The sequence below is a fragment of the Bubalus bubalis genome, chromosome 11 (assembly GCF_019923935.1).
Source record: "Bubalus bubalis isolate 160015118507 breed Murrah chromosome 11, NDDB_SH_1, whole genome shotgun sequence".
NCBI classification, from domain to species: Eukaryota; Metazoa; Chordata; class Mammalia; order Artiodactyla; family Bovidae; genus Bubalus; species Bubalus bubalis.
The window spans coordinates 22,172,071-22,300,344 of record NC_059167.1 but is presented as its reverse complement, the minus strand read 5'-3'; the positions used below and the strand labels follow the sequence as shown (position 1 = coordinate 22,300,344).

General features: G+C 48.5%; 1 protein-coding gene across 2 annotated transcripts; it reads left to right on the top strand.

The window, feature by feature from the left end:
- Positions 1 to 15,379: 15,379 nt before the first annotated feature.
- Positions 15,380 to 116,163, top strand: GALNT16 (polypeptide N-acetylgalactosaminyltransferase 16). Of its 2 annotated transcripts, none has more exons than XM_044924809.2 (16): positions 15,380 to 15,396; positions 16,076 to 16,365; positions 85,617 to 85,774; positions 88,376 to 88,474; positions 89,416 to 89,483; positions 90,223 to 90,288; positions 91,632 to 91,753; positions 93,966 to 94,053; positions 95,495 to 95,579; positions 95,866 to 95,969; positions 101,171 to 101,297; positions 102,472 to 102,564; positions 103,853 to 103,936; positions 110,076 to 110,217; positions 111,026 to 111,148; positions 114,037 to 116,163. In XM_044924809.2, exons 2-16 carry the CDS (start codon positions 16,189 to 16,191, stop codon positions 114,172 to 114,174), a joined length of 1,674 nt encoding a protein of 557 aa, XP_044780744.1. In that variant the 5' UTR covers positions 15,380 to 15,396; positions 16,076 to 16,188; the 3' UTR covers positions 114,175 to 116,163. The 2 variants fall into 2 exon arrangements, with proteins under 2 accessions (XP_044780744.1, XP_006056217.1); XM_006056155.4 differs by lacking the exon at positions 15,380 to 15,396 and adding an exon at positions 15,545 to 15,725.
- The last annotated feature ends 12,111 nt before the right edge of the window (positions 116,164 to 128,274 follow it).

Genomic DNA, 128,274 nt, shown 5'->3' with positions numbered 1-128,274 from the left:
AATCCTGTGGGAGATAAGCAGGAGCTGACTTCCTGTGCACGGGAAGAGGGAATGTTGGAAGCCCTAGTCCACACTTTCTGGGTGTTCCGTCTTCTAAGGCAGTGGTACTTGCCTTAGAAGGTCACTGTCGGACTGAGTGGAGATAGTTAATCTCATATCCTCCAGACCGAACTCAAGGCGTTTGCCCTCCTTGCAGCTTCCTTATTTGCTTTTAATTCTTGAATTTTTCTCCTTGCCTGATGGGTAGCCTGTTGCCTTTCTGCCAGCGTAAGCTTCAAGAGCTGCTGAGTTTACAGTCAGCATTATTATCAACGTGATGTGTGGTCCAGATTCCCGAGTTGTTAGAGGCTACTTACACGCTACACCTGCTTCCCAAAGATCTCCCTTCTCAGGCTGCAACACGCTGGGGCAGAGTTGGGATTCTGACTGCTCAGACCACCAGGGTATCTATTAAGTCCTGGATGAGAATCCGAAATTTGAGCTTAGTGAGCTGGTGGGGGTGGAAAGAAATAGGAGATTGAGACATGGGCAGTTTTAAAGAAGGTACATTTATTTGGTTGGTGGGGGAGGATGGGAGCATAGTCCATGGACTTACCTTTTTTTTTTAATATAAATTTATTTAATTGGAGGCTAATTACTTTACAATATTGTATTGGTTTTGCCATACATCAACATGAATCCGCCATGGGTGTACACGTGTTCCCCATCCTGAACCCCCCCTCCCACCTCCCTCCCCATACCATCCCTCTAGGTCATCCCAGTGCACCAGCCCTGAGCACCCTGTATTATGCATCGAACCTGGACTGGCGATTCATTTCACATATGATATACATGTTTCAATGCCATTCTCCCAAATCATCCCACCCTCGCCCTCTCCCACAGAGTCCAAAAGACTGTTCTATACATCTGTGTCTCTTTTGCTGTCTCACGTACAGGGTTATCGTTACCATCTTTCTAAATTCCATATATATGCGTTAGTATACTTTATTGGTGTTTTTCTTTCTGGCTTACTTCACTCTGTATAATAGGCTCCAGTTTCATCCACCTCATTAGAACGGATTCAAATGTATTCTTTTTTGGACTTACCTTTATATTTTGCTTCTTGTGGCTCAGCTGGTAAAGAATCCGCCTGCAATGTGGGAGACCTCGGTTCGATCCCTGGGTTGGGAAGATCCCCTGGAGAAGGGAAAGGCTACCCACTCCAGTAATCCGGCCTGGAGAATTCCATGGACTGTGTAGTCCATGGGGTTGCAAAGAGTCAGACACGACTGAGTGACTTTCACTTCACTTCCAACTCAATTGTATAGTGTATTGGAGGATCAAGAGGCCTTGGTGATAGTGTCTGGTTCTGGCCATCAGCTATGTGTCTTTGGACCAGTTGCTTAACTTTTTTGGATTCCTTTCTGTACCGATAAAACCAGGAGTTTGAATTAGCTGTGCCGTAAGGGGCCTACTAGCGTGGCATTCTGTAATACATCCCCCTGGTGTGTGATGTGGCGCTCTCCCGTGGGTGCTGTGTGCCTTCTGCTTGGTTTCACGTTCTCATCCCACCCCAGCCCTGGGAATGCAGCTGTGCATGAAGGGAAGCGGGGTGAGGAAGCCAGGATGCCACGCTGTGTCCTCCCAGCCTGCTGACGAGGGCCGAGCCTGCTCCCTCCATCCAGAGCTCCACCTGGGGTCAAAGTACTCTTCTCACCAGAGATGTACTGTGTGTGGCCTTAGGGAACTCACATTTCTATTCCGTTCACTATTTGACAGTAAAGAAGAGAAATCTTTATCTTCACCCACATTGCCAGTGCCGTAAGGCTTAATAAGAAATCAGCATGGAGTAGAAATGAGGCATCTTTGCCAAGTGTTGTAAATGGGAGGATGTTGGGGAGGAAAAAAATAAGGTTTCTCATTTAAAGATCGGAGATGTTGAGGCTGTGCCATAGAGAGAGAATTGAATAGAACTGGGCACTTGGAAAGGAAAACGTTAAATCAGTAAGTTAATATTCTCTTTTTTTTATGCTGTCAGGACTACCTAAGAAAATTTGAGGGGTCCACTGTTAACTGTTAACACATTGTTCTCCATCCATGCGTCCTGAGATAATTAACTGCCAGGGAGACTTGAGAAGTCTCTAGGGCCTGCCTTTCTATAACCCTGACCTGCCTGGGCCTTTGTCCTGCTTACCTTTCTGGCCATCAGCGAGACAGACACATGCAAAATGTAAAGACTGTATTTTATAAGCTACCAAGAGACATTTTCCCCTCTGTGTATCCATTCTCTGTGACCTGGCAAAAGATACACATTCCAGTCCATCATTGTGCTTTGTTTTGGTCCCAAAGAGGTTATAGTGTATGGGCTTTGTGTTGCATAAATTTCTTTGTACCAAGTATGCTAAACTTGAAGCTCTTTTCACAATAATCACTTCAATGTAGACACGAGTCCCCCTTTTTCTACCATATTGGGGTCATTTTGTTGTTCTGGATCAACGACCAGATTGCCAAAAAGGAGGCTAAAGTGTATATCTCTCCCCTCTCCTAAAATGTAGACATCTTTTATTATATCTCGGGCTTCCCCGATAGCTTAGCTGGTAAAGAATCCACATGCAATGGGGGAGACCTGGGTTCGATCCCTGGGTTGGGAAGATCCCCTGGAGAAGGGATAGGCTCCCCACTCCAGTGTTCAGGCCTGGAGACGTCCATGGACACTCTATGGGGTTGCAAAGAGTCGGACATGACTGAGCGACTTTCACTTCATTTTGTTATATCTCACAGTGCCAATTGGATCCCGAGTCAGTTGGCTCAGTTCCTTTCTAATCAAGATCTGTATGTTTGGCCCTGGAGGTTCGGTCAGCCTGAGCTGTAGCCCATATGGCTTCCTCTGAGTTCTTGGATACAATGAGCAAGACTAAAGTTGGCTCCGAAAAGGAACAGAAGATGACTTGGGGTTAGTTTTTCTTTTTTAAATGTTATACAAGTGCAGAGAGTTGGCTGCCATCCCCCTCTCAAACCATCAGCAGAGCTTGACCTTGGCCAAGATTTTGCCTCATCCTCTCGGCATTTTAGCATTGAGTTGCGTTTCAGCCATGGAATGCTTAACCAAAAGCACATGCTCTCATGGTAGCTTCCAAGGAGCAAGTTTTTGCAGAAAGTCCACATCATGTTGTTTTCTCAAAACAACTGTTTTCTCTGAACCACCAACCCATTTGTACACAAGGGCTGAAATGTTTGCTGCTGTTAATAATACTTTATTGGAGTGCAATATAGTGAAAATACAATAAAGCGTACAAATCTTACAAGTACAGCTCGGTGAATTTTGACAAACGTATATATATGTATATATATATACCTATGTCATTAGGGGACTTCCCTGGTGGCTTAGTGGTAAATAATCCACATGTCAATGCAGGAGACATGGATTTGATCCCTAAGCCGAGGAGATGCCCTGGAGAAGGAAATGTCAACCCACTCCAGTATTCCTGCCTAGGAAATCCCATGATCAGAGAGGAGCCTGGTGGGCTCTAGTCCCTGGGGTCAAACATAGTGACTAATTCATGTAATCATGAAGGGCTGGAGTTTTGTGTATTACATGAAATATACATCCTGATGATGTGCAGCTTGGGGTTGGGAGGTTGTACATTCAGGTAGCTGAGCAGATTAGTGTAACACAGCAAATCCAGGTCAAAATGTGATGACATTTGGTGGTCTGAGTCCAGGCAGTTTGGAGTTTTTTGTCACTCCCAGGGGAACTGGGTACAGCGAAGCTTCATGTTTGTTTTTAACAAGTTGCTATTAAGAAGAAATATTACGGGCACGTAGGAGAAAATTTGTTTTTAAATGTATAATGAACAAGGACCTCCTCCCCAGTCCTTCCCTTCCTGACAGTAACCACTGTTACTATGACTTGTGCAGTGTGCGTCCTTCAGAGGGGCAGAAATGGAATGCGAATGTGTGTGGGTTTGCTTTTAAGTCTTAGGTTTCTTCTTTGCTAAGTAAGAATGTCTCTGCCCTTCTCCTCATACTCTAAGCTCTAGTCTTCTAGGCTCTGGTCTAGGGCATTTGTATAGAAATCTGGATCCTGCAGCCTCAGTAGAACCAACCTATTTGTCTTACACTATACAAAGTTCATAGTCTGGATCTGTCATCTGGCTCCAAAGTCCATGTTTCTCATAGGATCGGCCATGAGTTGATAAGTGTCTAAGCTGGGTTTTTTTTACATTAGGCTTTCTACTTCTTTTAATATATATTTAAAATTTTATGTAATAAATTTTTTTTAATGTCTTATTTCTTCAGCAGTAGCTCCTGCAACACACTTATCTACTTAGGTTTTGGGTTTGTTTTAACGTAATGTTTCACTGCAACTTAAAAGGAAACTGTAGATGGATGTCTAGGCAGCCCCCCTCACCCCATCCCCTCCCCCATAACTGCCATGACCACCCAAATCGACATTTAAAATTCCAAAGTTACAAACATGAACCAGGATGATTATTCACCTTCAAAAGCCATCCTTCTTTTTAAACATAGGGCTGACCTCAAATTTATTTTGAAAAGCCAACTCCTGTGGCAAGCAAAATTTGGTGTGATTTGTACACTAAGTTTCTCAAGAATGTAAATCTCATGCAGAGCAGAGGACTTATATTCAGCCTTGAAAAGTATTTTACACAATATAATGGGCTTCAGAGCCAGGGAAGGAAGAACCTCTCAGACCCACCCTCTCGGCAGGGGAGAAAACAAAGTCTGCACGGATGGCTTTCCTTGGCCACTACTCCTAGCCACTTCTAATTTTGTACCCCTCTGTGCCAGGTGGATGAGGAGTCGGATCATCTCCAGGTCAGAGCTTTCCAAAAGACGCACAGGTTTTTCCCATTCAAGTCCCATATGGTTTCCCCAGGGCCATTTTATCCTTGATGTCCTTTCACATCCTCTACTTGGTCTCGCTGTAATCCAATCCACCCCAGGCCCCTCCAGTCATCGTTAAGTGTATTCCCATGGGTCAGGGAGCTCTCTTGGAGCATCCCTTTAGAGCAGCTGTCCATTTGAGCAGCATCTGCTTTCTAACTAGCTTGAAGACAGAATGAAGGACATGGTCGAGTCTTTCCCAGTGGGAAGCGGATGACACTGGTAACCTTAGGGACTGCCATCAGGACACTGCGCGTTGAGTGGCCCCGCAACTCGCAAGCGAAGGCGGGTGATTCCCAGAAAGGGCAAGCGGGTCTTCAGACCTGTGGCCCGTGCAGGGTCCTAAGGCTGGAACGGTTCCCTGAGCCTCTGGCTCCAGCCCTTTCTGGGCAGGGAAACAGAACGAGGCAAAATGCCTGGTGTGTTTTTAAATAGATTCGGCTCGCTGCAGCCAACAAGCCTGACAGCTCCGGGAGGTGAGTGACCCTTCCTGAGAGATTTCTGTTGTGCCATTCCTCGGCCTCCATCCCCACCCCTCCTGCTTCTCCCTTCTGAGCTCACTCCCCTTCTCTCTGGACAGTTTCTCTTCAGGCCCTTCTGGTTTTCGGATTTATTACACTTCTGTTGGTTTTCGCTCTCTGCCTTTTCTTTCCCCGGGGCTGCTTTTCCTCACGCCCTGTATCTTCTCACCTCTCCCAAGAGTGCGTCTCCATCTGCGGCTCCTTGTCTGTCTCCGCGTCTCAATCGTCCTCCTGGCCTCACCCGGGCTTTACTGACCCTGGAAAGAAAGGAGGCAGGCTTGGAGGAACCTACCTTGAGCAACCCCACGTGGTGGGGCAGGTAGCAGCCTTCGTCTTGGGAAACGTCTAAGCTGCCCTTAGCCGCGGCAGCTGTTGCTGGGGAGAGTGGCAGTGCAGCAGGCAAGCCGGAGGAGGAGGAGATGGACGGGAGGGGTGGAGGGCCCAGCACCCATTGAAGGGGACAGTCAGAAGAGGAGGTGAAGAGGAAGGCCGGGTGGATGCCATGAGGAGGAGCTGGGTCGCGGGGCTGGGAAACCAGGGACGTGGGACCACAGCCCAGCTCTGCTCAGCAGAGGCGGGCAGCGTGGGGAGAAGGAGGCGCCTTAGAAACCCTTTCTCGCCACTCATCTCTGGCCCTTTTGTTCTTTTTCTTTCATGTTTCTGTCTTCATGTTGTATTAGCAGCAGAAAACACACCACAAAAGGCAGTCTGTCTTTGAAAGGGAATGGCCAGATCTGGTGGATTGAAGGCTGGATGCACTTCCCTCTCTGCTGAATTCGCAGGTCCCTCTGCCTCTGTCTGGCTGCTGGAGTCATCAGGGCTGGCCCTTGAATGGAGGTCCTGTACCAGCTCTGACAGCCCAGCCGGAGAGCCACTAGCAAGGGCAGCTGGAAGCACCGTGTGTCCGCAGACCCTCTCCATGCGCCGGGGGAGCTGGGCTGTTGGCCAGCGAGGGCTTGGGCTTAGGGGTGGCTTCCAGAGGCTGACGCCAGCCCCACCAGGGGCTCCTCCTCCCCAGCGAGGAGCTGAGCTGCAGAGGGGCCCGCGGTAGAAGAAAGAGAAAGGAAAACACTCTTGCTTTAAAAAAGTTTTACACTGAAGAGGTGATGAGTGCATGTGGCAAAACATCCCAAAGCTATAGAACAATGAATATACAGTGAAATCTCCCACTCCTGTTCACCTCAAGGTCCCCTCCTCAGAGGTATCCCTGGATGTAACAATCTCTTGCACATTCTTCCAATATCTCCTTTTTAGGTCTCTATATCCTGGAAATTTTCAGATTCTTCAGGCAGTGGACCATCTGCAATTGTTTGGATGCATATGTATATATGTAATATGTGCCAGGGGACCCAGTGATAATGAAGAAAATTGCATCTCAGTTCATTGCCAATAATTCTTGCTGGGGCACAGAATGGTTTTAAAAAATTAAAATAAGTAAACAGAACAATAAGATGCTAGCACTAGAAAGGACCTGCTGAGTCGTATTGTACCAAACCCCTCATTTTTAACATGAGAAAGTTCGGATAAGTGACTTTTCCAGGGTCACCAAGCTGGCTTATGGCACAACCAGGACTAAAACCCCAGCTCGTCGCCTCCTAATCATTCCAAGTGCCCAAGAACATACCAGATGCTCTGTCTGTAGGTAAGGGCCTTCGGAAAGGTAAGTGATGAAATGGAAAGAAAGGCAAATGTTGGACATGGGTTTAGAAACTTCCTTTGGACACAAATATAGTGAAAGAAATCAGTAATTCCAGGAAAGATCTGAAGTTGAAGACCTGAAAAATAGCATGTGTACACACACACACGCAGAGGCATTGGCAGCAGACGGAAGATGAACACCTATAAAGTCTATTGTCTGTCTCTCCTGCCAAGCCCATCAGAGACTGTGAGAAGCAGCATGACCCTCTGCTGAAGAATCTACACCTCTTGGATCCACTGTCGCTGGGCTGGAGGCAGAGGCAGGCATTTTTGGTTGGGCAGGAGGCCCAAATCACTTCGGACTAGAGTAAGAGGACAATCTGTGCAGGAACCTGGGGTCAGGGATGCCAAGTGAGAGAGGAAGCTGGGCCTGGCCAGGCCATTGTGGAGCCCTGCCTCCACTGGCTCTGTGAGTACTGGCAGCCCCAGCGGTTTATACCACCTACCAGGCCGAAACACCCTACGATTTATGTACTGACAAAATAGCATCATAAGTTTAAAAAATTCTCTCTGCTTTGACATCAGCTCCAGACACTGTGAACAATTTCAGTGTCCAAGCCAGATTGATGGGCCCTTTGATGGCTTCAGAGGGTGGCTCCAGTGAGCGGGGACATGTATGACTGTAAACATTGGCTGTAAAAACCCTCAATTGCTTTGAAATGGTAAATCTGCAGGCAATGTGGATCTGATGTCATATGCCTCCTGCATTAACAGCTTTTTCTTCCTGTTCAATTATTTTGGCTGGTAAGGGAGTGGAAATTACACTTCAAAATATATCGACGGGTATTTTCAGCCTGCTGAAAGCTTCAAAATGTATACCAATCCTGGGAACATTCCCTTAATTTCCACTTCCTAGTTCTCAAGGAAAATGGGGGTTTCAATTATAGGCACCATTGCTGCTGCTGCTGCTAAGTCCCTTCAGTTGTGTCTGACTCTGTGCGACCCCATAGATGGCAGCCCACCAGGCTCCTCCGTCCCTGGGATTCTCCAGACAAGAACACTGGAGTGGGTTGCCATTTCCTTCTCCAATGCATGAAAGTGAAAAGTGAAAGTGAAGGCGCTTCAGTCATGTCTGACTCCGTGCGACCCCATAGACGGCAGCCCACCAGGCTCCCCCATCCATGGGATTTTCCAGGCAAGAGTACTGGAGTGGGGTGCCATTGCCTTCTCCGACAGGCACCATTAGATGGAAGGAAATGCAGGACTAAGGCCTCTTTTCAATTCAGATGCTCTCTGATCTTATCACTGACCTGTTTATGAGCCAACTTTTGTTCCAGACCTAGGTGGAAAGGTCTGTCCTAACATGTACCAAATGATGAAGTCCTTGACAAAAAGATGAATATTACTAAGAACTTGGGTCCAGGGTCTTGAAACAGGGCATCTGACAGGGGAAAAAGCTAATTCTGTCTCTTTGTCTTCACACGAGGGATCCAGAGGTCCTGATTTCTGGTGCACATGCCATCTCTCCCGTTCCTAGGTGCTGGGTACAGGTAGCCTCTCAGCTGTTTCTGCCCCATTTGTGTTATGGTTTTCTCTGCTTAACTGACCTCTTCCACTCTTCTCCTGAGCACCAGACCTGGATTTAAAACTCCCTTCCTGGGTGGATCACAGAGAACTCAAGTTCAGTAGAACATGTCTCCTAAATCTGCTCCTCCTCCTGTGCTCTCTATTTCAGTTAGTGGTTGCCTTAAACCAAAGCACTTGTCTCCTACCAAGAAATGGACATGTTATCCTCAAATCGTTTCTCTCACCTCCGCCTCTAACTGGTCACCAAATCCTTTGAGTCTACCTTCCTTCTCTTCTGCTCCAGTGTTTCTGCCCTAATCCAGCCCACAGCATTGCTTGCTCGGACTGTTGCAATGTCATTGTGATCCCCTGCCACTGGTCTTCAGCCTCGTCACTAAAACTAATAACTGATCATGTCATTCCCTATTAAAAAGTCTTGGGTGCTTCTTCATGGCTTTCCAGAATAAGTCCAAACTACTTAAAACAGCACACAAGATGCCTGTTAACTGGCCCATCTATCTCTCTAACCTGGTTACCATCACCACCCCCTCCCCCATACACACTAAAGGACCGACCACTATCTCCCCACCTGCTTACCCGTTAAAAGACTCAGCTCTCAGATCACTTCTTCCATATGACAAAGGCCCCTTTGTGCTTGTATAGAGTCTATTATACCACGTGGTGACCATTTGTGCCCATCGCCCTATTATCGGTGTGACTGGGCTCCTCAGGAGCTGGAATCAGCTTTTATTCATGCTTGTATTCCTGGAACCTAGAAGTGCTTGGCATGGTATGTATTCAAGAAGGAAAGGGAAGGGACTTCCCTGGTGATGCAGTGGCTAAAAAGACACACTCCCAATGCAGGAGGCCTGGGTTCGATTCCCGGTCAGGAAACTAGAGCCCACATGTTGCAACTAAGAATCCGCATGCCACAACTAAAGACCTGGCACAGCCAAACAAATAAATACCATTTTTAAATTGGAAAAAAAAAAAAGAAAGAAAGACTGGAAATACCACCCTAATGGGCAAACAGGCATTGGCTTACTATTAGTGGTCTCGGTGACATTTTAATAGGACAGAATGAGGAGTAGCAGCAGATTGCTGCCCTAGATATTCATTCGTTCACTCATCGCACAGATACTTCGTGAGAGCTGCCACAATGCCCAACGCTGTGCTAGACACTGGAGATACACAAAAGAAGACTGCCAGGCCCTGCTCAGAGGAACGCTCATTCAAAGGCAAGAGAGAGGCATGTAACAGGCAGTGGCCTGACATTTGGGGCCATCTGGTCCTCTCTGAGGACCTGTGCTGCTCAGATCCTCAGAGGCTGAGGAGGAGGGGACAGGGCAAAGGAGACAGGCAGTGAGATGGGGAGGTCACGGAGGGCTTGCAAAGGGCTTTGCCTCCGGGACCAATCCTGCCGACTAGCTGCCTTTATTTATGCACTTCTCCTTTGAAGGAATTCCTTGCTGTTAAGAAAAAGCATTTGACGCATTTCTAATTAGCCCTCAGACTCTGCAGTCCTATTATTCCCAAATGTAGCAGCTGGGTCATCTCATGATCAGTAATAATGTTTGTAGTTCCTGCAGTTCTTCACCAAAATCAAGGTCATTCCTCCCCTGACTTCTGGTGGGACCATGGAGGATTTTGTCACCCTATCATCTGGGGCAGCGGGGCTTAGTGCCTGGCCCTGTGGTTGTGGGGCAGACAGCTGCTGCTGCGGAAGCCCTGTGAGGAAGCCTGGGTTACTCACTACACCAGCCCTCACTGACCCAGGTGGGTCATGCCCTTTCTCTGGGCTCTAGTCCTGCACCATCTCTCAGGCCCTCGCTTTAACAGAGAAGCGCTGAGTACCCTCCTCCCCATCTTCTTCCCCCTTTCTTCCACCAACAAATACTCAGCAAGCATGCACTGTATACCAACAACCGGGGAGACAGGTGAACAAAACGTATATACAAGAACCCCTGCCCTCAGGGAGCTTATACTCCAGAGGCAGAAACTGATATAAAAAAGCATGTTCTCAGTCAAATAGAATGTACTGTGTGCTCAGTCATGTCCAACTCTTTGTGATCCCATGGACTGAAGCCCACCAGGCTCCCCTGTCCATGGAATTCTCCAGGCAAGAATATTGGAGTGGGTTGCCATTTCCTTCTCCAGTCAAATAGAATGATCACCGATAAAGAACTCTTCGAGAACTTCCTTGGTGGTCCAGGGTTGAGAGTCCATCTGTCAAAGCAGGGGACACCGGTTTGATCCCTGGTCCGGGAAGATTCTACATTCTGCAGAGCATCTAGCATCTACAGAGCATCTAGGCCCACGGGCTGCAGCTATTGAAGCCGGCACACCTAGAGCCCACGCTCCGCAACAAGAGGGGCCACCGCAATGAGAAGCCCAGGCGCCGAAACTAGAGAGCGGCCCCGCTCCCTGCAACTAGAGAAAGCCCATGTGAAGCAGGGATGACCCCGTGCAGCCCAAACTAAAAAAAAAACAAAAACAAACAAACAAACAAAAACACTTCTCGTTCCTTCAAAGAGCCAGGTCCCCTCCTTGATCTATAATGGCTTGTAGAAACCTAACTTATAAATAACCTTTCCTCAGACAAGCTGGTATGTTAGGTGGGGACAGCGGGCAGTGGGTAGCGTCTGTGCCGCCTGATGGCTGGGTGACCTCTGCCAGCCTCAGTCTCTCCATCTGTGAGATGGAGAGTGTCGCGCCTTCCTCACAGGGTCATTGAGAGCATTCTGAGATGGTGTTATCGGCACAGTGCCTGTTTCACGGTAACATGCCTTCTGTTCACCATCTCTGCCTCCTCTTTCCTGCTTAGAGCAGACATGGGAGTCTAGTCAGTTTCCTGATTCACCCACCTCCTGGGCCCCTGCTGCAGCTGCAGGCAGGGCAAGAGGCTTCAGAGGTGACCCAGCGTCTCTAGGGTAATGGCTGTGCCGGCAAGAATGGACACCTGCAGAGGCTGGGGCCCCATGCTGCCTCTCCCCTCCCCTCCGTCCAGGCCGCTGAGCAGAGGGCCTGGAAGAGGCAGCCACGTACCTGTGGGGCAGGACAGTCATCCTTGTCGGGCCTTGAAGAGGCCTGCCTGGGATCTGTTCTTTGCAGCCCCGGTGAGCAGTCCCCTGCATGTGCCTGGCAGGCCCTTCCGGAGTCCCCTCACCCCGGCAGCCAGCAGCAGGGCCTGTGAGGATGGGACTTCAGAGGACCAGTGGTTCCCAACCACTGGGTGTTACTTGGTTCATCTCATCTGACCCTTCCCAACAATGCTACAAGTTAAAGGCTGTCACTGCCCCGTTTTCCAGTTGAGGAAACCATGGCTAACAGAGGGAGTAAGAATTTGCCCAAACCACTCTCACATGTGATGGGACCAGCGCTTGAATTCACGTTGTCGAACTCCAGAGCTAGGGCCTCACACTGACCTATATCCTTTCTGCCCTCTGTTACCACCACCCCCCCCTCAAATCCATGCATCAAATTCACAGGGGCAGACAGTTCCCTGGGACCTCTTGGAATGCCAGGAGCATGCAGCACTTTGCCCAGCTTACATGAGTACTGGCTTCAGCACTTTTAAAGAGAAGGGGACAGTGTCCAAAAGGGATGTCACAAGAGAAACAATGCCCAAGGAACTGCAAGTCCAAAATGGCACAGCTGGAGTCCAGAATGGATGACCTGGAGGTCATCTCTCTACATCCCTTCTTCCAGAAAAGAAAATGGAGGCCCAGAGCGCAAAGTGAGGTCCCTGCACACAGGACTTCTGACCACCCTGCAAACTACCCAGTGGCCTCAGAAGCCAGGCACTGGTGCCCAGACACTGGTATAGAAAATGGGACTGAACCCAGCCCCTCTGCCCACCTGTTGTGTGACTCTCTGCAACTGAGAGCGTCCCTGAGCCACCTGCAGTTTTCAGGGGCTTTAGAGAGAATGTGTGTGAGATCCTGGCCCGGCAGCTGGCACCTGCTAGGAACTCAGCAAACTGTAGCTATTATTATCACCGTTGTTGGTTTCGAAGTTCACTGATGTTAGGCACCACTAAGTCTCTTAGGTGTTGCCTTGCTTCTACGGTTTTGCGGAGTCATTCCTAGCTAGGCCCAGAGAGGGAACGATGCTCCCAGTCATCTCTGAACGCTGAAATCCATCTCAGGGAGGGCTGAGCCTCAGCTCTGTGTCTATTTGGGATTAGAATCTGGAAGAATGATCATGCACTGTAGCCACGGTAGCAGCTGTGAGTTCCCAACTCTTCCAGTGTGCCTGTGACTAATGACTCATCACTCAACCTCTGTCTATATCAAATTTCTGGGGTCAAATGAGCATGAAATCACTTGCCCCCACCCTCCACCCCCAAGGGAAGTTTCTTGTGCTTATTTTTAAAGAGGGGCTGCCTGTGAAGTCTAACACCCTCCCCCCCCGCCCCGCCCAGAGAGGCTACACTCCTATGGTGTTGTTTTTTTTTCTTTTTTTGATGAGGATTGAGTGGGGACCAACCTAGACAGCATATTAAAGGCAGAGACATTACTTTGCCAACAAAGGTCCGTCTAGTCAAGGCTATGATTTTTCCAGTAGTCATGTATGGATTTGAGAGTTGGACTATAAAGAAAGCTGAGCACCAAAGAATTGATGCTTTTGAACTATGGTGCTGGAGAAGACTCTTCGAGTCTCTTGGACTGCAAGGAGATCCAACCATCCATCCTAAAGGAAATCAGTCCTGAATATTCATTGGAAGGACTGATGTTGAAGCTGAAACCCCAGTACTTTGGCCACCTGATGCGAAGAGCTGACTCATCTGAAAAGACCCTGATGCTGGGAAAGATTGAAGGCAGGAGGAGAAGGGGAAAACAGAGGATGAGATGGTTGGATGGTATCACCAACTCAATTGGGCATGAATTTGAGTAAGCTCCGGGAGGTTGGTAATGGACAGGGAGGCCTGGCGTGCTGCAGTCCATGGGGTCACAAAGAGTCAAACATGACTGAGCAACTGAACTGAACTGAGTGGGGAAGTTTGTCTTCGGGACAGTTACCAGGCAGTGATAATTTGGGGCAGATGTATGGCATCCTCCCCACTGAGCCCTGGAGAATAAGGGGTGAGACTTGCAGAAATCCTGACAAATCCCAGATCCTCCTTCCCTCCCTCTCATGGAGCCCTCCTTCTGGAGCCATCAGAAACCCATCAGCCTGATTTCGGTTTGGCCTGATCCAGCTTCATCCCCCATGCTGAAGGGTGCTGATGGGATGTCTTTGGATTCCACATCCTCTCACCTGGTTCTTTATGACCGAAGGCAACTAGACATGCAAAGACCAGGCTGATGGAGGGAGCAGCCTATAGCAACAGAGGGCCATTCTCCGAGTCTTCCCATCTGGCTGACCTGAGAGCCTGGATGGAGGTGGGGACAGCGGGATGGCAGTTCCCTTACATTTTTTCATTGTCTGGAGATGCCTGTGGGGCCTGATTGCTAAGGAGCAAGGTCTCCCTGGCTTCCCAGAGAGAACATGACCCCTGGATCTGCCCCATGATTCCTGCAGAAACCAGAGAGTGGCTGGATAGTGGTTTTATTGGTCTGTGGAAATGAATCCTGGTCCCTGTTGCAGTCTAATTAAACTCTCCAGGCAAGGCAGACGGGGGACAGCAAGGCTGGCAGGTATCCCCCCACCTTCTCCTACTGCTCCTGTTACCATCTCCTCCTGCCTCAGATTCCCTGCTACTCTTACAGAGCTCTTGGTGAGATCCTTTTTTGTCCATGACCCTTCTTAGGGTCACATTCTTGGTAGGGTCATTTTTGGATTTGTCCTCATGGTGAGACTTCAAAGTGAGGAAAGGATACTGCAGTTATAATGACTTTTCTGCAGCCAGAAAACCCACTCAGGTTTTCTTCCTTCAATTTACTTCACTCCAATGGAAATGTATGGAGCGTCTACTACATGCACATTTCAGTCCTGCTGCTGGAGAAACAGGGAAGGAGGGGTGCTGATGGAGGTGGTAGGATAAAGCATGAGCTGTGACCTCACCATCTGCCAGCTTCATTTAGAGGCCAGGACCTGAGGTGGTCTTTCAGACCAGCCAGTGTCCAGGAGCACCAGCAGGACACAAACTCCTTGACAACCCTGCCTCTCACATGCAAGGGCCTCCTGGGTCCAGACTCCCTCAGCCTGGCCAACCTCAACTCCCACCCAGAACTTTCCAGATCCTGGTGCCCAGCACCGCTAGGTACCTCTCTTCTTTGAAAACATCAAGTACTTTCATCCTCTGGACCTTTGCTCAGGCTGTTCATGGAGCTCACACCCTGCCCTGTCCTCCCCTTTCCTGCCTCTTAAGACTTTATTCGAAGAATTTATCCGCTTTCTTTAAGAAGCCTTTCCTTAAGACTGCCTTGCGGTACAGTATTTCTTCCTCTGTGACCTCTGCTTGGTTAGTTAATTTGATATCTATTCCCTGAATGTCTGTTTCATGCCTGATCCTGGTCTCCTAGAACTTAGCCCACCTTGCTTTCTGCTCGGAAGTGAGAGTAGTTCACATACAGCCGGGGCAGAATCTCACTGGTTTCTGTGTCCGTGTCTCTCAGCACCGTGTTTTGAACTTTGCTTTAAGTGTCAGACGGAGAGGTGGTTTCTAGACTGGGCTCTGCCACTAATTAGTCGTGTGGCCTCGGGCGAATCTTCCAGCCTCTCTGGCCTCCTCCCTTCTTCCTGATGAAACGGTGATGACGATACCCCAGAGTTGTCCAGCGGACAATGAGGCGGGGTGGAGGGAAGCGTCGTGAACGCTGGGAGCCCCAGGCCAACGGAAGAGGTGAGGTGGTTGTACCCACAATCTCCTTTCACTGGCTGCGAAGCCGCGTCTCTTCTCCTTCGCTCTCTTCGAATGTCAAGTGCACCGGCTTCCAATCCCTCCTCGGGGTGGGCCCTCTGGCGGCTCGGCATCCTAGGCTGCGGAGGATCCCGGTGCAAACTCCAGACTCTCCTCGCACCCAGCTGCCCCTTCCCAAGGACTCGCCGAACACACCTTAAACCCTGTTCAGAGTGCAGCCCCAGAACTGCAGCTCCGCGGCGCGGGCTCCGGCCGGGGTCGCGCATCTCCAGCCGGTGACTCAGGGCCGCTCGGTCCAGGAGTGGGTGGAGGTAGGCGGGACAGACCCGGGCCGCGCGGGGGCAGGCGCCGTGAGCTCGGTCGCGGAGCAGTTGGAGTCGAGACTGGCTCTGGCCCGTCGCCATTCCGCCGCGGGCGTCTGCCTCGCCGGGCCTTCCTCCCGCGCCGCTTCGCTTTCGCTGCGCTCCTTTCCCCGGGCGCAGCGGCCCGGCAACCCGCCGGGGCTGGAGCGCTGGGCGGGCTCTGCGAGCGAATGAATGGGCGCCCGGGGGAGGCGCGCGCCTGGGGCTGAAGGGCATTAGGACCGTGAGGATCGCTTCGCGCTCCTGTCTCTCCCTATCACCCCCCCACCCCCCACCTCTCTCCTTTTTCTGCTCTGCAGGACCGAGCAGCCCCGCGCGAGCGAAAACAAACAGCTGGGGCTGAGAGTGCCCCCGCCCCGGCCCCGAGAGCACGCCAGCCCGGGCCCCTACTCCGGGTGTCCGCCCGCCCACCATGAGGAAGATCCGCGCCAATGCCATCGCCATTCTGACCGTAGCCTGGATCCTGGGCACTTTCTACTACTTATGGCAGGACAACCGAGCCCACGCAGCATCCTCCGGCGGCCGGGGCGCAAAGAGGGCGGGCGGGAGGCCAGAGCAGCTCCGAGAGGACCGCACCATCCCGCTCATTGTGAGTACGCGCTGCGCTCGGGGTGGGCGGCCGGGGAGCCGCGGCGCGCGTCCTAGCCCCGCGCGGCTGCGGAGGGCGCGGGGCCGGGCCGGGGGCTGCGTGCCCGCCGCGCTCCGCCGGCTTTGTATACGTTGGAGCATTCCGGTCCGTTGTTATGGCAACCTCTGTCGGGCTAGCGGGGCCAGGGCGCAAGGATGGAGGGAGGGTGACAGCGGGTGGGGGCTGGGAGAAAGTACTGCAAGTTTGGTGGGCCCGGCGTGCGCGCGCGACTGGGAACGTGGCGGCGCTCTCGGCACTGCGCTGCGGGGCCCGGGGCGCAGGGGCCGGGGGTTGAGGATTAGGGGTTACCTCCACCTCACCCGTCGGCGGAGGCAGCTGGACCTTGCGCACCGCGAGCGGGCGGTGGGAACCGCACGCTGCTAAGCGCGTGGGTGGCCGTGCTCTCCCCCTAGTCTCTTGGGGGCAAAGGACATGGATTGGGGACGCTGGGGGAGGCACGGTCGCTAGGGGCTGTGCTGGACTTCGAGCCCCCTTCTCAGACCCGGTCAACTTGAACCTTGTCATGAGGACTCCCTACGACTACCCCCAGGGTTCTCTGGATCGGGTAAAGGTCTCCTGAAGGCGTCCTTCGCCCCAACACCAGTCCATCACCACGGGTGAACTAGCAGTGTCTGCGGCCAGCCCCGCGACGTCAGTGCGAATGGCATGGGGGGCATGGCTGGGGCGTCGATGGAGGTGCAGGGGTGCCCTCCCGACGCTGGGGGCCTGGACTGGTGCGTGCCTGTCACCACCTCCTCCTGGGCCCCGGGTGACAGCTGTGTGTGGCAGGGGCACCTGTTGAGACGGGAGGTTCCGGGACCCGCGAGAGACGCCCTCGCGCAGGCCGCGTCCTTCGGATGGGGGCGGATGGTGGGCGAGACCCTTGGGCGACCCTCGGATCTGGGCGGAGGGGCGGGGCCGCCTGGGGGAGCGGAGTGTGGGGCTGAGGGTGGGGGAGTGCAGCAGCGTGGCCATTCTGAAAGGCCTAGCCTTGAGGAGCCCCCCTGGGAGGCGCAGGGTCAGGAGGGCGAAGGCTTGTGCGGAGGAGAATCTGAGGTCTTCGTGCCAAGGCAGCTGAACCCCAGGAAAACGGAGTGTTGTCTGTAGGGAGGTTGTCGTGTGTGGAAGGGCTCTCGTGTTCCCATCCTGTCCCAGATTACGTGTCTTGTTACCTACCAGGAAAGAAGTAGCTATCCCCTGCAAAAGAGCATTTCCAGGCTGTGCCTGAGGAGACCTTGGGGTCCGTGGGTTTTCCCCCAGCCCCACTCTCCCATGCCCAGCTCCCGCTCTGGTCGAACTCCCTGGGACTGCGCCCTGATTAGGTGAAACGCTCTGCTCGGGGCTGAGGGTCCTTGCCGCTAGCACCCTGTTTCCAAAGCACTTGTGGACGTTTGGACAGACAGGCTGATGAGGCAAAAAGCCTCCTGGGTCAAGATCCCGGAGAGCTGGGATCTGGGTGGACAGACAGATCAGAGTCAGAACTGGGCAAAGCAGGAGCGTCCCCTGACCGACCCCGGGGGAGCTTCCACAGCAAGGACTCATCCAAGCTGCCACGTTCCTGCTCTCCAAGAGGGCCAGCTCTGGTCCAGGGTAGGCGGGCCTGGAGTGGCAGGGGAGACGCAGACTGCCCAAATGTTCTGTCCTTCTCTGTGGTGACGTGATGGGAGGAGGGTCTGAGCTCTAGGAGGAGGGGGAGGGGATGAGGGGGAATGGAAGGGAAGAGCACAGAGAAGCTAACTGCTGCTCAGAGCTCCAGGCTGGTCTCATCACAGGTGCCTGCGCTTCAAAATCCAGGCCAGGCCACTCAGACTGAGAGCCTGGGAGGGTGTTGGGGGCTTCGAGGGTGCTGCTGAATGTGGGTGGCACTCATTTTGAGGGGGTGGAAATTGGAGGTCATGGGGGCTGCAGTGAACGTCCTCTCCTTGTTCCCATGCGGTTGGACTTGCAGCAGATTAGAAGAGGGCTGTGAACTGGAAGCTGGGTTTCAAGTATGAAGAAGAATCAGGGAGCCAGGAATGGAGGTGCAGGAAGAGAGGAAGAGTGGAAGTTCCTCGCAGTAAGCCGCAGAGCCTTCTCTGGTCACTCCAGGCATAGCCCGCTCCCTCGCTGTTCTTAGGCTTTAAGCCCAGGATGTCTGTTCCCTGGGTGTTGATCCCCAGTCACACCCTGCCTTTGACACAGCCTTGCGTTCCCATCTTCTGGGGTATTTCACTTCATTGGGCTTCTCAGCTATCGGCCTGTCTCTTCACTGAGTGGCAGCTATCACTCAGGGACTGTGCAGGAAGCTTCATGCAACCCCACCTTGATGAGCACAGCAAGACTTAAGAAGTACTGTTAAATGAGTGAAGAAGGATTTTTGCTCATCTCTGGGAGCCATCAATGATCCAAGCTTCATATCCCACTAATACTTTATTCCAGCTCCAGCCTGACTCTTAACTAGAGAGCTAGAGGAATGTATGTTCAGCTTCTCCGGGAGATAAACCCTTTGTTCAGCTTAAAAGGGGCAGGTGCAGCTGAAGATGTGCTTTCTGTCTGAAATCCGTGGTTAACCTCTCACTGGTCTTCTTGCCATTTCAAAACATGTCCCTGTCTAGTTGGGCCAGAACGCACAGCACATGGATTTTCAGATTCTTAGGGAATGATGCAGCCAGCTCTGCTGACAGAGGCTAAGAAAATTCAGACAGGCATCATCATCCCTCCCCTGGGGGATCAGAGAGCTGAGCTGGGAAAGGGAGGGTCTGCATAACAGCCTGGGCCGGGAGGCAGCTCTGGCTTCACAGTGTCTGGGGGATCTGAAGCCAGCCAAGTTGTTTCTGGACCTTGGAGACACTTGTTTGGCATTGTGGGGTGTCGGCATGGCAACGGGATGGCCCAGATTTCTCAGGGAGGTCCTGATTTTTAATATTCTGTCCTGCTGTCAGCCCATGTGTCATAAATTTTGATGTGCAAAACTGGTTATGGAATCTGTCAAACTAAAGAAAGAGAGATACTGACTTCATCAGTAAATGGCTGCTTGCGAGGTGGCAGGGTCTGTGATTTTCTCCATGCTGTGCTTTATGGGCAAGTCAGTGGATTTGAAGATATCCGCTTGAACCTATACTGATGCTCACTAGCTCTGGACAGCAGCCAAAGCAGGAGGTGGAGCAGACACAGCTGCCCTTCAGTCTTCGGGCCTCACAGCCGGGAAGAACATTTGTGATTGGTTTGGTTTTCCATATGTGAAGTCTCTATTAGGCATGGAGAGGGGGGCGGGATACTAAGGTGTTACACGGAATTTCACTTTACAGACATATTTTTAAAAGACTGTCTATTGTGGGTATTTTTAGGATAGGTGTACTTCTTTGCAAGGTCTCCTATTTGAAACCGTGGAGGTTTTAGGCAAGAGTTTTCCCAAGCTGGAGTTTTTTATCCTACCTTTGGGGTACTGCTCAGTGAGCATGGACAAAAACTTGTATCTCTGGACCTTAGTTATTTTGTATGTTAAATTTGAGTTAGGGAATTCCCAGTGGTTAAGATTTTGCACTTTCCATACCAAGGGCATGGGTTTGATCCCTGGTCCAGGAACTAAGTCTCACAAGCCCTGCTATGTTTGGGATTTATTTAAATAAATAAATTTGGGTGAAATGATTTGTAAGGTGTGTTGACCCTTGGGTAAGTTGATGATAGTTTCATTTCTAGAAGCAGATAAATGGCTTTAAGGGAGTTCTTTTGAACAAAGTTGTAAGATTTATGGCCAATTGAGGGGCTACCCCTGTCTGGAGTAGTTCCCCTGGTAACCTTAGAGCTTTCACAGGGATCCCTGCTTACCTAGCAGAAGGGAATATAGATGATAACTTTTCCAGCACTGTTCTCTGAGAGCAGAGGCTTCAGTTCAGTCTGGATAGGTTTATATTTTATTTATAATGTGTGCATTTCAGAACTGTGGGAATTATGATTTGCCTAAATGACAGAAAATGATGTTATATTTAATTTGTGTAGGTACCACACAAGATAGAGGGTGGGGAGGGAGAATCCCCAGTTCTTTTTGCCAAAATGTTTGAATTGAAAGGACCCAATTTCCTCTTATTGGGCTCCTAGCCTGGATCATGTTGAGACCTGTCTGTAGGACCTGGGGACCACACTGAGGCCGCATGACTGGTAAGGGCCCTGACAGCCCAAGAGTCCCCTTCCTGGGAGACCCGAGTGCGGAAGACACAGGATGCGTTTTAGGGTTCTGCTCGTCCTTCCGCTGCTGTGGTAACAGCAGTTCCCACACCGGCTGCTCTGAGGGTGTTGGGCCTGGCTTGCCTCTTTGGTGACTGTGTTTGTCAGCTCTGTGGGCACAGGAAGCCCTGGAGTCTGGAAGTGCCATTAAAGTGGGCGTGGAAGGGCACTGATGGGCCTGGCTGGGCCCTGGGACTGTCTTGCTGTAATGGAAGAAACCCCCCTGGGTCAGAGGGGAGCCTGGAGCCGAGCAGTTCATTACAGTTACAAGATTGCAGATTTATCCCTGTCAGCTTCTTGAGACCTGAAACATCTCCCCCTCACCACGTGAAAAGGAGGGGCAAAGACACAGTGAGGCTAAACAGACAGGAGACCCAAGGGTTTCGGAAATGAGCAAGGGGCAGAGTTGTGAGACTCAGGTCGGTGATGAGTCCACGTGGGCGGTTTACTGAACCAGACAGCGTGCTTGGTGCCGCCCCAGACGGTGCGCAGCTTGCTTTGGAACCGGTCTCAGCTTCTCTCCCCTGAACTCTGTAGTCTTTGATCTACGCCCGTTAGCCTCCGTAATCACTGCTGCCTCTGTGTTATGTTTCTGGTGGCGGCGTTCGTGGGACACATCAGTGCTGTGTTAGGTGTTTTGCAGGCCTGAACCTCCTAGAATCCCTTCAGTAACCTAATGAGGTCAGCGCCATTATCTTGCTCAGTGAACATGAGTAAACTGAAGCTCAGACGGAGCCGGTGACTTGCTTGTGATCTAGCACCGAGTTAAGTGCTCGATCTGAAGGTGTGTCTGCCTCTGAAGCATCCTCAGGGTAAGATCCAAGTCTGATACATTAGCATGTCTTTCCTGGAGAGCACCTAGGTCAGCACCTTGCTTTGCATTCACTCCATAAACATTTGTTGGGGGAAAAAAATGCAAAAACCATACAGAACAAAATGTTAGCAGGAGGAAAAGTAGTATTATGGATAATCTTCCCGTCCAACTTTTGGCTTTCTCCAGCATTTTCTGTAATAAACATCTATTAACGTTATAATGATAAAGCCAATCAAGATAATTATTTTAAAAATATTCAACGACTGAATAAAATCACTCTTGACTCCTTGATTAAAGTGTAAACTTCTTAACCATGTCTCATGCTTCTGAGTCCCACATCAATGCTTAGCACTGAGCTAACAGAAAAGGCTAGAGACTTACTTGAATTATTCTGTAGGCCTCCAAGGAATAGAACTGGGCTTAGTGGGTTCCCTGGTGGCTCAGACAGTAAAGAATCTGCCTGCAGTGCAGGAGGCCTGGGTTCAATCCCTGGGTCAGGAAAATCCTCTGGAGAAGGAAATGGCAACCCACTCCAGTATTCTTACCTGGAGAATTCCATGGACAGAGGAGCCTGGTGGGCTTCAGTCCATGGGTTCACAAAAAGCTAGACATGACTGAGCGAATAACACGCTAGTGGGTGAAAGTTGCAGAGAGAGAGAAATTTCTTTTTACCAGAAGGAACACTTTTTTGTTGAGCTGACCGTCCCTGGAATAGTCTGAAAGCTGGCCAGGGTTTCTCTTCACACTCCCTGTTGTCAGGTTAGTGCTTGCTTCCGGCAGCAGTTGGAGGAGGAGAAAGAGGCTCGTGGTCCTGACTGTCTCCAAAAGTGTCAGGCAGCTCTGTAACTGAGTTGGAAATAGGGCCCAATTATTATACCACCAGAGGCCTGACGCCCAGGGAAGCAGGGCTGGCCGAACCCCCCGAGGCCAGGGAGGGGAGTAACGAAAAGAAAGCCATAACTGCCACTGTGCTGTCCCCTCCCTGTTCCTTTGGAGCTGCCAAGAAGGGAAGGAAAGGAGGCCGAGGCTGGTCAGAGGCAAGGCCACAGTGTCGGAAGAGCTGGTCTTCAGGATCTTTCCTGCTCCCCAGAACAAGGTCCACAGAGGTTTTCCACCCACCTGAGGCCCCTTGAATCTGACCTTCGCATATGCCACTTCTGTTTCCTTCATCCAGCCTGGGGAGAGTTTCCAGGTGGCCTGTCCTGTCCCCTGGGGGCCCTGACCATTGCTTTCCAGGGTGGTGCTGGCTGGCAGTGCCCTGAGCTATGTTTATGGAGGAGGCCTGGCTCCCCAACACCGTGAATTTCAGCCACACCCTTTGTCAGTATCTTGTTAGAGACAGCAAGGCCATCGGAGGACTTCTGTGAACATTTCAGAACAGGCAGAAGTGGCAGACTGGGGACATTTGGGGACAGGGCATCATTATACTCTGTAGGCAAGATAAGGCTCAGGCCTTGTCTGGGGAGACACGGAGGCAAGTCTGCCTCAGGTATAGCCTTTCCGCTTTTCTGGACCCATTAGGAAGAGCTCCAAGTTTAGCTTGAAGGCACCAGTGCCACTTTCCTGCCATTCCATAAAGTGAGATATGGCTCCATGCAGATCAGGGACAGCATTGTCTCAGAGCTCGGAGAGGAGGTGACATCTCTTAATATGCTCTGAATTGTGAACCCTGCTGTTGTGGGATTTCCCCCACAGGCAGAATAGAATGGCCCAGGATGGAAGCAGATGTTGGCTGCCAGGGATGAGAGGGTGAGGGGTGGAGAGAAGATGCAGAATAAAGGACAGATGACCTTCTCTCCTAGGTTCAGCTCTGCTCCCAGGGGGCTGTGTGTCCTTAGGTGAGTCACTTCCAATCTCTGGGCCCTTAGTTTCCTCATCTATCAGATGAGACTTGAACTACGGGATCTCTGAGGTCTCTCTCAGCTCAAACCACCTTTGACCCTGTTGATCGTTCCTGCCAGAGTGAGGTGGCCCCAAGCCAGGACTCATGATCTGATGGTGCTGGCATTAAAAAGAATAAGGCCAGAGGGTGAGGCATACAAAAACCAGACCACTTGTGTTCAGAACAGCGTGAAACCAGTTCTCACAAGGAATAAACTGGACCAAACCCATTGTGTTCTCTTCTCTCAAAACACTGATGGGACGATTCAGCTCGCCTTCTGCTGAAGGAGAAGCCTATGTTATTCCCATGTGTGTCCGGGAGGCACACAGACACATCTGCAGGAGTGTCTCCGGGTGGACTTCAGACTCTCAATAATGTGGAATGAGGCTGCAAAGACCCCCGAGCAAAGAATTCACAGCTTCAAGCTCTTGGACTTTATTCAGAAGACAGGCTTGGAATTTGGCCACAGCCTAGAAACCCACATTGTTTGTAAAAATCAGTTTAAGGAGTTCAGAAGGTTGTCTGTCTCTTGGTAACCTTCAGCTTTTCATAGGTTACATATACAGCAGATTAGAGAGAGCAAGCTGGGGCCTTGTTAGGAGCTGCTGATATACCGAGAAGTGACAGTTGACAGCAGAGGACCAACCAGCTGTGTGAAGATGAAGCCATCCCCTTCCTCCTCTGACCAGGTGCACACTGGCCAGAAACGCTGCAGGCATCATTTATTCCTTCACTTGACAATTATTTACTGGGCATGTACTGTGTGCCAGGACAGTTACAGGCTCTGGGAAAAGCAAAACAGGCAAGGTCCCGGCTCTAAAGGAGCTTACTTACATTCTAGTGGAGGAGACAGACCATAAACAGATAAATATACTATGTGTTAAAGAAAGAAAAGAAAGTGAAGTCACTCAGTCGTGTCCGACTCTTTGCGACCCCATGGACAGTAGCCTGCACCAGGCTCCTCCGTCCATGGGATTTTCTAGGCAAGAGTACTGGAGTGGGTTGCCATTGCCTTCTCCAGGGAATCTTCCCTACCCAGGGATCGAACCCAGGTCTCCCCCATTGTAGACAGATGCTTTAGCATCTGAGCCACCAGGGAAGTCCTTACTATGTGTTAGGTGATGGGAAATACTGTAACAATAAAATAAAGTGGCAAAGGGGGACAGAAAGATGAGAGAAGGATGGCCAGGAAAGGCCTGCTGGATAAGATGGTGTTTGAGCTATAGCTACAGCATGAATGGAAAGAGTAAGCCAGGCAGACATCTCAGGAGAGAGTGTTCCAGACAGCCAAAGCCCAGGGCAGTATGTCTGCAGGGTAAGCGAGGGGGAAAATGGCCCGAGGTGAAAGTCCAGCTCATTAGGCCCTCTAGACCATGGCAAAGATGGGCTTGGAAACATGTCCCGGAGCCATCAGGAAGTGATCAATTACATTCAGTGTACCGGCTTGGGATGTCAGGGAGCTTATGTCATTCAGTTCAGAAAAATTTCCAGCAGTGTGGTCAAATATATTAGTCAGTGTTGGTTCTTAAAGAGGTAAACCTAGGTTTTTTGAAAGATGTGCTGTGGCTGGAACACTTCATTTCCCTACAATGTGAGATCAGTGAAGTACTTGTGTGTCCTGAGTGTGTGTATGTGTGTGTAGGTGTGTATGTGTAGGTGTGTGTGTGCGTAGTGAGGCTGGTGGGGGGGAACAGAGGGTGCTAGTGCCTGAAGAGATTTAAAAAACAAAAGATAATGGGGCCTTTGTTGAAATATTGGAGTAGGGGAGGACGGGAGAGGGCTCTGGGGGAGAGTTTTGTGTGGGAAGGAGAATTCCGCTGTGCAGTGGTACCTGATCAGACACCCCTTTGTTTCTTCGTCTGGTTCATCCTGTTCTCTTCAGGTGCATTGGGACTCTGGAGAGGATGTTTTCTGGCAATGCAGAAACTTGGAATTCTTGCATTTTCCTGCCCACTTCTGTACAAACAGATCCTGGAGGCTGAAGCATCTAGAGCCTTCCCTCAGACATGGAGGGTAGAGACCTGAGTACTGGCAGAATCAACAAGCCCGCACAGCTTTTTTTCCAGGCAGGATGAAGGGGTTGCTTTCTGGAAGTGGGTTCTGCCTGGGCCTGGGGCTGTGTGCCCTGATGTTCAGTGCTTCCCCAGTGCCCAGGTATGATGCAGCTTCGTGTGCCTGGCAACCTGCAGGTGCTCTATTTTTGTGGTTCAGGTCACCCACAGTCCGAGACCCCTGTCAGTCATGTCCATTTAGACTTCAGATTTCCATCCCTTTATCTTCTCATAGTGGCTCTGGCTTTTAGCTTCTTTAAACAAACTGTTGGGGAGAGCTTCTGACATTTCAAGGTCTTTCATTTCAAAGGAGTCTGGCCTTGATGCCACTGCCAGAGGGAATGAGTGTTGCCTTCCAAAGTTGCCAAGTCACTTCCAGGGCCCTTAGCTTCTGGCACCTCACAAGTCTGTGACCAGATTCTTGGCTTGGAAGTCATCTTTTCCCCTTCCTGTGAAATCCCTTACAGGGTGTCTGGGGGAAGCTGGGAGGAGTGTGGGAGGCTAGAGGCATCATGCCAGGGTTTGGGGTAGAGCCCAGCCTGAGACTCAGGGAGAAAGAACCTGTGATCAATTAGTGATGTCTACTCTGGTGTTGGTGCCTTGAAGGGATAAAGTGATAGGACTGAACGACAGCCAACCAAGCCATGAGTCCAGAGGAAGAGAAGGAACCAAGGGACAGAGCACACATACTGCAGGGCCCAGGGAAGGCGATGGGCCTTTTGGAGTCATAAGCCAAGAGTGATTCCAGGTAGAGAGCAGAGCTGCGTACAGTAAAGCTTTAGTACAGGCTTGGTGCCATCTTATAGGAGCAGGGAAATGACAAGGGCCTTCTTCTAAAACACTGAGCAGAAATGAACTTGCCCCTGGATGTGCCCCCCAAATTGCCCACTCCTGGTTTTTTGCAAAGTAGAGAACACAGCATCACCTAGACAGCCCTTCCAGTCAAGCAGGGTCCCTGATCCACACCTGGGCAGGGGTTCAGAGCCAGGTTGGGGCCTGGGAGATCTGAAAGCCTGTATGGGGACAAAGCTGCTTGGCAAGCCAAGCAAAGAGAGTAATAAAGGGTCTGATCAGAAAATGAAACCTGTTGTGAGGCCCAGCCTGAGCAAGAGTATTCAGAAGAGCCAGGCCAAGTTCCCTGAGAATAGTCACAGGGGTGCTGATGGGAGATGACAGCGGCCCACAGGTAGGGAGAGCCCTGCAGGGTGCAGACCTGTGCTAACCAGTAGAGTAGCCATGTGGCTATTGCATGCTCGAAATGTGGAAAAATTAGATTTTAAATGTTCTTTCATTTTAATTGATCTAAATATAAAATCAGACACTCATTTCAGCTATTGGAAAATGCCTAGGAGTGTTTAGAAGCGTTTCAGTATGGGGAATCCACATTTTCGGCTGTAAATTTTATGAACTCTCAATATAGATAAAGTATTTCTGGTGAAAGTTTAGTATCTAAATTGAAATGTGCTGTAAGTGTAACATATACACTGGATTTCAGAGATTTAGTACCAAAAAAAAAAAAAAAGAATGAAAGTACCTCACTCATATTTTTTGTATTATGTGTTGAAATGCTAATATTTGGATATAATGGACTAAATAAAATATATTATTAAAGTTAATTTTACCTGTTTCTTTTTACTTTATGTGGCTTGTATTCTGTTTCTTTGGACCACGCTTTTCGTTACATGTGTTCGTGACTCCTTACTGAAGTGCTGGGGGGTTGTCAGCAGAAGGTTATGTGTAAAGGACGTGGCTACATTCCTAGTTTACCTTGACTTCAGGATGTGTGCCTTCCGGTCCAGCTGCTGCTGACTCTTTAGTTCCTAATTCACCATCATCTATGGGCACGGACAGCTCCCAGCCTGGACCCTCATCTTTATACCATCATTAAAATCAAGGTCAATGTTTCTTGCCATGTCTTCTCTTTTTAAAAATCCCTTCTAAGCTCTCGCTGTGATGAAAATGGGTTTTGGAGGCGGGGTAAGAGCAGTGGAGGCAGGGAGCCTTTTACTCCTTTGGAAACTAGAGGGATTAGTTCCAGTCTGTTGCTTTTGGTGTTTCGTCTTTGTCCTGTTAGAGCCAGAATGACAAATAGGTCTCAGCTCCACTTGGCAACTCAGAACCTGTGGAAGTGGCATCCTGGAGCACTGTGGGGAGAAGGATTCTGAAGCTGCATCCAGACTGAGTGGGAAAGAGGCAGTTGATTAGCCATGTCTGGAAAGGGCAGGGAAGGGGACTGTAGAAATGTGACTGTGTTTCCTGATCCCACATCCACAAAGCTGCCTTCTTTGAGCAGTTTCGCTCCACTTGAAAGATATGCGTTAAAAATATTGGCCACTTTGAAGAAGCAAGAATGAGGCTTGCGGACTTGTGGAGAGGAGAAACTGGTCATCACCAGGGATTCGAACCCTAACTAAGAAGATGTGACAAGAACTTTAAAACACTGCGCAAAGTTTTAGTAACATTTTTCACTTATTCCGTGGAGGTGAGTCGGATCAGAGTACTGGCAGCGTTGGAGATGGTTAAAACCATCTTGGAGAAGGGTAAAACCTGGGGAGTCTGGGCGAAGAGAAGAGAGTTGCCTCTTTTCCTTTTCACTTCTTCCTCTTCCCTCCTTTAAAAGCAGGCTTTGTGAATCTGAGCACACTCCGCGCTTCTTGGTACCACAGTTCTGGTTATGGCTTTGTTTGGGATGCAGCATGAGGCAGCGGTGGTGGGCACAGCCGCTGGAGCCAGTGTCAAGGTGCATGTTCCAAGCCCTGCTGTTCCCCAGCAAGTTATTTAAGCTAAGTTCTGTGCCTTCATTGTCTTACCTGTAAAATGGGGATACTTGTAGTCTCCATTTCAGATGGTTGCTCTGAAATGTGCTACAAGTATAAAATATGCACTCAATTGCAGAGACGTAAAGTGTTTGGATTAGTGTCAAGCACATAGTAAGTACTATACTAGCTAGCATTAGCATAGAGGTCAACAATACAAGTTATTATAAGTTCATTTCCGTATTATTTACTTAAGGCTGCGTGCATCACAAATCACCATAAATGTATGACTTAAGACAGCGACAGTCATTTATTGTCTCTCCCTGTCTCTGTGGGTCAGGTATTTGGGAGTGGCTTGGCCTGGGTGGTTCTAGCTTGGGGTTTTCCAGTGAGGTTACTACTGGCTGTTAGTTGGAGGCCTCAGTTCTTCCCCACGTGGGCCTCTCTATAGGCCTGCTTGACAGTCTGCAGGGGGTGGTGGCTGGCTTTCCCCAGAACAAGCAAACCAGGAGCCCAAGATGCATACTGCAAAGCCTTCTTGACCTAACCCAGGGATTCACATAAGCAGCAGAGTGATGAGGTCTGACTTACGTTTTGAGAGACCTCTGTGACTGCTGGTCTGAGAAGAGACACAAAAAGGGCAGAGACAGAAACCTTTTTTTTTCTGCCTGCAACGTCCCAGGAGCCTGCCAATTGTGTTTCATGTATTTCCCCTCTAATTGTCTTAGCAGGCTGGTGAGCTGAATATTACTGTCCCCATTCTACAGACAAGGAACCTGACTCAGAGAGGGTGGGTTACCTGCTGACAGAGCCAGGATATGGCCAGGTTAGCCTGGCAACACAAACCTGAAGAAACACTGACTCCTCAGGATGCCCGCCGCCTGACGGCATGGCATACAAGGGGAAAGCAGAATTTGTGAAGGATCTTAATTCCCTCATTTCTTGAAATCAGGATGGGGAACCTAAGAAGGTCAAGAGATACTCACAGATCAGACAGAGGAGTGGGGTGGGACCTGGTGATCTTGGCATCTGTTGGAGCTGGAGAAAAGACGAGGGGCTGGGCGAGTTTGAAAGATTTTATGGACCTGAAGGTTGAGGGCTGGGGAGACTCCCTGTGACTGGCTTAGTCTCTCCAAATTAGCAGCACCTTTGAAGTCAGGGAAAGCCTTGGTATTACCTGTGCCCCAGAGAGTACCATGCCAAGGCATCAGACCTACCCAGCTGGGATGGACTACTTGTGGTAGTAAAATAAATGAACTTGATCACTACACATCAGCATGAAAGAGGCTTAAAAACGTGATGTTAGAAGGGAAAAGAGAACCAGATTGCAGATGGCATAGTATGATACATTTATGCAAATTTGAGTAATAAACAATTCCATCTATTGTTCCTGAAAGTGTGTGTGTATGTGTGCCTGTATATCTCAAAGTATAACAATGGACCAAAGAAGATACACAGCCCATTCCCGGAGGAGACGGGGGAGGGGACCAACAGAGAGTTCTGACTATCTTTGTAGTGTTATTTCAGGTTTTTAAAACATTAATAGAAGAGAGAAGCTTAGATGATCTTATATGCACAGCAGAAATGGAGACAGAGATAGAGAACAAACATATGGACATCAAGGGGGAAGGAGTGGGTGGTGGGATGAGTTGGGAGATTGTTATTGACATATATACACTATTGATACCATGTATGAAACAGATAACTAGTGGGAATCTAGTGTAGAGCATAGGAACTCTACTCAGTGCTCTGTGGCGACTTAAGTGGGAAGGAAATCCAAAAAAGCTGGGATATATGTAAACATATAGCTGATTCATTTTGCTGTACAGCAGAAACTAACACAACATTGTAAAGCAACTATACTCCAATAAAAATTAACTTAAAAAGAGAGAGAGAGAAGCTTAAAGCCAATCTGATAATATGTTGAGTTGTTGATTTGGGAGGCAATATAGGTGATTCTTAATCTTTGTATGTTTTGAAATTAAAAAACCCCTTTTAATTCTAAAAACATTTTAAAAGGAAAAGGAAAAGCTGGCACCTCAGGATTGCTAGGTCTCAACTGCATGAGGATGGAGAAGGAGGGTGGTGGACGACAAAACTTCCTCCTTGCCCCCCACCACCAAAGCCTGTCACCCACACAGCACTGTTTTCACTTGCCTTGCTGCTGCTGCTAAGTCGCTTCAGTTGTGTCTGACTCTGTGCGAGCCCATAGACGGCAGCCCACCAGGCTCCCCCGTCCCTGGGATTCTCCAGGCAAGAACACTGGAGTGGGCTGCCATTTCCTTCTCCAATGCATGAAAGTGGAAAGTGAAAGTGAAGTCGCTCAGTCGTGTCTGACTGTTAGCGACCCCATGGACTGCAGCCTACGAGGCTCCTCCATCGATGAGATTTTCCAGGCAACAGTACTGGAGTGGGGTGCCACTTGCCTTGGGGAGCAGCTAAGTGATTCTCCATTCTCTATGCTGGATGTTGGGGTTTATGTGCTCTGTACCTGAAGACCAGCCCCAAGACAGGCATGGGGATCTGGAGGGTGGGGACTGGGGGCGGGGGTGCTGGGGTGGGAGACAGGGGTGGTAGAGAAAGCACTTTCTTCAGCAAAATCTAAGTTTTGGGGTGCAAGGGACTGGAGGAAAAGAAGGGTCAGCAAAGGATCAGATGCTAGAAACTGGGAGTCCCATCTGTGAAAGGACAGGAATAGTAACAATGTATGTGTCGGACTTCCCTGGTGGCATAGCAGATAAGAATCCACCTGCCAATACAGGAGACATGGGTTTGATCTCTGGTCCAGGAAGATTAGAGAAAGTCAGTGCAAAGCAACCAAGACCCAAAGCAGCCAAAATAAGTATTAAATAAATAATAAATAAATAAAAATGGATGTGCCTACCCCCCTCTCAGGGTGAGGGGATGACAAATTCTTTTGAGAGAAAAGTATGAGATCAAAGACCTGCAGATTATTTTTTATTGTTCTTTTTTCTCCCTTTGGACATGGTACATGTTTAATATAGAAGAGATGGGAAATCAGAAAGGACATGAAAATCACCCCCAAACCTACTGTTCAGGCTCGCCACTATCAACATTTTGGTGAATAATTAATTCAGATCTTTTTTGGTGGCTTTTTCTTAGTGAAACCAAACGTCTTTATCCTGTTTTGTACCTGGCTCTTTTCATATAACACTTTATCTTTCTTTATCACCTTTCTATGTCATTGTCTTCTTCCAAATATTTTTAATGGCTGCCTAGAAATTCCAGAGGGTGAATGGTCCATAGATTATATAATCACAGTTCATAGATGATAGATACTTAGATTAGACTGAACAATATGAAATTGTTTTTCTTAGGTCCAAAATAATCAAATGTTGGCAGTCTCATATGGTTCAACCAAATGTTCTCCTGTTTTTTATTTTTGTAAACAGCATGAAAATGAATAATATCCTTGTAGGTAACTCTTTACACATAGCCTTGATGAATTCCTTATATAAATACCTAGAAATGGAGTTGTTGAATCAAGTATAGGAAAATAAAGACATAATCAGATAGGGCTGGGATTAGTGGGCAGCAAGTGTTGTAAGTGCAAAGCTGCATCCTGTCTTTAAAATGTTGATATTTGAATTAAGAAGATATTTCAGTAAAATATTATCTATGTTGATACCTAAGTTTTTGTGTGTTTTTTTGGTGCCCTTTTACATTTTTGCACCTAGGCTGAGTGCCTCGCTTCCCTCACCTTAATCCCAGCCCAGGATAACAGTAGTGTTTGCCTTTTTGAGTTCTAGTCAAGGCTATGGTTTTTCCTGTGGTCATGTATGGATGTGAGAGTTGGACTGTGAAGAAGGCTGAGCACCGAAGAATTGATGCTTTTGAACTGTGGTGTTGGAGAAGACTCTTGAGAGTCCCTTGGACTGCAAGGAGATCCAAGCAGTCCATTCTGAAGGAGATCAGCCCTGGGATTTCTTTGGAAGGACTGATGCTAAAGCTGAAACTCCAGTACTTTGGCCACCTCATGTGAAGCGTTGACTCATTGGAAAAGACTCTGATGCTGGGAGGGATTGGGGGCAGGAGGAGAAGGGGATAACAGAGGATGAAATGGCTGGATGGCATCACTGACTCGATGGACGTGAGTCTGAGTGAACTCCGGGAGTTGGTGATGGACAGGGAGGCCTGGTGTGCTGCGATTCATGGGGTCGCGAAGAGTCGGACATGACTGAGCGACTGAACTGAACTGACTGAACTGATGATTGACTGCATATAAACCTCTCAAAACAACATTCATGGCAAGTGAGCTCAGTAGATGTTATGTCCAATTCCATTCAGAAAGCTAGACTTTAGGGTGCAAGAGTGAATGAGCCCCGCCTCCTGCCCTCCGGTTGCTTGGGCTTGGAAGGGAAGCAGTGAGAGTGGGGAAGGCTGTGGGAGCCATCACAAGGCATGCACTAAGCAGAGCAAAGTCTCTGCAGCCCTTACTGAGGGCATGATGATGTGGCTAAGGCCTCATTCTTTTCATCAGACAATTGCAATGCAAAAAAATTTTTTACAAATATATACATTCTTTTTAAAATTCTTTTCCATTATGGTTTATCACAAGATATTGGACAAAGATCTCCGTGCTATACAGTAGGACCTTGGATAAACAAGGTTTATCCATTCTATATATAATAGTTTGTGCCTGCTAATCCCAAGCTCCCAATCCATCCCTCCTCCACTCCCCTCCACCCTTGACAACCACAAGTCTGTGAGTCTCTTTGTGTTTCGTACATAGATTCACTTGTGTCACATTTTAGATTTCACATCTAGGTGATATCATATGGTGTTTGTCTTTTCTTTCTGACTTACTTCACTTAGGGTGATAATAGGTCTATCCGTGTTGCTGCAAATGCCATGATTTCATCCTTTTTATGGCTGAGTAGTACTCCATTGTATGTATACACCCATCTTTACCCATTCATCTGAGGATGGACATTCAGGTTGTTTCCATGTCTTGACTATTGTGAATAGTGCTGCTATGAACACAGGGGTACATGTATCTATTTGAATTACAGTTTTGTCCGGATGTGTGTTCCGGATTGCTGGGTCATATGGTAGTTCTATTTTTTTGAGGAACCTCCATACTGTTTTCCACAGTGGCTGCACCAGTTTACATTCTCACCAAGAGTGTAGGAGGGCTCCCTTTTCTCCACACCCTTTCCAGCATTTGTTATTTGTAGACTTTTTAATGATGGCCATTCTGACTGCTGTGAGGCGATACCTTGTCGTAGTTTTGATTTGCCTCTCTCTAATAATCAGCGATGCTGAGCATCTTTTCATGTGCCTGTTGGCCATCTGTGTGTCTTTTGTGGGGAAATGTCTATTGAGGGCTTCTGGTGGCGGAGACTTGAAAGATGAGCATATCTTGACTGGACATGGAGAGAAAGGGGACATTAGACAGGAGGTGTGGCCTGCAAAGGCACAGCATGTCTGTCATTTTCTAAGGTTTTAGCCTGGGATGCGGGGGAGTAGGTCAAGAATCAGACTGGGTGGGTGGGGGCAGACCCTGGGATTCCGCCCTGAGACAAATATTGATTCTGTCCCCAAGCCACACTGACCACAGGAGTGCCCAGCCTGGAATGGTCCACTGATGCTTCCCGGGGTGCCGCCTCCCTAGGTAACAAATAATGGCAATATTGATGCTTTTATATTGACTTCTTATTTTCTTACGTTCAATTGTAGTAAAATACACATAACATAAACTTCACCATATAAACCGTTTAAAAATGCACCCAGTGGCATTAAGTACATTCACACTGTTGTGCAACTGTCTCTACCATCCATCTCCAGAACCTTTTCATCATCCTAAACTCAACACCATTAAATACTAAATCTCCATTCCTTTCTCAGCCCTGGAAAACCACCATTCTACTTTCTGTTTCAATGAAGGTGCCTATTCTAGATACCTCTTCATAGGTGGAATCATACAGTCTTTATCTTTTTGTGACTGGCTTATTTCACTTAAAATAGTTTCCTCAAGGTTCCTCCATTTTATAGCACATGTCAGAATTTCCTTTCTTCTTGAGGCTGAATATTTTCTATTATATGCATATACCACATTTTGCTTTTCCATTCGTTTATTGTCGGCCGCTTGGGTTGTTCCCAGCTTGGGGCTATGGGGAATATGGAGATGCAGCTGTGAACGTGGGTGTGCAAATATCTCTTCAAGACCTTGCCCTCGGTTCCTCCATGTACATACCCAGAAATGGAATTGCTGATCATATGGTAATTCTATGTTTAATATTTTGAAGAACTGCCATCCTGTTCTCCTATTCTTACTATTTTTACCAGATAAGAGAGCTGAGGCACCCAGTGCGTTGTCTACCTCAAGAGAAGCTCCTTGACTGAAAGAGACTCTCGGAGGTTGAGTGACTTGCCCCAGGCTCCACAACTGGAGGGGATGAGAGGGTGAGGTCAGAACAAATTCAAACCCAGAGGCCAAAGGCTCTGTATCTCCAGGCTGTTCCTGCTGCCTGAGAGGCCTGGCTCTCATCATTCTGGGAGGAGTCTCACCCTCTCTTCCCCCTTCCCTCCCTTTGGGGCGGAAGCAGAGGATACGGCCTTTATGGAGACCCCCAACCCTGTGCACCAATTATTTGCAAAGTTCCCAATGATAGTTGTGACTCTTAGGAAAAACAGGGGCTGGCAGGTCCAGCTTCCATCACCCAAGTTCAGGAGAAAAACATCAGCTTGGGCTGAAAGTGAAAGTGAAAGTCACTCAGTCGTTCGTGTCCAACTCTTTGCGACCCCATGGATTATACAGTCCATGGAATTCTCAGGCCAGAATACTGGCGTGGGTAACCGTTCCCTTCTCCAGGGGATCTTCCCAACTCAGGGATCGAACCCAGGTCTCCCACATTGTAGGTGGATTCTTTACCAACTGAGCCACGAGGGAAGCTCCTGTGAAGGGTACTGACCTCACTATGCAACTTGAATTGTCTGCAAATGTAGAAATCAGCTTAGGCTGCTTATGACTAATAAAAACTCAGAGCCTTTGTCCCATGCCCACACCACTCCCCGAGTGCCCGGGCACCTGCCACTGTGTCATCAACCCAGCCTAGCCAGAGATTGCTTCTTCTTAGCTGATCCTGCGTGCCTGGGCGGACTGGGTTAGCATTTGTACCAGACCTCCATCGCGCCTGCTTATGGTGAGCACTCTAAACCTACAGGGCCTCCTGGGTGCTGGGCCCAGGGTAGAGAACTTGACTCATGTTCTCTGACTTGACTCTGTGAGCTAGGGACTGTTAGCGTCTCCATTTGACAGATGAAGAAGCTAGGCTCAGAGAGCGAGTGACCTGTTTGCTGTTCCAGCCAGTCCTTTGCGATGCTGGGACTTGCAGCAGGCATCTGGGCTGCTCAAGGCAGACTCATTCAGGAGAGGGAAATCCTTTTCAGCTCCAGACTTGTTAGGTTTGGGAGGTCTCACTTGAAGCCCCCAGTTAAAACCCTAGAGTAAGAGGGAGGAAAAGAGGGGTGATTCCAAAGCTGTTGGACCCCAGTTCCTTGCTGGTCTTCCCTCCCTACTTTGCAGGGTTCTGGGAGCTCTGGTGGTGGGAAAAGCTGTTGCAAATAGGGCTGTGTGGTCTTCACACCAGCCTAGCTCTACATCCTTCTGGGCTCCACATGCTTCTGTGAGCTGAGGCACCCTGGCTGCTCAAGACACTGACATTCCTCTCTTCTCCCGGGATGCAGGCCTGTGGCATTACTGAGACTTGAGTTTTCACAGTCCTAGGGAGCCAACAACTCAGCCCCCCCATCACTCCAGTCTTCTGTCCCAGCACATGGGTGTTGCAGCTGAGCCTGTCCCCAGGGCCCATCTAAATCCCAAGACACCAAGATAGTTATTAGAGAATTGATATTCCTTCTGAAATCACTTCCTGCTGGTCTGCTGGGCACTTGCATATACAGAGCGTGTCAAAGACCAGGTGTTAGGACTATTAATTTTCCATAAGTTGTGTGGTGGGGATTTGTCCCAGAGGACCTCAGAGAGACGTCAGAATTGACAAAGATGATGTTTACACTTGCTAGCTGAGTTTTACTTCATGTGCAGACAATTCAAGCTGCATAGTGAGGTCAGTACCCTCCACAGGGGCTTGGAACCTGGGACCACCCTTGTCCTCTAAAGGCGATTCCTTGCATTGTTCCTCTGTATACCATCTGCTTGGACACGGTGTGTGTTGGAGCACCCCGCGGGCCTGCAGTCGGCCATGCCCAGGGCTGAAAGTTCCACTTTACTGACCTCTTATTGTTGCCTCTGTTCACTGTGCCGCAGCCACACTGCCCTCCTGTCTGCATCAGCGTGTCAAGTTGCCCCGCTCTAGGTCCTCTGCACAGGTGGCCTCCTGGCCTAGTGCCCATATCCCCACCCCAGAGCTGACCGTGACAGCGCCTCTCTCCAGGGTTTTTTACCTTGCTTTATTGTCTTCCCCACACTTATCACTCCTGGAAATGGTCTTGTTTATGTGTTCTTTCCTACTCTCCAGCTCATCCCCTTTACCTGAGAGCCCCCTTTTGCACCATCAGAGTATGGCCTGCCGCGCAGCTACCTGTAAATATGTGTAGTTACCATGGGGCAGGTGACTGGACCTCTCTAAGCTCTCTAAGTCTCTGTTTCTTCATCTGTGCAGTGGCGTAATTAGTCAGGAGGGTTACACTAAAAGAGATACACCAGACTTCCCAGATGGCACAGTGGATAAGAACCTGCCTGCCAGTGCAAGGGACACAGGTGCAATCCCTAGTCCAAGAAGATTGCACACATACCACGGAGCAACTAAGCTTGTGTGCCATGACTGCTGAGCCTGCGCACCCTAGAGTCCATGCTCCACAAGAAGAGAAGCCACCGCAATGAGAAGCCTGTACACTGCAGCAAAGAGTAGCCCCCACTGGCCACAACTAGAGAAAGCCCAGACAAAGCATTATCTTATAATACATTATTAATTATAAATAAGCACAACCAAGAATAAATAAATTTTTTAAAAAGAGCTATACTCTACACACGTGGCAAAGCACAGGCACATCACAAATGTCATTCACTTGAGATTCTTGAGAGAAGAGAGCATGTCTGTGTCGTCATGCAGGAGAGTGCCTGGAACCTACCAGTAAACATTGACTGAATCAGCAGGAAGCTGACCATTATTGGTAAGGCTGCTGTTTCTTTGCTCACAACTCGGCCCTTTGTGGGCTGTATCACCCATGTCTTGGTTGAAAGGAAATTGATGTGTCTGGGAGATTCACGCGGGCTTCTTACAGGTCCTGATTCTTGGACTCAGGCAGTAAGGAGCTTGGTATAATATTCCAGGAAGCTTTTCCAGGATAGGATAGATGGGGTGATGGTCATCAAAGAAGTTAAGACCATGGACCCTGAAGTCTAACTGCCTTGGATTCAAGTCTAGCTGTGCTGTGCTTTGGTGTTTAGTAGCGTCTGACTCTTCGCAACCCTATGGACTGTAGCCCACCAGGCTCCTCTGTCCATGGGGATTCTCCAGGCAAGAATACGGGAGTGGGTTGCCATGCCTTCCTCAGGGGATCTGCCCAAGCCAGGGATCGAACCCAGGTCTCCCACATTGCAGGTGGATTATTTACTCTCTGAGCCACCAGGGAAGCCCATGAATACTGGAGTGGGTAGCCTATCCCTTCTCCAGGGGATCTTCCAGACCCAGAAATCGAGCTGAAGTCTCCTGGTAAAGAATTGCAGGTGAATTCTATACCAGTTGAATTGTCAGGGAAGCCCTTAAATCTAGCTTCACTGCTTATTAGCTGTGTGATCGTGGGCAGGTTACTTACCCTATCGTGCCTCAGTCCCTGTGTCATAGGCTGGTCATGAAGATCTGACTGTTTACTATAAGTGGGGCTCTTAGAGTGGTTCCTGGCACTTACTAAGTGCTATGTTGAGTCTGTTATCATTATTATGCCCGTTTTCTCCGCTTCACTGTGTTGTGTCTTCACTCACGTACATGTTCACTGAGCACCTACAATGCATCAGGAACTGTGCAGGGTACCAAGAAGTCAAAGGGGAACCAGTATCCTGCCCCCTGTCCTCAAGGTGCTTCCAGTCAGGCGGGAGAATAGATGATGGCAGAGGCGTAGATAGATGCCAGGGGAGGATGGACCTCAGAAGAATGATTCAGCTCAGCCATGCCCTGTCCTGTTGGGAAAAATAGATTCCTGTCTTGGGGCACTCACACCTGCCCTGCTGAATATTTTTCTGACCCTCTCCTGGGGCTAGAGTCATCCTGACTTCCCAGGGCTGGCAGGGGCTGTGGAGACCCGTATCTCTTTCTTCTCCCACCCAACCCCCTGCAGTTCCTCTAGGAAGGGCTGCCCCCTCTTCCTGCCACAGGGAACACAGAGTCAGTTTCTTGATGCTGGTGGTGGGCCATCCTGCCCCCTTCCAGCCTCAAGAGTCCCCCAGGTTTTCACTATCAGCAAGGACAGAGGACTGCAGCTGTCGGGGAGCGGGGTCGGATGGATACTGGCACACAGATGCGTATACCTAAGGAACCCCAAACTCTGGGCCAGCTCCTGGGCTGCACTTCAGGTGATTCACCCTGCTGGTGTGTTCTGAGGAGGGGATGGTCGCGAACTAGAGCAGGGAGGCTCTTTACACGCCTGTGCACTCGTGACAAATGCTCCAGGGCAGAAAACTTGCCACCAGCCTTGCACACAATGCAGGGGCCTCCTCTGAGCAGGCACGCGAGCACACGCCAGGACCCCTGCTCTGTACCACAGCTCAGGTTCCTTGGCTGACCGTGACCTTGGGCCGATTACATCTCTGTCTTGCGGCTGTTTCCTCTACTGCAAAATGGGAACAATGAAAGTAAAGGGCTTTCTTCAGATAGGAGAAGACGGTTGTGGGGATCAGGTGAGATGATGCATTAGGACGAGTAGTATGGGCTCGGCTTTGTTACCACGTATTATGCAGGCGTCATTTACTATTGTCATCATTTTCCAGGGACATTTAGGTCATGCCTACAGCCCATCCCACACAGAAGCAGGATCTCATGTAAGAAAGACCCTTTCATTTTCCTAACTGTCGGACACACCATTGTCTGCATTTCCATTCCTGGGGGGCTGTGGTAGTTGCGTGGAGGAGAGGCCCCCAAGTTCCACAGACCCTGGACACCTGGAATTGCAGCTGCAACTGAAGGGAGCTAGGCCCTCTCTCTCCTCCCTCAGGGACCGGGTTGTCCTCACACTCAGGCTTGTTCTCCTGGATACACACTCGTGTTCCTTGCTAGCCCTGGCTTCTCTGTACTTCTACGGGCATGTGGCCCAGGATCCTGCTTACCCAGCCTCACATCTGCTTTGCGGCCTGCAGCTCAGTGTCTTTGCCCAACCAGTGTGGTCTCTCAGTGTTCCGCTGATCTCAGAGACAGCAGTGAGTGGTGGCTTGGAGCAGGATCTTAGTTCCCTGTCCAGGACCTGGGTCGCCTGGATGAGAGGGCTTCCCAGGTGGCCCTAGTGGTAAAGAACCCACCTGCCAGTGCAGGAGACATAAGAGATATGGGTTCGATCCTTGGGTTGGGAAGATCCTCTGGAAGAGGGCATGGCAACCCACTCCAGTATTCTTTCCTAAAGAATCCCATGGATAGAGGAGCCTGGTGGGCTACAGTCCGTGGGATCACAAGGAGTCAGACTTAAGTTTAAGTCACACTGAAGTGACTTAGCACACACACACAGCCTGGATGAAAACCAGGAATCCTAGCTACTAGTCCACTAGGGGCTAGAAGTGAAAGTGAAAGTGTTAGTCACACAGTTGCGTCCGACTCTTTGTGACCCCATGGACCATAGCCCACCAGGCTCCTTACTGACTGAGCCACCAGAGGCTAGAAGCAAAATGGCCCTGACTCTTGCCCCTTGTTTGAAAGCAAGATGTTTCAAGGAGGCAAAAACTATAAAACCAGGTACAAAGTTTGTTATTAGAGACATAGTAGAACAAGTGGGAGAGCACACAGAGAAGCAGTTTGCTTATTTCAAAGAGAAAGCAGAAGTACTCACTGGGAGAGAAAGGGTCTGGGTGGCCTCTCTAATCAGGAGGACTGCAGTGAAGAGGCGATTTAAACCACTTACATAGGACAGACCTTCCTGTCTTCGTTGACCTTGGACCAATTACCTTGTTTCTTTTTTTACACCTGACCTTCCCTAGGACCCTCCCCATTGCTGCTGCTGCTGCTGCTGCTGCTAAGTCGCTTCAGTCGCGTCTGACTCTGTGCGACCCCATAGACGGCAGCCCACCGTCCCTAGGATTCTCCAGGCAAGAACACTGGAGTGGGTTGCCATTTCCTTCTCCAATGCACGAAAGTGAAAAGTGAAAGTGACATCACTCAGTCGTGTCCGACTCTTAGCAACCTCATGGACTGCAGCCCACCAGGCTCCTCCATCCATGGGATTTTCCAGGCAATAGTACTGGAGTGGGGTGCCATTGCCTTCTCCAGGACCCTCCCCAGTACATGCGTGCAAATTTTTACTAAGATGGATCCCACCCCTGAGGTGGTGGGGGTATGTCCACACTTATTATGGGGTGCCCCCTCTCTTTTTGATCTCCAAGGAGCCTTCCTGCATATGTGCTGACAGGGAAGTTTTCCTTGACCTCAGAATTGGTCATCTTATCTCTTCACTTTGGCAGAACACCAGTTTGTCCTTGGGGTGTCTGGGGGAAAACAAAGCTTCAGTTTTACCCCACTTGACAAACACTAGTTGTCCAGCCCAAGAGCCCATTTATCTCCTACCTTACTACCTTCCGTGAGAGCCTCAGATTGACCCAGCTCATCCCCCGAGCCTGACCACAGAGGTCAAAGGTCACTAGCTAGCACTTAGATGGGCTGCCTTGGGCTCAGTGTCCACCCTGGACTGTGGCAAAGTACCCAGAGTCATGGGGCACAGGTTACATAGGTTAGGGATGAGGTGGGCGATGGGTCTCTTAAAAACGAGGTGGACAAGGGCACTCTCTTGGAGTGGTATTGATGTTGTATTTCTTGGTAGGGGATTTGAATGAACAGGTGTATGCATTTATCAAAATTTATCTAAGTTTTGCCTAAGATTTGTGCATTTTTCATCTGCACCCAAAACCTTAAATATATTTTGAACTCTAGTTAATAATATGCACTTCATGCATGCATGAAGTGTTGAGAGGGTGGTGTAAACTGAGGTCTACAGCTTTGTTTGAAATATATCAAAAAGTTAAGGAGGATTGATTGACAAATGAAAGGATAGATGGAGGGCTAGACATAAACAACTATAGCAAAATGTTGTAGAATTGACCTGAGTATTCACTATATAATTCCCTGAGTGTTATATAATTCCTTCAACTTCTCAGTATGTTTGAAAAATTTTACAATAAAATGCAAGTCTTAATAAAAAAAAGAAAAGGTATGTGAGTGGGCAGGCTCTGCCTGGCATAATTTTTTCTCTCCAGTCAGAGACACAGGAGACCAGTGCCCCGGGGCTGCTACAGAATGCTGAGCATCTCTTATCCAGCCCCTAACTCTTGTCAAAAGCTGAAATGAACTGATGAATAATTGAGAGTCTCCAGGATGTGTGAGTCGCTCACCACTTCTGGTTTTGAGATCAAGTCCCCTTATCAAGCCAGGTCCCCAGGAAGGGGCATACCTGGCCAGGATTTGTGATCTTGCTCGCTGTTAATCTTTGTAGAATTACAACTGCGCCTGGTGGCTTAGTGGTAAAGAATCTGTCTGCCAGTGTAGGAGAAGCGGGTTTGATCCCTGAGTCCAGAAGATCCCCTGGAGAAGGAAAGGGCTACCCACTCCAGTATTCTTGCCCGGAGAATCCCACGGACAGAGGAGCCCAGCAGGCTACAGTCCATGTGGTGGCAAGGAGTCAGACACGACTTAGTGACTAAACGACAACAATCCCACCCCCACTTTTGTAGAGCCCCTTCGGCAGCTTTGGTACCGTCAGCACTGGCGTCATTGGTGGAGTTCCGCTGTGGGAGAATCCCCTGGGTAAAATGCCCTCAGGTGTGCTTGCTCTTGTAGGCCCAGCTCAGTAGGCCTCTCCTAGCTGCTCAGTACATGTTTACCGGTTAAACGCAAGACTGGGTGAATTGCAGAATTCAGTGAAGGAAAGAAGTGTGTCCTGACTGATGGGTAAGCTTTCTTTAAGCAAACTGAGAATGAAGCAGTGCACACTACTTCCCTTTTGTTTCAGCTAGAAATTTAGCATAGTAATGACAACTGTTCCCGAACCAGGAGTAGGAAAGTGACTTGCTTCCTCCCTTTTACGGCCCTGGAGGTTTTGTTTTCCTGTGCCTAGTGCTATAGGGGGAGAAGGCAATGGCACCCCACTCCAGTGCTCTTGCCTGGAAAATCCCATGGACGGAGGAGCCTGGTGGGCTGCAGTCCATGGGGTCGCTAGGAGTCAGACACGACTGAGCATCTTCACTTTCCCTTTTCACTTTCCTGCATTGGAGAAGGCAATGGCAACCCACTCCAGTGTTCTTGCCTGGAGAATCCCAGGGACGGGGGAGCCTGGTGGGCTGCCGTCTATGGGGTCGCACAGAGTCGGACACGACTGAAGCGACTTAGCCGCAGCAGTGCTATAGGGAATACATTATAAATAAATGAATAAAGCCAAGTCCAATTCTTTCATTCTGCTGTCGAGGGAAACAGCTCAGAGAGGTGAAGTGACCTGGCAAACAGCAATCTACTGGGTGGCAGAGCCGACACAGACCCGGCCTTTTCTGCTGCCACAGTTCTTTCTCTTGGATCACACTGCCTCTTGTGTTCGGACTGAGACGAAACTATAGCTTGGAAATGATGCAACTCTAAATGAGATACACTAACTGAAAATCCTAATTGTAGGGTCCAAATCCAGTAGAAAATTCTCCACTTGATCCTCTTCTGGGTTATTGTTGTTGCTCAGTCACCAAGTTGTGTTCGACTCTTTGCGACCCCATGAAGTGTAGCACACCAGGCTTCTCTGTCCATCACCATCTCCGGGAGTTTGCCCAAGTTCATGTCCATTGAATTGGTGATGCCATCCAACCATCTCATCCTCTGTCACCCTCTTCCCCTTCTGCCTTCAGTCTTTACCAGCATCAGGGTCTTTTCCAATCAGTCAGTTTTTCATATCAGGTGGTCAAAGTATTGGAGTTTCAGCTTCGGCATCAGTCCTTCCCATGAATTTTCTGGGTTGATTTCCTTTAGGATTGACTGGTTTGATCTCCTTGCTATCCAAGGGACTCTCAAGAGTCTTCTCCAGCACCACCGTTTGAAAGCATCAATTCCTTGGCACTCAGCCTTCTTATGGTCCAGCTCTCACATCTGTACATGACTACTGGAAAGACCATAGCTTTGACTATACTGACCTAGTGATGTCTTTGCTAGGTTTGTCATAGCTTTCCTTCCAAGATAATTCTGAGGACTCACAGAAAAGCCTCCATAGCACCAGGAGCTCTGGATTGTCCCTGAAGTCTCCTGTGTCCTGAAAGACTGTGGTGCTAAGATGCCAAAATATTTCTTGGAATCAGTGACCCTGCACGTCCACAACAAACTAGCAAAAGTGCTACTGCCTTACTCGGGTCCCCTGCTTTCCAGCCACACCTAGAACAGCCAGTAAGATCTGAGGAAAGGACCTGGAAGGCCACCTGGTGGCCTGATTATAGGGAAGAAGTGAAGGCTGGAGAGGGTGTCCCCTGATTAAAAGCCACACAGCTTGTTTGTGCAGACAAGGGCTGGGATGCAGGCTTCCAACCTCCTGGCCACAGCTCTTCACCCTACACCATGCTGCCTTTACCATGCTGCCTTTTCTCAAAGCCACAGGGCAGTTGTTCTGCATTAGGGTGAACCAGAAAGCAGTCTGAATGGGTTGACAGCCGGCTGTCAAGAACCCTCTGACGCAGTTGGTGGTGGGTGAGTCTAGCGGAGATGCTACTAAATTGCTCCTACACCATCATGTCAGGCCCCGGAGATCCCAGTGCTCCAGCCAGTAACCCCAGCACCAGTGGGTCCCCAAGGCCCATTGTGGCCAGTGGCATTGCCTTTATTCCTGAGCTGAGTGAGCACCTAGCTGGCCTAGAGAATTGTGGCCCCAGACCTCACTAGTTTCCCACCTGGAATCACTTGGAGACGAGATTCATGGGCCTTTGGCAGGGTACATCCTCAAGGACCAGAAGGTTCCAGCAGCTTTCCATCAGCCCAGAACTCTGTGGGTTGGAAAATAGTTGGTCTCCACAGCCTCAGAAACGTAAAAACTCAACCCAAGGTCTGGAGAAGTCAGCACCTAGAGAAAGAGTACATGTGGTCCAGGCTCATGTCTGGGTCTGACAATGGCACGGCTTTTTTTTTGGCCAGTGGATAGAGGCCCTTAGTTATCTTCCCTTTGGAGCACCTGAGGGATGCTGAGGTGCTGGAGGCCTTGGAGAAGCTGAGTGGCTAAGCCCATGTGGAAGTCATCACTTTGATGGGATCTCCATTTTAGAGTTTCTGGTTGTTAGCATCGTGGACCTCAGTTGTAGGTGAATATACTGCTATTATGATACCCTAGAGGCTGGGAGCCAGCTGCTTCAGGTGATCAAAACCTCTGAAGGGTTTACTTTGCCAGAAGGCTCACCATCTACAACTTCCCTGGTGGCTTAGGTGGTAAAAAATCCACCCGTGATGTAAGGGACCTGGGCTAGATCCCTGGATCAGGAAGATCTATCTAGAGGAGGGAATGGCAACCCACTCCAGTATTCTTGCCTGGAGAATTCCATGGACAGAGGAGCCTGGTGGGCTACAATTCATGGGATTGCAAAGTCAGATGCAACTAACACTTTCACTTTTTTTCCCCCCACCATTTACACTTCTCTGATGCTGGTCTCAAGCCTGAGGCCTGGAAAGGCCTTGTTGGCCCACTTAAGTTCTGGGGTTGCCCTTTTATGGGAAGAAGTGAGATGTCTCCAAAGAGGCCTGCAGGCACCCCTCTGGCCTCTGTAGTGATGTTGGTGGGTGGGGGGAGACCTTTGGATGGTTTACCTTCCCAGCGAGGTTGCCTTCAGAGATAAGAGGCCATTCCCTAAAAGGAAACCAGAGTGATCCTCAGAAGGGGAAATGAATGCTGGGCTTCCCAAAACAAAAGCTGTCTTCTATACCCAATGTAGAGATCGTTCTGAGCTATTTTTGTTAATTAATTTAATATGAACATATGTTCTGTTGGTCATTGTCAGTGATGTAATGTGTAAGATTCTTAAAAGCAAGAGACAGTGCCATAGTGCCAGCTATTGCTACGTACCCACATGTGCATCTTTGTCCTCAGAACTCATATCTGTAGATACTCTCAAGTTTGCACTTTGACCCACATCATCCTGCTTGATCTTGGCAAGGTCCCTGAGAGGCAGTTTTACCGGATTCACTGCTCCCAGGAGAAGGACCTTTTGCTTCAGGAAGCCAACAACTTGGATGGCCTTGCAGGCAAACAGGAAGGCGGGGGAAGAGAAAATTGTCTCCAGATATGAGAATTGAACCCAGGCCATGTGCACAGGGAACAGCTCTGCAGGGGCGGGCTCCCAGAATCATCCGTCCTTGGTGCTTCCCCAGAGGAGCCCAGACATTGACATGGGCTTTACCCTCTGGTTTCACTGTTGATGACTTTAAACTGACAGAACCAAATGAAAAGATTATAAAAATAGTAAGGCTCTCAATTGACCTCCAGATGCTGCGGTGGAGAGTGATTGAAAGATTCACGTTAAGAATGTGGCTCCCGAAAGCACCTGCCTTCAGGCAGACCTGCAGAGGGCAATTCCGTGTACACTTTCCCTCTGGGCCGGGAACAGAATTTCAACCCCAGCGGTGATGGTCTCAGAAAATGACCAGCCCTTGGAAATGGGGATGGAGGATGAAAATGCTGTTTCAGCCCTATCTGGACATAATTAATTGCCCAAACCCTCCATCCCAGTTCCATGATTTATTTTATTATTTGTTTATTTATTTATGGCTGCACTAGGCTGAACTAGGCATGCGGGACCCTAGTTTCCTGGCCAGGGGTCCAGCCCATGCCCCCTGCCGTGGAAGCATGGAGTCCTTTCCACTGGACCACCAGGGAACTTCCCCCGCTCATGTTACTGATGACGGTTAAACTGCGTTAGACATGCAAGCCTCAACTGGGAAGGCTCCGTGCAGCTCTTGGGGCCCATGGAGCTCCTGTGATTCTCAGATGCAGATCTCGGGGCCCCCAGGATCCCTGCAACTCTCAGGGCCCATGGATGCCTGTGATTCTCAGAGGAGGGGCTTGTGCCCACAGGGAGGGAGAGAGGGACTTCCAGACCCATGGTGGCTCAGTGACCCTGTTTTCATATTTAAATTCTCAACTTCAATGGTTAAAGGAAGAGCTGGTCTTTGTTATTGTTTTTTTTAATAAGACTTAAAATTTTGAAAATTTACATAGATCAGTACCTTGCAATAACTTATAATGGAAAGGAATTTGAAAAAGAATATATATATGTGTATATAAAACTGAATTACTTTGCTATACACTAGAAACTAACAAAACTGTAAATCATATATACTTCAATAAAAAAAATTATAGTCTCTGTAAATAGTTTAAAATACAGATGAAATAAGGAAAATAAAAATCACCTAAAATTCTGACCAAAAAAAATTTTTTTTTCATAGAAATGTTTGAGGTTTGTTCCCCAAATCTCCTGAGAGGACTCAACTCCATTTCCCATGTGTCTACACTGGGTGATCCCAGGTGACCAGCTGTGTGGACCACTGGCTTGGTGAGAAACAACCCAGTGAGACAGGGCCTGTCCCCACTTCTCCTGCTCTTGGTCAGCGCAGTGAGAGGGAACACCCCTCCCACAGACATGCACCAAGCCCTAACCTTGACCCTGGCCTCCAGGCCTGAGCTCACAGACCACTGGGCCCTGAAGCTCAGGCGGGAGAGGGAATGTATGCCAGGGCAGGACAAACCCTCACCTCTGCCAGGAAGACCCTGAATGATATAGAACACAAGTTCAGTGCCCTGAGCTTCAGTCTCGCTTCACCGGCTGTGGAATCCGCCCACACCTTAAATCTCTCCAATTTTAATCTGTAGAATTGCAATTATAATATACATGGGCTTATCAGATGAGACAGTGTATATGAAACGGCTTCACCAACTGTCCAAGTGCTATAAAAGCATAAAGAACCAGAGTCAGCACTGTGGTAGGTTTGGTGGGCAGAACCCCACAGGCACTGCAGACTTGGGAAGGGGTTTGGATGCTCTCCCGGGCAGGGCCCAGATGGTATCCTGCTGGCTTCCTCTTTAAGACAGGGAAGGGGACCCATGATTGGCTTTGTCTCAGCCTCAACACTAGCTTAATAACAGAGCTGTTTGTGGAGCAGTAACCCTGTGCCCAGCACCGGCCTGAGCATTTTACACACATGATCTCCTTTTCTTCTCCCAGCATCTCTGTGGGATAGGTATTATGCTTACAGAGAGGTTAGGGCTTCCCTGGTGGCTCGGTGGTAAAGAGTCCAGCTGCCAATGCAGGAGTTTGATTCTTGGATTGGGAAGATCTCCTGGAAAAGGAAATGGCAACCCACTCCAGTATTCTTGCCTGGGAAATCCCATGGACAGAGAAGCCTGGTGGACTGAGTCCATGGGTTGCAAAGAGTTGGACACAACTGAGCAACTAAACAGCAACAGAGAAATTAAGTAACTTGTTCAAGGCTGCACAGCTTAGTCAGTGGCAGAGCTGGGGTTGCCACACAGCTTGTCTCATTCTTAAGTTAGTGCTTTTAGCCCGTTGGCTAGAGCACCTCTTTGATTCCCATTATGATCTGTGTCCTGGGACAGAGGGAAGAAGTGGGTTTGTTGCTTGATGGTACTGCCCATGCCTCTGCTCCTCCCTGGAGAAGGGAATGGCAACCCACTCCAGTATTCTTGCCTGGAGAATCCCACAGACAGAGGAGCCTGGCGGGCTACAGTCCATGGGGTCGCAAGAGTTGGACACGACTTAGCGACTAAACCACTACCACTGCTCCTCCTGGGAGGGAAGGTGGAAACCGAAGCAGGCAGGGCAGAGAGTGGGAGTGCCATTCCAGGGCCCAGGGGAGAGTATTTTCCCCTCAGCTGTCCCCTGTCCCCTGAAGACACCAAGGCAGAGCTCCTTCCACACCCTTCGCTGGTCTTAAGGTCACAGGAAGTCCTTCTTTGAGCCTAACTTGGCCAGCCTCTTGGCCCAGCCTAGACCCAGCTGCTCTGTCCCTGCTCTCTGGGGAGATGGAGAATTATTCTGTCCTAATCATGATAATCTTTCTTCTGCCAAATTCACAGGCCTACTTAAAGCCACTCCTCCTTTGGTCTTCAGAGGGGTTGGCTTCCCGTCACCCATCTGGTTTGCAGGCCCTATGGAGAGGCTGGCAGACGCCTCCTGGGGACAGTGGCTGCAGTTCCCGGCTCCCCTGCAGGTTAAGGACAGGACTGGCCCACTGGGCAGCCTTGTCCCAATGTAGAGGGTCAGATCACAGTGCTAGGAGCAAAAGACATTTGGTCAATCTTCCTTTATAGCATCACCAACTCAGTGGGCATGAATTTGAGCAAACCCTGGGAGATAGCGAAGAATGGAGCCTGCTTTGGAGCATGAAGCCTGAAGAATGGAGCCTGAAGAATTGGAGCTACAGTCCATGAGGTTGCGAAGACTCAGACACGATTAGCAACCAAACAACAAGTGCAGTGCTCCCTTAATGATCTACAATGAGAAATATACCTGTAGGTGATAAGAAAGTTAGATGGAAGACAAGCACTTCCATTTATTAAGTACTAAGTACGTGTCATGAACTTGGGCTGATCACTTTATACATGTTACAGTATGTAATCCTCACATCCCCCAAGCTGGACCTTTTTTTTAAAACCTGTTTGACAGATGAGGAAGATGAGACATAATCGAAGTTAAATATCTTGTCACTGGCTGGCCAAATTTGTTGAGGAGCTGAGGTCAAACTGGTTCTGTTTTGCCCCAAAGACTGGGCTCCAAACTCCTCAGCACACTGTCCCGTTGCCTTGCAAGAAACTCAAGCACTTAAATGCACGTTAGGAATAGCGCTGGCTTCTCTCTGCTCTCTCCATCCGTTAATATCTAAACCAGATAGAAACGAGATTTCTTTATGGCTACTCTGTAGGGTTTAGCACTTTCCTTTCAGACTATTTCTTAAACAGGGTTGACTTTTTATTGCCTGAACATTTCAAAATACAGCTGGACAAACCCATACCATTGAGTCAATTAGATGGTGGTTTCTTCCCTGGCTAGCATTTACCGAGCACTTAATTTTGGTCAAGCACTTTGTATTAATTATTTTTGTTTAGTTCTCATAAGAACCTGAGTTAGGCAGTGTCATTGGGAGGTAGTGCAGTCAGGTGGTTAAAGCACTTGATTCTTAAAATCAGGTTACCTGCTCTCCTGCTGGTTAGCTGTGTGACTGGGCAGGCTAGTCACTTAACCCCTCTGTGCCCAGTTTCCTCATTTGTAAAATGATTTAAATGATCACCGAGGGAGAGTTGTAAGGCTTATTAACAGGGAAAACATATGTAAAGTATTTGGAATAATGCCTGGCATTAATAGTAAGCATGAGTTACTACAGACCCACTCTGTGGTATGGACGCTGGAAGGAGGCAGCTTGCCCAGCTGAACTGGGAGAGCTGACATTTTAACCCAGTGAGTTGAATGCCAGGACCCTTGCTTCTGACCACTACCAGCCCTTAGTAGCCCCGATCCCTTCACTTTTTAAAGTTGCTTAAATGAGGTATAATTTACACACCATGAAATTCATTCAATGACTTTCCCTAAATGTATAGAGTTGCACAGATCACCACAATTAAGTTTAGAATATCTCTATTATCACAGAAAGATCCCTTCCGCCCATTTGGAATCATTTCTCTTTCCCACTCTTTGCAACCCCATGGACTGTATACTCCATGGAATTCTCTAGGCCAGAATACTGGAGTGGGTGGCCTTTCCCTTCTCCAGGGGATCTTCCAAACCCAGGGATTAAACCCAGGTCTCCCTCATTGAAGGCAGACTCTTTACCAGCTGGGCCACAAGGGAAGCCCAAGAATACTGGAGATCCCTTGTGGCTCAGCTGGTGAAGAATCTGCTGGGTTTGATCCCTGAGTTGGGAAGATCCCCTGGAGAAGGGAACAGCTACCCACTCCAGTATTCTGGCCTGGAGAATTCCATGGACTATTCCATGGGATTGCAAAGAGTTGGGGCATGACTGAGCGACTTTCACTTTCACTTTTTCCTTCTCACTCCCAGCCCTAGGCAACCACTCATCTGCCCTCTTTCTGTGGATTTGCCCTTTGGGGCATTTCGTAGAAATGGAATCATAGTTTATACTATACAATATATATACTATACTATATATATATAGTATACACATACTATATATGGTTGTGTGTCTGGCTTCGTTCCCTTTGTGTGATGTTTTTGAGGTTCATCCAGTTTGCAATTTGCTTATCAGTTGATTGTTGCATTTTGTTAATGATTAGTATTCCATTGTATGGATAGACCATATTTTGTTTACCTCTTTACTAGCTAAGAAACATTTAGGTTGTTTCCAGCATTTGGCTATTATGAATATCCTTTACGTTTTTGATAATTCACTGTGAAAAATTCTCAAACACACAGTGAACCACCACAGAACCATCAATCAGCTTCAAGATTTAGTGTTAACAGCTACCACCGTTGTTTCATCTAGACCTCTCCCGGAAAACATGTCATTGCCGTCTTTAACGTCTTCCTTTAAGCATGTGAAGTTTTACTCAATTTAAATAAGTAATATATTCATAAGATTCTAAGATCAAAGAGAATGAAAAGATAGACAGTGAAACGTTTCATTTTGGAAAGTTCTGTTCCCCATCTGTTCAGCTGTGCCCTCCAGCTTCTGTTATTTTCATGTATTCTTCCAGAATGCATATGTAAGAAAACAGGAATATGTAGTCTTTGCCTACGTTTTCTATAAATGGTAGCATGTTTACTATAACACTATTTTGTACTTTGGTGGTTTTAACTTAATAATATAGCTTCAAAATCCTTTCATATCAGAATATAGATAGTTTCCTTATTCTTGTGTCTTTATTTTTATAGCTTCATACTATTCCATTGTATGGCTGCACCATAGCTTAGACAAACAGCCACCTACTGATGGACAGTTGGGCTGTTTCCAGTTTTTTACTGTCAAAGACAATGCCATGGCCTGTAAACTTGTATATCTATCATTTCTCACTTACACAGAGTATCTGTAGATTTCTGAAACTGAACTGCTGGACCAGACGGTGTATTACATTTGTAGCATTTGTAATTTTCATTGATTTGTCCTGTTTGACAGATGTACCATTTCACAACTACCAGCAATCTATGCAAGTACTTAAACCCCATTGCCTCACCAATAGCACGTTACCCAGTTTTTAAACTTTTACCTAATAGTTGCTTGTCAGCTCTTGCCTCATTTTCTTTCTTTCTTGTCCTTCTTGTTTTGCTTTAGTTTATACATTCTTTGTTAAGAATTTTTTAATGAGTTATTTCCTGCCTACCTTGTATCATTTTTAAGGCTTTTTTTGGGCAACAGTTCTTTGAAATATAATTCACACATTGTATAATTCATCCATTTAAAGTATATTCTTCAATGGTTTTTAGCCTGTAGCTCATTTTTAATGTTTATCTCTAACCTTTTAAAAAAGCATTTTTTTTTCTAATTACAGAAGTAATACCTGTTCTGTTCAGAAAACTTGCAAAGACAAAAATCAAACAAAAAAAGAAAGCATAGTGCCATCACCTGAAGATTCCACTGTTACCATTTTAAAATAAATTATTGAAGTATAGTTGATTTACAATGCTCTGTTTAATTTCTGTACAGCAAAGTGACTCAGTTATACATATATATATATATATATATATTCTTTCTCATATTCTTTTCCCCTCTGTTTATCACAGGATATTGAACATAGTTCTCTGTGCTATACAGTGGGACCTCGTTGTTTATCCATTCTCTATACAATAGTGTACATCTGCTAATACCAAAGTCCTGATCTATCCCTCTGCTTCACCACAAGTCTTTGTTCTTTATATTTGTGAATGTGCTTCCCTGATAGCTCAGTTGGTTAAGAATCCACCTGCAATGCAGGAGACCCCGATTCTCCTTTTGTTTCATAGATATGTTCATTTGTGTCATATTTTAGATTCCACAGATAAGTAATATCATGTGTTGTCTTTTGCTTAGTACGATAATCTTTAGGTCCATTCATGTTGCTGCAAATGGCATTATTTCATTCTTTTTAATGGTTGAGCAATATTCCATTATATACATGTATATTTTATATATATGTATATTTTATATATATGTATATGCTGTGCTGTGCTTAGTCACTTAGTTGCATCCGACTCTTTGCGACTCCATGGACGGTAGCCCACCAGGCTCTTCTGTCCATGGGGACTCTCCAGGCAAGAACACTGGAGTGGAGAGTAATTGGAAATAAAAGCAAAAACAAACAAATGGTACCTAATTAAACTTAAAAGCTTTTTCACAACGAAGGAAACAATAAGCAAGGTGAAAAGACAGCCTTCAGAATGGGAGAAAATAATAGCAAACTAAGCAACTGACAAAGAATTAATCTCAAAAATATACAAGCAGCTCCTGCAGCTCAGTTCCAGAAAAATAAACGACCCAATCAAAAAATGGGCCAAAGAACTAAACAGACATTTCTCCAAAGAAGACATACAGATGGCTAACAAATACATGAAAAGATGCTCAACATCACTCATCATCAGAGAAATGCAAATCAAAACCACAATGAGGTACCATCTCACGCTAGTCAGAATGGCTGCTATCAAAAAGTCTACAAACAATAAATGCTGGAGAGGGTGCGGAGAAAAGGGAACCCTCTTAAACTGTTGGTAGGAATGCAAACTAGTACAGCCACTATGGAGAACTGTGGAGATTCCTTAAAAAACTGGAAATAGAACTGCCGTACGACCCAGCAATCCCACTGCTGGTCATACACACCGAAGAAACCAGAATTGAAAGAGACACATGTACCCCAGTGTTTATCTCAGCACTGTTTACAGTAGCCAGGACATGGAAGCAACCTAGATGTCCATCAGCAGATGCATGGATAAGAAAGCTGTGGTACATATACACAATGGAGTATTACTGCTGCTGCTGCTGCTATGTCGCCTCAGTCGTGTCTGACTCTGTGCGACCCCATAGAGGGCAGCCCACTAGGCTCCTCTGTCCCTGGGATTCTCCAGGCAAGAATACTGGAGTGGGTTGCCATTTCCTTCTCCAATGCATGAAAGAGAAAAGTGAAAGTGAAGTCGCTCAGTCGTGTCCGACTCTTAGCGACCCCATGGACTGGAGCCTACCAGGCTCCTCCATCCATGGGATTTTCCAGGCAAGAGTACTGGAGTGGGATGCCATTGCCTTCTCCAACAATGGAGTATCACTCAGCCATTAAAAAGAATGCATTTGAATACGTTCTAATGAGGTGGATGAAACTGGAGCCTATTATACAGAGCAAAGTAAATCAGAAAGCAAAACACCAATACAGTATACTAATGCATATATATGGAATTTAGAAAGATGGTAACGATGGCCCTATATGCGAGACAGCAAAAGAGACACAGATGTAAAGAACAGTCTTTTGGACTCTGGGAGAAGGCGAGGGTGGGATGATCTGAGAGAACAGCATTGAAACATGTGTATTATCATATGTGAAACAGATCAGCAGTCCAGGTTCAATGCATGAGACAGGGTGCTCGGGACTGGTGCACTGGGATGACCCAGAGGGATGGGATAGGGAGGGAGGTGGGAGGGAAGTTCAGGATGGGGAACACATGTACACCCATGGCTGATTCATGTCCATGTATGGCAAAAACCACTACAGTATTATAAAGTAATTAGCTGCCAATTAAAATAAATAAATAAATAAATAATAATAAAGAAGAATACTGGAGTGGGTTGCTATGCCCTCCTCCGGGGGATCTTCCCAACCCAGGGATAGAACTCAAGTATCCCACATTGCAGGCAGATTCTTTACTGTCTGAGCCACCAGGGAAAAGCCCAAGAATAATGGAGTGGTAGCCTATCCCTGCTCCAGGGGATCTTCCTGACCCAGGAATTGAACCAGGGTCTCCTGCATTGCAGGTGGATTCTTCACCAGCTGAGCTACCAGAAAAGCCCATGTATGTATATATATCTCTCAGATCTTTTTTTCCCATTCATCTGTCAGTGGACATTTAAATTGTTTTCTTGTCTTGGCTATTGTAATAGTACTGCTATGTATGTAGGGATGCATGTATCTTTTCAAATTTTAGTTTTGTCTGGGTGGGAGTGGGATTTCTGGATCTTATGGCAACTCTTTAAGTTTTTTGAGGAACCTGCGTACTATTTTCCATTGTTAACATGTTTTTAAAATAAAAATGATAGCTAATGTATATACTGTGCTTGGATTTGCTTTTATCATTCTCAGTTCTTTTATTTTTTTAATATAAATTTATTTATTTTAATTGGAGGTTAATTACTTTACAATATTGTATTGGTTTTGCCATACATCAACATGAGTCCGCCACGGGTGTACATGTGTTCCCCATCCTGTTCTTTTAAGTCCTCCCCTCAGTTCTTTTAAGTCTCTCAATTATGTCTTCAATATTCTATGTCTGTTAATCAACATAATTATCATTGATGATGGTAACAATAGCAGTAATAAACACAGTACTCCTCACTTAATGTGAGATTGCTGTGTGCCAGGCACTTGTGTCAACCTCAATTAACTCTGGAAATAATTTGGTGACCTTGGTACTATGCTTGCATTTTATAGCTGAAAAACCGAAGGTTCAGAGAGGTTAAGTAATTTGCCTAATGTTAAACAGGTAGCAAGTGAAGGAGCTGAGGCTTGAACTCCTATCTGTATACTGCAAAGTTCCTGGTCACTATACTATACTTCAGATTAAAGATGCTCAGGACTAATCCCTGTTTGGGGAACTAAGATTACACATGCTGCAGGGCAGCTAAGCCCGTGGGCTGCAAGGAAGATTCCAAATGCCGTGACTAAGACTCAAAGCAACCAAAAGTAAAATAAATAAATAGATATTAAAAAAATAAATAATACCTTTGATAGGTTTCTTTTAAAAAAAGAAAGACATTCAGGACTGGTTCAAACAGCTTCTCTTGGGACCAGTCAGGAGGACCCAGGGGTTCCAACATCGCAAGAACAGCCTTGGGGCCCACAAGCACACTCTGTTCAGGGCAGGGTTGTCCTAGGCTCAGTGCGTCACCTTCCTTTGCAGGATTTTCTCCTGGCTCTGTGTGGTCCCCTCTCAGCCCCTGGAGAGCCCCTCCTTCCTTGAGCTTCCAGAAAGAGAGTGGAGGGTGTAGCAGGTACTACTGGAGAAATGGCTACATCATGAGAAAGCTGGGGACCCCCCCTGGCACAAGTTATTTACAGCTCCCCCAGCCTCAGCCTGTTGGTGAAGAATTATAGGGCTTCCCAGGTGGCTCAGTGGGCAAAAAATCTACCTGCAATGCAGGAGACGCAGGAGATACAGGTTTGATCCCTGGGTCAGGAAGATCCCTGGAGGAGGACATAGCAACCCACTCCAGTATTCTTACCTGAAGAATTCCATGGACAGAGGAGCCATGGGACAGAGGAGGGCTACAGTCCATAGGGTCACAAAGGGTCGGACACAACTGAAGTGACTGAGTACAAGGAACAATTATAAAAGCACTGAGTTTGGCACCTTATAAACCCCTTCGCGTCCCCCCTCTCTCACTTCCCACTTCCCCCCCACTGTGCTCCAGCTTCTCAGACACTTTTGGGGTATCTTCCCCTGGGTTCACCGAGCCAAATAGCCTGCGGGAGGCTTGTAACTGTTAGCTCGAACAGCAGGCTGGCTGCTTGGTTGCCATGGCAACAGCTGTTGTGAGTAAGTGGTCTTTGTGGCAGAAGATTTAATTTAATAAACTAAATTTGGGGGCCCAGTGGGAAGATCTGGTACAGGCTTTATTGGGTATCTTCTGTGGCGCTGGGCTGCGGCAGAGGGTATGCCGGAGAAGGGCTGGAAGCTTTTGTCCTGCAGAGGTAGGCCCGGGGATGAGAGCTACATCCTGTGTCCTCAGACACCCTGAGACTCCGCTCTCCACATCACCTAGGAGTGTCTGGCCAAGGTCTTGCACTACTGCTTCCAGCTCTGAGATGTTGGAGTTCCCTTGGGGAACAACTGGAAAATCTGGACGAAGCATGCAGGACTTCTGTGCGAGGTCGAGACCGAGGTGGACACGGCCGGTGTCCACCCCAGGGACCCATCTCAGTGTGTGCAGCGGCCCTGGGGAAGCAACATGCTGTTTCTGTGCTACTATTGAAATAACAAAACTGGAAAGAGTTGTCTGTGCTTCCATTCTTTCTTGATCCACTTCAGTCAGGTTTTTGTTCCTACTATTCCTCCGAAACGCTCTTGTCAAGGTCACCGAGGACCTCCATGTGACTAGCGTTAGCTGCTCAGTCATGTCAGATTCCTTTCTGTGACCCCATGGACTGTAGCCCCTCCAGGTTCCTCTGTCCGTAGGAGTCTGCAGGCAAGAATACTGGAGTGGGCTGCCATTCCTTTCTCCAAGGGATCTTCCTGACCCAGGGATTGGACCCAGGTCTGCTGCATTGCAGGCAGATTCTTTACCGTCTGAGCTACCAGGGAAGCCCCCCATGTGACTAGATCGCATTGTTAATTCCCAGTCCTCCTCCTTCTTTTCTGTCAGCTGCTTTTGGCACTGTCAGTCACTCTCTTTACCTTGTCACCCGGCTTCTGAGAGACCACACTCCACAGGCCGTTCCCTCCCCTCTCTGTGCTGCGGCTTCCTCCTCCCTGACCCTTAAACTTTGGAGGGCCAGGGCTCAGGGATTGGTCCTCTTATTTGTTCTGTCTTCTCTGGCTCCCTAAGGGATCTTGCCTAGACTCTTAGGTTCCCGGGAAACTGGCTCTGAGCCAGAGATTTGCATGCTGGGAGTGCCTGGGGACCAACACCTGTAAGGGAGTGAGGGATGCTGGGAGCGCAGAGAGAGAAGTTGAACCGTGATGCTTTTGCAGCAAAGGCTTGAGCCAACAGGGCTGGGATCCGGGGAGTGTCAGGCACTGTACTTTGTAGGAATTATCTCAGTGAATTCTCATCAAGCCGTCATGCAGCAGATTCTGTCATTGTCCCCATTCTGCAGGTACAGAGGTTGAGGCTGGGTGAAGTTATCCAAAGTGCCCACTACTAGGATCTGGGACTCAGCTCCAGGTTGGCTGCCTCCCAGAACCCTACATAGAGCCTCTAAAAAAAAAAGCATATTGAATACTCTTGAGCCAGGTCCTTGGTGGCCCTGCCAGAACTCACAGCCCTGCCACTTACTCCCCTCACCACTGACATCCTAGAATGCACCCCTGCAGGGCTCCCAGGGCTTGTCCTCAGAACCTGTCACCTTTCTGAAAAGGGATACATCCCTCTGGGGATCTGGGGCAATACCTGAGGCCCACAAAGCTGTGGGAGTCTCCTGCTTCATTTACAGATGCGTGAGAAGTTTTTGCCTACATCCTGTATTATAGAAAAATAATGTCCTAGCTCCTAAATCTTTGAATGAATGGAAGATGCTCTGTGATTTTTTCATATCTTTGTGTATCTTTGGCTGGACTACCTCATATTCTTGAGGTTCACAAGCCCTCCTTTGATAGGCATAGACCTTCCTCTTTACTTAATAGACGCGGGCTCTGAGAATGAGGGCAGATGGGCAGATTTTCCCTTCCCCCCAGCTAGTCCTGGAGCAAGTAAACCCCTCCTTCCATTCTTCTTTCCTTTCTTCCCTTATCTCCAGGCGCTGTGCCTCACTCTGCCCTGGGCTGGCTGCCGAGAACCTCCAGCTTCTTGGTGCGGCTGTCAGGTTGGGGGTGGAGGTGGCAGAGGATGGTGCCGGAGGGGTCTCCCCTGGATTCTGTCCCTAAGACACCAAGGTGGCTGTGTTTCAGGATCTGTTGGAGGAGTTCTTGGTTGATGAAAGAATTCAGGCAGCCCCAGAAGCAAAATGAAGGGCTGAAGACCCAGGTGGTAGCTTTCAGCACATATGTGTGCACACTTCAGGGAGGGAAGTTAGGGTGCAGCCATGTGTCACAAAAGGTTCAGAAATTTACCCACAAAAAAATTCCATGCCAAAATAAGCAAATCTCTAACCTTTGGGGTGAACCCCTTCACCTTTTTAAAGAGCTTTTATGTTTAAGGTAGACACGCATGTGCCACACATAAGCAAGCCCGCCTGTGTGTGCACACATACATACATGTACGTCCTGATGCACGCAAACATGCCCACATCCTCACAACAGCTTGAGCCCATGTATATACATAGGGGCATCTGTGCCACCCAGCAGTATACCTGAGCACACAGACTCCTGCTCAAGCTCAGTTGTGTCTGACTCTTTGCGACCCCATCCACTGTAGCCTGGGCTTCCCTTGTAGCTTAGTCAGTGAAGAATCTGCCTGCGATGCAGGAGACCCGGGTTCAATTCCTCAGTTGGGAAGATTTCCTGGAGAAGGAAATGACAACCCACTCCAGTATTCTTGCCTGGAGAAGCCCATGGACAGAGGAGCCTGGCGGGCTACAGTCCATGGGGTCGCAGAGTCGGATACGACTGAGCAACTAAACCAGCACCGCCACCACCACCTCTGTAGCCTGCCAGGCTCCCTGTCCATGGGATTCTCCAGGCAAGAATACTGGAGAGAATTGCCATTTCCTTCTCTAGGTGATCTTCCCAACCCAGCAATCAAACCCACATCTCCTGTTTGGCAGGTAGATTCTTCACCACTGAGCCACCTGGAAAGCCGGTACACAGCCATATGCACCCAGGTACTCATACAAATGTATAGACTCGGAATAGAAACTCTGACTAGAGTAAAGCCATTCTCTCCTTTGCTATCTCTGGAGTCACTAGGGATCGAAGTGACATTCTCTGATCTCTCAGAAAGCTATTCTTGCCTTTGCCCGCTCTGTGTCCAGGGTGACGTTTGAAGTCTGAAGGAGAAGCTTGGCATGTGGATGTGGGGGATGGTCATGGAGCACCTGTGGACTGTTCAGAGCATCTGCTGTGAGGCTGGAGGGAGGGAGGATGGGCTGCTTCCAGAGGCCATCTCCTGAGTTTCACTGGCTTCTGAAGTCCTGGGTGTCAGTTTGGGGCCCATGGGAGGAGGGCTGAGGACTAGGCTCTTGGTGGGTGGTGGAAGCTGGAAGTGGAGGAGGTGGCTGGTACTCTGGACACCCTGGGGTGGTGTCTTTCCCAGACAGGGGAAGGAAGGAGTGACTGCTCAGTAGCAGAGGCCGAGGACATTGGGAGGCTCAACCCCGAGAAAGCCAATTATCAGTGCTTGGTTTTAGGGCTGTTCCCCAACCTTGGTCCAACTGGAGGATACAGGAAGGACTGGAGCTTGGTGTGTGTGTGTGTGTGTGTGTGCTCAGTAGCTCAGTTGTGTTCAACTCTTTATGACCCCATGGACTGTAGCCCATCAGGTTCCTCTGTCCATGGGATTTTCCAGGCAAACATATTGGAATGGGTTGCCATTTTCTTCTCCAGGGGATCTTCCCAACCCAGGGATCAAACCCAACTCTCCTGCATTCGCAGACAGATTCTTTATCACTGCACCACTGGGGAAGCCCCCGGAGCTTGGTAGAGCCTCCAATAGAACAAGAGCGGCTTCCCCCAGTGGCTTCCCTGAGAACTGGGGAACTCTGACAGCCCTGTTTCCACTCCCTCATTCATAGCCTCAGATGAAGTACCTCTGTTTGCTGGGCTTTGTTTTCCTCTGTTGGTCTCTAGGGCAGCAATTTGCTCACATGACCTCATTTAATCCTCCCTGGAGCCTGAGGAGAGTCAGGAACTGTGCCTATTTTACAGCAAGAATGTCAGGTCAGACAGCTCATGAGGGGCAGAATCAAGAATTGAAGCCCATATTATTTCTTCTTTAGAAAGGATTATTGATTTTAAAAGTCACAAAAGCAACATACGCCTGTTTTAGCAAGTCCGATGATGCAGAGCTATCTAAAGAAAAAGTTAAAATTCTCTCTTCCTGCCCTTTCTCCCCACCCCACTCCAATCCCATCTCCCTGAGTCTACGTGGAATTTCCTATTCTTTTCTCTATGGTCATAGAAATGCATCAGATCAGATCAGATCAGTCGCTCATTCGTGTCCGACTCTTTGCGACCCCATGAATCTCAGCACGCCAGGCCTCCCTGTCCATTACCAACTCCTGGAATTCACTCAGACTCACGTCCATCGAGTTGGTGATGCCATCCAGCCATCTCATCCTCTGTAGTCCCCTTCTTCTCCTGCCCCCAATACCTCCCAGCATCAGGGTCTTTTCCAATGAGTCAACTCTTCGCATGAGGTGGCCAAAGTACTGGAATTTCAGCTTTAGCATCATTCCTTCCAAAGAAATCCCAGGGCTGATCTCCTTCAGAATGGACTGCTTGGATCTCCTTGCAGTCCAAGGGACTCTCAAGAGTCTTCTCCAACACCACAGTTCAAAAGCATCAATTCTTCGGCGCTCAGCTTTCTTCACAGTCCAACTCTCACATCCATACATGACCACTGGAAAAACCATAGCCTTGACTAGACAGACCTTTGTTGGCAAAGTAATGTCTCTGCTTTTGAATATGCCATCTAGGTTGGTCATAACTGTTCTTCCAAGGAGCAAGCATCTTTTAATTTCATGGCTGCAGTCACCATCTGCAGTGATTTTGGAGCCCAGAAAAACAAAGTCTGACACTGTTTCCACTGTTTCCCCATCTATTTGCCATGAACTGATGGGACCAGATGCCATGATCTTCGCATACACACATATATAGCAAGTTTTCGCTCCCTTGCTCTCTCTTTACACAGAAATTGGAATCACCTTATATGTGATTCCTCAACTTGCTTTTCCCTGTAAAATATTGGGACCATCTCTTCAGGGCAGTGTGCTTAGATCTACCTCTCCTTTGGAGTGGCTTTAACAGAGGTTTACCCATTCCCCACTAATAGGCATTTGAAGTGAAGTAAAGTGAAGTCGCTCAGTCGTGTCCGACTCTTTGCGACCCCATGGACTGTAGCCTACCAGGCTCCTCCCTCCATGGGATTCTCCAGGCAAGAGTACTGGAGTGGGTTGCCATTCCCTTCTCCAGGGGATCTTCCCGACCCAGGGATCGAACTCGGGTCTCCCGCATTCCAGGCAGACGCTTTAACCTCTGAGCTACGGTGTTTTAAATCTTTGCCAGTATACATAATGCTATAATAAATACTCCTATACATAGGACTTTACACACTCATACTTTTATTTCTGTTGCATGAAGTTCCCAAACTGGGATCACTGGTGAAAGTTTTGTATTATTTTGAATTTAAATACACCTTGCCAAATCATTTTCCACCATGTGGTAGACACGAACACTTCTGCGAGTTGCGTTTCCTGCATCCAGTTATCAGGTCTGGATGTTCTTATTCTTTTTGATTTTTGCCCACCTGATAGATGAAAATGACATGTTGTTTTATTTTTATTTTCTCCCTATCAGTTGTTCCGTATGTTCAATGGCAATTTGTATTTCCTCTTTGATTAAATTGTCCATATCTTTTGCTTAGTTATTATTTGGGTTGTCTTTTTCATATTTTCAGAGAATAACTTTTATCTGTTAAGTGTGAAATAAATAGTGAATTATTAAATCATAGGATATTATTTGTCTTCTGAACTTAATAGTATCTCTCCATAGGAAAATTCTTACTTTTTATAAAAGCCAATCTATTTATACTTTGTCCTTAATGACTTAAGGAAGGCTTCCTGTCTTCCAAAAGAATCATCCTCAATGTTCATTTATTCTAATTTTATTATAATGTTTTTATTTTTTAAATATTTATATTTAAAAGTCATCTGGGATTAATTGTAGTATCTGTGTTGAAATGAGGTCTTAATGTTGTTTTCTTCCATGTGAGTAACCAGTTGTGTCAACATTATGCCGAACTATCTTCCTCACTGAATTAGAATGCTGATATGTCATATACTGGGCTCTCATATATATTATTTCTAGACTATATTCTGTTCCACTGATCTGCTTGTCTTCTCCTCAGCCAGTACCATATTGCTTTGATTATAGTGGCTTTAGAGTTAGTTTTAATAACTGGCAAGGCAGATCTGTTCCATTGTCGTTTGTCTTTTTTGGGGGTGTGGAGAGTGGTCTATTCTAGAGAGGTCAGGGGTCTTTTCAGATGTTTATTCTTTCAAATGAACTGTAAGATCTTTTTGTCAAGATAAAAGCAGAGAGAAAAAGCACCTGGTGTTCCCAATGGCGGGCCCTCCGTTTTGGTCTCTCGTGAGTTTCCAAGCCCTCGCCTGCCACAGTATAGGGCTGTTGTAGGCACTTGCTGGTCTTGTGATCCTGTGAGTTCATAGAAATGAGGTGAAAAAATGAGGCAGCTTTAACCTGAGCTTGGAACTTTCCCTGTGCAGAATATTGTTGTGTTGTTCCCTTGGAAAAGAAACATAAATTCATATTATGCTCATAGCATTTGGTGATTATGTTTTTGTTTAAAATGTATAATGGATCAGAGATAACTGTGTTGGGTGCCGTGCTTGAAAACAATACCCTGCCCATGCCTCCTGGGGTAGGTAGGCTAAGTTGTTTTTTTCTTTTTTTTTAAAGAGATGCCAAGATGTAGAGTTTTGAGATAGGAGGGTTTGCGCATTCAACATTCCAATAGCTATTGCCAAATTACCCTGCCCTTCATGGGGCTGTCCTCCCAGGCTCCCAGCCCTCTCCCCAGACCTTGTCAATTGCTCCCTGCTCCCGCACCCCCCTGCTTGGTTTTCAGGGCCATAAAAGAGGTTAGTTCATGTTATTTAAATAGCTGCTTAAGAGCTATTAAAAGGAGTGGGCGGCAAACTTGGAGTTGACACAATACTCTGTACTCCGCTCCCACACCCTCTCCCTGCCCCTTTCATCCATGCCAGGGTCACAGATCATACAAAGCAAGAGGTACCAACTCTGGATCTCCCTTCTGGTTCTTCTTCCTGTCCGAGGAATTCTCTCAACTCTAATGCTTTTCGGCAGCACCCAGGATGCAAGAAACTCTTCTACATCCCTCTCTCTCTCTCTCTCTCACACATACACACACACCCTCACACACAGTGCTTTAGCAGTGCTTGCTGTGTGACGGTGCCCTGGGAGTGCTGAGCTACATTCTATCCCTGGCTCTGTCCCTTTTTTCAAAGTCTATATTTAACCAGTTTGGTCCTAAAGGGAATTAGCCAAGTCAGGGCTCCAGTGAGTGCCAGAAGCTTGAGATTATGCCAGAGGTTCTGACCTGGAGCCTGAGAATGGACCTCAGGGAGTTTGTGAGCCTCAGCAACCGCCTGCAGCCACGGCATTTGGGTTCATGTGTGTTTTTTTTTTCCCCACAGCTTCAAGTAGGATCTCAGAGCAGGTATGAGACCACTGCCCCAGAAAGTTGAAGAACAACTGCCACAGGGACAAAGTAGCTTTGTGAGGAGGTACAGTAAAGGAATGGCAATCTAGAGTCTAAAGGAGGGATTCTTAACAAGCAAAGATGCAGCGGGGAGTTGTATGTGGAATTTTCTGTGAGACCGTCTAAGACTCCTTCTAAGACTAGGACAGAGAGATTTCATTAGCTCCCAGAGTTCATGACTCCAAAATTGAAGAATCACAGATACAGAGGCTTAATAATGTAACATACATATATCATCTGAGAGGACAGATATTTCTAATAGTAATTTTTTCAAAATGAATGCATTTAGTTCAGCATAGAAAATTGAAAAAATCTTCTAGAAAACTAAAAATCACCTATAATCCCAACAGCCAGAGATAATAACTTTTTTTTTTTAAGGATTTTTCCAGAGTGTCTGGATCTTTCTCTCACACTCTCTCATCCTCTCTCTTCACATAAGTGCCTGTGTATATGCAAACCTGGGTTTGCCAGGTGGCTCGAAGGATCCACCTGCCGATGTAGGAGATGGACGTTTGATCCCTGGGTCGAGAAGATGCCCTGGAGAAGGAAATGGCAACCCACTCCAGAATTCTTGCCTGGAAAATCCCATGGACAGAGGAGCCTAGTGGGCTACAGTCACTGGGGTTGCAAAGAGCCTGACACGAGTGAGCATGAATATGTATGCAAGCCTGGAATCATTACTGATTTTTAACATGAATTTTTCTACTTGTTATTTTAAACCACCATCTCCCATTGTTAAATAGTTTTCTAAAACAGTGTTTTTCAACCTCCTTTTGGTAACGGAACCCTTATTTTCAAACCAAATCTTATACAGAAGGCTAAAATATAAAATAAATAAAAGATGAGATGTTCTAGCTAGAGCATGGGGAAAGAAGAAACACAATTTGAAAGCCACCGCTCTAAAAATTACAAGTTTTAATGGCTACGTAGTATTCTATTATATGAATGTGTGTTACATTTAGGAAATAAAAATATAAGATATCCAGGTAAATTGGAATTTCAGATAAAAATGAATCATTTTTTATATAACTGTGTTTTTATTGGTCTGGGCAACCTGCATCTTACATGGCAACCTTATCACATCCCATTGTTGGACATTGAGATTATTTCCAATGTTTTACTAGTATGAAATATATTGAACGGTATATCTGTGTACCCATGTCTTCATATACTTATTATTTTATATCACCCTAGGATCAGAATTGCTAGACCAAGGGTTGAAAATGCTTTAAAGGCTTTCAATACATTTGCCAAGTTGTTTTCCCCAAAGGAATGCACTCTGGAGAGCTGTGTATGCAAGCATCGTGTTTCAGGAGGTGTTAAACGTGTCCATCCATTTTCAGTGGTGTATATTAGGTGTTCATTCTGCCCCTGCAAGACCCTGAGACATTAAGGTTCAGAGCTGGCAAGTTTGATCCATGGGGTCTAAAATAAGCCAAAACAGGCTGGTTAGCTCAGTAACATCTGGGTGCTTGGGGTCAGGAGTCAGGTCTGAGAAGCAGTAGGGTAGAGATGTACAGGGTTAAAAAAGAAGAGGACTCTCCATGACAGACTTCACCCAGCAGAAGTAAGGGAAGCTGCAAAGAGCTAGGCCCATTCTAAGGCATTATTTTTAGTAAGCAGCCTTGCGTTCCCTAAAGACAACCATTCTAAGCAGGGGAGAGGCTAGAGGAAAAAGTCTAGAAGTTTTTTTCTCCAGTTGAAAAAGAAAAATTACATAAACATAGTATTAACCAAAAGGATGGAAAATCACCCATAATCTCCCCATCCTAACAAATAGCTGTTTTTATTTTTCAATATGCCTTTCTTGTCAAGCTCCATAATTTTTACATAACTGCAATCACAGAATATACAATTTTTATCCTGCTCTTTCCTCCCATTATTGTACAAGTAATATTCTGTGCTGCTGCACAGCTTTCATGGCTAATACTGCTAATGGTATTTTTTCTTGATTTCACAGGTAATAATTATTCATTAAGACAAATTAGAACATCTAGATAAACAAAAATGGAATTAATGCACATATTAATTTGTGGCCTGCTTTTTTCACATAACCATGTATGGTGAACATCTTTCCATGTTACAAAAATACATTTCTACAACTTTTAAGAAAAATTGCAATGTGTTTTATTTAGAAAGGGTATACCAAAATTTATTGAACCAATTCCCTATTACTGTAAATTTATGGGATTTTCCTCCACAATTTTGCTATTATAAATGGAATCCTTTCTTAATCATTTCCTTAGGATGGAGACACAGGTTTGATTCCTGGGCTGGGAAAGTACCCTGGACAAGCTCATGGCAACCCACTTTAGTATTCTTGCCTGGAGAATCCCATGGACAAAAGAGCCTGACAGGTTACAGTCCATAGGGTCACAAAGAATTGAACATGACTAGAGCGACTTAGCACACACGCAAGCAATTATATGATTAAAACAGGAATATGAGATGAGAAGGCATATTTATACATCACTCCCTTCTTCCAAAGGTTAAATTTAAATATTCTGAATATATGGGAGATTTGGAGCCCATTTGGTACCCTGCTATGACTAGGGGAAGATAATGGGCAGAATAAAATAGAAAAGGCCATGTGCCAAAAGATATAGCACTAGAAATGTACCGCTGGACTGTTTTCCAAAAAGATGCTAATTTAATAAATTTCAGGAAACTTAAAAACAACTTAATATGAGTCAAAGATATTAGTTGAGGAAGAAAAGCACTATCTGTCATAAACCCACCATAATGTCATTTTCCACAAATGATTCTCAAACCACAATAAAACACACATTTCTGTTCCTCTTGGACCCAAACTAGGCCCATCTGCCTAGTCCATGCACTTTGCAGAAGTTACCAGTGGTGGTCTCAGGTTAACGTGCTTCCTGCAGCTTCTCCATTCTAGATAGCCTTTGTATTCTTACCTCCTGTCCAAACTCAAGGCCCCAGAAGGAGCACGGACAATTTTGGTGACACTTAATCAGAGTTGCTGGTCATTCCTCCAGCTCCCACGGAACTGGGGTCTCTGGGACACAATGTACACCTTCTTCATGTGACAAACACCCTCTGAGCACCTACTGTGTATCAAGATCACATAAGAAGACTCTCTTGGCTCTTTAAAGGTTCTCTACAATCTGCAATAAATATGTCTTGAAGAATGATGAAGTGAATGGATATAGTTATAGTTCGTTTAATGTTCAAGGTGGAAGACGCCTCGGGGTCCATCTTGCTCAACCCCCCTCCTTTTATACAATCATTTCGTGAGGGCCTCCCGTGGCCCGGATGTGGTGATTGTATATAACACACTTGATACTTCTGGGTGGTAAGTATCACCACCTTCTTTCTGCAGCTGTGGAAACTGCTGTACTCAGAGGTTAACCCAGGCTCTGCAGAGCGGCTTGTGAGCTAGCCTGAGAAACTCGACCGACAGCTCTTCACAGCCCTCCTTGGCCTGCCTGCCCCTTTCAACCAAGTTACTAAGTTAAGCACTCAACACCAGACACTTATTTTTTTTTTATTTCTGTGCTGGGTCTTCACTGCTGCCCAGGGGCTTTCTCTAGTTGTGGCCAAGCAGAATATTCTCTCGAGTTGCAGTGCATGGGCTTCTCTTTTTTTAATTTTTTATTTTTTTAAATTTATTTATTTTAATTGGAGGCTAATTCTCATTTGTTGGCTTTTGTTGTGGAGAATGGGCTCTAGAGCTTGACCTCAGTAGTTGTGGCGCATGGGCTTAGTTGCCCCATGGTATGTGGGGATCTGCCCAAACCAGGGATTGAACACATGTCTCCTGCATTGTAGGCAGATTCTTTCCCACTGAGCCATCTGGGAAGCCCTTTAAAAGGCTAAAAAAGCATAAAATGAACAAAAAGGAAATGACACCAGTCACCCATGAGCCTGAGGACCAATCTCTTCAGAGTGTATTTTCGGGGTTTGTTCCTCGAGTACAGTTGAGGTTAATGGCCTTGACCAGGGTTTGGCTTCTTAGCATTTTCCCCACATCCCATTTTTAGTTGTTAGAGTCTCACTTTGGGGAGAAATCAAGCTGGGTCTCAAGCATCATCTGAATGTTGAATTCTCCTGCAACAGCCACCTGTTCCCTCACCTTTTGTACTGTCTCCATCTGGCTATTGATTTGTTTCCTTCAATATCCTTTGTAATAAACTGGTAATCTAATGAATTTGGTGAACTGCTCTAGCAAATTAATTGAACCCAGTGAGGGGGCTGTAGGAACTTGTGGTTTTTAGCCAGTAGGTCAGAAGCATAAGTAACAGTCTGGGCTTGCAATTGTGTCTGAAGTGGAAGGCAGTCTTGTGGGACTGAGCCCTCAACCTGTGGAATCTGATACCACCTCTAGGTAGATGGTGTCAGGATTGAGTTGAATGGTAGAACACCCAGCTGGTGTCCAAGAATTGCTCATTTGTGGTTTGGGGAAAACCCCCTGCACCTTGGAAGTGGGTCCCGAATCCTTCATCTCTCTTTTATAACAAGGGTCTCAGCTAAGATCTCAGAAGGATAGAGGAAAATTACTTTTCTTCCCTTAAACTTCCCTTCTCCTCCTCTCCATCTGAAACTTCTGCCCCAAATTGTTACAGCTGAGGAAGGGCTTACTTTTCATCAATTTATTTATTCTGAAATTCACCCTGAAAATGTTTATGTTGATGATGACAGTAATTAGCTCAACTCTTTTAGGTACAGAATTAAGGTTAATCTGGCTTTTAAGGGAACATTTCATGCAAAGGTGGGCTCTATAAAGGACAGAAATGGTATGGACCTAACAGAAGCAGAAGATATTAAGAAGAGGTGGCAAGAATACATAGAACTGTACAAAAAAGAGCTTCACAACCCAGATAATCATGATGGTGTGATCACTGACCTAGAGCCGGACATGCTGAAATGTGAAGTCAAGTGGGCCTTAGAAAGCATCACTACGAACAAAGCTAGTGGAGGTGATGGAATTCCAGTTGAGCTATTCCAAAGCCTGAAAGATGATGCTGCGAAAGTGCTGCACTCAATATGCCAGCAAATTTGGAAAACTCAGCAGTGGACACAGGACTGGAAAAGGTCAGTTTTCATTCCAATCCCAAAGGCAATGCCAAAGAATGCTCAAACTACTGCACAATTGCACTCATCTCACACGCTAGTAAAGTAATGCTCAAAATTCTCCAAGCCAGGCTTCAGCAATATGTGAACCGTGAACTTCCTGATGTTCAAGCTGGTTTTAGAAAAGGCAGAGGAACCAGAGATCAAATTGCCAACATCGGCTGGATCATGGAAAAAGCAAGAGAGTTCCAGAAAAACATCTATTTCTGCTTTATTGACTATGCCAAAGCCTTTGACTGTGTGGATCACAATAAACTGTGGAAAATTCTTCAAGAGATGGGATACCAGACCACCTGACATGCCTCTTGAGAAACCTATATGCAAGTCAGGAAGCAACAGTTAGAACTGGACATGGAACAACAGACGGGTTCCAAATAGGAAAAGGAGTACGTCAAGGCTGTATATTGTCACCCTGCTTATTTAACTTATATGCAGAGTACATCATGAGAAATGCTGGGCTGGAAGAAGCACAAGCTGGAATCGAGATTGCTGGGAAAAATATCAACAACCTCAGATATGCAGATGACACCACCCTTCTGGCAGAAAGTGAAGAGGAACTCAAAAGCCTCTTGATGAAAGTGAAAGTGGAGAGTGAAAAAGTTGGCTTAAAGCTCAACATTCAGAAAACGAAGATCATGGCATCTGGTCCCATCACTTCATGGGAAATAGATGGGGAAACAGTGGAAACAGTGTCAGACTTTATTTTTTTAGGCTCCAAAATCACTGCAGATGGTGATTGCAGCCATGAAATTAAAAGACCCTTACTCCTTGGAAGGAAAGTTGTGACCAACCTAGATAGCATATTGCCAACAAAGGTCCGTCTAGTCAAGGCTATGGTTTTTCCTGTGGTCATGTATGGATGTGAAAGTTCGACTGTGAAGAAAGCTGAGCACCAAAGAATTGATGCTTTTGAACTGTGGTGTTGGAGAAGACTCTTGAGAGTCCCTTGAACTGCAAGGAGATCCAACCAGTCCATCCTAAAGGAGATCAGTCCTGGGTGTTCATTGGAAGGACTGATGCTGAAGGTGAAACTCCAATACTTTAGCCACTTTATGTGAAGAGTTGACTCATTGGAAAAGACTCTGATTTTGGGAGGGATTGGGGGCAGGAGGAGAAACAGACGACAGAGGATGAGATGGCTGGATGGCATCACTGACTCACTGGACATGAGTTTGAGTGAACTCCAGGAGTTGGTGATGGACGGGGAGGCCTGGTGTGCTGCGATTCATGGGGTCTCAAAGAGTTGGACACGACTGAGCAACTGAACTGAAAAGAATAAATACTTTTGTATTTATTTGTATAAAGGAAAAGGTAAAATTCCTTCATTTTCCAGCCCACTCTTGAAAGTGCCACTTGCTGGAATGACCACTATTTAGCACTCTACCGTGGTGGTGGTTTAGTCTCTAAGTTGTGTCCGACCCTTGCCATCCCATGGTCTGTAGCCTGACAGGCTCCTCTGTCGATGGGATTTTCCAGGTGAGAATACTGGAGTGGGTTTCCATTTCCTTCTCCAGGGGATCTTCCTGACCCAGAAATCAAACCCAAGTCTCCTGTATTGCAGGCAGATTCTTTACCAACTGAGCTATGAAGGAAGCCCGACACTCTAGTATATATTTTTGCAAATAGATCTATGCATTTATATATGCATATATTTATGAACTCTTTATACAAAATAAATCACAATATTCATACATAACTTATTCCTCCTAACATTTGTTTAGAATTCTATGGTAAGAATAAACTGTAATTTATTTAATCAGTTCTCTGCTGATGGGCATTTAAATTGTTTCCAGTATTTTAAATAAATGCTACTGTAATTAAGGTACTTGTACGTTTCAAATACTCATGTGAGTTTAATTATAGAGTTAATATCTAGAAATGTAAGGTGATCATATAATCTGTCACATAAACTAACACAAATTCTAAATCAAAGGGGCTCCTGAGAGTACACTCAGGAAATAATACTGGGACTGTCTCAGGAAAATCAGGTATATGTTTATGTAAATTTGAAACTTCTACTGAGTCAAACGGCATTAATAGCATTTAAAATGCTGGTGTTGGAACTTCACTGGTAGTCCAGTGGTTAAGAATTCACCTTGCAATGCAAGGGATGTGGGTTGAATTCCTGGTCAGGGAACTAAGATCCCACACGCCGTCGGGCAAGTAAGCCCTCGCACCACAACTACTGAGCTTGTGTGCTCTGGAGCCTGTGCACCAGAACTGGAAAGCCTGAGTGCTGCAACTAAAACCTGACCTCCCCAAATAAGTAAATGTTTTTTAAAAATGCTGATGTTGTCAGCCTTGGTCATATTGGTTGATAATCCACCAACATATAAGGGCTCCTATTTCTTCAAACTTTCAAAATACATTATAGTAATAATTATCTTTGAATTTACTAAATTTCCACAAACTGGAATCAAGATTGCTGGGAGAAATATCAATAACCTCAGATACACAGATTAACACCACCCTTGAAGGCAATGGCACCCCATTCCAGGACTCTTGCCTGGAAAGTCCCATGGATGGAGGAGTCTGGTGGGCTGCAGTCCATGGGGTCGCTAAGAGTCGGACATGACTGAGTGACTTCACTTTCTCTTTTCACCTTCATGCATTGGAGAAGGAAATGGCAACCCACTCCAGTGTTCTTGCCTGGAGAATCCCAGGGATGGGGGAGCCTGGGATTCTAGCCGTCTCTGGGGTCGCACAGAGTTGGACACGACTGAAGCGACTTAGCAGTATGGCAGAAAGCAAAGAAGAACTAAAGAGCCTCTTGATGAAAGTGAAAGAGGAGAGTGAAAAAGCTGACTTAAAACTCAGCACTCAAAAAACTAAGATCATGGCATCCAGTCCCATCACTTTATGGCAAATAGATGGAGAAACAATAGGAACAGTGAGAGACTTTATTTTTGGGGCTCCAAAATCACTGCAGATGGTGACTGCAGCCATGAAATTAAAAGATGCTTGCTCCTTGGAAGAAAAGCTATGGCCAACCTAGACAGCATATTAAAAAGCAGAGACATTACTTTGCTGACAAAAGTCTGTCTAGTCAAAGCTATGGTTTTTCCGGTAGTCACGTATGGATGTGAGAGTTGGACTATAAAGAAAGCTGAGCGCCGAAGAACTGATGCTTTTGAACTGTGGTGTTGGAGAAGACTCTTGAGAGTCCCTTGGACTGCAAGGAGATCCAACCAGTCCATCCTAAAGGAAATCAGTCCTGAATATTCATTGGAAGGACTGATGCTGAAGCTGAAATTCCAAAACTTTGGCCACCTAATGTGAAGAGCTGACTCATTGGAAAAGACCCTGATACTGGGAAAGATTGAGGGTGGGAGGAGAAGGGGACAACAGAGGATGAGATGGTTGGATGGCATCACAGACGTGATACATGAGTTTGAGCAAGCTTCAGGAGTTGGAATGGACAGGGAAGCCTGGTGTGTGCAGTCCATGGGATCACAAAGAGTCAGACACAACTGAGTGACTGAACTGACTTACTAAATTAGCAATAAGTTGTATCTTGTTTTAACTTGTATTTATTTAATAATCAGTGACACTGAACATCTATCATTTATTGTTGATCATTTGTATGTCATATTTCTACAGACTACTTGTTGACACCTTTTATGTCTGTGTTGTTCAGTTGTAAGTCATGTCTGACTCTTTGTGACCACATGGACTGCAGCATGCCAGGTTCCCCTGCCATTCAGAGTCTTCCAGAGTTAGCTCAAATTCATGTCCATTGAGTTGGTGATATCATCTAACCATCTCATCCTCTCTTGCCCCTTCTCCTTTTGCCTTCAGTCTTTCCCAGCATCAGGGTCTTTTCCAGTAAGTCAGCTCTTCACATCAGGTGGCCAAAGTATTGGAGCTTCAGCTTCAGCATCAGTTCTTTCAATGAATAATCAGGGTTGATTGATTTCCTTTAGGGTTGACTGGTTTGATCTCCTTGCAGTCCAAGGGACTCTCAAGAGTCTTCTCCAGTACCGCAATCTGAAGGCATCAATTCATCATTCATCCTTCTTTATGGTCCAACTCTCACATCCATACATGACTACTGGAAAAACCATAGCTTTGACTAGATGTACCTTTGTTGGCAAAGTGGTGTCTCTGCTTTTTAATATACTGTCTAGTTTTGTCATAGCTTTCCTTCCAAGGAGCAGACATCTTTTAATTTCATGGTGTAGTTATCATGATTTTGGAGCCTAAGAAAATAAAGTCTGTCACTGCTTCCATTTTGTCCCCTTCTATTTGGGATGAAGTGATGGGACCAGATGCCTTGATCTTAGTTTTTTGAGTGTTGAGTTTTAAGCCAGCTTTTTCTCTCTCCTCTTTTACCCTCATCAAGAGGCTCTTTAGTTCCTCTTCACTTCCTGCCCTTAGAGTGGTGTCATCTGCATATCTGAAATTCTTGAAGTTTCTTCTGGCAATCTTAATTCCAGCTTGTGATTCATCCAGCCCAGCATTTCACATGATGTACATATAAGTTAAATAAGCAGGGTGGTAGTTTATAGCCATGTATACAACCTTTTACATCTACATTTCTTTTTTTTTTTAATTTTTAAGAAACTGAAGCCTGGTAATTAGGTGGCATCTTTTAAAAAATATTTATTTATGACTGTTTTGCGTCTTCATTACTGTGCACAGGCTTTTTCTAGCTGCAGTGATGAGGGGCTACTTTATGGTTGTGGGGCACAGGCTTCTGATTGCAGTGGCTTCTCTTGCTTCAGAGCACGGGCTCTAGGGTGTGGGCTCCGTTGTTGTGGTGCCAGGCTTAGTTGCCCCGTGGCATGTGGGATCTTACTTCCCATACTAAGGATTGAACCCGTGTCCTCCGCATTGGCAGGTAGATTCTTAACCACTGAACCACCAGGGAAGTCCCTATATTCTTTTAAATATTCTTTTCCATTATAGTTTATCCAGGATGTTGACGGTTGTTCCCTGTGCTATAGTGTAGGACCTTGTTGTGCATCCATTCTAGGAACAGTTTGCATCTACTAACCCCAAGCTCTGAGCTCATCCCTCCCCGACTCAGCCCACCTTGGCAACCACAGGTCTATTTTCTATATCTGTGTGTCTGTTTCGTAGATAGGTTCATTTGTGTCATATTTTACATTCCACATATAGGTGATACCATACAGTATATCATCATAGGAATGATGCTAAAGCTGAAACTCCAGTACTTTGGCTACCTCATGCGAAGAGTTGACTCATTGGAAAAGACTCTGATGTTGGGAGGGATTGGGGGCAGGAGGAGAAGGAGACAACAGAGGATGAGATGGCTGGATGGCATCACTGACTCGATGGACGTGAGTCTCAGTGAACTCCGGGAGTTGGTGATGGACAGGGAGGCCTGGTGTACTGCGATTCATGGGGTCGCGAAGAGTTGGACACGACTGAGCGACTGAACTGAACTGAAGTGATACAGTATTTGTCTTTCTGTTTCTGACCTAGTATGATAATTTCTAGATCTATCCATGTTGCTGCAAATCGTGTTATTTCATTCCTTTTTATGTCTGAATAATACTCCATTGTATATATGTGCCACATCTTTATTCATTCACCTGTTGATGGATATTTAGGTTGTTTCCATGTCTTGGCTATTGTGAATAGTGCTGCTATGAACATAGTGGTACATGTATCTTTTTGAGTTATAGTTTTATCTGGACATTTGCCCAGGAGTGGAATTGCTGGGTCATATGGTATTAATAGTTTTATTTTCAGTTTTTTTGAGGTACCTCCTGAGAGACTGTCCCTCACTCAGTCACTCCATACTGTTTTCCATAGTGACTGTACCAACCTACATTCCCACCAACAGTGTGGGAGGGCTCCCTTTTCTCTGCACCCTCTCCACCATTTCTAGTTGGTAGTATGTCTACATTTCTTGTGAATTGTTGGCTCTTTGATTCGTAAGAGCTCTTTGTATATTAAAGAAGTTAGTTCTTTGTTTGGCATATATTTGGCTAATATACTTTTTTCCCAGTGTGATATTTGTGTCTTGACTTTCTGGTATTTCTAGTTTTAAAAGTCTTTATGTAGTTTTAAAAATCACATTTGAATTTTATGTTCAAGATTGCCAAAAAAATAGAATAAAAAGTAAGCAATTCTCTCTTTACACTTCTCAGTTCCTTTTTTAAATTAAAACTTTTTGAGCCACCTAGAATTAATTTTGGTTTGGGAAATGCATTCAGCTTTCTTTGTTTCTGTGGTGTCTCGTTGCGTTGCTAACATCATTCACTGAATAGCACATCCTTCCCCTTCCCCCTGCCATTTGAAATGCAACTGTATCTTATGACAACCCTTCATATTTACTTGGATCTATTTCTGATCTCTCCATTTTCTTTTACTGATCTGTTTGGTATTATGCCAGTAGTGTCTTGACATACAAAACTACAGACTTTGATATGTCTTAATATCTGGTAGGTCTATTTCTCTATCTTTAATTTTTTTCAGATTTTCACTGTTTGTTCACTCATGTTTAAACTCTCCTAGCTGAATCCTTACCGCCCCGCTACCCCCAACACAGTTGTTATTTGCTGTTTAGTCGGATTGCCCTGAGTTTGTAGATTAAGTCAGGGAAAATGTGTATCTTAATATCACTGAAGCTTTTTCAAGAATGAACTGCATTTTCTCTTTAAGATTCTGTTTAGCCACGGGGTGGACATCTAGGAAAACATGGATGAGCATATATAGTAAGTGGCTCATTTAGATTGCATGAAATGGTTGTTCGCTGTTGCTCATTAACAACGTATGGTTCGGTGCACCGTGCAGAGCTGCAATGAATACGGTACATAAGACCGCACTGCCCTGGATCCCAACACATGCATCTGTAATCAGATGATCCGTGTCTCTGATTTCTCACGGAATAAAACTGCATCTTTGGCGTATCCCAGAAGTCATCAAAATGTCTCTATTCATTAAAAAATATTACTATTATCCCTGTTTCCAGACTTTACAGCCACTTAGTATATTGTACTTAGATAAAATGCTGGGCTGCAGGGGAGGGCCAGTCCTGGGGCGTGGTCCTGCTGAGAGGACAAGTTGTACCCACCCCGGCAGTGGCTCTTTAAGAAAGTCACCCAGGAGGCAGGCTGCTTTTTCCAGTTCCCCTTCCCTGCCTCCTTTTTCTTTCTGTTTAACCTGATTTTAAAAGTCTGTCTCTGTCCTGCTTTCTCCTATTGATGGGTCTAACCTAATTGTTTAATCATATTAGTCATGAACAACAGGTAATGTATTTCTGAGCTTGACCCACAATGCCAATAATGTACTGCCTCAGCCACTATTGGCTCTAATTTGGCTCTCTGTGCTGAAAAGTGTCTCAAACTAAGGTGCCCACCCCGTGATCAGGGCCCTGCTGAGTCTAATGGATAGAATTTGATCCTGGCCCAGCTGGTCGCAGTCTCAGTGGAGGCTATTGTCACCCTCAGTGTTCTATTTGTGACCGCATGGACTGTAGCCCACCAGGCTCCTCTGTCCATGTGATTTCCCAGGCAAGAATACTGCAGTGGGTTGCCATTTCCTTCTCCAGGGAACCTCCCAACCCAGGGATGGAACCCGAGTCTCCTGCGTTGCAGGCAGATTCTTTATCACCTGAGCCACCAGGAAAGCCCTGTTACGTGACCCATTATTGCTTTATTTTTCCAATTAATATCTGACAAGTTCAAGTTCAATAGATTCAGAGTATAAAACACCGGAAGTGCAATAACTTACAAACAGTGACATACTACGCTTGCGTTACTGGAGCAGAACGAGGTGGGGACCTATACCGCATGTTGGCGGGGAGGGTGTGTGTTGGGCCCGGGGAGCCCTGAGAGCAGTTCTCTTTGCTGGCCTCCTTGCTCTCAGCCACAGAGCGTGGCAATGTTGTTTGGAGGATTGATACAATCCAGCAGACAAGAATCTGATCGGAAATCAGTTTTGTCCCCCTTGAACTGTGACTGCAGCTGAAGTCCATCAAGACCCTGAGGGTGTCCCTGGCTGGAAAGACTAAGGAGAGCCTGAGCTGACCTGAGGAAATCTGGTTATGTGCTATTGAGGTCTGAGTAATACAAGCTCTTCTACTTCTCATTTTTTCCGTGTTCTTTCTAGCCCTAAGCAAAGAAATGTTTCCATCCTCATGTCAGGCCAGGGGATGACAGTACTGGGCAGGTCCCCATTAGAGCCATGAACTGATGCTCTGAACCCTGAGCCCAGGAGGGAGGCCACCCCTAGCTTGCGCTTGTCAGGGCCTGTTTGTGGTCCAGGCACTGAAGGCCAGCTTGCTTGGGAGCTGAGAGACTCAGAGTCGGAAGGCGGGTGCCAAGCTCATCTGGCCCCGGAGCAGTCTGAAGGCACCCCGAGGAAGCTTTGTCCTTAGGCTTTGCAGCCAGACAACCTCAATTCTAGTCCCAGCCCAGCCACTCAGAAGCTGTGTGACCTTGGGCTGGTTATTTTACCTCTCTGGGCTTCAGTTTCCACCTCTGTAAAATAAGGATTAAAAAAACACCTATTTGGCAAGACTACTTGAAGATCGCATCCAGGTCATCATAGACCCTCAGTGAGCAGACAGTATCAGATTAGAAGAGGCCTAATCTTTCCTCATACTCTGCAGCAGTGGTGTCTGGGAGGGTCAGCCAGAGTTCTGGTACCCCTTACAGACCCAGGAATGCTCTACTCAACTTGGGTAAGCTGATAAGCAGGTGGAAACTGAGCTTTCACACCACACATTGCTAGCATGGACCACCCTTAGAATCCCTCCATCCCTAGATGGCCTCTGGGCTGAGCAGAGAGTGGGAAATGAGACCCAGAGAGCTTGATTTGGGACTGGCATCTTCCTGGATCTGAGCAGAGGTGGTCTGGAACACTGGACCTAGTGCCCTGTCCCATCCTTGAATGGAGGACCCTGATTGGGAATGGGTAATGTGCCCCCACTCCCTTTCTTGGTGAGACCACTGATGTCATAAAGCTCTGCAGTTATCAGCACCCTGGAGAAGTCAGGCCATGGTGGGAAATCTAACTGGAAGTTCAAGGTGACCTTCCCAGGCAGCCCCTACCTTGGGCTCCTTGGTATGTAATTGAACTAGAACCTCCCAGGCCTGGAAGCAAAAGTGTTACAAGGTGGCATTTCTAGAGTAACCTTGGACGCTCTAGCTGACCTGCATTTGGCTCTGCTGATGGTGAAACTCTGGGTCAGTACAAATAGAGGCCAGAAAACCAGACTCACAGTGCTGCTCCTGGGAGGAGGTCAGGGGAGATGGCTTAGGTCCCTCCTGACTCTTGGTCCTGTAATTTCAGTAGCTTGTGACTAGTAGTCGCTCACCTCCCTGCATTTGCTGGAAGCAGCAGCTCAGCCTTGGTGGCACATTGGAACATCTGGAGAGCCTTAAGAACCCCTGATGCTTGCCACTCACCTCCAGAGATTTTGATGTTGTTAGTCTTTGGTAGGACCTAGATGTCAGGATGTTAAAAATATTCCCAGATGATTCTAATGTTCAGCCGGGGTTGAGAGCCACTGCTAAAAAGGCAGGCAAGCTAATGATAATTAATATATAATTTATATGCCAGTTACTGTGCTAAACCCATCATCTACATTATCTTCTTGAATCCTCACCGTAATCCCCATTTTCCAGATTAAGACGCATGCTCAGAAAGGCTAGGTGACTTTCCAAGGCCAGAGAGCAGTAAGCACTTGGCATTCAATCCCAGGGCCATCAGATTTCAAAGCCCAGGCTGGTAACCCTATAATAAATGACTACTTTTGAAAAGGACATCCTAGGTAGCCCTAGTGGTAAAGAACTCGCCTGCGAATGCTAGAGATGTAAGAGACACAGGGTCGATCCCTGGGTCAGGAAGATCCTATGGATAAGGAAATGGCAATCCACTCCAGTATTCTTGCCTGGAGGATCCCACGGACAGAGGAGCCTGGTGGGCTACAGTCCTCAGGGTCACACAGAGTCGGACACGACTTGGTATACATGCAATTTGAAAGGGAAGATGGGGACATGTCTGGGGCAGGCGCTCAGTAACCCAGGCAAGTTTCCCCTGTGCCCAAGCTGAGATTGCCAGCCTGGTGCCGCCCTCAGCATCCTGTCTGGTTGAGCAGGAGCACTGGCAGTCCAAGCGGAGTTGGCTGCTTCCCCAGAACCCAGCAGCATGCGGAGACACTCAGGGGGCCCGCCTTTTCATTTGGGAGAGGTGGAACGCGAGACCGTGTTCTCAGAGATGGTGACTCATGCACTGTTTCCCAGCTCTCCTAATGAATGGCAGTCTTTTAATGTGAGACAGCATCAGATGAGATTTTTGTTCCCAGGGCAGTCGGGAGTGGTTGGGAATTATATTTTGTTCACCAGGTGTTTGGAGTTTAAAGCAGCCTCAGGGAAAAAAAAAAAAAAAAGTCAAGAGTCATCCATTAAAAAGGACCAGAGTTTTTTTATTTGCAGTTCCAGTCAATTTAGTGAAAGGCAAACCCAGCAGGTACCTGTTTTACTGGTCATAAAAGGAAATTGGGCAGCAGTTATTCAAAAGGAGTTAGAGTTGTTTAAATCTAAAATTTAGGGATACGTGTATGTTTTAAAAGAAAATTTACAAGGCTTGGAGATTTGGGTTGAACTGTTTTTGATGAAAATGACATGGAAAATATTTTCCTTTCTTATTTTAAAACTTCCCCTTGACTGTTTGTTTCCTAAATTTAGCAGTCAAGAAGAAATAAGCAAATCTAGGTGGAAAAAAAGAACAAACTGATGCAAGTCAGGCAGGTTTTCAAAGTTTAATTCAAGTAAGGGACTGAAAATAAAAGTCTCCAAAAATGAGAAATAATTCTCCCCAGTTTATAGAGCAGAGTCATTCTTTCAGCTTAAACAATTTCAAGATATGATTGACCTTATCGGACATGAAAGTGCTGGATTTGCCACTTCCTGAAAACACAGACTAGAGGGGAGGCTGTTTCTTAAACAACACCAAGAACTCTCAGGAGGAGGCTGGAGGGCTGTGGGAGGCTCGTCAGGCTGTTCCTCACTAATCTCTTCAACAGTGGAGCTTAGAGTGGCAAGGGCCTCTTAAGTCACGGACCAGATGGGAACTCCGCCCAACCCCCACCCTTCCTGAAGTCTGACACAGCCCTGCCTCCTCAACAAGGCTACTAATGCCTCACCCAGCTCTGGGCTCAAGTCCCTGGGCCAGATTGCAGAGACTAGCTTGAAAATCTTGAAATGGATGGCTTTCACCCAAACTGTGTCATTGCCACTGGTGGCCCATTTGTTGGTTTTTGTTTTTGAGTTTTATTTCTTACTTTTGGAGAGTGGTTTTCTTTTCACTGGAAGGACCAAAGGACTGATATCTCTGAAGGTTTGTTTATGAGCGAATAGCCAACTCAAACTAGTTCAAAAGAAAAAAAAAAAGGTAGGTAGGTAGACAGATATAGAAAGATTAAAAAAAAAAAATCAAACAATTTGGATCAGAAATAATTGGCTTCAGGGACCCCAAAGAATATCATTGGAGCTCTTTCTTTCCATGTCTTGGGTCTGATTAATTGTTCTTGGTTTCATTCTCCAGATAAGATTTCTGTGGGCAGGAAGACTCCCACTTCCCAGGCTTAGCAGTGCTAACAAAAAGAGTTCATAGAAAAGTCTCAGGGTGGATTTTGATTATTGTTGTTATTCAGTTGCTAAGTCATGTCCAAATCTTTGCAACCCCATGGGCTTCAGCATGCCAGTCTTCCCTGTCCTTCATTATCTTCCGGAGTTTGCTCAAACTCAAGTCCATCGAGTCAGTGATGCCATCCAACCATCTCATCCTCTACTGCCCCTTTCTCCTCCTGCCTTCAATCTTTCCCAGTATCAGAGTTTTTTCCAATAAGTTGGCTTTTTGCATATGTGGCCAAAGTATTGTAGTTTAAGCTTCAACATCAGTCCTTCCAATGAGTATTCAGAGTTGATTTCCTTTAGAATTGACTGGTTTGATCTTCTTGCAGTCCAAGGAACTCTCAAGAGTCTTCTCTAGCACCACAGTTCGAAAGCATCAATTCTTCAGCACTCAGTCTCGATTCTTATCAGCCCAGATTAAGTCAAATGACTGTTCTGAACCAGTCCCCTGTGTCTGGGAGTGCAGTGACAAGGTCAGCTTAGCCTGGGTCTTGTGCCCACCTCATGGTGGTGACTGAGGTATTGGTCAGATGGGAGGGAAGTGATTAGCAGCCCTGCCAGAAGCATGAGAGTGAGGAGATCCCTAAAATGGGCAAAAACTACCCTGCCACCGTCTTGGTCGATTACAGTTCCAAGTGTTGTGTTAGCTGAGTGTGGGGAGTGTGGTGTGGGGGCAGGAGATGCTTGTGGCCGTGACAGCTCGTCACTCCATCACTCACATACTCATTAGCCATTGTCTTCGAGTCCCATTGGGTACTGTTCTGGGCTTCAGGATCCAGCATTAGATGAAACAGACAATCCCTGCCCTGGTGAAGGTTTTATTTTTGTGGGAAGAAGCAGTCAACAATATAACATTGATAAGCAAAATGCATGTAGAATATCCGATGGTGCTAAGCACTGTAAGGAGAAACAGCAGGTGGAAGGATGGAAGGCAAATGTGGGGCTGGGGTTTTACAGATGGTGGTTGGGGAAGGCTTACCAAGGAGGTGAGGTTTGAGCAGAGCCCTGCAGGGGGTGCAGGTGCAAGCTATGCAGACATCTGGGAGAAGAGCCTTCTGGAAAGAAGGCAGAATGAACAAAGGGGTGGAGGGGAAGGGTACTGGCAGACTCAGGGAACATTAGGAGGCCAATGTGACTAGAGCAGAGCCAGAGAGGGGCAACAGTAGAATCTGAGGCCAACAAGGGGACAGGGCATTGGCTCCCGGAGTCTCCTGGGCCACTGTGAGCTCTGGGGCCCGTCCTCAGGGAGGGCGAAAGCCACTGGAGGCCATGTGCTATGTCAGAGGATCCCATCGGTTCACTGTGGTTTTCTCATCAGATGATTTTAAGTAAGGTGAGAGCAGGGACACTGTCTAGGTATCCATTCACCCATTCATTCATTTATTCACTCACTCATTCATCCTTTTATTCAGTAAACATCTGCTTAATACCTACTATGTGCCAGGTGCTAGGAGCCCACAACTTAGTGCAAAAGAAAGAGACATAAAGCAAGATGTCAGTGGCTTGTGGTATAAGAATTCCACAGACAGCCCCTGTGCCCTCATCCACCTCCTGTCGCTCCTGCTGGCTCTGAGTCCAGCATCTCGGGTCCCTCAGGCTGATCGAGATATAGCTCCTTATGGTTCCGCAGCCTAGAGCCAAAGGATGCTTACTCCTCGCCAGTGTGCTTTGTAGGCAGTGTGGCTGGGAGAACAGGAGACCACGGCTCACCAGGGCCTGGTGCCTGTGCCATGACGGGACTCTTGCCCCAGCCGAGGTAGGGTGGATGGGGTCTCATGGCCAGTTCCCCAGCCACCGGTGATCTAAGTTTGAGGGTGGAGGCTTCTTCATGATCCTGCATGGCCATGCCCTGTGTGGGATGGGAGAGGAGAAGCGGGTAATCTAGATTTCTCTTCTGGGAGCTGTCCTTTTGATTTCCATCCTCCCCAGCTTCTTGCACAGTGTTAACACAAACTAGACTCTCAGTGAATAACCTGTTGCTTTAACACTAGTGGGATGTGCATCAACAGCTGCCTGTGGGACCCAGGGCTGGGGTCTGCATCAGACTGTGGAGCCTGGGGGCAGGAGGGTACCAGGGGTGACTGCTGGACTTATCACCTGGAGGACCCAGAGGGTGGGACTGCCCATGTCCACCTCAGGCAGCACAGCAGAAGCAGCTGCTCTGGGGACTGATGAAGAATTCATTTTGAGGCATGGAGTTAGAGGTGGTCATGGCCTGGAAGTCTCAGGATCAAAGGCCAGGGCCAGAGGGAGAGGAGAGTTCAAGAGCTGGAGGGAAGTAGCCGTGGGGTGGGTGTGTGTACTGCTTAGGTACCCAGGAGAAGAGCTCCGGGTGGTGACTGGGCTGAGGCCAGGGAGGGGCTGGGTGGAGAGTTCCCATCTTACCTCAGTCTCCCCACCACTTAGCTGACTCAGGGCCACTGATGTTTCAGCTCCAGACCCCGTAGATGCTGGGTCAATGGGAAAGCAGAGATGAGACCTCTGGAGGGAGCAGGCCTGTGTTTCCTTGGCGCCCTTCTTCACAAAGGTGTGTCACGGGTGAAGGGTCTAACCTTGGAGGAGGGTAGGACCATCAGAAGTGATGGTCTGAGGAAGGGAACAGTAGATGCATCTTTGAGGATGTGTAGCTCAGTTTTAGAGAAGGAAATGGCAATCCGCTCCAGTATTCTTGCCTAGAGAATCCTGTGGACAGAGGAGCCTGGTGGGCTGCTGTCCATAGGGTCACACAGAGTCGGACATGACTGAAGCAAGTTAGCATGCATGCGTGCATTGGAGAAGGAGAATGGCAACCCACTCCAGTATTCTTGCCTGGAGGGTCCCAGGGACAGAGGAGCCTGGTGGGCTGCCGTCTGTGGGGTCACAATGAGTCAGACACGACTGAAGCGACTTAGCAGCACCAGCAGCAGGTCAGTTTTGAGGCCCCGAGAGGAACTTCCCTAGAGATGTTCTTCTACAACGTTCTCTGAGGCCCCAAGGAAGCTTTGAATGAGGCGAGGAAGGCAGCAGAGGACAGTGTCAGAAGCAGTCCTTCTTCTTTCTGGCAGAAAGAGGTGCTCAGTGGAGCTTTTCTGAATAAATGGGTGGATGGATGAAGGAGTGCGCGGATTCAAGCATCCATAAAATGAATGAATGATCAGGTGATGTTTGGAACTTCTAGAAGTGTGTCCCAGTGCCTGGTAGATGGGTGGCTTTCGATCAATATTTTTGGGGTGATGGGTGAGTGTGGGATGAGGGCTTGGGGGTTTCCTGAGCCCACAGAGTGGCCATAAGTCCTAAATAAATAAGCATGGGATGGTTATTTCTCTCAGTTGACTTGCAGGATAATTTGGTAACATACTCTCCCCATGGGAGCTTCTGCAATTTTTTTTTTCTTATTTTAGCTTCTCCACCATCAACTGGAGGCTGATTTCCATTTCCCTGACCCCTAGGCTGAGAAGAAGTGGGGGGCAGAATTACCACCCGTTCGGAAGGACACAAAGAACCCTCATTCTCACTCTCACAGTTGACAGCTTGGGTCCTTCTAGCAATTCAAGGTTCAAGCCAGAACCGTCTCCCCCTCTCTCTCCTTCCCTTTTCCTCCTTCCTTCCCTCCACCTCTCTTTCCTGAAATGGATTTTGAGTCCAAGAGGACTCCACCCCATCTGCCCAGCCACTGGCATGGCACCAAATCAGAACACCACAGCACGGCTGCTACAGCCATCCTCACCATCTGAAGCATGTGTGTGGCACAAGCCTGGGCCCAGTGGACCCGAGGAGATCTCCCTCACTGGCTCTGACCTCAGGGAGCTCAGGACTGGCTCCTAGGAGGCAGAAACACTACAGAGAGGCATCCCTAAAAGATGCAGGCACTCCCTGGAGCTCTAGGTTCTCAGGGGAACGGGGAGGCCCTGGGCTGCTGGTGGAAGCCCCCCAGCATCACCTAACACATTGGTCTCCTCTCCGCAGGCCAAGCTGCCTTCCTGGGACCATCCCTCTAGAGACTAGGCCTGGGGTGGGATTCTCACGCAGGGGTTCTGTCCCTGGACAGCTCTCACCCACCTTCCTGCTGCCCCTGCGGGCCCACAGCTCCTGCCTGGTGGAGTCGAGAAGCACTCACAGTTGTGATATTTCCGGGCACTCTAGGGACATCGGCCAGCAGTGTGGCTCAAATAATGAGATGTCAGGATCCGTCTACCCATCCATTCATCTCAGATGTGTCCTTCCCCAGTGTCTTTCATGGGGGGACTTTGGGAGCACAGAGCAGGGTGTGGCTAAGAGGAGGGGAGCTGGGCCACAGCAACCGCATTCCATCACTTCCCAGCACTTAGCACCCGGGGCCCCGGAGGTCTGCCGTGGGCCATTTCAGCAGCAAGCACGAGTCCCGGAGAAGATGCTTCACCACCTGTCCTCACAGGTGGTCCTCTGGGCAGAACCTTGTCCAAGCCCTGGGTGTTGCACTGATCAGGCACCTCCTACATGCCTAGCCCGAGCATCAGGCCCAAGTTCATACCTAGGAGACTGTCCATCTGACGGTTGCTTGGTGACCTCCAGCCTGGTTGGTGGTCCCCTCAGGTGGTCCCCTTATCTTGGGGGATCTGGTGCCCTCCAAAGTGTCACCATCTCCACATCCAGCAAAGAGCACTGGTCAAGAGTGTGGGCTTCCCAGTCAGAATGACCAGTTTTGACTCCAGAAACCTGAGACTTACTAGCTCTGACCTTGGGCTTTTTTATTAATAGGGTTTTTTTTTATTTTTTAATATTGATTTATTTACTATTTTTGGTTGCACTGGGCCTCCATTGCTGCACATGGGCTTTCTCTAATTGCGGCAAGTGGAGACTACGCTTCCTTGCAGTGCTGGGGCTTCTCATTTTAGTGGCTTCTCTTGTTGCTAGGTGGGCTCTAGGCGCCCGAGCTTCAGTAGCTGCAGCACGTGGACTCAGTAGTTGTGGTACACGGGCTTAGTTGATGCACAGCACGTGGGATCCTCCTGGACCAGGGATCAAACCTGTGTCCCCTGCGTTGGCAGGCAAACTCTTAACTACTGGACCACCAGGGAAGTCCAATGGGCTTTACTTTTTAAGAGCAGTTTTAGGTACACAAAATTGAGTGGAAAGTGCAGAGAGTTCCCAGATACTCCCTGCCCCCATCTGTGGGGGTACTGTCTCAAGCCTCAGTTTCCTCATCTGTACAATGGGGGAAATAATAACCTCCTGCTCAGGTACAAATGAGGTGATGCTTGGCTCCTGCCTTGTCATACGTACTTAACACGCAGTGGCTCCTTTGTCCTCTTGCCTGTGGCCCTTCTGATGCTGACCTTTGTCTCAGGTGACAGGAACGCCCTCCAGAGGCTTTGATGAGAAGGCGTACCTGGCAGCCAAGCAGCTGAAGCCTGGAGAGGACCCCTACAGGCAGCACGCCTTCAACCAGCTGGAGAGCGACAAGCTGAGCCCTGACCGGCCCATCCGGGACACCCGCCATTACAGGTGTGGCCTCTGTTGTGCTGGTGGAGAAAGAAAGGTGGAGGGAAGTACCGACCCCAGTTGGCTTTTCTTTGAGTCACATGGATTTAAGAAATGAAGAAAATTTCCTCAGACTCAGTCCAGCTCCTGAGACATACAAACCCTTCCTATCTGTTGTTTTCCTGGCTCCTCTTAGTTTCATTGACCTCCTGAGGGTCTGAGAGGCCCAAGGAGACCTCCCGGCCAGGCCACAGAGGCCCCTGAGTACCTCAGTCCAGAGTCCAAGTGAGAGTGACCGGCCAGGAGATCAGGGGGAGGTGTGCAGCAGGCGGGTGAGCCTGGCATTCCTGGTGCCTGGCTGGTGGTGCCCGCGGGGCCGCCTGCCCTGTGCAAACAGTAGGGAGCTGTGCACCGCCCCCACAGACATCGCTTTCCTTGCTCTCTGCCTGCCCCACTGCCTCCCACCCTTCCTTAGCAACTCCCAGAAATGCCTCCCGGTCTTGCTGTTTGTTCTCCCAGCATGGTAGGTGGCAGAGGCCCTAGACCAGGACCTCAGGGCTTGGAGGCGCCCCTGACCCAAATCTGGGCACTGAGGGGTTGGCCTGCATCCCCTCTGCCCTTCCCCGCATCCTCCCCCACTCTGAACTTTCTCGGGTGTTCACCAGGAAATTTAAGGGCGGAATTCCTCTTGGGGTACACACATTTTAAAACAAGACTCCTCAAATCCAGGCCAGTGGTGGTTGGTGAGGAAGGCCTCTCCTCTTGCCCCAGTGCTTCTGCCCAGGCTTCTCAGAAGCCTGAGATGGATCAGGGGGTGCATGCGTGTGTGTGTGTGTGTGTGTGTGTGTGCGCGTTTGCACACGTATGTCTGTAGGGGCAGCAAAAAAGGTATTGGCAGTGGTGGGCAGGGCCTCCCCTGGCGGACCCTGGGGTGTGGGGTGAGCCATGCTCTTCCCCTTCCAGACCGCAGCTCCTGTTGGACCCCAGACTGTCAGGCCAGGTCCTGATGCAGCCCTGAATCCAGGGAGCCCCCTTGAGGGAGGTCTTTCAACGATACCTAAACTATGTGAGACAGACCTACCAGCATCACAGAGAAGACCCCACCAGCCCCAAACTCAGAGCACAGATGTGAGACAAAGCTGTTCAGAGGCTCCATCTCAGAGAAGACCCCACCAGCCCCAAACTCAAAGCACAGATGAGAGACAAAGCTGTTCAGAGGCTCCTGGTCCCTAGGAGCCATAAATTCCTATCATCACAGATACAATTCCCAGAGAAATGCAGGGTGGAGAGGGTTGAAGGGGGTGGGTGGGAGAAGGTCAAGTCCACTGTCCAGTTGGCCACCTTCAGGTGGAGAATGGGCATCACTATCCACATTCCCTCCTTCCTGGGCACTTAGGATTCAGAGGTACAGAACGGGGACCCTAGAGGTCAGTGCAGGGGGCTGACCCCTTCTTCCAGGGCTCCCCATCTCAGCATACCAAGCCCCTTCCAGCCCCCAAATCCACAAGCCTCCGGGAGGAGAGGCGCTTGGAACGCCTGGCTTCCCGGGCAGAGGTGAACTTCTCCACCCCTCCTCCTCCCTCACACCCCATCTCGAGGGGAATTATTTCAAGGCCTCTCACGACTTCTCCTGTGGGGGTCCCAGGCTAGTGGAACTCCTGCCTGTCTGACCCTGTCTGCTCTGCTGGACAGGAAATGGGCCTGGGAATTTGGCCGTAAGCGGCTGTCAGTGGAATGAATGCCGTAATGAAAAAATGGTCGTGGCTGGAATAGTCAGGGAGCAATTGTAATAAAGAAGATTGCTATGAAAACCAGCTCTGCGGCTGCCTTCCCGCCGGCCCCAGGAGCACGAGTAAATGCATTCACAGAAGCATTCTCAGAAATGACAGCGTTGGAGGCTGGCGGGGATGGATTGTTTTAATTCCCTTTCCAGAAGACAGGGGAGCCAGGGGGCCCAAAATGTGGTGTCTGGAGAAGGTGGGAGCACAGAGCTGCTGGGGGAGGGAGTGGGCTGGGGGCAACTGCCTTTGGTGTCTCCTCAGAGACTTCAGTTTACCCCGCAGGTGCCCCAGGGCCCCTGGGAAGAGCGAGGGCACCCTACCTGCTGTCGCCAGCCTGGCTGTTCATGTTGGCAGTGAGAGGGAGAGATTCACGGGAGGGCAGGATGCGGGCAATTCCTCCCTAGATCCCACCAGATGTCAGGAGACAGGTGATGAGAAGGAAGAAGCTACAGAGACAAAGAAAGGCCATTTTCCCTCTTCTCCCTGCTGCCATTTTTTCTGTCTCGGCTGCTGCATCGGGCAGGGAGTTCTGTCGGTTGGTCTAGGTTGGTTCTGTCTGTGTGCCTACACACGTCAGAGCCTCCCTTTGCACTTCAGTGACCGTGGGGCTCCGAGTGATCCTAGGACTGGGGTGAAGAGCCCCTGGGCCTGGGAAGTTCCCCCAGCCTGTGCTGTCCCTCCGGGGACTCCAGGCTGGGCAGCCTGAGTGGGGTGGGCGTGGGTTTCGGGGGGCAGGGCCTGCGCCCGGCCTCAGGGGCAGCAGACTGGACAGAGAGAAGCCTCAAGCCTGGATGCCCCGAGGATGTCCCACAGATGCCCTCTGTGCTCTCTGCTCTCTCCTCAGTTGTCCATCCGTGTCCTACTCCTCGGACCTGCCAGCCACCAGCGTCATCATCACCTTCCACAACGAAGCCCGCTCTACGCTCCTGCGCACAGTGAAGAGGTGAGCCCTGCCTCATCCCTTGTCTCGGTGGTGCTGCTCCCCCAGGCCTCAGGGATCTGCTGGGCCCTGGCAAGGGACACTGAGATGGGCACTGTGGCCAGACAGCATGAAGACCGGTGGGCACTTGGGAGGGGGTTTCTGCCCTTTTGAGAGGCTGGGGTTAGTGAATCAGGGTAAGGACCCAAGAAGTCCAGCTGTTAGTGAGATGCACAAACACAAGGTCAGGTCCCCAGGACACAGGCAGAAACTCAGGGGCCAGGAGCCGATGGAGGCAAGGATAGAAGTGAGGCCTCAGGTGGATGGGTGCCGGCCCAGTGGGTACCTGAGAGCAGTTCAGAGAGAGATACCCCTTCTGTCCTCCTAAGGTTGGCCCTGTGGTCGAGTTTGACTTCTAATCACCTTGTTTCTTTAATGAACATAGATAAGAACAGGATTCGGAATGGAATACCCAGTGGTATTCCAAGGATTAAAGAGGCTTGGGCTTTCTTCACGGGGAGTGAAGGAAGAGGAGGGATGTTGGGAGGGAAAAGCTGGGGTGGGGGTGCTTTCTGAGAACACCCATCCTGACCCATCAGGGCAGAAGGAGCCTCGCCAGCTTTCCAAGCAGGCAACATCCAGGCCAGCGTTGTTGCCATTGTTAAGCCCAGGCAGCCAGAGCAGCTATGGGTCCTGCCTCAACTAAATTAGGACAGTCCCCACCCACCACCTGGGGTGAATTTCAAGTGCCCGAGGGTCCAGGCAGCAGGGTCGGCAGGTGCTTGGAGGAGCCTGAGGAACATCCTGCCCCTCAGTCACTGACCAGGGCAAGAAGGGTTTGCTAGCAGCTGCCCATGGCCAGTGTGCTGACCCCCGAGGTGGGGGGTAAGGGAGTTGATGGTAGGAAGAAGGAAGTAGAAGATGGCCCCTAAATCTGGACTTATCTGTCTTGGTCACTACTCCAGCGTCCTGAACCGAACTCCTGCCAGCCTGATCCAGGAGATCATTCTAGTGGATGACTTCAGTTCAGATCGTAAGTATCCATCTTCTTTTTTTGCACCGCTTCACACCCCATTTCTTTGGAATGCTGAGGGAGGCACTCTTGAAATAGTCTTGGCCACCACAGGCTGACGTCTGCTCCTCACCAGGATCTTCAGTCTTTACTAAGTGCCTTTCCTGGCTCTGCTCCTTGGTGCCAAAGGAGTGGTGTTGCTTTGATGGGACACCAGTGAGATGACATTTAAAAAAATAAAACATCCACAGCATCCTTCATTATCACAGCTGCCGTGTGCAGAATATCGTCCCCACAGAATGGGCTTCCCAGGTAGTGCTGGTGGTAAAGAACCCACCTCCCAAGGTAGGAGACGCAAGAGAAGTGCGTTTGATCCCTGGGTTGGGAAGGTCCCCTGGAGGAGAGCATGGCAAACCATTCCAGTATTCTTGCCTGGAGAATCCCATGGACAGAGGAGCCTGGCGGATCTCGGTTCATAGAGTTGCAGAGTCCGACACGAGTGAAGCAACTTAACACACAATCTAGGTCAGAGGGTGTCGGACTGGAGAGGCTGTTGGTACTCTGTGGCGCCCCCTGGGGGTTATGCTGCAAGTACAGGTGTTCCTCCGTCTGTCCTGGGAGTAGGGGATGGGGAGATGACCTGTCCCCCATGGAGATGACCATACCTCGCCTTCCCCAGCCCTTTCCCTGGGCCTGGTCAAACTATATGTGGACTGATGTCCATATCCGAACAGTCTTGCTTCCTTCTCTCCACCCTCAGCCGAAGACTGTCTGCTGCTAACCAGGATCCCCAAGGTCAAGTGCCTACGCAATGACCGGCGGGAAGGTATGTCCTCAAAACCTGGGTGCTACTGTAGACCCATTTTGGTCTAGACTTCTGCTCCCTTTTGATGCCATGTTATACCAACCAAATGTAGTCTTGCTGCATGCCTAGTGGCAAGACCAAGGTCTGGGGAAAGACCCTTCTGCTGTCTCGGAGCAGCCCTTAGCACAGCATGACTGTAGGCAAGTAGCTGTACTTCTGGCTCCCTTAGTTATCTCTTCTGAGAAATGGGACTAATAATATACTCTTTCTGCCCTGCACAGTTATTGTAAGGATTAAATGCTTTGAGAAAAGCACAGGGCAATATAGAGCAGATATACTTGGAGCATCAACTATGGCATAGGATTGTGCATGACACTCTAGGGAACACAAAAGAAGTTTACACGTGGTCCCTGCCCTCGGAGAGCTTATTATGGATTCCAAGGCTTGTGTAAGTATGTAGGGGTAGGGAGCTAAAGGAGAAGGGAGTGATCTGGGAGGGAGCCTGGATTGGGTGAGGGCATTGAGAGATGAATGGGGCGCAAGAGAGAGCATTCTAGGCCCAGAGACTCTGAGCAAAGGCATCAGTCAGGCCTGGGTACATGTAGTACTACCGGCCTCTTCCTGCATTTCCTACCTTCTCATCTCTGCTCACATGCTCTCACTCAGTCCTCATAACAGCCCTTCATCCTGTTTTACAGATAAAAGAACTAGGGTGTAAGAAGGTTCAGTAATTTGCCTGGAGCGATGAACCGAGGAGCCAGGATTCCACCCCCAGCCAGGGGGCCCACACTCAGAGCCAGCCTCTTAACCTTCCTTGTCTTAGTCTCCCTTCCTGGGAGAATCAGACCTGGTCAGCATAGGGAATAAGTGGGGTGAGGACAGATGACGGAGGGGCTCGAAGCCAGAGAAAGGCATTTAGATTTGACAAAGCAGAGAGCACTGACTCCAGCCTGTCTTAGTCTGGAAGACTCTCTGCAAGTCATACAGTATAGTGCAGCCAGAGGGGAGCTCCCTGGGGTTCCTCCACATTGAAGGGGAAAGGGTTTTTGTTTCTAGTTCCCCTTAGGTACCAAACCACGCTTTATTGCCATCTGTTCACTAAACTCTTGACTGTTCATCGGTGTGTCCCCAGAGCCCAGTGTCTGGCCTCTACATGGAGGGGGGAAGGCATTCAGAGGTTGATGGATGGGTGGATAAGAGAAAGGAAGAAAGAGGGAAGAAATCAGCAAATACGAAGAGAAGTTAAATCACAGTAACTCAGAGGAAAGCTGAGCCCTAAGGGGCAGAGAGCCTGAGCCTTTGAGGGGACGGCTGAGCAAACTGGCTGAGTCCCACCCAGCACCACCATGTCCCTCCCACTTCAGGGCTGATCCGCTCCCGAGTTCGTGGGGCAGACGTGGCGGCAGCTGCCGTCCTCACTTTTCTGGACAGCCACTGCGAAGTGAACACAGAGTGGCTGCAGCCCATGCTGCAGCGAGTGAAGGAGGTAAGTCTCTCTGTCCCTGGGGGAGTTCTGTCCCTCAGTACATGCCCACCATGTTCTTGGCATTGCAGGTGGGGAGGGTATGCACTGTCTCTGAGAGCTGGACAGGCAGAGTTAGAAACTACGTGATCTGCTCCCTCCTGAGGGACTTCATTTGTGGGTGAGCCATGGAGCTCTTTCTGCCAATGGGTGGTGTTGTTTTCCTCCTGGGTGAGTGATGAGGGGTGGAGGGTGGTGGGTCAGACTGGGAAGCCTGCGAAGGAGGGAGGAGAGGACATTGTTCTCAAGCAGAGGGCCTTCCCATGTGCCCACTGTTCTTTAGAATGGGGAGGATTTGGACACATGGAACCAATGATGAAGTGATTACAGCTCAATCATAAAAGACAGAGAACCCAATTTAAAAATGGGCAAAGGATTTGAATGGATGTTTCTTCAAGGAAGATAGACAAATGGTCAACAAGCACATGAAGAGATGCTCAACATTAAGTCATTAGGGACATGCAAGTTAAAACCACCATGAGATACTACTTGATACCTCCTAGGAGGGCTCATCAAAGGATGGACAGTACAACTGCTGGTGAGGATTTGGATAAATAGGAGCCTTTGTGCATTGCTGGTGGGAATGTCAAATGGCAGCCACTTTGAAAAACAGACTGCCAGTTCCTCAAAAGTTTAAACATAGAGTTACCATATGACCCAGGAATTCCTTTCTTAGATATATACTCAAGAGAAATGAAAACATACCCCATACACAAACTTGTATCCAAGTGTTCAGAGCAGTGTTATTCCAAAGAGGCAAAACATGAAACAAACTAATGTCTGTCAACTCATGAATGGGTAAACAGAATGTGATACAGCCATACAATGGAATACTATTCAGCCATAAGAAAGGAATAAAGTACTGATACGTGTTATAGTATGGATGAGCTTTGAAAACTATGCTCAGTGAAAGAAGCCAGTCACAAAAGGCTATAAATTATATGATTCCATTTGTATGAGATGTCCAGAGTAAACAAATCGGAGGAAATAACAAGTGGATTAGTGGTTGTCAGGAGCTGGAGGGAGGGGAATGGGGGAGAACCGGCTAGTGGGTACAGGGTTTCTCACCGGGGTGATTAAAGTATTCTGGATTTCGACAGTGGTGATGCTGACACCACCCTGGGAATAAACTACAAGCCACAGAGCTGTGCACTTTTAAATGGTGAATTTTATAGTATGTCAATTATATCTAATAAAATTATTATATAGTGTGAATTATATCTCAATACGAAAACAAGTCTATAAAAAGGATAAAGTGAGGCCCCCACGGAACACTGTGAGACCATGGATGGTCTCCTCTGATCTGCCACGTCCCACATTTTTGTCATCCTAAGACGGGGTGTGAACTGAGGGACAGAGTTAGATTCAAAGTCGCAGACAAGAGCATTTTGAGGGTCAGTGCAGACAGAGAAGAAAGAAGAGGCTCTGTTCCTTGTCCCTCCATGGAGGGAGAAAAGAAGAGAGCAGACATCCTGCTGATGAAGGGCGATTAAGTTTTGCACGTGGTATATGATAAAAATCCACCACCACCACTGCTCTCCACATCCCCCACCTCAGGAAAAAACCCTTTAGTAAAATTGGCATTACCCACCTATATTTTGGAGGTGGATTTGTGTCTAGGAGGTGATGAAGGGAGTATGAGTCTGACCTTGAAGTGGAGGTGGCATGAGAAGAGTGCCACCCAGGTTCCCCAGGGACTGCAACAAGGTCACTACCCTCAAGCCGCCGGTGGTCCAGTTGGACTCAACCCCAATGTGTACAAAGGTGGACGACAATTAGTAAAACAACCGTTCAAACCAGCAACAGAAAAGCCACCTCAGGCAACATCTGATTCGATGTCCCAGGAATTGTCTGGACTATAATTGCGAGAGCAGCTTAAAAAGAGGAAGAAATCCTCCTCCTGCAGCAGTCAGGGAGGGCTTCACTGAGGAGGTGAGATCCCAGCAGGGCTCAACATGGTGTTAGAGGAAGAGGCTGGGAGAGCATTGTGCCTGTGAGACCCAAGTGGGACCTTCTGTGAGCCTGGTGTGGTGATGCAGGACAGCTCCTGGGAGCCTGACATGTCCTTCAGGAGGTGCTGGGTACCTCATGCCTTGAGAGAACTTCACCAAACAGGCAGTTGGGGTTTTTTTCACAGAGTCCCTGACCTCACACCACCTCATGTGTCCTCCCCTAGGACCACACCCGCGTGGTGAGCCCCATCATTGATGTCATCAGTCTAGATAATTTCGCTTACCTTGCTGCATCTGCTGACCTTCGCGGAGGTAGGTCCAGAGCATCTCCAGAAAATGAGACAGCATCTCCCTGCCCTTTACCTCCAGAAAATGAAAGGAGATTGTATAGAGCTGTGGAGTTGGGGACAAAGGACCAGAGCTGGCAGTGGGAGGCTCCTGGCATGATGAGGGCAGAGTCAAGCTAGTCTCCAATCTTTCCCTGCCCCCAAATGTTGACACATCCTTCTCAAATACAGCTAGCCCAGAGAGGATGGGCACGAGTCCTGGCAGAAGAACATGATATGACAACCATCTTGGGAGTGGGGAAGGGGGAACCCTCAACTTTGCATGGATTTCTGACTTGTACCCCCCAAAATGGTGTAGGCCTGGCTGAATACAGTAGCTATTAACCACATTTAGCTATTGAGCTCTTGAAATGTGACTCCATTTTCAGTGTGAATTGAGATGTGCAGTAAGATAAAATACACCAGGTTTTGAAGACCTAGTTTGAAAAATGTAAAAAAAATCTCATTTGTAATTTTTTGTATTCATTATGAATATGATCATCAGTTTGAAATGATAGTATTTTGGATGATCTTGCATTAAAAATACATTATTCAAATTAATTTCATATGTCCTTACTTTTAGATATGGCTAGTAGAAAAATTTAAATTGCATGTGTGGCTTGCATCTCCAGATTGCAAAGTATTTCTTTTGGACAGCTCTGATCCAGGCTTTAGAGCCATGCTGTGCAATACAGTAGACAGTAGCCACTTTGGGCTATGTACATTTAAGTTAATTAAAATTAAGTAAAATTCAAAACTCAGTTCCTAAGTTGCCCCAGCAGCACTTTAAGTGCTCAGTAACCACATGTGACTTGCGTCCACCATGTTGGACAGGGCAGATGTAGGCCACTTCCATCCATGCAGCAAGGTCTACTGGGCAAGCAGCTCCAGAGAATCTGTGGCCAGGAGCTAATGAGCAGAGTGCATTTCCTCTCTGGGACTCAGATTTCCAATGGACACAGTCATTAGTTAGATGTTGAGGATGAATGGGAGGGAGCCAGGCATTTCTCCTTTGGGAAATCACCTCAGGACCTTGGCACTTGCTGTTCTCGCACCTCAAATTCCCTTTTCCCATCGGTCTGCATGGATCAGTCCTTCATTCAGGTTTCTACTCAAATGTCACCTCATTAAAGAGTCTTTCCTGGGTACCCTTATTAGAATAGCATGGACATGTCTCCTGTCTTTTCTTTCTTTCTTTTTTTTTTTTTTAGCACTTTCACCCCAACTGACAGATTATCCATTTATTGATTTATCTTTGTAAGTCTTTGTCTTACCCATTAGATTGAAACTCCATGAGGACAGGGATCTGACTACACCAATCGCCCAGGGCCCTCTGCAAGCTGGGTTCTGATCAAGAGAGACTCTCAGGGGGCAGAATGAGGGGACAGGAGCCCTAAGCCCCATCTCCACCCCACTCTGACCCTTAGGATTCGACTGGAGCCTGCATTTCAAGTGGGAGCAGATCCCCCTGGAGCAGAAGATTGCCCGGACAGATCCCACCAAGCCCATAAGGTCAGACCTGCTGTGGGTTCTGGGGAGACCCATCCCTTCCCTGAGTCACAGGCTTTGGAGGCTGCTGGGGGCTGATTCAGTCACCAGGGCTCCTAGAGGTGCACGATCTAAGGGCTGAGTCTGTTCTGAGCCCTGGGGAGAGAGATCATAGACCAAAGGACGGGCCAGACATCCAGCCCCAGTGACTCTGCAAGTGGGTGATCGTAGGGTAAATGGCCTGAGCCCTGGGGCCATCTAGAAGGGCTCAGATTCTAATGTGTTACCTCTTTCCTCTCCTTGCTCCCAGGACGCCTGTCATTGCTGGAGGAATCTTCGTGATTGACAAGTCCTGGTTTAACCACTTGGGAAAGTATGATGCTCAGATGGACATCTGGGGGGGAGAAAATTTTGGTAAGTTGGGGAATAACCACAATAACAATAGTAGGCAAACCCAGATTGAGTGTTTTGTATGTGTAAGGCCCTAAGGACTTCATACACATTGACTACTTAAATTCTCACAACGAATCTCTGAAGTACCTTTCTACTGGTAAACTAAGGCACAGAGAGGTTAAGTAATTTGTCCAGAGCCACATACCTAGTAAACAAAGCAATGAGGTGGTCAGGGAGAACCTGTGGCCACGTGGCTAGACGTGTGGAGGAACTACGTGGCTGCTTCTCTACCAGAATGCTGAAGGAGAGGTGGTGTGCAGTAGAGGGTGATGGTTCAGCATAAGTAATAGAGTCAGACCCTATTACTGGGTGCAAACCCTGGCCCTACCACCTACAAGCTGTTTGGCTCTTGGTAAGTGAAAGCCTCTCGGAGCCTCAGTTTCCCCAAGAGGCTGTCATGAGCACTAAGGAAGAGGATGGATGAAGATACTGATGTCCATTATTATTACTTATGAAGTCATAGGGCTTCCCAGGTGGCTCAGTGGTGAAGAATCTGCCTGCAATGCCGGAGATGCTAAGACACTAAGGTTCAATCCCTGGGTTGGGAAGATCCCCTGGAGCAGGAAATGGCAACCCACTCCAGTATTCTTGCCTGGAGAATCCTGTGGACACAAGAGCCTGGTGGGTTACAGTTTGTGGAGTCGCAGAGTTGGACGTGACTGAGCACACGTGCGTGCACACACACACACACACACATACATGATACCATAGGAATCCTTTAGCCCCACAACGAAAGAGAAGAGCCAGTGAACCTCAAGGGTTGCTGGTGAGGTTCATGAGACAAAGGCTGGATACAGATGGAACACTTGATGTAGGGGTTTATGAAAGGGCTTGTTTGCGTGGTGTGGACAAGTTATAGGGAGCCACAAGGGACAGGGTAGGGCTATGCGCATGACTTCTGGGAGGTGCAGCCACCCCTAGGTCTGAAAGATGGGGACAGAGCACTCCCCAGTACCAGCTATGGTCTTGGGGTGCCTGCAGTCAGCCCACACACCAGGTGGAAGTTGTCAGGGGATGAACATCCACCCTCACTCTCCCCCTGACTGCAGGCTGAACCTGTTCTAACTCAGGAAGGAAGCCAGGGGTGTGGCCCACACAGTAGCCTCCCAGATGAAGAGCAGGGTGGAATAGGGCAGAGAACAATCCCAGAGGTTCTCCAGGAGCTGGGGGGAGAGATACGAAAAAGCCCATAAAAGACAAAGGCCCATCCTTGCTGTTCCTGGACCCACTCAGTCCTTTGCAGAGCCTTTCCCACTGCTTCTCTTTTCATCCTGACCCGGTTTCTTGAGAAGTAAACAGGCCAGTATCTCACCCATCTGACAGGTGGGCAAACTGAGGTGGATGCCACCTTCCAGATCTCAGTCAGCAAACTCCACATCTGACAGGTGTAGGATAAGCACCTTTGCTGGAGGGATCACTTCAGTGTGGTGAGGTGTGATCCGAGTCACGGTCTGTGCTTCTGGGCTGGGAAGACCAGGTCTTTCTTCCCTCTCGGACTGGGACAGTGGGGCAGACGGGCACTGGGGCTTTGACTCAGAACCAGCTGGAGTGGGAACAGGCATGGATTTTTCTCCCCTTTGTAACTTACTCTTGGAAATGGTTTCTAGCCAGGCATTCGGAGGAGTCAATGCTGGGAACTGGGGTGCAGTGACCCTTCCATTCTGACCTCCTTTCATGTATTTTGGGCCAAAGTGACCTCTTTTGTGTCCTCGGTCTCAGCCAGAAGGGAGCTTTGGCAAAGCTGGTTTCCTGTAAAGTCTCAGAGAGCTGTGAAACTAAGGATCTCTGCTGTGTCCAGAGGCCTTTTTCTTTTTCCCTTCCTTCTTTTTTTTTTTAAAGGCTGGGGCCTGATAGAGAAACAAGTCAACGATCAAATAGCTAACTTTAAACTCTGCCTGAAGCCAGGGCTCAGTGGTTGGGGGAACTTGAAAGGTGAACCACACAGTGGTTCTAGGGAAGGTTTTGTTTCTTCGAAGAAATTCCCAGGCTAGCCCTGTAGCTCAGACATTCAACTGCTGGGACCAGTTTTGAGCCAGGAGACTCCACCGCTGGTGGGTTTGGGCTTTTTGTTCTGTTCCTTTGTGGAAGGATGGGAGGTGCCCAAACAGGGACTCCTTCCTGTTTCCCCTGAGAGAGCCAAATGCAGGCAGGCGCTCAGAGGCCGCCCTGAGCGGGGGTGGCAAATGTGAAAACCTTGGGATTCTCATTAGGCATCTTTTTAAAGTTGCATCAGATCATGTTACTCTGCTGCTCAAGACCCCACAAGGGCTCCCATGTCACTCAGAGCAAAACCCAAAGTCCTCAGACCATCTGCCCTTCCCGCACAAGACACCCCACCAACCTCTCCCTCACCCCTGCCGACTGCGCTCTTACCTCTAGATCTGTGCCCTTGCTGGTCCCTCTGCCTCCAGTGCTTGTCCCCAAGAGCCACGTGGCTCCTCTTCCCCTCTTCAGGCCTCAACTCAGCTGTCTCCTCTCGTGGAAAACATCCCTAATCAGCTTCACTACAATTGTGGCCCCACCCCCAACTCCACTCATTGTCCCCAGTTTTCCTGCCTGCTCTGTCCCCTTCATTGCGCTTATTACCATCAGACAGACATTATGGGCTCAGTGGTAAAGAATCTGCCAGTGCAGGAGACACACAGGAGCCAGTGTTCGATCCCTGGGTTGGGAAGATCCCCTGGAGGAGGAAATGGCAACCCATTCCAGTATTCTTGCCTGGGAAATCCCATGGACAGGAGAGCCTGGAGGGCTATAGTCCATGGGGCTGCAAAGAGTCGAACACAACTAGACCATGTATTCTACTCATTTTCTTGTCTACTTGCATTTTTGTTTCTTATTTTACTGAGTTCTTGTCTTCTCTCACTAGAGTGTGAGGGATTCTAGAACAGTATCTGATAGGTCATAAATAGTTCTTTGGTAAAAATCTGCTGAATATACTAAAGAATCTGGTTCAAATAATGGGACTTGCTGAACAAAGTATGGACTTTACGCTACGGTTCTGCAACTGACTGTGGGGGTGACCTTGGAGAGGTTATTTAACATCTTTGAGTTTCACCAGTTCAGTTCAGTTCAGTTGCTCAGTCGTGTCCAACTCTTTGCGACCCCATGAATCGCAGCACGCCAGACCTCCCTGTCCATCATAGTCCTTATTAAAAACACAAGGATCATAACACCAATGGCATATGGTAGCTGTGAGAATTAGACATCAGCCATAAAGAGCACAAAGTGCTCAGTGAATGCATGATGGTTAGCTGCTTTTGTTGTTGCCACTGTTGCTAGTAATGACAATAAGTAAACAATATGACAATATGGGGTATGTGGGGTAAAAGTGAAAGTCGCTCAGTCGTGTCCGACTCTTTGCAGCCCCATGGACTATAGTTTATGGAATTCTCTAGGCCAGAATACTGGAGTGGTAGCCTTTCCCTTCTCCAGGGGATCTTCCCAACCCAGGGATCAAACCCAGGTCTCCCGTACTACAGGTGGATCCTTTACCAGCTAAGCCACAAGGGAAGCCCCAGAATATTGGAGTGGGTAAGCTATCCCTTCTCCAGCGGATCTTCCCGACCCAGGAATTGAACCGGAGTCTCCTGCATTGCAGGCGGATTCTTTACCGACTGAGCTATCAAGGAAGCCCTAACTATTAATAGTATAACAAAGTTAGCCTGGCAGAAATGGGACTAGAATGCAGATCTTCTGTCCCTAGTTCTGAATCTCGGTTGCTGAACCAGTTGCAGAGCTCTGACCAGGAGAAGAGAGAGGCCTGGCAGTTAGCAAGTAGACCTAGAGAAGCCCATTAATATAGCCAACCCTGAAGGCAGGTCCAGATATGCCAAATATCCAGTCCTGGTCCCAGGACCATATCAGGAAGTTGCCTGGTGCACACAGGCTGGCCAGGAGGTAGTCCTGAGTCCTCTGTAGGGTTAAAATGAAAGAGAGGAAGAAATCAGAGGAGATTATGTGAGGTTCAGCCAGCTACCAAGGTGGATGCTTGCCAGAAGTTGACAGAAGGACTGTTGAGTGGAGAACGGAGTGAGAAACTTGTGACATCCCCTTCTGGGAGGCAGGATGACCACCGCTAGCATCTCCTAGCTCCACTAGGGACCGGTCATCTGGAGAGCTCCTTCAGCGTCACCACCACCACCAACAGAAGTGTGTCTCAGTAGGGCCAACACATGCACGTGTGTGTACTAAGTCACTTCAGTCGTGTCTAACTTTTCGTGACACTAGGGACTGTAGCCCCCCAGGCTCCTCTGTCCCTGGGATTCTCCAGGCAAGAATACTGGAATGGGTTGCCATGCCCTCCTCCAGGGGACCGTCCCAACCCAGGGATCAAACCTGTGTCTCCTATGTCTCCTGCATTGGCAGGCGGGCGCTTTATCACTAGGACCACCTGGGAAGTCCCCAGTGGGGCCAGTGGTAGCTGTAAATGGGGACCACGAGGGCCAAGAGGGCGGTCTGGGCCAGCCAGAAAAATGCCAACTGGAGCAGCCTTTCATTTGCTTGGTGTTGGTTTTCTAGCCTCTCCGTTCTGACAAGCAGATGTGTTCATCCTTAGCTCCTGTCTGGATAGGACTTTCTAGGCAGAGGCTGGAAATAACTGATGCTGCCCTTTGAGTCAGTTTTCCTTCTCTTCATGGTCTTGGTGTTCCTTCAGAACTTTTCCTGCTGCTCTGCCAGGGCTTAGATGTGGGGAATGTGTGTGGTGTGTGTGGAGGGGGTCTGCATGTGGGATGTGTGTATGGAGAGTACATATGGTGTGTATGTATGATGTATATGTGGAGAGTATGTGTGTGGAGGAGATGTGTGCTGTGTGTGTGTGTAGTGTCTGTAGAGAGTGTGTGTGTGTGTGGAGGGAGTATGTGGAATGTGTGTGTGTGGTATGTGTGTGGAATGTATGTGTGTAGAGGGTATGTGTGTGTGTAGGGTATGTATGTGGTGTGTGTGTGTGTGTGGAGGGTGTTTGTGGGATGTGTGTGTGCACATTTATGGAGGGAGCAATCACGAACACATGCAAGGAGTGGGTGCACCCCAGGAGCTCCAACCCAGCATGCGCCTCCAAGGGGACCCCAAAGGCAAGGGAAGCCAGCTCCTTCCCACCTTCACTCTGTGGGGACTTGCCAAGGGGCCCCAGCCGCTCCTGATGGCTGCTGTCTCTGCAGAGCTGTCCTTCCGGGTGTGGATGTGCGGCGGGAGCTTAGAGATCGTGCCCTGCAGCCGGGTGGGCCACGTCTTCAGGAAACGGCACCCGTACAACTTCCCCGAGGGCAATGCCCTCACCTACATCAGGTAGGTCACAGTGCAGAGAGCATCACACTAGGAGCCAGGACACCTAGACCCCAGCCCTGTCAGTGACTCCTGTGATTTGAGCAACTACCCCAGTCTTAGTCTCCCCGTTTGTCCCTTTCATTCTGGGATCCTGGTACTTTCAGAGCTGGAAAGATGAAGTTGGAGGCGTCTCCTCCAGGCCTGTCTTGTCTTGACTGTATTTGTTCATGAAGGTCTTGGAAAACTGGTGAAGTGACCAGCTGGGAGCTGCCCTCCACACACTGGGTCCCAAGTGCTGGTCATGGATGTTGCATCCTCACTCTGACTTGGTCAGCATCTGCCCATCTGTGTTCCCAGCCACAGCATGCACTTTCATCTTGAAGGGGAGTGGGCAGGTCCTGGAAGACCACCCCCTCACCCACTCTCCAGATGGTGGAGGCAAGGGGAGGTGGGAGGAGTGCCATGAGCACTCTCCTCTTCCGAGGATGAGTCTTTGTCTTGTCAGACTTGCTTGTTGGCAGAGGGGGCTCCTCAAGTCTAGCTTATCAAATGGCCTTTTGTTTTGCTTCCCTTATTCCATTTTACTGTTTTTATAATTATGAAAGTAATACATGGTCACTAAAAATTCAAGCTGTATCCATGTATATTGTGTGTGTGTATATATATATATCTCTGTACATATACTGTACATTATAATTTTTACTCTTCATATCACATAGACAGAAAAAAGTGAAAGTCCCTTTCACCAAGTCTTACACCTATCTGCTTATTCTATCCAAAAGAAACTACTGTTAACAGATTTCAAGCTTATCATTTCAGGTCTTTTTCAAGGCTGCCTAGTACTCTGCCATGTGGACGTAGTTCATTATTCTCCTATTGATGGCCATTTAGGGTTGTTGCCAATGTTTTATGACACAAGTATTCTTGTATACATCCCTTTGCCCACGTGCTGGTGTTTCAGTAGAATAGATTCCTCTAAGTGGAGTGTCAGAGAGTATCCATTCCCGCAGATTTGATGGATGCTGACAGATTGTCCTCCAAAAAGACTGTTCTCATGGATACTCCCACATCAGTGCCATTTTGCATGCACTCCTGAACGTCTCCTCGCCCGGTACTGCTCAGAGCTGATCTGGATCCCAACCCTAACTCTGTCCCCAACCTGGTGACCTTATTTTGCTTCTTCCTCTCCTTTTAGGAATACCAAGCGTACCGCAGAGGTGTGGATGGATGAGTTCAAGCAGTATTACTATGAGGCGCGGCCGTCAGCCATCGGAAAGGCCTTCGGCAGGTGGGCCCCTTCCCTAGCCTTGTGCCTTTGCTCACAACCTTAGTGAAATACTAAATCATGTGTACTCCAGAGAAGCCTTCAGGATGTCCTGAGCAACTGAACCGCACACCCCTGGGCTCTTTGGAGACTGTAGGGTATAGGAGACAGAGACAAGGTTCTGGTCCTGGAATAAGCAGCAGCCTCGTGGGGAGAAATAACCAGAGAGGGCTTACTTATGCAAGCACTGCCCATCCACCAGCTGCCTGCAGGACGGATGTCTGTGGAAGTGCTTAAGGAGGGCTGTCTGCAGAAAACACTGGGGGTTTTGGCTTCCTTGCTGTTTCAGTCTGACGGTGATCTGTTAGCTTTTCTGCCCTGGACTGTTATGACTATAGTCTAATTAAGCATTTTCAAAATCAATTGAGTATGGCGTGACCAGTATTTTTTTTTTTAAGTGATAGAGAACTAGAACATTTCAGATTAGAACAGAAAGTAACAGCTGATTGCAGTTGAGGGTAGATACTGTTTTGTGAAACTCTTATTTTAGTTGTATGTCCATATATGCCCATGGGTATACTGGGTCACAATGTAAGATGTATATATTTCTTACTTAATGTTGTGGTCAGAAATGTTTGAAAACATTATTAGTGATCATCAATGAATTTTCCTCTATTTATTTGCATCTATCCCTTAAAGAATAAAAGTTATGTCACTCTTTGTTTTAGTGTGGAAGTAACATTTGCTGAGGGCCTACCCTGTGCTAGGCACTTATGTCTGTTCATTTGACTCTCATAAAAACCTTTGGAGGTGGATGGTTATACCCCAACTTTACTGAGAACAAACAGGCTCAGAGGGTGGTGCTGGTCTTCTGTCAGTGGCCATGATGATCCCTGGAGCTGAGCAAGATGTCCATGGACACATCAGACGGTTCTTATTTGCTCAATTTTTGGAAAAATGTTTGAAACATGGTTTTCTTGTTGGTAGACACTTTCTGCTCAGCTGGAATGCAGGGAAGGAAAACTGCTAGTACATTAAGGCTCTGCTCTGTCTGTGAAAATAAGCACCAGGCCATGGTATGCTCCCTGAGGTCTCAAGGAGGAAGACACTGAGATTAAAGCTTGGCTCCAGTTTGAGGAGAGATATAAGGCATGGCCAGGAGCCGTGGGGCGAGCTTGAGGGTCAGAGAATGAAGTAAGGCTGGAGGACAGACTTGGATAGCTAGCTCTGGGAAAAGGGACCTTCCCCCCGGGGAGGGGGCTGACCTCCCAGACTTCTTCCCACTGCTAAGCCTTTCCTCCTCCTTCTCCAGCGTGGCCACGCGGATTGAGCAGAGGAAGAAGATGAACTGCAAGTCCTTCCGCTGGTACCTGGATAACGTCTACCCAGAGCTCACGTGAGTGTCACCTGCAGTTCCTGCATCTGGCCTGGGTGGGGGCCAGCGGCGTGGGGACCCTTGACCCTGATCTCTCCCTGGCCCAGGCAGTCTGGCTTTTTCTAGCTGTTGGTGTTTGTCTTCATGTGACGGGTCTGGAGGAACCTGGAGGATGTTATCAGGAGTGAAGAGTGAGGTGTGGTAGGAGCGAAGAGTTTAACAGACTGGGCCTTAGAGCCAAGAATGGGCATTGTCGGGACTTCCCTGGCCAGTGGTTAAGACTCTGCACTTCCACTGCGGGGGGCACGGGAACTAGGAGCCCACCCACAGCCAAAATTAATCAATTAAAATAATCTTGAAAAAAAGAAATGAGCATTGTCCCCTTAGGAAAGCAACAGCACATTATGTAGCAAAGGCCGCAGAAACATTCACTTCCTCTGACTCTCTTCTCTCCCTTCTGGGAGTTTATCCCAAGGAAATAGAGCAAACAAGCAAAAACACTGTTGACAAATAAATGACCATTGTTGGCTTCTCTGCTGTGAAAAAAATAGAGACACAACTAACAATAGGGGCCGGGTTTAGTGAATCGTGATCCATTGACCTAAACAAATGTTATGTGTCAATTAATATTATAATCATAAACTGAGTAAAACATGGGGAAATGTTTGCTTCAGCAAATGAGGAAAGAAAGTGAAAGTGAAGTCGCTCAGTTGTGTCCGACTCTTTGCGACCGCATGGACTATGGCCTACCAGGCTCCTCCGTCCGTGGGATTTTCCAGGCAAGAGTACTGGAGTGGGGTGCCATTGCCTTCTCCAGGAGATCTTCGCGACCCAGGGTAAAATGAGCAAATGAGGAGCCAACATGCAAATGGTGTATGTATGTAGGCTACAGGACAGTAAGCTGTAATGACTGCGGGCCTGAGGCTGGGCAGAGTTGATTCTTTTTATTTCAGAATCCTTCTCAGCATCTTGCCTATGTCACTCCTTACCTCCTCCAGGTCTTGAGTCATCTGTCCCTCCTGCAGGAGACCCCCCTGACCTCTGCGTTTGCAGACTGACCCTTCCCCAGCACTCCCTGCTTCTTTTCCTCCGTCACCCTTATCGTCATGGAGCTTCTGTGTGGGCAATTAATGTTATTGTCATCTTCCCACATTTGACAGTAAGCTCCATGAGGCGAGAGGAATTTATCTGTCTTGTTCACTGCCTTACCTCCAGCCCCTAGAACAATGCCTGTCACAGAATGGGCACTCAATAAATAGTTTTATTTTATTTGATTTTGGTGTCCCAGATCTTGTTTTGGTGCACAGGTCCTTCCTTTTGGCACCCAGGTTTCTCGCTAGTTGTGGTTCAAGGGCTTAGTTACCCCATGACATGTGGGATCCTGGTTCCTTGCCTAGGGATGGAACCTGATTTTCCTGCGTTGGAAGGCAGATTGCTACCAGGGAGATCTGTAGGTGTTTTTAACTAAATAAATTGCATAGTCAATAAGGCTCAGTAATAACTTTGAAATTAGCATTCTCGCTTCTAGAACTGTCATCTCAGGAACAGCTGTCTCCCAAAGGATGCTGTCATGATTTTCCAGAACATTCCACCGCTCAGAGCCTGCATATCCTCAAAGGAGGCAAATCTTTGAGGGAAGATTTGATTTTGGAAAAACAGCCGTGGTTAGGTTATAACCAAGTCCAATGAATAACTTAGTTGATTAACCCAGATATTACAGTCCTGGGTCCCAAACACAGGGTGACAAGATGGAAACAAGTAACAAGAATAAACTGACTCTGTGAGCAATGCTCAAGGAATTCCAAAACAATTTGAGCGGCAGCAGCATCCTTGGAGAAAGTTGGCGGCCTGGATAACCCCAACTCCCTAGACGATGGCTGTGAAGGGAAGAACATTAGTTTATGAAAGTATAATAAATGAACAGCTTCCTCAAGTGGCCACTTTGAAAAGGATAGTTTTATTCAGATGTGCCATTTCTGAGCAAACCAAGCATAGTCATGTCTTTATGTTCTGTCAGAGTTCATATGATCTGGTTGGAGCCGAGGACTCGAGCCTCAGGCAGGAGTTAGGGAGCCATGGAAGGGGATCCTCCCACACCCCAGTCCCCACACAGTGCCCCATGTCATCCCCTGAGGACCAAGAGGAAGAAGTACTGATCGTTTTTAACTAGCATCAGTCTGAATCCATCACAAGACAGGAGAGTGGATGAAACCAGCCGTGCTAAATGAGGAGCATAAGTCATCTTATTTGTTTTGTCACCATGTGGAAGCTTAAAAAAAATGAATTTTTGCTATTAAGGTAGAAACTGCAGTTCGTTCTTACCCAGGTTACTCATTGTCAGTCTGTTCCTTCATGTTCTGCCTCGGTTCTCGGGGGCCTGGAGTGGATCAGATTGTTAGACAGAAAGGAGTTTTACAGGCCCAAATGATACCAAGTTTCCTCCACACGGGATCCCAGGAGTTGGGCCACACTTGAACGTGGTCAGTGGGGAGACTGAGGAGGCTGAAGGGAGGGGCCTGTGCTTTCCTAGGCCTGCCTGCAGTCCTGCTATGGCTTGGCCGCTTTTCCAAATCAGAGTTCTGTGGCTGGCTTCAGCAACTGCTTATATATACTTTTATTAGGATGGTCAGGAACAGTTGTGCAGGCTGTGCATTGTACAAGCATACCACATTTGAAGGGTGCTAGTCACACAGTACTGTACCTTTATTACAACAATTTCTGGCAAATGATAGTAAAAGTCTTCTAACAAAATCAGTATATTATGATGGTTTTCTAACATAAGTAAAGTGTCTTGAAAAAAGGATGCCTATTGCTATTTCTAGAAAGGCGTCATAAGGGCTAATGGGAGCCCTGGCAGCCCAGCTTCGAGGTGGTCCATAGAGAGGAAAACAGATACAGACTTAAGAGGGCTGCCAGCAAATAGAGGAGCTTAGCCTGGCTCTGCCAGGAAGCAGGGGAAGGGTGGTGATGGGCATCCCAGCTGCTCCAGGGCTGCTACCACATCAGACACCTCAGGAGCTGCATCTGGTCTTTATTTATTTATTTTTAATTTGTTTGGCTGCACCAGGTCTTCGTTGTGGCATGTGGGATCTTTAGCTGGCACGTGCAAACCCTTAGTCGTGGCATGTGGGATCTCATTCCCTGACCGGGGAGCGAACCCAGGTCCCCTGCATCGGGAGTGCAGAGTCTTAGCCACTAGATCACCGGGGAAGCCCCTGCATCTGGTCTTGAGATTGCTGCCTGAGCCCCAGGTTTCCTCCATAAGCATCAGTGGGCAAGCTTTGGTGTCAATGACCATTGCCACACTTGGACAATGCCCACCTCATCTCTGCAAGCTGATCATCTTGCACATCTTCCCAAGCAACAGCAGGTAGGGAGGAGAAGAGAAGAGAAAGGTCTGGAACAACCTTGGCCTCTCGAAGAGGGCCCCGCAGGACCTTGCCTCTGTGTAGAGGGGAAATACAGTCCATTGCCCCTGGATGAAGCAGCGGGGGTGGAGCTTTGCCTCTCAACAGTCTTGCACCTAGCAGGTTGCAAACTTAAATCCTACAGTGATCAGACAGGTAATGTAAATAAGTCAAGTAAGTGAGGACACAATAGGGAGTGGAGGGGACTGTGGCAAATTGAAATGGGTAAGCCCCACCCGTAGGCTGGGCAGCTGCTGCTCCTGACAGTGTGTTAGTGCTGACCCAGATGCAAGTTTGATGTGACCTGACCTTCCTGTATTTTTGAGAGAAGCTGGATTTTTCTGTGTAATGGTGAAATACTGCCAACTAATTAAAAGCACCAACGACCACACTGTGCAGGTCAGACAAAACCTGTCCAGGGCCTGATTTAGCTTGGGGGCCAACAGTTTTCAGCCTCTGTTCTCGAACTGCATATGACCTCTTGCGAGAGACAGGGGAGCAGTTCTGAAGGGGCACTGCTGCCAGGAATATGGAGAGAAACTGGAAAGTTCTCACGAGCCTCCAGGAGAGCGGTTTGGTTCTGGAGCTCCAGGGGCTTCCTGTCAGCCCTGAGAAAGGGAGACCTGGTTTGGTTGATGTCCACATCAGAGACTGCCAGCACTCTTCTGATCTGCACCCGCAACCAGGTTCTCTTCTCAACAGATGTGATAGAGACAGATAAATTAGGCATGTGGTCAGACTACAAGCCCCACTGAATTCCCATCACCTGACCTGTGGGTCCATAATCCAAGCGCATATATAACCTTCTAAACCCAGGAATACAAACCCGTGTCAGCTGGGGCCAGCATCCCATTCGGGTTTATTACCCATGGGGTAAGACAGTGTGTCTTATATTTGAGCTTGTGTGTGTGTGTGTATGCGTATGTATGTTTATGTGTTTAAATATACTTTCCTGTGCATATAAAATGTTCTAATAATACACTCTTTTCAAAACCTACCTGTTTTACTTAACAGTATCTTATAAACACTTCCCCATATTACCAGATATTCTTTCTCAGAGTCCTTTTTAATGGCTGAAGGGATTTCGACAGATGAGTCAGAATTTACTTAGTCCTGTACCTATTGTTGGATATCTAGGAATTTCCAGTGTTTTCAGTATAACCAGTCACTCTGAATGAGTATCATTTAAACTAAATCTCTGCACCCATCTATAATTATTGCCCTAGAATAGTAAGTTTCAGGAAGTGGGATCATTAGGTCAAAATGAGGTCGCTAAGAGTCGGACAGGACTGAGTGACTTCACTTTCACTTTCCACTTTCATGCATTGGAGAAGGAATGGCAACCCACTCCAGTGTTCTTGCCTTGAGAATCCCAGGGATGGGGGAGCCTGGTGGGCTGCCGTCTATGGGGTCGCACAGAGTCGGACACGACTGAAGTGACTTAGCAGCAGCAGCAGCAGTATGCACACTTTTAAGGCCTTTGATACATAGTACCACACTGTCCTCTAGAAAAGGTGGGCCAGTTTATGCTCCCATCTGTGGGATATGAAAAGATCCAATTCCAAGCCACTGCCAACACTAGGTAGTAATATTTAACATATATGTATATATGCATATATACACACATACACTTAAATATATAATTTGTATATTATTTATATATTATATGGTCTTCCCTGGTGACTCAGATGGTAAAGAATCTGCCTGCAATGCGAGAGACCCAGGTTCGATCCCTGGGTCAGGAAGATCCCCTGGAGAAGGAAATGGCAACCCACTCCAGTTTTCTTGCCTGGGAAATCCCATGGACAGAGGACCCTAGTGGGGTACAGTCCAAGGGGTCACAAAAATCGGACACAACTGAACAACTAACACTTTCACTTATATATATACACTTAAGTATTTTATGTATATAAATATATAGAAATTCCCCTGGTGGTCCAGTGGTTAAGACTCCATGCTCCCAATGCAGGGGGCCTGGGTTCAATCCCTAGTCAGGGAACTAGATTCTACAAACTGCAAATAAGAGACTGCATACTGTAACTGAAGATCCTGCAGGCTGCAACCAGGACTCAGCATGGCCAAATAAATAAATATTTTTTAAATAAATAAATAAATATACCTGGGGTGGATTCATGTTGATATATGGCAAAAACCAATACAATATTATAAAGTTAAAAAATAAAATTAAAAAAAAATAAATAAAACCAAAATAAATAAATAAATATACATATATGGCAAACAAACAATGGTAACTCTTTAATACATATTTCCTTAGTTATTAGTGAGACTAAACACATCTTTATATTTGTATATTTTACAATTGCCTCTTCAAAGCAACTCCTTCCTGTCCTCTTGAGATTGCCCACTGAGCCCACATCTGAGTCTCAGCCTTTCCTCCTTCAGGACTGGGGAGCTCCGGCTTCTGGTTTGAGCTCTCTCCCACCAGCTCCTCTCAGGCCTGGTCTGAAGGGCAGTCCCTGGGGCTCCCAGAGCTGCCCAGAACCCAGGGAGGGCAAGGCCCAGTGTTCCCAGGGGGACCCCTGCTCCCTCACCATCCCTTGCTCACCTTCCCCTGCTGCCAGGCCTGCCTCTCAGTGTCCCTCCCCATGGAGACCTGGGTGCCCTGGGATTGCCTGGGCCCTGCTCTCTGGGTAAGCATGGGTCACCTCGGGGTGGGGGCCCTGCTCTCTGGGTAAGCATGGGTCACTCCGGGAAGGGCAGACGCCAAGCCTGATCACTGCCTTTTCTTTCAGTGTCCCCGTGAAGGAAGTGCTCCCGGGCATCATTAAGCAGGGGACTAATTGTTTAGAATCCCAGGGCCAGGACACAGCTGGTAACTTCCAGCTCGGAATGGGGATCTGCAGAGGGTCTGCCAAGAACCCCGCAGCGGCCCAGGTACGTTGCTTGGGACCTCCAGGTCAGGCCCAGGAGAGGGCTTAGGGGCCTCCATCTGCCCAGTCTCATCCTCTCTCTTGTCTACACCCTCCACAAACCCACTTTTCCAAGGACCCTGCAAGCTGCCCCCTCACACTCTGCTCCTTGGGTCTGCTCCCGCCACACTCCACCCATGTTGTAGCCTGTCACACAGTTGCCCCCTGAGCACCACCTGCTTTCTGCTTGCAGGGGCAGAAATGCCACCCAAACAGAACCCAGTACTCTCCCCAGATGCAGCTGTGGGCAGCCTGCATAGACAGGCATCAGAGTGTCCAGGACTCCTGTGAACACGTGTCCAACATATGAGAGTTGATGCATTCACATCAAACTAGAACAGGTCGTGGAGACCCTGGCATGGACCTGACCCCAGCTGCCCTGCTCCCATGTCCTATCTTTCTTCCCATTCCTTGAGCATCCTTTCATACATCCTCTGGCTGGCTCCAGATTAGCTTCTCCATCCCAATATTTTATTATGAAAAAGTTCAAACATATAGAAAAGTTGAAAGAATTATACAGTGATTAGCCATCCACCCATCCCTAGTTTTGTAGAAAATTCTACCAAAATACACAGGGTATTTGCTTTATCATCTATCTACCCATTTATCCATTCATTGCTGTATTTTTTGGCTCAGGCAGCCCACTCCAGTATTCTTGCCTGGAGAATCCCATGGACGGAGGAGCCTGGTAGGCCACAGTCCACGGGATCGCAAAGAGTCAGACACGACTGAGCGACTTCACTTTCTTTCACTTTCTGCTCCTTATCTTGCAGGCGTGGCTCTTCACTGACCATCTCATCCAGCAGCAGGGAAAGTGCCTCGCTGCCACCTCCACCTCTGTCTCACCAGGATCCCTGGTCGTACTGCAGGCATGCAACCCAAGAGAAGGCAGGCAGGTAAGCCTCCTTGCCCCCAGGCACAGGTTGACCAGCAACCCAGGGGAACATAATGAAGGTGTGACATATAGATTCAAATAAGCCCTCCAGAGTGAGGACTGGGGATGCCTAAGCCAGTATCCAGGCAAGTCTGTTGTTTTCCTCATGAGGAAGTACTTTGGGTAAACAGTTGTTAAATGTCCATCCCGCATCCTGTGAGCTCCATGCGGGCTCACTATTTTTATCTTGTCAACACTGTATCCTTAGTCCCTGACAACCAGTACAGCCAAAACAAATGTGAGGTTTTATTGAGAACCTGTGCCAGGGGTTTTACGTAGATTATCTCATCTAATCCTCCCAGCAGCCCAGCAATCTGGCCCTTAGTGTGTGCATGCATGCATGCGAAGTCGCTTCAGTCATGTCTGACTCTTTGCGACCCCCATGGACTATAGCCCGCCAGGTTCCTCTGTCCATGGGATTCTCCAGACAAGAATACTAGAGTGGGTTGCCATGCCCTCCTCCTGGGGATCTCTCCAACCCAAAGATCAAATCTGCATCTCTTATGTCTCCCGCATTGGCAGGCAAGTTCTTTCCTCTAGCACCACCTGGGAAGCCCCAGGCCCTAGTACTAACCCCATTTTAAAAGTGAAAAACTTAAGCTCCTTGAGTTTAAGAAATGTATCAGATCACACCGCTGTGAAGGGGTGGAGCTGAGATTCAAACCCAGTGTGACTCCTAAGGCCACAGTCCTGCCCCAGCACATAGTAGGTGTTCAGTAAGTATCTCCTGACTGATGGCTGGCTGGGGAAACTGAGACCCAACTATGGTGCTTTCCAAGCTGGCATACCCGTCTCCTGTGAACGCTGCCTTTTCCACTTGTCAAACTTTCACTTGCCCTGTTTTCACTAATCCTGGGAGACAGATCAGGCTCGCCTGTTGAGGAAGAAACAGATTCTTAGAGAGATGCAATCACTTGCTCAGGGCACACAGCAGCCGACGACAGAGTCAGCCCCGCTCCATTCCTGGCTGAGAGGGCTGCTTATCTGCCTGGGAATGGACCGGAAGGCCAGAGTTCTGCTTCAGCCCCTCCTCTGCCTGCCCCTTCTCGGTAGCCCCCACTGTGCCTGATCCTGGCCAGCTTGCAGGGCATTGCAGGGGCAGGAGGGCGCCTGGCCTCTCAGTCAGCTGCCAGGGTTTTCTTATCTCCCCCTTTTCAATTGCCTGGGTCAGTTCTTTCTTTAGGGATGACTGGCAGTTTGCTATTTCATTCTGGAAAAGCAACCACATCCTTCCTCTCCCTCCAGCCTCCGTGTGTGTGTGTGCATGTGTGTGTGTGTGTATGAGAGAGAGAGAGGCTTGGGTGCCATGGTCTGCTCGCTGGCTGGGACACTGCAGCACGTCCTACCAGTCCCTGCCTTCTCTGCCCCTGCAGGGATGCATGTCTCCAGGCTCCCCTTCACCTGGGGTGCTGGCTTCTGTGAGAGTCAAGCCTTGAGCCCACTCCCACCCACTCTTTGCTGAGGCCAAAGTCAAGGCAGTAGCTCCGAGGGCAGCCACCCCTCTCTGTGTTCCCCTTCATGCTGACCCAGGACTCCTAGGAATCTCTTTGGCCACATTCCTTCTGCCCTGCAGGTCCTACAGGGCCCCCAACAGCGGAGCCCCTCTTCCAGAGGACAAGGGTGAGCAACTCTCCCACTACCAGTGACTTCTCCAGTCTGGGCCTCCGTTCCTAGTCCTCTGTTGACCCCATTTCTGAGGCCACCTGGGTATCAGTTGTGGGAGAGATACCTGTGTAGAGCAGTGAGACCCTCTTGACCTCTCTGAGCCTTCATCTCCTCACTTATGAAATGAAGGGCTCCCTCCCTGCTGTCCCTGGTAGGGATCTACCAGAACTGAGACTGTGGCAATGGAAGGGCACCATGAGATGGTATTCTTTCTCTGGCCAGGCTAGAACCTAGTGACCAGGAGACTCTGGGGGAGGGACCCCAAGCCTGTGTCTGATGACACCAACAGGTAATGAGAATCCCATGATTTGGGGAGCACTTCCTCATGACTGATTGATTCAGTCTTTACATTCATTCTTCATAGAACAAAACTAGATGAAAGATGGATGAAAGAATGGCATGGCCCAGCAGTGCCAGCCGGGGAATGTGGCCAGCCCCTCCCAGGGGGTCAGAGACTAGAAGACCACAGGCAGTAGGATGCTGTGAGTTCCAGAGGGACCAAAGGCCCTGTCCTGCCCACTGCCCTGGACCTTGAAGCCAGGAATCCCTCTCTGCTGGGACCACATGGGCAAGAAAGACTGGTTCTCAGCGATCTGTATCCCCCAGCCCGCACTCCTAAGGGAAATCCAGACCCTGCAGCACCGCCCCCACGCCTTCCACCTTGTTTCCACCTCCCAGATGGTTCCCTTCTCTGCCCACGCTGTGTCCCCTTGCAACTGGGGCTGCTCATCTCCCTTCTAACTGTGGCTCCAGCAAGTACATGGCCCCTCCCACCCATAAACTAGGACCCCACCTGCAGCAGATCTTCAGCTGCAACCAAAGAGACTGTGTCTATGTCTAAAGGGAAGCTGGAAAGGCAGATTTCTATGTGACGACTAAGCCAAACTTTAGATAAGTGCTGTGCAGGCCAAACAAAATCCACCTCTGGATTACATTCAGCCCGTGGACCTCTGACTAGACAGTAACTTCATGCCAACCTATGGAAGCAAGAACACATCAGAAGGGCTGGGTTTAAAGCTTGTATGTGGGGTGCAGTGCCTCTTGTCTTTAGTGCAAAGGACACAGACTATTTAAATGGGACTGTGTCCTAGGGCCATTTACACCCATGTGTAATGCGGGTACTGATGTTATTATTATTAATCCTTGTTTTTCTCTCTCCCGCCCCTTTTCTGCCTCTCCCCTCAGAGATGGAGGAGAAAAGCCTCTTTCATCCAGCATTCAGTCAGCGGCCTCTGCCTGGAGGCCAAGCCCGCCCAGCTGGTGACCAGCAAGTGCCAGGCCGACGTCCCAGCCCAGCAGTGGCAGCTGTTGCCGCACACATGACCGTAGCCCCCGGCCTCCTGTACCTTTTGCATGAGACTTTGGGACCGGAAGGGGGTTGGGGTGGGGGAGTATAAAGCGGGCCGTCTCCATCTCGTCACATTTCTGCCGGAATCATCAGCCAACACCGCTGCCACGACACACGATGCTGCAAAGCTTGGACGGGGAGGACGCAGGGGGAATGCCCTGCTTGCTGTCCTGGCCACCACCTGGCCTTGCCTGGGGATAACTGGACTGCGACTGGGCAGCCTGGCCCTTTGTTACTGCCCTTCACCCTCCCAAGGCCTGGACAGTGGTTTGGGGCCTCTCCTCGTGGGCTGGGGAAAAGGAAGACAGCATTCCCCCCGAGTCTTGCTGGGCCCCAGGGGCCTGCCTGTTGGGTCGGGCACAAGAGGAGAGCGTGGGCAGCCGTGGACAGGAGGCAGGCGGAAGGCAGAGGGAGGGGCAGCCTGTGGGCAGGTGGGGAACAGGAAGAAGTGAGCCGCTCAGGGGTCTGTCCCGGGCAGGCGCTGGGTTGGGTGCGGGAGGGATGGGAGCCAGGGCCAAGGATGGGTGAGCTGCAGAAAGACGGGAACAGAAAAGCTGCAAAGCACGGAAAAGAATTGGTCTCGCCCGGGGGCCTAGTTCCTCCCAGGGCCCAGTGCCTCCAGTCCCGCGCTCTGCTTCCCACGTTCTCAGCAAGGCGCTGCAGGGGCACCTCCAGGGGCAGCCTCGGGACCCAGTTTATTAAACAGATCCCACTTCTGTTTGGATATGTGTCAAGACCAGACCTCTCCCTTGGGCCTTAAAGACCAGCGGGTTCCCGGAGCCCCTGCCTCGGCGCACCGGGTGGACCCCCATAAGGACAGGCACCACTGAGCAGCCCTGTCCTTCCCGCTAGTTTTTGACTCCTGCCTTCTCTAAAGCCCTTGCCTCTTTAAATACAGCATCGTTATGGGGTCGGGGCGCAGGGCGGTAAGAACGGGGAGCATCAGTAAGCCATGGGGACTAAGTCGTCCAGGCTGGACTCCCCACTGCCAGAGGGAGGCCCTTGGGGCTCAGCTACTGCAGTGGCCAGCAGGCTGGCTGGCGGCCCCAGTTTGTACAGAGTTCCCAGTTCCTTCTCACACCCACTGGGCCTCTCTCCCCCTCCCCCATGGCCTGGTCTTGGAACCGCTTCTGCTATTAATATTTCCAACATTCCTGTTCCCCCGCCCCACTGGCTTAGGCCGAGTGATCTTAGGCAAAAGTCTGGTGATACCAGGATTCCTGCGGGGGGGCAGCGGTGGGGGTTGTCTCCTACCCAAAGCAAATCAGCCTGGAATGCCTAAGGAGTTCATAGATTCTGGAGGGCCCAGGAATCTCCTGAAATGGTCCCCCAAATAGTGCATGTGTGTGCATATATGCACTGTCCTGGGGAGAGGATCCATGGACTGTCCCAGGTTCATACAGAGGCCTCTGGTCCCCGGAGGGTCTGGCCTTTTCTGGATTGAAGCTGCCGCGCCCCTCCCCTTCCCTAGTGTGCCTCAACTGCTTTGGCCCCGCTCCCTCTGCACAGCCTTGGGGCTGTGGTCTGCCACACCCACCCTGGAGGGCTCTCAGTGGTTTCCTTTCACCTCCTGGCTGTCCGCAGTGCTCCTGGGCCTCAGTCTGCACCCCCTGCGCTCACAGCGAGGAGCCCTTGGCCCCCAGAGCCACACTTTTGCCATCCTCTGTGAGATGTTTATCCACCGCCATCTCCCTTGTGTGTGTGTCTACCCCGGCGGGTAGCGTGGGCCTTTGGGACGGGAATCTCGGGCCTCTCTTACTGAAAGTAAGAGGACTGCCATTCAGCCTTTCAGAGGGCCCCTTCCTTCCCTGTGATTGGACCGGGCTCAACACCTGTCAGCCTCCTTTGGGACTCAGCCCTGTTCTGTTTTTGCTTTTCCTCTTCTTGACCAAAGCATGTGCCACTCGCTGTCCCTGAGGACCTCGTCTTTATGAAAAACACCTGGAATAAAACCACTTCTCACATGGGCATGTGCACCAGTGCCTTCCTTTCTGATTCCAGAGCCAAGGCCTTCAGCATCTCCCTCCCGCCCTCTATTCCAGAAAACTGAGCATGCTCAACTCTCACCTCCTCCTGCACTTGGTAGCTTGCTCCTCCACCTACGTCCCCCTCCGTGGGACCTCAGGGACTCCTGGACAACAGGCTGGCCACCCTGGGGGAAGCCAGGAGATGGGGCAACTGGGAAGGGAGCCCAGGCTCTTGTGACCTCATCATGGGACCCTACTTTGGGGCTTCGAAGTGGAAACCAAGGGGCTTCTCTGAATGCTTGTCTTTCGGTTTCTCCAGCCCTCTCTCCTTCCTTAGGTGCCAGCTGGTCCCTCTGAACTGCCCTTCCTCTCCCCTGCCACACAAGAAGGCCGCAGTAAAAATGCAGGTGGGGCAATTTTCCTAAGTAAAAACAGCGAAGTCATTCCAGCATGAGTCTTACCACCCTAGCCTTGTTTGCTTGGGTAGCAGATGCTCTGTCTAATGTTTCCATAGAAACCAATGGAAAGCCCCCACTATTTCTGTAATCAGAAACTGAACCTACTCAGGTGAAAATAAGCACGGCCTCAGCACACAGATCAACTGTAGTGGGCAGGCCAGCAGGTGACTAAGCCTCCCCGGACACAGCCATTCTCACCCCCACCCCGACCTAGTCTCAGGGTGGCTCATTTGGGATTCTCCAGAACTGACCACCAGGCCCGATGGGCCCGGAGCAAAGCTCTGGCTGGTGACGGTTCCGAGCACACGATGTGGCTGCAGAGTCCTTCTGTCCATCATCCTCTCAAGGAGCTTAGCCCACGGCCTGTCACCTTCTCGGGCCACCCTCCCGGCCTGGCTGAGTCAGCGTTCCTTCCATTTGGGTCTGGTTTCACTCCCACCCTTGAAGGGCTCTGGTGCTGGCTTCTCCTGAGCGGTGCTCTCTCTTGCCCTCCTCTAAGCCTCTCCAGAGGCCCGTTCTCTCTCTCACCCCATTCTCTCTCTCACCCCTCTCTTTTTTTCCCCTGGGAACTAAGGCTGTCTGCTGTTAACCAGCCTCTGGAGGATTCAGTAAAGCCCCGGGGCTGGCCATTAACCACCAACAGCCTTGGGCCTTATGTAACCCGAACCCATCAGAAAAGAGGAGTCTTCCAGAGCGCCCAGGGAGGGGAGGCGGGGAGGGGAGTCTGCATGGGGCCAGCAGCAAGGGGTTCTCCGTCCCTGGCCTCTGTGACTTGCCTTCACAAAGGCTTCTCCTGGAGAAACTCCTGGCTCCCCCGGGATGGGTATCTCTGCTCATGGCTAGGAGAATATCACCCAGGCAACATCTCTGTCCTCCCAGGGGTCTGGCGCCCTCAGGCCTGCGGAGGATGGTTTCCAGTGGGGTGTGGTCCTCTTCCCACCAAAGAAACAGGAAAGGAGACCTGGAGAGGAAGGGCAGGAGTTCATGGTGTCCACAACTTTATCCTGGTGAATGTTCTCAGTGTCTGTGGTATTTCTTAGTCCCCTGCGACGGTCTGTTTCCTCCAGAACAGGAAAGGGGGGGACCCAGGCAGCTTCTCTCATCTTAAAAGGTCTTCACAGTCAGGCTTTTAGCAAAGACCTTGCGGTGGAGCAGGGAAGGGCCACTCTGTCCTGACCTGGCAGTTGGGCTGTGGGCAGCTGAGCTGGATGGTGGCTTTGGAGAGCTGGGAAGGGTGTAGCAGGAGTGGGGACCCAGAGACCTCAGTCAGCCCGGAGCCATCCCAGTCTGCCACTAGCTAGCTGAAAAGTTACTTCATCTCCCAGCCTTGGTTTCCTCCTCTGTGAAATGGGTTCACTCATAGCTCTTGAGGGTTTTGTGAGGACTGGTTTATTTAATGACCACGAAGTACCTGGCCCTTTCTACTGCTTAGTAAGTGTGTGTTATTGCTGCTATTAACAAGCATTTTCTGAGTGCCCGCTGCATGTCAGGCACTTTGCCAAGGGTGAGGACACAAATGTAAACAAGACAGAAGCGTTCTAGAACTGTTGTTCTAGCAGAGGAGATGGACAGATACAGGCACACGTGTGTGCTGTCTCTTCAGTCATGTCTGACTCTCTGAGACCCTATGGACTGTAGCCTGCCAGGCATCTCTGTCCGCAGAATCCTCCAGGCAAGAATATTGGAGTGGGTTGCATTTCCTTCTCCAGGGGATCTTCCCAACCCAGGGATCGAACCCAGGTCTCCTGCGTTGCAGGTGGATTCTTTACCACCTGAGCCACTGGGGAAGCCTGGACAGATACATAGGCACTAGAAGATAAAACCACAGGGGAGGCGGGAGCTATGGGAGCACCACAGAGGGGGCTGGAAGCCAGGGAGTCATAATGCTTCCTGAGTAGCTGGGCTCTACACTGACATGACCTTCTGGGCTTTACCTGTCTCGGGCCAGGTAAAGCATGGGCTGGGTGAGGCCTGATGAAGCCAGCGGGCCATACTGGCCAGCCGGAGGAGGCTCAGCGGCAATTACCCAGCGGTCTTGACTTTTTCCCCCGTGCACGCAGCATGGTGATGCTGTGGACCAGGCTGTAATCAGAGAAGAATTCTAGATAGAACTACGGGAACCATTTAAACCCAAACAGATGTGTCTTCTTCTTCTTGAGCCAGTGACTATTCCTCCAGGGCTCAGTTTTCTCAGTCTGGGAAGGGCCAAGCAAAAGGTGGGAAGAGATGGCCTGGAAAATTCAGTGATCCTTATGTGGAGAGAATGAATACAAATGACCGGGCAGGTGTTCAGAAAGACTCGATTTCTTCTTGCTGTCTTGCTCCCTGGTTCCGGTTATCTCTGACCCCTCAAGCAATCTGAAAATCAGACCTGTCTTTCAACAATTCTTCTTTCAAATAAGTTGTCTGTCAAGGTGCATCCAGATAACCTTCTGGAATCACCTGTGCTTGTAAGTGTGCTTGTGTCCAGGCTCCCACCTAGATCTGCTGACTCCCAGTTTCATCTGTGTGATGACGGGTGCCCCGGGCGGCCATCAAGTTTGTACTGCTCTGAAGTGGGGGGGAGTGTGGAGTGGGGAAGCCATGCGGGGGAGAGTCAGGCCAGCTGGCTGCAGACTGTGCACGCTGAATACACTGGCCCTCGACCTCACTGCGAGAGGAAGAGGCCAAGGGGAAGGCACGCGGCCCCTTGGGCTCCCTGGGAGCCGGATGAATGTGGAGACCAGGTTTGGGGGCCAGAGCAGAGCCAGAACCTGCTCCCCCTTAAGGAGAAATGCCCCCAGCTGGGAAGGAGAGTCCAGAACCAGGAGAGGAGTCAAGGGGCCTCGCTGGGGCCTCTGCCACCATCTGGGTGAGAAGCGGCTGTCAGCAAGCCAGGAGGCTCTCTAAGGCCCACGTGGCTTGAAGGCCCCCAGCCCTCTAGGGCAGTTGCAGAGCTCCAGGCTCCTCTGCTTCCGGTCAAGGATGGCTCTAGCCCCGACGGACGCTGCTCTCCAAAGCCTGTTCTCCCTAGGGGTGGGCATGTCGGCGGTTGTTAAGGTGAAATCAGGTCACAGTGAAACAATGGGAGCTCCCATCCTCCGTCCCTCACCCTGCAATCCAGCCAAACTGCCGTGCGTCCTGTTTCTGGAAATTGTAGCTTGTCTTCTCCTGTTTGTACTTTTGTGTTCCTTCTACCCTCTAATTTTCCCCTTGGATCGAATGCTACCCATTTTCCAGACAAATGCTGCTTCTGTAAGGAAACCTGCCCTACCTTCCACCTGCCTGAAAACGTCTCTCTGGAATGTTTCTTCAGTATCTTGAATGTTCCTCTCTGGCTGCAGTGAGCACCTTCTTCCTTATGCCTCCTTATGCCGGTGGACTTGTCTTCTCTCTTCTATTGAAGCAGGACTATAGGACCTGTGTCCGCTTCAGCCTCGTACTTCCCACAACCGGATCCCAGAGCCTGGTTCTCGGACTCCCGGTAAATGCTGGCTTGTTGAATGAATGAAATGAAAGATTGTAGCTGGGTTTTGCTTGTTTTTTTTGTGAGTGATAAAGTGTTTTTGCATTTAGGAATCAGAACATTGCATTCAGAAAGCACCCAATCTGTATTTGTTCATTTTTTCTCTCACTTTTCTTTAAAAGCTTGGCATCTTCACAGCTCCACGCTTCCTGCTTATTAGTCTCTGAGCCCCACAAAATGAAACACAGAGGATGTGGGGGGCATTTCCTGGGATCGAGCATTTCCTGGGATCCCAGAACAGAATAGGGCTACCACGTGAGTTTTCTCATTTGGTGCCCACGCTTCCGTGAGGTAGGTTCTGGTGTGACCTCTTTAGGGATGAGGCAGTGGGGGCTCAGTCAGGAGAAGAAACTTGCCCAAGGACAAATAGCAAGGTTTAAACTCAGTTCCACAGAAGTGCAGGTGGTCCCACAAACCAGCAGCATCTGCAACGTGTGGGAACTTACTAGAAATGCAGACTCTTGAACTCCACCCAGACCTATTAAATCAGAAATCCCGGGAGTGGCGTTCAGCCATCTAAGTTTAACAAGCCCCTGGGACATTCTCATGCACACTCGGGTTTGAGAGCCACTGGTTTGATGACTGAGATGGTTCCTGGTCTCCTCCTGGAGGGCGTGGGTTACCACCTGGCACCAAGGGTCAGAGAGCTGACACTGTGTGCAGCAGGCCTGGCCTCTGCTAAGCAGGCTGCAGAGCTCTGGGCTGTGATGGATGACTCTGGGGCAGAGGGTGGGTGGGCACGAGCCTGGGCCATGGCTTGCCCCTGAGCCAGATGCCGCATGCCAACCTTGCTCTGTGTGATTTATGAGTTTCTTCCCCAGTACCAATCACAGATGGCTGACTTGGTTACAGAAGAGTTTCTACTCCAGAAGATTCATTAATCAAGAAATCAGCACTACACCTCCCAAGCCTACAGGATGGGCATACGTTTTACCATGAGTTATACAATTAAGTCCTTTTTATGGATCAGCCAACTGATGACATTCATAGCCAATGTGTTGTGTGTGTGTGTGTTAGTCACTCAATCATGTCCAACTCTTTATGACTCCATGGACGGTAGCTCTCCAGGCTCCTCTGTTCAAGGAATTCTCTAGGCAAGAAAACGAGTGGGTTGCCATTCCTTTCTCCAAGGGATCTTCCCAAACCAGGGACTGAACCCGGGTCTCCCACATTACAGGCAGATTCTTTACCATCTGAGCCACCAGCGAAGCCCCTCCATAGCCAATACTACCACTTATCCACCAGTGACTGAGTCACACATTTCAACTTCTTTAATCCTAACAACAACTCTATCAGGTAGGTGTTTTATTATCACCCCATTTACAAACTAGGAAATTAAAGCCCAGAGAGGTTAACATACCTGCCCAAGATTACCCAGCTAAGTCAGAGGTAGAGCCAGAATTTGAACTCATGAAGTCTGACCCAGGGTCCAGGCTTCTTCCTGCCCTTCATTGCCTTTCACATTTTAGTTCATATCCTTGTACCAACTTCTGTATTTTTGTTTCCCCATCTTGCAGTTAAGGAAAGTAAGCTCCCTTGTAAAGCTCTCAGTCTTATCCCGGATCCCAAATTTTGTCCCCCTACACCCACATCCTTCCATGGCTGATTCTTAGACACCAAAGAGACAGGGCAGGCTGAGGTTGGCTCTACTATCACCTTCTACAGATGTAGACACAGGTTGAGAGGCTTAGACACCCAGAGTCATGAGGTAGGAAACTGGGAGCCTCAGGAGACCTGAGAATACAACGTTCTGTGACGCAGTGACGGGCAACTGCTGACGGCTCTGCCTGGTGCCAAGTGTCAGGAAGGTGAGACCCCCCTGAAAGACCTAGCCGCCCAGGCCAGGGCTGTTTGCTACATACACTATCTGCTGTCTCCCTGCATCCTGACCAGGACTACTTCCACGTGCTTTCCTGGACTTGAGGTTCTTTGTTCTGCATTATTGATCCTTAGACGCTAGTCTTGTGCCTGGTCAGGCAGCACCTCCTTTTGCACACCAGACTCTGTGGCTTCGTCCAGCTGGGCTGAGGACTTGGTTCTCTGCGAAGCCCGGTAGGTTCATCCACAGTTTTCACCAGGCACCTGGGTCTTTGTATGCTCATCAAGCAGCTGGGCTCATTTTAAATTTATAACCAAGTGTGTCCATCCCAGTTATTTCTTGGCTGCTATATTGTGCGACAGCAGGGGTGGAGAGGAGCGTCCCAGCCTGGCAGGAAGAGAACGACCGCTCCAGCTCTGGCTCAGCCCTTTATAAGCCAGGTAATCTCCAGCAAGCGGCTTAGGCTTCCTGAGCCTCAGGGTCCTCAACTGAAAAACGGGGGTGATGTGGGTGAAGGTCAAATGAGAAGATGTCTGTGGTCAGGTCCCAGATTAGAAAGCACATACAGCCATCCAGGAATGACTGGGGAGTGTTTTTTGGACCCTGGGGCAGGCCAGAATGGCCAGACACCAAGGCTGTGGATTTCCCAGCTACTAAGGACATTTTCCCGGAGAAGGCAATGGCACCCCACTCCAGTACTCTTGCCTGGAAAATCCCATGGATGGAGGAGCCTGGTAGGCTGCAATCCATGGGGTCGCTAAGAGTCGGATACGACTGAGCGACTTCACTTTCACTTTTCACTTTCATGCATTGGAGAAGGAAATGGCAACCCACTCCAGTGTTCTTGCCTGGAGAATCCCAGGGATGGGGGAGCCTGGTGGGCTGCTGTCTATGGGGTCGCACAGAGTCGGACACGACTAAAGTGACTTAGCAAGGACATTTTCCAGCCATCAGGACAAGACCTAGCAGCTTATCTGCTGGGGCACGTGGGAGAGGGAAGCTGACCAGGAAGAGAAGCAGAATCCCAGCATCCACTTTGTTCCTGGCTGGACCTTGCTGATATGGCTCCAAAATCTTTCTGGTGGCACTCGCTTTGACTTTTGAGAAGTAGAGAAAGCCAATTCAGCAGTGGACTTGATGTTTCAACAAGGATTTGAGAAGCTTCAGACTGGTAGGGAGGGCAGGATGGGAAGCCCGAGGGAGGGTTACGAAGCAGAAGCGGGGTTCCACCTGGGGCCCTCAGAGCAGAGCTGCCCCTCTCATCGGCATCCCCTGGCTGACATGCACCAGGGCTTGTGGGATGTGCCGCTTAGGGCAGAGGCGATGGGGGCTGTGATGACCAGGGTCCTCTGTCTGCAGAAGCCACACAGGGCACGGCCTCGCCACTCTCGGCAGGCCTGAGGGAGAGTAACAGGGCCACCCCTTGAGAAGGCCCCACAGATCCTAACTGATGACACAGAGGAAGCCTCTGTGTCACTGCTGGGAGGCCGCTTCCCAGCCTAGGGTCCGCTCTGCCCGGTAAGGCGGCAAGCTGAGAGCTGCGGCCTGGCTGTTCCTCTGACTAGCTGGGCAACCTGCCCCAAGTTACCTCACCTCTCTGAACCTCAGTCCCCTGCCTGGTAAAACAGTGATGAAACTACCTGCTTCTGAGGGATGTAGTGAGAGCTGAATGAGGTGACATTTGTGAATGGACCAGAATAAACAAAGAAAACAGGGTATGGTGCTTACAGGGGTGTCCAAAGCCTGTGAGGGAAGAAGTGTTAGTCTTGTTTGCAGCTGGACCCCCAGAGTTTGACGCAGAGGATGTGGTCAGTGCTGCTGCTAAGTCACTTCAGTCGTGTCAGACTCTGTGCGACCCCATAGACGGCAGCCCACCAGGCTCCCCCGTCCCTGGGATTCTCCAGGCAAGAACACTGGAGTGGGTTGCCATTTCCTTCTCCAATGCATGAAAATTGAAAAGTGAAAGTGAAGTCGCCCAGTCGTGTCCGACTCTTAGCGACCCCATGGACTGCAGCCTACCAGGCTCCTCCATCCATGGGATTTTCCAGGCAAGAGTACTGGAGTGGGGTGCCAATGTGGTCAATAAGTGTTCATAAATGAATGAATGAATGAGTGCAGCTCTGTGTGAGGCAAACAAGTCTCCCTGGGAAGCCCTTGATTCCATCCTCAGCCCCAGCCCTGGTCCAGGTTTCCCAGGACTCCAAAAGGGTACATGTGCTCAAGATAGGTATGTGTCAGAATTGCACAGTTTGCAGGCAGAGGAGTCCGGGCAGGCATTTATCTGAGAGATGGACAAAGGATGTAATTCATGGGCAAGAACGCTGGGAACTTCCCTGAGATTCTCCGCCTCCATCCCTAGCTGCTGCGGGAGGAGCCTTCCTAAAGGTTCCTAGGGGTCGGTATTTCCTCCTCTTACTTTGAGTCAGGGCTGTATTCGAATCCCCTGACTTTCTTACATTCCCACTAGAATGCAAACTACATGAAGATAGAGACAGCGCCTAGCGCAGCACCTAGCACGTGGTAGATGCTCAAGAAGTGCTTGTTGAATGAATGAACAAGAGCAAGAAGGCTGCTGTTCTCTCTATTCTGAGAGACTAGTCTTAGCAGGGTTGTGGGGGGCATGTCAATTGTTCTCAGCTTTCTTATATAATATGGTTATTGATTTGGGTTTTCAAGGAATCAGGCGAGGTTTGACCAGTGAAAACACTTTTTCAGCAGGCACAGGGAGACCCAGTATTTGCACGTTAATGCCAAATCAGTGCTTGATTAAACAGACAATGAATGTGAGAACAAGGATAATACAGCAGAGATAATGCAGCAAATTCAGATGGGGATCACCTACCTTGTTAGAAAACTGCCTTACATACTAATGAATTCATTAAAGGCTAAGTCAGTGAGAACTGCAGCTTTGGAATTAAGGTTTTAGTTTAAACTGCCAGCAGAGAGAAACTGACAAAAGGCTTCACTGTGGTCGAAGCCCTGGTCTTCTTGAAGCTTTTGCCCAGGGCCATGTCTCGGCTCCTGGTGTTGGAGTCCTTAGTTTATTTGCATACAAATTGCAAACATCTACAAAGTCTTTGCTCAAGCAATTTTTGAGTAAAATATTATTGCTTCCCTGAAGGATATAATTCCTTGGTTTTTCTCCTCAATATTCATCTCACTTAGCAGTCACTCGCATTGACCCAGATTTTCCACCCCGGGAGTGTACAGGAGTGGGAGGAGCCAAAGGAAGGTGGAGCAAAGAAAGGCATGGCTGGTCGGGCCATGGAACCTGCGTTATAGAACATGCAGGATGGGACTTAAGTGGTTCTTTTTTTAAAAGACTTTTTATGTGGATCATCTTAAAATCTTTATTGAATTTGTTAACATTATTGCTTCTGTTTTTTATGCTTTTTGGTTTTTCAGCCTTGAGGCAGGGAATGAACCCATACCCCCTGCACTGGAAGGAGTCTTAACCACTGAACAGCGAGGGAAGTCCCCAGACCTAAGTGTTGTAAGTATTATTTCATTTGATTCTCAAGCCAACTCTCTGGGAGTTGACCTTATTATTATCTTTATTTGTAAGGAGGAAATCAAGTTTAGGAGATGTTATGTGAGTCATGCTCAAGGTCACAGAGCTAGGAAACAGCAGGACCAGGACTCCAAGAATGATTGGCTCCAGAATGATATCCTTGAATCATACTATCTCTGTAAATCACTTACCCTTTACAGAGCTCTAAATGTACCAGGCAGTCACCTAATGCATAAACTGTTAAGAATCTCAAAAACAGTGAAAGCAGTGTGGGGTCTTTCTGAGCATAGCTCCCTGAACAACTGCACACACTGCACACCCATAAAGCTGGTCCTGAGTCGGGGTTCTGGGTGGAAACATGTCTGTTTCGTCTTGGAACCGGGCATTAAGTCTGGCACATGACAGACATTTAGACTGTTGGCTAACTGAACAAAGCAATGCAATAAATATTCATCCACTACTACATACCAAGCCATGTTCTAGGCACAGGGAATATAGCAGTGAGCAATACCTACAAGGTCCCTGACCCCCCAGGGCATACATTCTAGAGGGAGAGAAAAACAAGTAACCCGCAAGATGTATCAGATTATTCAGAGATGCTGATAGGTGTTACACATAGGTCAACAGGGCCTATGTGATTGAGTTACTAGGAGGGTAAAGGCTTCTATTAAATAGGATAGGAGTTAGCACTGATGTAAGACGTGAGTGCTAGGAGGCAGCCAGAGGAAGAGCATTCTGGCAGAGGGAGTAGTGAGTGTAAGGCCTTTCACTTGGCCAGAATGAAAGAACCACGTAACTAGGGGGATGCACCTGTACCGGGGTTACCTGTGTGCGGAGCTCGAGTCTTGAGCTCTGCCTGCTGCCTTCCTGTCTGTCTCATTTTGTTCTGCTCCCCCTTTCCAGTCACTTTGCCAGTCTTTACTCTACTGTTTTGGTTTTTTATATTTATTTTTTGGACTGTGCTGGGTCTTTGTTGCTGTGAGGGTTTTCCTCTAGTTACAGTGTGCAGTGGGTACTCTCTATCTGTGGTGGTGGGTTCATTGCAGTGGTTTCTCTTGCTGTGGAGCATGAGGTCCAGGATGTGCAGGCTTCTGTAGTTGCGGCATGTGGGCTGAATGCCTGTAGTTCAAGGACTTCTAGAGCACAGGCTCAACAGTTGTGGCACATGGGCTTAGTTGTTCTCAGCATGTGGGATATTCCCGGATCAGGGATCAAACCCGTGTCTCCTGCCTTGGCAGGTGGATTCCTTACCACCGATCCATCAGGGAGGCCCACCAGTCTTCTCTGAATCCCTCAAATGCACTAAACTTTTCCCGCTTAGGGCCTTTGTGCTGCAGATCCTCTGCCTGTTACCTGCTTCCCTCACTCTGACTGGCTGGCTCCTTCTCATTTTTCAGATCACAGCTTAATGTCAAGCTTTAAAGGAGGGTCTCTGCCTCTGCAAGCTCAAGTAACTTGAAATATTATTCTCTCTCAAAAAACCCTGATGATTTCCTTCATAGTAATAGCCACATTAGTTTTTAGTGTTGACTGTAAGCACCATGAAGATATCATGGATTGGGGTCACGTCTGCTTCATTCATTTATGAACTTCATTGAGGTAATAAAATGAGAATTGACCTCTGAGCCCACATTACTTTATAATGAAACCAGATTAATAGGTAAGTGCAGGTAAGAGTAACTCTTTGAAACTAACAAACATGTTGAGACTCTATTATTTAGAAGGCATTAGGGATTCCAATATGAAAGACCGGGTTTCTTCTTCAAAGAGCAGAGATTATTGAGGGAGCTGGACAATCACACCAACAATGGCACACAGTGTGATTAAGAGTCATGACAGAGAATGCTACTAGAGCTTAGAAGATAGAGGAGTGAGTGGAGAGATCAGGTGATTGGGGAGATCTTCCTGGATGTGGTGATACTGGGTTGAGCCTTAACCTATGATCAGGGGTAAGAGTGTGTGGGCCTTGCAGAACTAGACTGCTCATAAAAGGAAGGGCCTGTGCAAAGGCAAGCAAGAGCTCATATGGTGTACTCAAGGGACTGACAGTCAGAAGTGTGGTGGGAGCAGGGATGGGATGGGTGGGAGCTAAGTTTGACAGGTGCTAATCATAAAGAGCCTCGGGGATCAAGCTACAAACGGATTTTTATTTTAAGAGTAATAGAGAGCTTTAAGAATACTAAGCAGGAAACCGACATGATCAGACTTTTATTATAGGAAAAAATCTCTGCTGCACAGCAAGAAAGAGGGTGGACTAGGAAAGAATAGTGGTGGAATCTGTTCTTTTATCAGCAGGACAGTCCCCTCCTTTTCCAGGGAACTGTTCCTTCTCTTGTGGTTTGAATAGAAGCTTCCATTTTGTTAGAATGTATTAGTCCTCTTTCACCAAGTAACAAATTACCTCACAATTTAGTGACTGCAAACAACTAATATTTGTTATCTCATAGTTTCTATGGGTCTGGGATCCAGGAATGGATTAGCTGGATGGTTCTGGCTCAGGGATGTCACGAGGTTGCGGTCAGAGCGTCAGCCAGGGCTGCAGTCATCTCAAAGCTCAACCAAACCCAGAGAATTCCCTCCCAAAGCTCGCTCACATGACTTCTGGCAGGCCTCTGATAATCTGCCTCCAAGCCTGCTCACCAGGGTTTCCCTACCGAGCTGTCTAACAACATGACAACTGGCTGCCCCCAAGTGAACAATCCAAGAGAGAGTGTGCCTAAAACGGCAGCCACAGCCTTCTCATAACATAACATAGGAAGCGAGAGTCCATCATTTCAGCTGTATCTTTTTATTAGAAGAGCAGCATCAATAAGTC

Coding starts and splice junctions, on each gene's coding strand:
- GALNT16 (XM_044924809.2), top strand. CDS start 16,189: ATGAGGAAGATCCGCGCCAATGCCATCGCCATTCTGACCGTAGCCTGG. Junction 90,289..91,631: donor ACGCAATGACCGGCGGGAAG/GTATGTCCTCAA, acceptor CTCCCACTTCAG/GGCTGATCCGCTCCCGAGTT. Junction 111,149..114,036: donor ACCCAAGAGAAGGCAGGCAG/GTAAGCCTCCTT, acceptor CTCTCCCCTCAG/AGATGGAGGAGAAAAGCCTC.